Source organism: Meleagris gallopavo, chromosome 3 (assembly GCF_905368555.1).
Source record: "Meleagris gallopavo chromosome 3, MGAL_WU_HG_1.1, whole genome shotgun sequence".
Taxonomy (NCBI): Eukaryota; Metazoa; Chordata; class Aves; order Galliformes; family Phasianidae; genus Meleagris; species Meleagris gallopavo.
In genome coordinates, this window is record NC_139406.1 from 87,180,030 (window position 1) to 87,297,367 (window position 117,338).

The following is a 117,338-nucleotide window of genomic DNA, read 5'->3' on the forward strand; positions in this document are numbered from 1 at the left end:
TTGGAGAAACAGGACAACACTGGTACCCAGAAGTGTAAGATGAAGAGAAATAATGCCAGACAAAGGCCACAGGTGCCATAGTAGAATTTCAAGGTGTGACAAGGGAAAACAGTTAAAGGAATTTATAGTATAAAACGTAGAGAACAGATTTGGCAATAAACAATAAAAGAATATGCTAAAATAATGTCAGTAAGAGAGGAAATGTAAGTATGCTATTTGGAAGTGACCGGTGATGTTAAATTGTCAGGTCAATTAGTGGAATAATTTATATAGGGTGGTAATAATTGGAACAACTGAGGAGGTAGGCTGGTTTGTACTTGTCTATCATGAGTAATTGAGAGTTTCCATTGCTGTAGCTGTGTGAAAGGCAAAGGTGTTCCTAAGATGCATGAGAAGAGACTTTTCCAATGCATACAGTGAAATAGAAATGTTACATTGGTCATTATTCCCAGGGGCTTCATCTTCAGTACACTGAGACAGTGATGTTGCACAATTAAGAACACAAAGTGGGCATGGAACAAAAATAGCCAACAGTGTTGATGGGCAGCTGTGCAAGAGGAAGCTGGATGCAAAGGACTTGCTCAATCTGTCATAACATAAATGGAGAAAGATGTGATGGCCTTTTATTAAAAGTTACTTCCTCCTCTCAATTTCTTTAACGGAAACTAGATTAATAAAGGATAAGTAACCTAGACATGGATACATTTAAATAGTAAATTTTCTGAGCACTGAAACCCTGGGACCCTCAGCAAACACAGAAAAGGAATGTAGTTTAGAGACAGATTTCAATCAGTTGATCACAGGGATAAGAAAATGTGGGTACATATAACAAAAGGAGGCAGAGTCTGATGATCATTCTAGAGCAGCATTCTAGGTGAAGTTTAACAGCACAGCCTCATCTTCCATGGTACCAAAGAAGAACAAAGCATTACTCATGACTTCGTGCTTATTTTTGAGTGATCTGAAAAATACACAGCAATTAAATACTGGACTGCATTTAGCAAGCACTGCACACTACTGTAGTTAATTTACAGGAACTGCTTTTGATGATACAACACTGTGCTGCTAGCAGAAAAAAAAAATCATCATAAAGCAAACTGAAAATGCAGCATTAGATAAAGTGAATTTAAGATGAAAATAATAACATAAATGCTGCTGTCCCAATTTTATTTTTCATAACAGAAAGTTGGCCATGGTTTCTATTAACTAACAGAAAAACCATAAAATGTAAAACTTAAAAGTGAGTTCACTATATTATGCTCTGTATTTATTCTGGTTGTACGTTGCATTGATTTTGTTTTATCTACTGCTTTGAAGTCTGTACCATTTCCATGATGCTCTGCTTTTTGAAAACAGTCCCTTATTAACACAGAGGAGGGAAGCTTTGACCAGCACCTTAGGACTGAGTTTTTACAGTCTATGAATATATGCTTGCCACAGATTTTGGTGGTTCATCAGTGCCTATTATCAAAAACAGTTTAGCAAAAGAGTAACTCAAGAAAAAAGATATAAGTTTGGATGTAATTAACCAGGAAGGTCATTCTTTCTATTCTCTAAACACAGATTCCAGTAACCTAGCAAGTTATTAATGGAGCCAGTGCACTGATGATCAAAGGAGGAGCTTGAAAGAAGTAAAGATTTTCAATGCAATGCTGTTTTTCTGGCCGCAGGCCTCCTACCAACATAGTTATTTCTTCTGATTAAGTGCAAAGCCAGGTTAAAGCAATGAATTTTTCATGGAAGAATATGTTTTCAATTTTGGATATATAATGAAAGTAAGTTGCATATGGTATTACTTAACAGGTTGGAACAGAGACTTAGTTTGGTTGAATTATTGCAACTACATAGATACTCTTTTATAATGATCTCATTTAAGTCAGTTCTAACTGGCCTACATGCCAATAATATTCAATGCTTCATTTCCATGATTTACTTGAAATTTTTTTATTTATAACTGCCCCACAGCATTTTGCTGTCTACTGCTGTGCAGTCGGTGCACAGGACAGGAAACACACACTCTTCTAATGCTGCTGTTTTTCAATAGAGAAGCCCTAGAAGAGATTACACAGAGACAGAAGGAATTGCCAGAAAGTTCACATTTTGACTGAAAGAAATGAAGGCATGTATATCTATTCTCAAAGGAGCAGCTCTCCATGACATTGAACGCTATCTCAGATCCAGAAATCTCACTTACTCCATAAACCCCTTTGGCTTTCAGTCTTGAACAGTCTCAGAGCCAGAGCCAGTAACATTTCATAAGGGGGTAAATCTAAAGGAGAGAAAAGCTAAGGATGATTAGGTGCTGCTCAGAGAACACACACAGCAAAAGCATAAATAATCTCTATGGAAAAGGAATATATAAAGTGATCTCTCTATAGAAGAACAGGAATAGTGGTCTACATTAGCAGTAAAAGGAAGACCAAAGAAATTGTTGATCGGCTACTCAGTGGAAAGGGAAAACTGCTGATGGGCAGTGGTAAGAAAGTCAAAAGGTGGAGTTATTTTTCCTTCTAAATGAAGTGAATATTTAATGCCAACGAGAAAGAGCAGGAGGCAGGTACGTGAACCAGAATCATAGAATCATAGAATAGCTTGGGTTGGAAGTCCACCAACTCCAGATCCGGTACCAGACCAGGTTGCCCAGGCCTCCATCCAACCTGGCCTTGAACACCCCCAGGGAATGCATTGGCCCTTCGATGTCACTGATTAGCTATGGGTGCTGGTGCCATTTTAGAGGCCCATCTCACTTCCAGCTGTGGGTGCAGAAAGATGCAGTACTCCTCACACCCCATGCTCAGGCATCCCAAATGGTATTCTATGTTAAAAATACTCATTCGTGACATTGATATTCTCAAAGATTGGCCATATACGGTTAACCTCCCTAAAAGGATCCCTAAAAAACTATCTGAAAAAAACTCAGATCTGTTGGTAGTGAGCTGGGAAAATTTCTAAAGGACAGATTGACTGTCAGCAGACTGGGAAGGTGAAAAGCAGAAGGGAAATGAAGACCTGTAAGCTTGGCCTATATCCGCAGTGAAGTTCTGGATAAAATCAATAGAGCAGACATATGTAAGAATCTGGAAGATAACACAAAACTGAATAACAAATAGCATAGCAATGCGCCAAAAATCTAATCGTGACTGCACCTAGCTTATTTCCTTTCACTAGACACAAGTTCATATGACAACAAAGAATTTCTGGATTTCATGCAGTTAACTTGGCACAATTTTTGACACTAGTATCCATGATGCTATTTTGTAAATGAGATAAAACAGTCTGGATAAAATTATCTTTTGTAGGTGCAGAACTAATGGTACTCCCTGCTGTGTTTCATACTAGTATTGTTTCTACTGTTGATGACCAGGGCTGTTATCAATAGATCTTTGCCAGTTTGAGAATATGCATTGGGTGAGGTGCCATCTTTCTGCCTGCTCCTAGCTTGAACAGTGAGTCTTCAATGAATTTGCAAATCTGAGAAGGCCCCACTGAGTCTCCTTGAGAACAAGGTCAAAATCACAGACAATCTTGACATTGTCTGACGCACACAGGGTGAAATTCAATACAAAAGCATGCAAGGCAGGAAGAACCAACTGCACAAACACAAAATATGGACTAACTCCCCAGGCAGCAGCGATTCAGAAACAGGGAAGGGGCAAGCAGTGAGTCATGAGCTGGAGACGAGTCAAGAATGTCCTGACGTTTGAAAAAGCAAACAATCTTGATATGCTCGAGAAGCAGCATACAGCCTAGGGAAGATAAGAAGCTGCATACCTAGCTGGAGACATTAATTATTGTTTGCAACCATATAAAGGTTTTACTGATGTAGTAGACAGAGCAGGTCCCATAGAAGACGTGATCATAGATGAACTGTTTGCCCAGGGCAATGTTAAGCATGTCAGGAGGCCATCAGCAGCCCTGTGAAAACAAGGTAAGGGAGATGTAGGTTGAATATCAGGTACATAGTGTCCTTTGCCAGAACTGGAATGTGCACTTTTCTAGATAACATAGAATAACATGGGATTGTTTTGACCAGTTAGGCTATATGCCCAGAGACGTGAGGGCACTGAGGGAACCTCATTACCCCAGCCAGAGACACAAGTCCCTGTCAGGCTGTCTAGGAGAGCCTTGGTCCCATGAGCCGGGGCTGTGGCCCAGTTGTGAGTGTGTTTGTAGATGTGTGCTCGATCACAGAGTGGCTTAGGTTGCAGGGGACCTTAAGGATCATTGTGGGCAGGGTTGCCATCCACCCTGGCTGCCCAGGATCCCATTCAACCTGGTCTTCAACACCTCCAGAAATGGGGCATCCACAGCTTTTCTGGGCAGCCTGTGCTCTCCAAGTAAAGAATTTCTTCCTAACATCTCACCTAAATGTTCCCTCTTTTAGTTTAAAGGCATTCCCCCTTGTCCTACCATTGTTATACCATGTGAAAAGTCACTCCCCTTCCTGCTTGTAAGCTCTCTTCAATCATACCTTTGGCCACTGATAGACTGGACATTGGACAAAAACACTAGCTTCCTGCAAGGAGCTTTCACAGAAAATGAGATGATAGAAAAATAATCACGCAAAGAGCGCAGACTGAATCCTCCTGATAGGAAATATTCCTAATGCTGTCTGGTTTCAGACTTACTCTGCTTCATGAGGCAGGATGCTTCCTTTGCCAAAAGCATTTTGAGAGCCACGATAAATGACTACAGTAAATTAAAGAAGGAGTCTCTGAAGTTTAAAGGAAGCAATTTGCAGAACCATATTTTATGTATATCAAGCACTTTTCAAAATCAGTGACAACCATCTAAAGCAGGCAGTTTAGGCATTTTATAACTCACTACCAGCTGCAATGTATTTCTTAGCTCCAAAACAAACTGATATGGAAATAGCATTTGATGCATCTTTATATCCTATCAGTTTAATTTCTGAAGAAGCCTATTATTTAAGCTCCATTTTCTAAATATGAACGAACAACATAACACGATAACCGGTGGGCCCCAGCAAAAAATATATTGAAGGAAATCTATGTTTGTTTGTTTTGTTTTGTTTGTTTGTTTGTTTGTTTTGTATAGGACTGGAAAGGTATCTCAGAAGATGTAGTAAATGCTGGGGCAGCAGATCTCAATCCCAACGTACATCTATATAAATATCATCTCTGCAAGAAAACTGAATGCTCAAACCGCACAGCAGACCAAGAAAGTGTAACATGCACCCCTGTGTCAGCACTTGTATTTCTTTTGGTCACTTCCAGGCTGCTCCCACTCAATGAGTGGGACTCCCTGCAAGAAATGCCTGCCCTGTTTCATCTCCTAGTCAGGGAGCCTTCCCCTCCCCAGCTTGTATTTGGTGGGAGGCAGCAGAGACCAATTCCTACCCCATGGTCATACAGCTCTGAATGGATCTCTTATGAACCATCCTAAAAATGACTAAACGCCACAGATGGAGAAAAATCAGGTGGGCTGGTAGTGAGGCTGAGGATGGGTCAGAGCTGAAATGAAAAGAGAAGCATACAAAATCAGCAGTACATCATATCCTTTGGAAATACCTGCCTTCAAATCAGGGATATGACAGCCATGTGAACTTGGGCTGTTTTTACGTAAGTGGATTGCCCAATGCAACGTAGGAAATGTGTTGCAGAGCAAGGGTGAACATAGCAGAGCAGAGGCCCTCCAAAAATCTATTAAAAAAGGCCCTTCTTAATTTTGCTGATGGCTTATTTTCAATATTCTGCTGCAGATGAAGCCAGAAACAACACACAGGGTACCAAGCTGCAGGAAATTTATCTTTTTAGTGATGCCTGGCAGCAAGTTAGAATAAGTCAAAGCTCCTCCTCTATTTTCACCCTCCCAGCAGAGAAGAATGGTGGAAATACCAAACAAGACACAAACACACTAAAAATTGAGATTTTTAATACATCAGTACACTTTTAGTAAGCCCAGATGTTATTAATAGCATCAATTCAGGCATTTATTTTCCTCACACTAAAACTAGAGTTTTAATCCCCTATTGATTTAAGCTGAAGTGCGGGACACGCTGCAATTTATGTGATTGATTCATGTACCTTGAGGGAATCAAGTCATCTGTAAACCAATTTTTTTTCTTCCCTTAGAGGTCCCTGTTAGATAAATGGCTCTGTAAGGAAAATATGTTCTTTACATTAAGGTCAAGAGGTCAAATACTCTGCAAGCAAAAGCAGGCGGCACTTCAGTGAAGTCCAAATGGAATATTCAGCCTGAAAAACACATTTTCCTAATTTATGAGAAGGTAACTTGGATTCAAGAAAAACATTTTTTGGAAAATCTGAGAACTTACATAATTCCATAGAGAACATACATTTGGCATAACCAGAAAATTATATTTCTCTATTTATATGCACTTTACATGCATCGAAAGCATATTATTGCTCAACTCCAGTCCAATGCCCAATTCAAATAGTCAGGATGTGCTCTGATTTATAGACAGAGCCAAGTATTTCCCTTATTAGAACTGCTTGTCTTTACTTGGGCATAAAATTACAAACTGAAACATCCCAGTTACTTCATGAAAGGAAGCCTGGATACCTGTACAGAAGCCACAGATAAATCACCTTAGGAAGAAAGACTGAAGAAGACAGTCCTGGAAGTCTCTGCTGGATGTGCTGATGATTGATGTCTCCTTAAGCATTCTCTTTAAAAGATTTATGTCAAAGTTTCTCTGGCCTCTTCACAAAGTTTCTGCCCATTCAGCCTAGTGGGGGAATGTGTGATAACATAGGAGGGTGAAACTTGAAAGCATTTCTGGCTCATTTGAAATATCAGCAATCATGATTGGGTGATAGAAAACAAAGTTTTTTAGATATTGTTATTGATGTAAATCTATATGATGCTATCTCAGGCAGCAACAATATCATTTGATTTTTCTTCTACATTTGTCTTGCAGGGACTAAGTGCCTTGGGGGAGGGAAAGAAACAACAACTCACAGAATTCAAACATACATTTATTTATATGCTGAATGACAGCACTATGGAGTTGAGGATATATTACTACATATGAGCTTTCTGATCTACAGCATAGAATCATAGAATCATAGAATCGTTTGAGTTGGAAGGGACCTTTAAGGCTCCCTCTACAATGATCAGGGACACCTACAGCTAGAGCAGGTTGCTGAGAAAACCATCCAGCCTGACGTTGAGTGTCTCCAAGGATGGGGCTTCCACCATCTCTCTGGGTAACTCTTGGCATTCAAAGCCAAAAGATAAGTAATCTGTTCAAGTGTTTGATCTGTTCGTGTAAAAAGCAAATTAATATTTTCTTTTTTGTTTGTTTGTTTCATGGTGACATTCAGTCTTTACCCACACGGCTAAGTTGGGAGGAATCCACAGTGGCCAACATACATTCCTCTTCAGGCTGATCTGAACAAGGAGTGCCAGTGTTTCTTGTTCACACGTGGTTGAAGCGGTTCATGTTGAGCTGGCTGCTGTGTAAGTATTGCAGAAAACCTGGTAGGAGCATAACAGAGCTGTCTGCTTCCTTTTCAGCAGAGACATCACAGCACTGCTTGTCCCATGTCTACTTCCATCATCCTTAGCTTGTAAAAACTGTATATCAGCTCTCAAACCAATGTGCTATTCACACTCAGATGGGTGACTACCAATCCCAGAAGGCTGGCCTGGTACCATCTTGCTACCAATATGCCACCTCCAATGGACAATGCATGCTGTAATGTTGGAGACATCTCTCTGCATCCCGTATGTAAAGGCTACTGTAAGTAAAAGATTTTTATGATGACTTTTTTTCCCCTTTTCCTTTTTTAGGTATTATTGATGACCAAGGTAAAAAGATTCAAGACTCCCTGGTGCACACTATCTTGCCAAAAGAATAAATTGTAAGGAAATTATTACACCTCTGTAAAACAAGGTAAATGAATCATTTCTTCACCTTTCCCTCAAAGAATGGCTTTCACTCATTACACCGTTACAAAGCTCTCCTGTTACATTTAGCTCAGATAAAACTATGGAGAGCATGGACTCTCCTTTCACTGAAGTCCTGGTCATTGAGCCAATAAGTGGAGATGGGTGATGCAGCATTTGGAAAAGCGCTTCTGTTTTCAAAACTGTGATGAGTCACTGGAATGAACCTGAGTATTTAGTTCAGCTCCCTCCTTATTGTGCTAAATAAGTCTTCATTTTCATCCATTCCTGTGTAGCTGCATCTCAGCTGGATCTAATAGTACCAACAATCTAAAGTGAAAATTGCTTCTGGTGTCTCACAATATTTCATGCATAAAGCAGCCCTCACAGGCAGAAGATGCAACTGCTCATCCTGTGCAGAACAGTGAAGTTACTGAGGTGTCAGGAAACAGATGGACTTAAATTTAATGTGGTTTTCCAGTTTCCAAACAGTGCCAGTCCATGATCCTTTGTATAATGGCCCAAGAACACAAGACTGCACCAGCATGGGAGGGCACTAAGGAAAAACGCTACAGTATTTCCAGCCTAGTTCACCAGAGATGAGAGAGAGAACTCATTTAATATTAAAATTATTTGAAAACACAGAAACAAACACATCGTGTCTGAAAATTCTGTGCAGTGAGGATGGAGGTGTCAGGTTTTGCACAGTGGGCTGCAGTGTATGCACACTGCTTCTTTGCCAGTCAGAAATACAGGAAAAAAAAGGTTTATTGTCTACTGCCTGGAAGAGTTTACTGTATCTTTCAGAGAAACAAGAAGCTCTATTTAAGGGTAGCACTGCAGAAGCTGAAGATTTATTTCTATTTGCTCCTTGAGGGAGGTGAGGATTGTATTTTGCATTTTAAAACATATTTGTAGAAGGTGCCAGACACCACCATAAACACCAACCCTCTGTTCACCTGTCTATAAAGCATCCTGGGCTTGAATCCTGGGCATAAAGCATAAAGCATTCTGGACCCCATGCCTGAAGCACCACTCCTCCTTGACTCCCATCCCTGAGGACCGGCAGTGGGAGGGCTGCAGGACATCACCTCCTCCAGCACCAGGAGCCCTCAGTGTTGCTCAGCAATGTACATCTCACTGTGAGATACAACCACTGCCAGCTGCTCTTTGTTAACACATGTATTTGTATCACATTTAAACTCCTTCGGATTGGTCACAGCCCTGCCTTAAACTTATGCAAAGTTTATCCTAGCTGATCCTATGGGAAAATAATCAGAACTCTGTAAAACAACACCTCAGAGTGACAACTTAGGTATGAACTTAAAGGTAAAGCATCAATCCAGCGATGTTCACTGTGACTGTGAAGAAAGAAGAAAGACTTCAGCAAGGTCTGCAGTGATAAAGCAAGGGGAAATGGTTTCAAATTTAAATGGAAGATTTAGACTGAATATAAGAAAAAAGTTCTTAACAGTAGGGGTGGTGAGGCACTGGAACAGGCTGCCCAGAGAGGTGCTGGATGCCCCATCCCTGGAGACATCCAAGGTCAGGCTGGATGGGGCTTTAAGCAACCTCATCGAGCTATAAGTGTCCCTGTTCAGTGCAGGGGAGTTGTTCCAGATGTCCTTTAAAGGTCCCTTCCAACTCAAATGATTTTATGATTGTGCAATAGTTGTGCCTGAGTGGTTACAGTGATGGAGTAGAAATCCATTGAGGTCCTGTGCAGGTTTGAATACTGCTGACGGTGAAGTGATTGATTTTAAGGGGAATGACTTAGAACTAAACAAAGGGTGATTCAGGTTAGAAGTTAGGAAAAAATTCTTTACTCAGAGAGTATGATGAAATGGCACAGGCTGCCCAGAGAAGCTATGGATGGCCCATCTCTGGAGGTGTTCAAAGCCAGGTTGGGTGGCAATCCTGTCCATGGCAGGAAGACAGACTTTGTTGATCTTTAAAGTCCATTCCAACCTAAGCCATTCTATGATTCTATCATTTTATAATGCTGCTGATGTCCTTTTCTGTTTTGTTTTCTCATTTTGGGATGGGCACAGTTGTCTTTGTGCAGCTTTACATGGCAGGTTGTAGGAGATGATGTAGTCAGCAAGTTATTTTTAAGCTGAGTTCTTGATAGAGACAGAAGCAAACAAGTGCTTGACAGAAAACCAACATCAGGATGGATATTAGGAAATAATTCTTCTCAGAAAGAATGGTAAGATATTGGAACAGGCTGCCCAGGGAAGTGGTGTAGTTGTCATCCCTGGAGGTGCTCAAGAAAAGGATGGATGTTGCACTAAGGGACACGGCTTAGTGGGCATGGTGCTGGTGGGTTGATGGTTGGACTAGATGATCTTGGAGGTCTTTTCCAACCTTACTGAGTCTATGATTTTATGAACAGGCACATATTTGCTGTGTCCTACAAAACTTTATTTATGGAAATGATTCAGAACTTCCACTTTCCTGTATTTTGCTGGTAGCATGGCTACAAATCATCTCCAGCTCCAGAAGTGCACCCCTGTCACAAAGGAAGTGTAAGAACTAATTTTGAGCCATCAGAAATGTTTTCAGGCTGTCAAACAAGAGTTGTGTGTCACTGTGAGGGTGAAATAGAGGAAGGGACCTGAGAGCACTTGACAAAAAATTAAAGGCCAGCAGAAGCACATTGCTAATTCATAGAAATCCTGCAGCCAAGCTTCAGAACAGCACTGGTACAAAGTAATAGGTTACAAACCCTTGATTCCTTTAAAAACACAAACGCCAATCATCTCAAGTTTGTTATTTACTGCCTGCCTACTGAGCTGCCTTCCAGTTTGAACACTGAAAAAGAAATTTCCCTGGACAACAGATCAACAGTGATTAAAATTTAAAGTTCAATTCACTGCTTTAACCCTATGCTCTCCTGTCTTCTGTGAAAGGAAAAATAGGTGTTTCACCTAAAATTTGACAAAAGAGTGGACTCAATCTTTGCAAAATTAAACTAAAAAATTAAATAATAATAAAAAAGAAGAGAGAACTTGTGTGATTAAAGCCAGGTGGGACAGTGCCCTGAGCAGCCTGATCTGATGGGTGGCAGCCCTGCCCATGGCAGGAGTCAGAACTGGATGATCTTTGAGGTCCCTTCCAACTCAACCCACCTTAAGATCTTATGACTGGGAGGGGAGGGAGGAGAGAAGCTTTATCATTAGTATCCACGGCTTTACTTGGAGGGTTTCACATAGGGAAAAGCAAGAGCCAAAATATTTATGGGGAAAAATCCACGCGGAATCTTTTTGGAATCCATGCTGTGTCACTCCAGCGCTGTGCATTTATTACATGAAAATAGAAGCAGCCAACCCAGAACGCTCCATTTTCTGATTAAAAAGAGGAAAGAAGAGGGGAGGGAATTGTTATCACTGTATTTGCAGCATGGCATGCTGACAATTTATTTTTTTTTTTTAACTTACTTTTACAAGCGCACCATTAATAATTCATGCTGCTCCTAAATGGCAGGGCAGCCGCTATTGCTTTGTCGCATCTCACAATGGCTGAGTGACAACAGTGGCTCTGACTCCGGGCAGCTATCTCTGACTGTGCCTGAGAGACACATCGCCGTCCTTCCTTTGCCATTCAATCTGACACGGCTGTGACAAATGCCGCCGTGCCCTGTCATTCCCTTCACCCTCTGATAACAGAAATCTGCCACTTTTCGATCTGTGGTCTGCACTCTTGTCCCCCAGAGAAGAAGCTGTATGCTAATGATATGCAGGTTTGCTTCTGGTTGCTTTTCCCCTGTTACGTATTTGGATTGATTGTGCTTCAAAGAGCACAGTGTTTAAGTGCTGCTGGGGACCAGCACCCAGCTGCATCCTGTATGGTAATGATGTCCACAGGGGCTGAGGGATAAAATAAAGGCTGTCATTTTTAGCTAGGAGACAAAGAACAGACGGTGAAAGACCACAGCTGGAAAGTGTCTGTTGTCGGATGCTAAGGAGCTTTGGGGCCTGAGCTGGAAGTGTGCAGTGAACCCCCAAACTACTGAAGGTTTCCCAACACACAGAATCATAGAATTATTTGAGTTGGAAGGGACCTTTAAAGGACATCTGGAACAACTCCCCTGTGATGAACAGGGACACCTACAGCTCGAGCAGGTGCTAGCCAAGCTCAGAGCCTGACCTTGGATGTCTCCAGGGATGGGCATCCACCACCTTTCTGAGCAACCTGTTCCTGAGTCTCACTACCCTGATCATGAAACTTATTTTTCTTACATGCAGCCTAAATCTCCAGTTTTAGTTTGAAACTATTTCCCCTTGCCCTATCTCAACAAATTCTACTAAAGAGTCTGTCCCTTCTTTCTTACAGCCCCTCGATAGATACTGGAAGGCTGTCAGTTCTCCCTGGAGCTTTCTCCACTCCAGGCTGAACAACTGTGAATGACATTGCATGCAGTATGTGTTGCATATCCTGCATCTGTACTGGAGCATCCTGTGATTCTTTTCAGAAGTCCATAAAAGAAAATAATCTTGCTTCCTGCCTCTGGTGCTCTGGAAGCAGTCGGTTTGAAAGTTGTGGGGTTTGCTCTGACCTCGACAGCACCTTGCAGCTCCCCTCCTCCCTGCTGCCTGCAACCAAGGGCACACACCTGAGGCGTTCAAACAAAATGACTCCATTCAATGAATGTGCAATACCTATTACAGCACACTGAAGAACCTGTTCAGGTTTCTGGTTCCAGAAAGGGACTAGGAGTCTTAATGAGTTTCCTATTGTCCAGCACTTCGATCTTCCCAGATAAGTGGGTGTAGGTGAGTGCAAAAGAAAGATTAAGCCACTATAGCTGGCAATGCCGATACCAGTGTATTGAACCCACCGAGCCCTAGAAGCTGGCTTCAGTGCCTAACTGGGGCATATCAAGCATTCAGCTGCCATTCCTGCAGCAAATGTTCACTCCATGTTGCTATTACAAACACATGGGACAAAGATGTTACAAAAGCATTCTTTTTCTTATGGAGACACAGAATGCTGCTTCTTTTATCCTTCTCTTCAGCAGAGTTGTTACCAACTCCAAGCTCTAAAGGTGGGCAGTGGGCATTTGTTAGAACAGCAAGCTTGCTCCCAAGTCCACTGAAGCTGATGGAAAAAAGATCTCCTTTCTTTCATCAGATTTTGGATCCTGCTCAATGGGACCTTATGGTTTAGAAAACAGGTGTTTTTTGTTATTGTTGTTGTGTTGTTCTTTTTTTTTTTTTTTTGAGGTTTTTGATATGGATTTTTTTTTTCCTCATTCCTTTGTTACTTCTCCATCTCATGTTTGTGACTAGAAAATGCTTTAAATATGACATACTTCCAGTGACAAGAGGTTGAGGCAGCATTACTCCTACCATTTGTATAACATAAGAGAAGTTAATTAAAAAGCTGCACAGCAGGGCTGGAACTGTTAGAAACTAGAAAGAGAGAAAGAATGAGGCAGAACAGCAAAAAGGAGCAGACTTCTGATGTTCTTTGCACATGATGTTTTTCCCATTGAAGTACTTTCATGGCTGCTCCATGCGCTTCTCAAAGATCAACTCATCTTGCACACAGGCTTTGCTGAAAGATAATGAGCAACTCCTAGCAAGAGTCGATTAACATGTAATCTTTGACATTTTGAATCATGAGCAGTTGCCAAATGCTTTTCTCCCTTACAAAGAATGAAACCTACAGCGTAAGAATTAAGAATTTGATTTTGTGACATTTTTCCATATTAGTCTAGACTGCTCTGCTCTGCTTTCCAGTGTCATAGTGAGAAAGTGGCCTGAGTTTGTCCAACATTTTTCACAGACTCATTAAGGTTGGAAAAGACCACTAAGATCATCTAGTCCAACCATCAACTTCTGACTCTTTGGATGGACCTTGAATGAAAGGTTTGAGAAGGCTACAGAATAACTTCAGTTATTCTGATCCACTTGCTAGAAACAGTTTGAAGGTTTTTTAGTTTATCTGAAATCCTTGCAAATGTTTTTATATATATTTGATGTCTTTGCTGTTTTCTCTTACCACTTCTGAAAACCAAGCAATATAACAGCACTCATCAGAGTGTGATTATTGTTTTTGTGTACAAATGATGGTTGTGGAAGAAAGGTTCAATTAAGCTCTCAACTGGAAATGACTTCTGCAAAAGAATTAAGAAAAAAAATGAAGTATCTGGAACCAAAATCCATGAAGAAGTGACTTAATGCAAGCAGCACGGGCAACAAACAGGAGGAGCTGGAAGCCACTGTGCAGCAAGTAAAGTATGCCTTAGTTGCCATTACTGAAACATGAAGGATTGCGTCCATGTCTGGAGTGCTGCAGTGGATAGCTATGAGCTCTTCAGAGGGAAAGGCAAGGAAGAAGGGATAGTGGTGTGGCTCTATGTCAGAGAGCATTTTGATGTTGATGGGATGAGAATGATAAAATTGAATCTCTATGGGTAAGGATCAAGGAGAGTGCCAACAAAGCAGACATCCTGCTGGGGGTTTGTCATAGACCACCTAACCAGGATGGATAAGGTGTTCTTTGAGGAGCTGGCAGAAGTCAAGCGATCACCAGCTCTTGTTCTTATGGGGGACTTCAATTTCCCTGATATATGCTGGGAATACAATACAGTACAGAAGAAGCAGTCTAGGTGGTTTCCATGCACTTTCCATACTAGGAGTGTATGGAAGGTAGCTTCCTGACACAGCTGGTGAGAGAGCTTACCAGGGAAGGGAATCAAATTAATCATCCAGAGAAGGGCAAGGAGCCTGGTGAGGGGGCTGGAGCACAAGTCTCATGAGGAGCGGCTGAGGGAACTGGAATTGTTCAGTGTGGAGAAGAGGAGGCTCAGGGAGACCTTATTGCTCTCCCTGGAGGTGTTCAGGAAACATTTGTATGTTGTACTAAGGGACATGGCTTAGTGGGAAATATTGGCGGTAGGTGGATGGTTGGACTGGATGTTCTTGGAGGTCTTTTCCAACTCTGGTGATTCTATGATTTCAAAGTTCTATGGACTATATAATCTTCAAGTAGAATAGAATTTACACCTGTTAATGTGTGCTACATTGCAAGTGCAAAGTGGTTCTATCCACTGGTATATGCTGACCCTCTTCACATGAAATGGCTCACACTTCAGGTTCATTAGTCAATTAAATCAACCTGATAAAGCAAACAAATTCAGCCAAAGCACAAGTAAAGCATCACAGAAGGTACTGTTGCAAAGGTAGAAGATAATGCATGGAGTAGATGCAGAGAAGTGCTGTACATCCCAAGAGTAGCATGGTGGCCAAAGCAAGGAAATGCTAGCTGAAATAATTAATTTTCCAGGTGCCATTTTAATGCCAAACAACTTAATTTGGGCCTTAAAAATGAAGCTCCAGTTCTGCATGACAAATCTAGGGAAACGCTGTTCAAGTGATTTACAAATACATGCAACAAGGTTGGTATCAGTTTACTTGGCTTGGCTTGTATTTGTGCTCTGCAGCTACAAAAAGCCACAGAGAGCATTGGACATGTTTAAATGGTCAAGATAATTATTCCCAAACATTCATATTCCAGTAGCACTCACAAGTCCATCACGTAGTAGGGTCTAACTGCTTTATTCCATTCATTAACACTGGATTCTAACATTGAGGCCGTAGAGCTTCTCCTTCTGCCTCAAAGGAGGATCAACAGGACTTAAGTAAAGTTACCTGGCTTACATTTAAAATCCTGCACTGATGAAAGCCTTTCCCCACAAAAATCACCTCTGCCAAGGTTCATCTTTGTTCTATCTCTTTCTTCCTGATATTTAAGCTCATTTCTTCTTGTTCCTTTCACTGGAACAGGCTGCCCAGTGAGGCCGGGGAGTCTCCTTCTCTGGAGATATTCAAGACCCACGTGGACACCTACTTATGCAGCCTGCTGTAGGGAACCTGTTTAACTGGATATTTCAAAACCTCTGAGGCATGCCAAGTGCTCCCCATCTCCGAATACACCCAGGGAAAAACACTGCATTATTGTGCATTTCTACTAGGATGATGTACATGCTCCTGGTGAAAGTCAACTGCCTTTTCAATGGATTGATTTGTAGCATCTCACTCTGCCTACACCATGCAAACAGAAGTCATCGTGAGGGCAGTCAGCCCAAATTACACTGCAGCACGCAGGGATCTTTGTGGGCTGCTACCTATGCTGAAAGGTCTTGCAATACTCTGTTCTCTGCAATGAGTTTAGATCTCTGGATGCTCAGAAGCTGGCAGCGCAGCTCTTCAGCACGTCCTAAGACACTGCTCTCCATCTATTTTTAGAGCAGCTTCATCTCATGTTCCAGATATTGCAAGAGTCCTCCAGGCACCCTGTGTGTCAGCAGTGCAGCTCCCATCTTAATGCACAGAGCAGTTGAACACTCAATTAATGGCAATGAGCTCCCAAGCTCATTGGCACTGGAGAATTAGTTCTGTTGTTCATGTACTGATACTTTAGAATCTCTAGACATGCATAGCTAATTTTGTTTTTAACCACTCTAGCTGTTCCTCTCAATCTCCAAAAGCTCCTGAGAAGCACTATAATCCCACTGGTTCCCATTTGCATGATACATGTTCCCAACACATGCAATTACTGCATGCATAATTGTCAGCTCACATAGGCTCAATTATTAGTTTCTAAAGCAGGTATTTAACTAGTCCTTCTAAATCACTGGCAGGGTGATTTAAACATTATTTCATATACCCTTGTGGTGTCAGCCTCAGTGAAATGGTTTGAATGTGCAATAAATCACACTATCCAAGTCTTAGTGCTGTTTTATAAGCAGGACCTACCATCTCAGAAACAAGTAAAATCCTTTAATACACAGAAACCTTTTAAATTTCTGAATATCTGGATAAAGCAAACTTAAACCTTTGTCTTAAACAAAGGTTGAAAAACAGACCGGCATACTCAGCGTAACAAAAGAGCATCAAGAGATCTGAAAGCACAGCAAAAGTGGCAAGCACGTTCTGCTGAATATGGAGCACAAGGGACTAAGCATGAACATCCAATTCAGATGGATCTTGGCTCAACTGGGAAATATGCAATTAAATGACAATCTGGCTCTATGCCAAGCTGTAATATAGGACATTCTGACATCTAATGCAGAAACCTTATTGATGCCTCACAGCACTCAATGCCTTTAAGTCTTTGTGGAACAACTGAAGCATAAAATACAGACACTAACAGCTAGTGAACTGGGCTGTGAAAAGACATAATAAAGTAAAAAACAAAAGTTTGTATGTAGCTTAAGACAAAACACTTTCATTGCTTCAAGGAATGGGCAGGGGAACAGTAGTCCTGATGGCTTACCCAAATAATCATAGAATAGTTTGAGTCGGGAGGGATCCTTAAAGGTCACCTAGTCCAACTCCCCTGCACTGAACAGAGACACCTACAGCTAGAGCAGGTTGCTCAGAACCCCATCCAGCCTGATTTTGAGTGTCTTCAGGGACAGGGCATCCACCACCTCTCTGGGTAACCTGTTCTAATGCATAACCACCATCATCATGAAAACCATTTCCTGATACCCAGCTAAATCTCCTGTTTTAGTTTGAAACCATTTTCCCTTGTCCTATCACAACAGACCCTACTAATGAGTCTGTTCCCTTCTTTCCTATAGCCCCCATAGGGCCGTGTAAATACAGCATTTTGCTGCTACACACATTACTATTGTTAAATAGAGAAGGACATACTTCCTTCTTGTAATACTATAAGTCTGGGCTTTTCAAGAGTACTGTATCCTTTACATATCCCTTTGAAAGCTCTGTTCATGCTTACCTTGGTGCTGCACCCCAGCCTTGGTATCTACTCACTTACCACTACAGCAGGCCTGTCAAAATACACTCATTATACGCATCTACAGTGGTTCAAAGACAGTCCCACATAGCTTCCTATCCTGAGAATACCACCCAGAAAAACAGCGTAACAAGTGAAAGCATACAGCATAATTCAGCCAGCTTCTGTCCTTCCATGCTTCCACTGCTCCTGCCATGGAAATGCTGGTTTCCAAAAGTTAAGAATCTCCAGGCTCACGCTTGTTCAGAGCTTACAGACCCAAACAACCATGTGTTGCACTGTCTCCACTCTAAGACATGCTGCATGGTATATCAAAGAGAAGGCTGCAGGGTGACCTCATTGCAGCATTCAATACCTAAAGGGAGCCTACAAAGAGGAGGGGAATCAACTCTTGGAAAGGGTAGATAACTGCAGGACAAGGAGAAATGGTTTTAAGTTGAGGGAGGGGAGATTTAGGTTGGATGTCAAGGGGAAATTTTTTACAGAGAGAGTGGTGAGGTGCTGGAACAGGCTGCCCAGAGAGGTTGTGGATGCCCCGTCCCTGGAGGTGTTCAAGGCCAGATTGGATGGGGCCCTGGGCAGCCTGGTCTAGTATTAATTGTGGAGGTTGGTGGCCGTTCCTGGCAGGGGGTGGAGATTCATGATGAGGTCCCTTCCAACCCTGTGATTCTGTGATATCAGGTAAGATCCATTCCTGCTACAAGAAAAGCTTTCTTTCAGGAGAGGTTCCACAGATGCTTGCCCCCATCTACCTGCAGGCATTTCTGCACCTTGCCTGTTTCTTGTATATCAAGATAACCTAAGGATACTTGGCTCCTCTGGGCTGTGCCACAGATTTACAACTACAGTTACTTTAACTCTCCATTTAAAAGATATGGAAAAGTACTATTTTAAGAACTGTACCAATTCTGCCAGAGCAATATCTCTGGAACAAGTATTTTCAGTGTGATTTTACAACACTACCTCAGGATCCACTGGTAACTACATTCTGCTCTGCTACAAATCGTATAATAAGTAGCCCTAAATTAAACTCCAGAATACATGACATAGTAATATATTTACTTTTTATCTACTCTTGACACACCTTGTGTTGCAATTTGATTCATAAGTTTTTAACCTGATGTTAAAAAAAAAAAAAATCATTGCAAATAGTGCATCTTGCTTACTATGCAGTATCAGGAATAGATTTCACCTTGTCTCCATGTTTAAATAACGCTAATTAAATATTAAATTTTTCTCAGAAGTAACATCTTGCATCTTTACTGGGAAGTCTTACTGTATTGCCTGATTTCTTTGTTTTCCTTACTTCACTTTAGGATCTGTAATTGAATGCACTGCAGGGAAAGATGGGAGTTCTGCTACAGTCTCAGTAAAACAGAATACAGTGTTAGACTAAGCACCAAAAACATAACACAAACACAGTCCTGTTATTTACTCTCTGCTAAAGTACATACATATATAAATTTTCAGTCAGCTACTGATTTGGGAGGGAGGGGTTAGTTATTATTTTTTCTTCTGACTGGGGCAAATTAAAGTAGTGAGACTAGCTACCAACACCATTTAGAGCTTTGCTCATTTGCTGTAGTCATTTTTTTTAATCACACCCTAAGAGAGAGAGAGAGAGAGAGAGGGTCACATTTCCAATGTAGATGATGTTATGGCAGTAGAAGACCTATTGCCAGGAAACTCTGTTCAGGAACATGGAAAAGGAACTTATTCATAATAGAAAAATACACAAGCAATGCAGATCTCTAAAACATCTTGTCATGATATTCCCAGCCTTAGCTATAGCAATGTACAGAGTATTATCTTATCCCCATTGCATCTTTTTCAACAAGTAATCACTATGGTTGATAACAGCAACGTCTCGAAATGCTCTCAGTCACCCCTTGAGTCTGGCCCAGAAGCTCTGTGGACAGAGCAATCTAATAAAACCTTCTAGTATCATCCAAGGAACCACACAGTATTGTAGGGGTTGAACGAGACCTCAGCAGTTCATCTCATCCAATCCTCCCTTTTTAACCAAGTTCCCTACTTGGGACCAACTGCTGTGTTCCAAGTTTTGCCCATGCTCCCTTGTTCTGTCGCTGGGCACCATCGAAAAGAGCCTGGCCCCATCCACTTGACTTCTGCCCTTTAGATATTTACATGCATTGATAAGATCTGCCCTCAACTTTCTGTTCTCCACGCCAGGTCTCTCACAGCCTATCCTCATAAGGCTGATGCTCCAGGCCCCTAACCATCTTTTTGGTTTGCTGTACTTACAGAAGAAGTTCCCTGTCTCTCTTGAACTGTGCAGCCCAAGAACTGGACACGATACTTCAGATGTGGCCTCACCAGAGCAGAGTAGAGGGGGAAGGTCACCTCCCTCACCCTGCTGGCCACGCTCTTTTTAATGCACTCCAGGACACCGAACTGTAAATAGACATGACTTCACATGCAATTCATTATTTAAAGGTTTAAAATGCAACCTGAATCTGAATGGATAAATTCAAACTTAAAACAGAATGTCACTGTCCAGGTTACCTTTATGGCAATGGAACGATGGCTGTTTTCGCTGGATAAACTAACTTGACCTTTGATCAAGGGATTAGAGGAATGTAACAAGAAAAAAAAAAAAAAAAAAAAAAAATCCTGCCCAATTCAAGACTTAAAGAAAGTCGATAAATCATGTAGGCTTTTTTATATTGGAGAATTATAATTTACTAGTATTGCTAAGCATCAGTCATGTCTCTTACTTCTACTAAGCCATAAATAGGCAACTGCTGATGAAAAAACACATCACAAATTAAAATCAGCAATGACTTCTTTTTCCTTGAAATTCAGGTATGTATTAGAAATACTGAGCTTGTTATGTGAGGAAAATTGGCAAGATGATCACAAATAAAGTTTCTTAATTTGGACTTCCATTCTTTCTCCTGTCTCAAGTTCTTATAATTGCACTAGGGTTATTTAGTTCCGACTTGGACTCCACTCATACTAATGAACAGCACCCTGATGAGCAAAATGTTCTCTTATCTACTTATTTTTCCTCTAACTTCTCATTCTGGAGTTTGAATTGGTTGATACTAACATAAAATACCTCTGTACCAGATTTGAGATAAAAATAATAAATTAATAATTTATAGAGCCAGCTACCTTACACTTGCATCATCACCAAAACTGTAAATCATATATTCAAAGAAAAAGTGCATCACAGAATTTGTATCACAACAGCAACAGAAAGTTTCACACTTATCTGCTAATGTGTTTTTCAACTACTCTATAGATGATTTAAACTTAGGCTTCATGTCAGTGTTTGAAATATTATTGTTTCAGTAAGAACTGACAAGTGATTTCATTCCCAATGACATGGAGAATCTTGACTTGGGCCTTTTCTATTATACCATGTTCTCTTTAACTTATTCAATTACCATTAGTTGATGGAAATACTCAATTATTTCCATGTGAAGATGGATATGAATAAGCTGTATAGCATCAAAGAAAACACCTGCACATGCTGTTTTCAGTACCCAAAGTCCATCTACCTTTCAGGTTCTAGAAACTATTTTCACTCCTAATACTAGTAGCAAAATAAATGCTCTCAAGGCTAGTAAAAAAGGGAAACCATTTCCAAAACAAATTGTAAAAATATTGACACAATATTTTGTCCTTTAATTCCTTGCTTGCCCATAAAGAATATAATGGATGAGGTAGCTTGTACAGTGTCATATATCTTGTATGTTCCTGTAAAATACACTTACATGGTATTTCCTTTGGATGCAAGACATAAAATGACTCCTTATTTTCGTGAAGATAATATTCCTTGAACTGAAGAAATCATAACAAAGCTTCTACAAATTTCTCCTGTTTGATTTCATTCCAAAGCACTAAAGATCTTTTCAACCTTTTTAATTTGCCGAGGTTGATGAAGTTACTTCCAGCTTTTCAGAAAAAAATTCACAGCATTTGATAAATCAGCCTGACCTCTGTGCAATGTTTTGATTATAATTTCCCTCCTTCACCCAGATTCAGCAAAGATGACTCTAACAATATTTTTACAGAACAGGTCATTCACAGCATTGTCAGAGCTGCTTACTTTGTGTTTTCATATTTTACTGGCAAGCACTACTCATTTCAAGTCCTGCACTGGATTGAAATGAAGAATAAGTGGTTTAAGAATTAAAAAAAGAAGTTGCAATCTTGATCTTATTTAAGATTCTATCAACGCCCATCTCATCAATAACTACTCTCAAAAGCATCCTTGTGAGGTGCAGCTCTGAATATAAAACATACAGGTCTTACATCATTTTGTTCTCCTTTGCTGTTATTAAAGCTTAGAAATCTTGAGGTAGAAGAGCAACCTTTGAGGTCAGCTGCCTTACTCGCAGGTGCCCCATGAGAAAGACATTCTGCTTCGTGCAGGACTGAAAGGAATTATGTTTGCATATGAACAGAGCAATTTATCCACTACTGTTTAGCAATAGAGGAACACGTGTTGCTTCATGCCTCATCCATGTAACTGTGGAGAACACAACAAACTTGAACAGAGGGTTTTGTTGGAAACGTACAACAATGGCTCTGTAACTTCAACTGCCCTTTGAAATGTGTGGTACCACTTGTAATCACTAAAGCCCAGCACAGGTAAATTGAGAACAGGGACGCATGAAAGATCATACAACTAATTACCTGTACCTTACGGAATTAAAACAGAGATGAATGTGATGCTACGTATTAATGTCAGAAGTTTGATGCTTTCAGGATGTGCCAAAATATAATTATGACTAAGTGCACATGAAAGTCTTCCAAGATGAAAAGTTCTCATTACAAGGAGCAAAAAAAGGACAAATAGAGTAGCACTACTGATGGAAATGATGTCTGCTAACGATGTAAAAGCTGGGAATGTAAATTGAGAAGCTGTCAAGCCACATACAGTACAACTCAGTAACCTCACTGTGATCAGATTATAAAAGGGAAAGGAACATCTGCAGTTTGTCAAGTTATGAGCAAAGACTGTAGTATTAGCATTACCTAAAGAAAGCACATTTTTACCAGTGATAAGGTCTGCAAATGAACTCACATCCTTCCCCACTTAACATTTCAGATACAGCTCATACGTATCTCCAAAAAGCAGGAACTGCAATGTGGCATCAACAAAATAAACATAAAATAAAAACAATCACTGTGATTTTGTGTACAGCATCTGTTCTCCTCTGCTTCACTATGTGCACTCTGATAGCAATCATTACTTTCAGATGAAAAGAACTGCAAAACAAAAGTCAACATTCTTTTCAATTCAATACTAGTTGCATTGTCCTCAGTCGAACCTCATTGTTCTTACAGAAATAAGACTTGACATTTAAGTAGGGCTCTACAGCTTTTGAAGCATAAGACTTTGATAGACCACTTCCTGCCTCCATGAATGATGCAAATTTGAAAAAACTTCTCTTGAATTGTTCAATCTTGAGTTTTCAATGTGCTTTTATTCTAAGAAATTGATTTTCAGAAGGGCTGCGTACTTAAATTTCCTCACTCGGTCAGTTTTCATATCTTCATTAACCTCACTGAAGCTTCAACAAATGGTGCAACAAATTATAAACCTCTTCTGTAGGCAAGCAGGAGGAGCTCAATCCAAAAAACAAATCCTGATTCTGCAGTTAAGTACAGCACCAAAACGTTCCCTTCCATACCAAATTCTCTGTTCACTAAGAGTTCAAAACATTTCATATCTGCAATATAATTTCTGCTACTCTCTTTTTTTCCCTACTGTGCTAATGGTTCTTGCTTATTCTTGACATGCAAGTTGATGGGGTTTTTTTTTTTGGTTTGTTTGTTTTATACTTCTTGAGCACACATCCAATCTGTGATAGGACATATAGAAACATAAAAGGATGTTTAATTGCCTTTCAGTAAAACTAAACTCTACACTGAAGCGTCAAGATTCTGTATGTGAACTCAGAACTTTGTAACTTTAGATTATTCCAAAGAAATTTATTAAGACAATCCACACTGTAAAGAATCTCTGCTGCTTAGGTGATAGACAGAAACAGACCTTCCCAAGCAAAAGAGCTGATCCTTACCTTCTTGGTAGTTTCAAATCCAAATAGAAGTCAACTGAACAGCTGGGGCCTCTCAGAACAAGTGACTGGCATAAACAAAGTTCTGTTTTCCTTCTTTCAGTAACTTGCTTCTGAAAAACAGACAAATCTTTTGACATCCACTTTGTGAAGTGCAATGACCTACGTTAAAGAGGAAGCACTCACCCCCTCAGGAATATTACAGTTGTTGCATATTCTAAAAATATGAAAATATAATAATTACGGAGACAATAAATCAAGATACAGTACTCAACACTGCCCAAAGTATTTCCTGTCTTAGAATCATACAAAGATCTAGGTTGGAAAAGACCTTCAAGATCATCTATGCCCAACCATCACCTAATGCTGCTAAGTCTGCCACTAAATCCTGTCCCTTAGTGCCATATCTACACATCCCTAAAATACCTCCAGTTATGGTGACTTCATCACTTCTCCAGGCAGCCTGTTCCAATGCTGGTTTCCAATCAATGAACTTCTAAGCAGATTTGGGGAAAATAATAATAATAGCATCTAAGAAAACACTTGAAAATTATGTCTTAAATAAAAAGGTTATAGAAAATTAACACATTTTTATGCCTAATAATCGGAAATTCTACCACCTATATTCACATCTGAATTTATCTGTAATAGAACTCATAAAATTTAGTACAGTGTTCTGGTGGAAGAAACTTCACTACATCAGGAAGTATGGTCCTTCTACTGCTATTTAACAAAAGGCAAATCAAGCCTTAAATTTCAGTGGGTATGTGTGGCTATGACATACTAGAATTAAAATGAGAAAGGTAAGAAAAATAAACCCATTTCTCCAAATACTGACATATTTCACATAAGGAGAATTACTGAATCTATCTTGAAATAATTTACTTCCAAATTTTTGAATGATATGAACCAAAATACTTTTACATTCTCCCTCCCCCCAGTCAGTAATACATTGCTGAATTGATTCAGAAAGGTTTTACATCAAAAACATAGTTGTTATTGCATATGATCAAGATTCTCTTCCAAATGTGAATTAATTACAAATTGGCTAATTTCAATAAATTCTAAGAAAACCTTTTAAGATTGTTCTATTCTCTTTTAGATAATAGACTTATTTTTGCAATTCAACACTGCATTTTAACTTACAAAAACAAGCTTCTTTTGCAGATTAATCAAGTTGGCATATGTGGTGCATCATTTTCTACATTACAATTGTTACTGAACACTTTTCATCTAATCAAATTTGCTGAAGTCAACACTGACATGTAACCAGTCCCAGTCAGTTACAGTAATTGGCAAAAAAGGATATGTATATATATCTGTCCTACAAATCTAACATCCCTGGTACATCTTACACACTTTCAAGATTTAAGCAGAAGAAATGTAGCAACCACTGAAGTTGAATTATTTTTACCCTGCTAAATTTTGAAGTATTTGGTTAGTTGTTTTCCAGTAACAAATTTAAATTCCCTATCACCACATCACCAGAGTCAAGGGAGAATCTACCACAAAATGTTTGCAATCCAATTTTGTATGATGTGTAAAAAAGCAGATTGACAAGAAGTAGACAACCAACTCAATACATGAATGTATTTAAAAGCTTTTCTCTACTTCTTCACTCAGAATGCCCACAAATATTTTCAATTACATAGATAATTCCTACAAGACTTCTTTACATTACTTTCCTGATTAGAAACTACTAACTGGACAAATAATTTGCCAGACTAGTACAAAAAAAGCATTCTTTAATTAGGTGTGAAAAGGAAGGCAACACTTAAATAATTAGTGCATTAAATGAAAACATGACAATTTTATTATTAATTAGTAACTTTTATAACTCAAGTTTAAAAATATTAAACAATTCAAATTCACAAAGAAAAATCTGGAACTATATACATTTATAATTAAGAATCTCTAAATTTTTGTCAGTATTTACTTATTTTTTGTACAAGTTCTTTCACACAGCCATATTTACAAACATCTTTTTAAAACATATGAACAGACATATTTTATAGCATTTACAATTTTTTTTTTTTTAAACAGAATACATTGAGTTGACAAACATTTGGTTTCATCATATAGTACTGAACAGTACTTTATTCAGTGGGATGGAAAGAGTTACCATTATCCAAATATCTAAAAAACAATTGGTACCTGGAATTATCATATATGGCTTTAAATATCTCCCAAACAATCAACTCACAAATACAAATTAAAATCTATCTGTGGTATATTTCTAAATCTTGAGTCTTTGAATGAGTTAGGTCTACAAATCTGAACACACATTCTAAGCATATATTCAGAAATAAGAAGTCCTACTAATTTTTCCTAAAACAAAACAAAAACAAACAAACAAAAAAAAAAACACCAAAAAACCCTGTTTCCATTGAAGTCAAGCACAAACTTAGTATCTATAAGGAGGGATGGAGGGACTTTTCTGGACAATCTGCTGCTTTGATGGATGTTTTTTTTTTTTATTGTGGTATATAACAATTTTGAGAAAACAGTATTTTGAAGATTTACAGGAATGATATGAGGTCTTAGATGGGGAAGAAGAATTTTTTTTTTTTCACAACAGGAACTTTCTTCAGGAAAAAGAAAGTCCAAGGTAGTTTTGTACTGAAAGTTACTGATACAGTCCAACCAGCCATATCTGTAAAAAGGTTTTACCTCACAAATTAACCAAAAATCTGTCTGCTTGCTTGTTTTTGTTGTGTTAGGAGAAGAAATACAAGTTTTGGCTTTGGCAAATAAGTAGCCATCCCATTTAAATACCATTCTTTAGAGCTCCTGCACAGATTGTTCCACAGTCTGTTCTTCTACAGACTGCATCGCTTCCTGAACATAAACTATGAATTCTGAAGCTTCTCCACCCTGTGTGTAGACAGTCACTGTCTCAATTCCCTCCACTTCATCTGATGAGACTACCAAGTGATGCTGTTCAGACAGCTCCACTGAGGCCTGTTGCAAAGTCTCCTGAATCATCAAAGTGTGATTGGCTGATTGCTCCTCTTCTTTTACCTAGGAAGAAATTGAAGTGTTTACAGAACTTTCACTTTTCCAATAAACAACTGCTACTGTGATGATTAATGCAAATACAACACAGAAATCAGAAACTTTTGAAAGCTTTACACAAAATTTGTAGCAATTAATTTTAAGAAGTGTTTAGGCAGACAAAATACTGAAAACAGTAAACCATTATTTCAGTTACATGCATGGAGAACAAAGTTATAGGAACCTATGTCTCTTGAAACAGTTTTAATCTCTCGCTTGTAATTTACTCAAAACTGCTCTTATTTAAATATACCAAAAAACAGCTCCTCCAGTACCAATGATATGAGAATCCATCCAAAACCACATTAAAAGACATCTACAGTCATCAAAGAATGGCTTGGGTTAAAAGGGATCTTAAAAGATCATCTGGACCCAACACCCCTGCTATGGGCATCAACAGACCACAGAACAATTCTCACTTCTTTTTTTTTTTTAAACCCAATAGATTGTTGCTCATTGAGGTAAAAAATAAATGAATAAATAAATGAAAATCATTCTAAACTTTAAGAACAGTCATTGTAACCAAAACATAATGGAGTAATTTATTAGAAAACTGTGAAATTTAAGATTTACTGAAATGCACCCCTAGCACCTGTTTATGAGGCAGCAATTTTTACATTATTGAAAGAATACTGATAGTAGCAACTGTAAATGGCTTTTAATAAGCGTTTTATTTTTTGTCAAAAAAGAAAGATGTGCAGCAGATTCTGGTATTAAATCTCCTGGCATGATGGCTGCAAATGGAAGCAGCCTGTCTCCATGGGGAAAGTGGGTTCTAGCCGAGGAACTGGCAGGATTATTGACAGGTGTTTAAACTAGGTATGAAGGGGGAAGGGGACAAAATGAGGACCGCTGGGACTGAGGGGGCAGTTTGAGGCTCCAAACAGAACTTGATGGGTGGAGACAGTGGAGTTCAAAGGCTTGGAGAGGGGTGAGGGGATGCTGCTTCTCTTAAGTGCCTGTATACTAATGCACGTAGCATGGGAAATAAACAGGAAGAGCTGGAGTTCTGCGTGCGGTCACGAGGTCATGATCTCATTGCGATCACGGAGACGTGGTGGGACAGCTGGCATGACTGGAATGTTGTCATGGAGGGCTATGTGCTTTTTAGGAAAGATCGGCTGGCTAGGCGGGGTGGTGGAGTTGCTCTTTATGTGAGAGAGCAGCTAGAATGTATTGAAATTCACTTGGGGGAGAGTGATGTAGCAGTGGAGAGCTTATGGGTGAGAATCAAGGGGCAGGCTGGTAAGGGTGACACTGTTGTGGGTGTGTACCACAGGCCCCCTGATCACGATGAGGAGGCTGATGAGGCCTTCCATAAGCAACTGGATGTAGCGTCACGTTCCCAGGCACTGGTGCTTATGGGGGACTTCAATTATCCAGATATTTGCTGGGCGACCAACATGGCCAGGCACGCACGGTTCAAACGGTTCTTGCAGTGCGTTGAAGACAACTTTCTGATGCAGGTGGTGGAGGAACCGACGCGGGGAGGGGTGTTACTGGACCTTATTCTCACCAACAGGGATGGACTTGTTAAGGAAGTAAAGGTTGGGGGCAGTTTGGGTTGTAGTGATCATGAGATGGTGGAGTTCAAGATCCTGAGTGGAAGAAGCAAAGCAGTAAGTAGGATTGCTACCCTAGACTTCAGGAGAGCCAACTTCGATCTCTTCCAGGACCTACTTGGAGCTATCCCATGGGCTCAGGTGTTAGAAGGTAAGAGGGCCTCTGAGAGCTGGTCAGCATTTAAACAGCTCTTCTTCCAAGCTCAGGATCGGTGCATCCCTGTGAACAAGAAATCGGGAAAAGGTGGCAGGAGACCTGTGTGGATGAGCAAGGAGCTCATGCGCAAGCTCAAAGGAAAGAAGAAGGTCCATGAAATGTGGAAAAAGGGTCTGACCACTTGGGAAGAATATAGGAATGTAGTCTGGGCCTGCAGCGATGCAACAAGGAAGGCTAAAGCCTGCCTGGAATTGAATCTGGCTGAAGTGATAAAGGATAATAAAAAAGGCTTCTTCAAGTATGTTAACAGCAAAAGGAAAACTAGAGAGAATGTGGGCCCCTTACTAAGTGAGGGGGGGGTTCTGGTAATGAGGGATGCTGAGAAGGCAGAGATACTGAATGCCTTCTTTACTTCCATCTTCAGTGAAAAGGTTTTCCCGCAGGAATCCCACACCCTGGAGGTTAGGGAGAGGGTCTGGGGAATGGGAGATTTCCCTTTAGTCAGGAAAGAGGACGTGCGTGAGCGCCTAGGCAGCACTAAGGTCCACAAATCCATGGGACCTGATGGGGTGCATCCACGTGTGCTGAGGGAGCTGGCGGAGGTCATTGCCGAACCGCTCTCCATCATTTTTGAGAGGTCTTGGATAACAGGGGAGGTCCCTGAAGACTGGAGGATAGCCAATGTCACTCTGGTCTTCAAAAAGGGCATGAAGGAAGACCCAGGTAATTATAGGCCTGTCAGCCTCACCTCTGTCCCTGGAAAGGTGATGGAACAGCTTGTGCTGGACACCATCTCCAGACAACTGGGAGAAAAGGAGGTTATCAGGAGTAGTCAGCATGGGTTCACCAAGGGGAGGTCGTGCTCAACCAACTTGGTGGCCTTCTATGATGCTGTCACATGCTGGGTGGATGGGGGAAGAGCGGTAGATGTAGTCTACCTTGATTTTAGAAAGGCATTTGATACTGTCTCCCACGACATCCTTATAACAAAGCTGAGGAAGCGTGGGATAGACGAGTGGACAGTGAGGTGGGTTGAGAACTGGCTGACTGGCAGAGCGCACAGGGTCGTCACTGGTGGTGCAGAGTCTGGCTGGAGACCTGTAACCAGTGGTGTCCCCCAGGGGTCTGTGCTGGGTGCGGTCTTGTTCAACATCTTCATCAATGACCTTGATGAGGGGATAGTGGCCACCCTCAGCAAGTTTGCTGATGATACGAAGTTGGGAGGATTGGCTGACACGCCTGAAGGCTGTGCTGCCATTCAGCGAGACCTGGACAGGCTGGAGAGCTGGGCAGTAAGAAACCGGATGAGGTTCAACACAAGCAAGTGTAGGGTCTGACACCTAGGGAGGAATAATTGCATGCACCAATACAGGCTGGGGGATGAGCTGCTGGAGAGAGGGACCTGGGCGTCCTGGTGGACGACAGGTTGGCCATGAGCCAGCAGTGTGCCCTTGTGGCCAAAAAGGCCAATAGCATTCTGGGGTGCATTAAGAAGAGCGTGTCCAGCAGGTCGAGGGAGGTGATCCTCCCCCTCTACTCTGCCCTGGTAAGGCCTCATCTGGAGTACTGTGTCCAGTTCTGGGCTCCCCAGTACAAAAAAGACAGGGATCTCTTGGAAAGAGTCCAGCGGAGGGCCACAAAGATGGTGAAGGGCCTGGAGCATCTCCCCTATGAAGAAAGGCTAAGTGAACTGGGTCTGTTTAGCCTTGAGAAAAGACGACTGAGAGGGGATCTGATCCAGCTTAATAAATATCTGAGATGTGGCAGCCATAACGGTGAGGCCAGTCTCTTTTCAGTGGTACGTGGAGACAGGATGAGGGGAAACGGACATAAGCTGCAGCATAGGAAGTTTCGCACAAATATGCGAAATAGCACTGGAAGAACAGGCTGCCCAGGGAGGTTGTGGAGTCTCCTTCTCTGGAGATATTCAAGTCTCGCCTGGACGCCTACCTGTGCGACCTGGTGTAGGGAACCTGCTTTGGCAGGGGGGTTGGTCTCGATGATCTCTAGAGGTCCCTTCCAACCCCTACAATTCTGTGATTCTGTGAAATTTAAAAGAACTCAACTATTTGTAAGTTATACTGAGACTACAGTACTCAAAAGAATTCAAGATCAAAACTTAGCTCTTGACTAGATCCATACAACCCATCGATGCGTAATGTTCAAGGCCAGTAACAACACATTAGAAAATTAAGTTACGAGGAGGAAATTGATTCTAACACATACTAATTGTAACATTATTTTGGGGACAGAATGGCATAGCGGTTTTTACACGCACAAAATACATGCAAAGGCATCTGTTAGGTGTTTTCAGCATACACCACTCCCCTTGTTCATTGAAGAGGGCTGTTTTATTAGCTGGAGTATAAATGCCAACCCACTTGCATCTGCAACATGCAGTTAATTAGATCTTCTCTTCCTTTCCTATTTGGAAAATGGGTAGTTCTTGCTAAGGCCTATTTCTTTTTCATTTAGACTTACAAAATGCTTTATGAAATGAACTTCCAGAGATAAATGATGTTTATTTGTCACTGCAAGAAAGTAGCTGACTGAATCTCTAGGAGCAATCTCTACAGAAATACTTTTTTCACATCATCAAATGAATCTATAAATCACCAACTTATATATAAATCATAAACAACATATATATATATATCACCAACAACAGAGCATGAACACAGAACTGTGATTCTCCTACACACCTTGGCAGAAAGCAAAACTTGATGGCATTTCCAACAATCACACAAAGTGAAATATGAAGAGAACAAAGGATCAATACATGATCAATTTACTAGATTTCAGTGTAACCCTCGTACCTCAGAGCAGTGTACGTTGTGCTCCTGGCAGCAATGAAGTCATAAGAGATTTTAAAAAATACGTATGATAGATTCTATTCTTTGTGGAGTCCACTCAATTACATAACATGTTACCGATGTAAGCGTTTTGTTTTTTGTTTTTTTTTAATTAGAAACTGATTCAAAAGTTCTCCACTTCTCCTTTGTACTACACTAATTTCTAAGCAGTGTTATTAGAAGAATGGACTCCAAGGAATTCTATGGAAGTTCAGTATTGGTGCTTAGGAGGAGAGAGGGAACAGCAGGGAGAACAGCAGTGAAGTGCTCAAGCACGTGCCAGACTCCTTAGAGACTGGCGAGGAGAAATTCTGTATGTTCATTTCTCGGTTCTCTTTTCTACATTTTTTTTTTATTTTTTACACTCCCTCAAGCAACCATTCCCATTTTTGTATATTGACTTTTCTGCAGTTTTTCTTCTTCCATGTTTTAAGTATCTGACAGATCAGGGAGATTTCAGATACAAACAGACCCCAGAGGACTTATATCACTTTGAACTTTCACTCAATTCATCAAGCTTTACAAGGCTTTTTCTCGAACAATAACAAGTATGTTCAGGTGTTAAATTATTCAGAGGTCCAAGTACGTCTGTGGTACTGATGAAATATAAGTGGATCTAAACTGGTAAAAGATCAGACTTCTAAAGAGAATCTTACCAATGCCATTTACCTTACCTCAACAGCACAATTATAGCTACTGATGCTGACTCTGGCTTTACTGCACAGCATTCAGATTATAGGGATAAAGATACGTGATAAGGATAAAGTCCATTCCATGTTCTGCATCCTTTACCAAGCATACCCGAACCTTTTAATTGCAATTTATTTTAAACAGCTCCAGCTGTCGCTAAGGTTCCATGTCTAACAATTTGTGCGATGTAGAATGCTTTGTCTTGACATAAGAAAATTTGCAACCACCTCCAGGAAAACAAATTTATGGTGTTGCAAAAAATGGATATCCCAAAAATTACCCTTTTCATTTTGAGCTCCTGCTCAAAATGCAACAAACTAAACCATGAAAAGAAACATAACACTTTCCTTCTCCTGATACTCCTATACACCTTTTTCAACAACAATAACAAAACACTCTAGCTGCTGCTTAAACACTAAGAGTTTTGTGAATTCAGACAGCACTCCCTTTTTGTAACTGTTTCATTCTCTCTCTTGAGGCTACCTGCTCCTGTGCTGGCTCCTCTTGAAATAGAAGGCTCCACACAACATCGACAACATCTGATCTAAGAAGATCAGAACAGGTGGACCAAAGTCTAACTGCCAGTGGAATTGGATAGAAAGCTGCAGTTAAAAATGTCAGGCAATTAAAATCTCACATCTTGTTCTTAAGTCAGCTCACAGATAGAGTCCTTGACGGTACTGATCTTCAAAAACGTACAGATCGAGGTGTCTAAAAGTTGGCTTTTTAATTATGTAATGCACAGTAACTTCTCTGGTATTAGTGCATGATACATAATCCTCTGACAATACGCCTCAGGCCAGAAAAATTACTCTACTTTGCTAAGAGCTGCAAGAATGAACAACACAGTCTGAAAAAGATCTCGTCTGGTCTCAATTTAGTCACTCTAAATCAGAACTATAAATAATTTAAAAAATAGTTCTGTGAGTGTACACAAATAATGAACAAAGGAAGACAAAGCACAGTTGACATGAAAATGAAATGAAATTAGAATCTCATTCAATTAAATAACAACAATCCAATACTCATTCAGCTTTATATGCTTTTGAAATTAAAATGGCCAATAAAGAAAGTTCATTTAACCTCCCCATCTACCTTTATCAATGTGGATCTGTGCCCTTGTTAAGCAAGGTAAAGAAGACTAATGTCCTTATTTTTTGTGTTTCTAGATTCCAGTATCTTTTTTGGACAGTTATCTGTAATCCTTTTAGTTTGACAAATTACCACTTTATTTCGGATATTTACATTTTAAATCAGTTCAATGTTTACATGCTTCTGTTTGGTTCCTGTTAGGTTGTTCTACAGGAAATAATCTCAAAATATTAATTAACATCCCTCAAACTAATGAAACAGTGGGATAGCTGCCATAAGAATGAATGAAGTTACTACACTCAGTTCTTTTTATTGGCAACTGAAATCTTTGGAAGAGTAGCATCCGTGACCTCTTTTCTGTTCAAGAGCCAGATGATAAGCATCTGACTGCATATACTTCACTACAGAATGGCAGAAAGAATCTGAAGCCACACACAGCTGATATACTAAATCAATTCAGTACCTGCATAAATATTCTTCACTGGCTTAAAGTACTTCCTCACGGAAGTTGATGGATCCTCTGCCCCCATGTCTTTATAAAAAGACCAAGATTTCTAAATTATCTCAAGTTCTAAATGCAAATATCTGAGGACTATCTAAATGACAAAAAATGGATACATCTAAGGAACCTCTTCCTATAAAACAAAGCAAGTAATTTACATTTTGAGATATATTAACTCAAGCCATTAATATGCCAAAATATACTTCTTCCTTACTGTAAAAAAGGGGAAAAAAGGAAATACATAAACTGCTAAAGCTGCTTTCTTATTCTATAGCTCATAGAAATAACAAGTATTTACATCTTTCTTTGCAGTCAGTAGGAATTCCAGATTCACATGTTTAAAACAACCTTGCTGAGCTTGACTCAAAATCCTCTGCAAAATCTGTGCCTTGATTTCGGACTGAGTGCTGCCTTTCAGGTTATTACCATGAAGAAGAAAAGTTAAACAGACACTGCAGGAATTCAGAATCTTACACTAGGTTACAGATGACTCTATTTATATTGTAAGAAATCACAGTAAGTAAATGTACAAGTTATCAACTGAAAATCTGAAAACAAAAAGTGAATATAAGCATTCTAGATCATAGAGAGCACCTGGCTATGTGATGCCCCAGCTTACGCTGCTGCCTGCTGGACTGCCTCTACCATTTTGTTCGGTGCCATTTGAATAATCTGAACTCTCTCTGTTCTGGTTTACACACAGACATGTTGTGTACACACAGATGCACAGAAAAATGGTGTAATTTGATCATTTATATAGAATCTCTATAGAGAGCTACAAAACAAAGACAATCTGGTGAACGCTCATTTCAGAATAACAGGAAAATTCAGTATACAAGACTCAAGATGCACAAAATTAAAAATGCAAAGTGGTAAATAAATCTTCATACTGGTGAAGTAGATTTTTAAGAAGCTTCATCCATTGGCTGGTCAAATAAATTCTGACAAAGAGACTGTGATTGGCAACATGTCTTCTCTGGTAGAATGCATTTTCACCAGATTTTCCTCTGAAGAAATAAGGCAATACTGCCACAATTTCAAGAGTTCTATCAGAGAGCACTGATGTTGACAAGAGATTTTATCTATATGTTATGCAGATGACAAGAACTTCACAGAAACTAAGAAAATGGGGACATCTGCCCATAATAACATTTTTATTTGCTGGCATCCCCGAGATAAAGAATAAATTGCTCCATGTGCTAAAGGAACGTCAGTCTTGATAATCAACACATACATAACTCTATGTATTAACAAAAGTTCAGGATGAACAGTGTAACAAGGATAAAGTAGGTACAAATCAGAGATTAAAATATGAGTACTTCTGAAGTATAACATGCAGTACCTGTTGACATGACAGCCATAGTAATATTATTAGATGCTTATTTTTGAAGATCTGTTATGCTATAAAATTCTGTCCTGTGATCATCTGTAAGCTGATATGTAATCCTTGCTATGCATTACTTCTGCTGTCACTTTGTAAAAAGTGGTTGTTGCCATGGTAGGATTTTACCACAGCCTGAAGAGATCACAGAATGAAATGATGAAAGGAACTAAAACAAAGTATGAAATGCATGAAAAACCAGTGTTTTCCTAAGCTTGATAAAGATACGTATAGCTAGTGAAACAACTCATACACTTGCTCTTGAGATCAAGGTATTTAGAAGTCCAGACTGAAAACATGTTACTGTGCTTTTCAGGAACAGAGCTGAATTCCATGCTGCAGAGGTACTAAGATCACTCTTGTCTGTTATTTTGGAATGGGAAAAAAAGAGGAAGTGAGCCAATAGCTGCTCTTCATTATTAGTATTAGTATAGTGATTTGGACCAGGATCTGAACTCTATCAGGTATTCTAAGTGCAAAAAGTATTTCACATCCAAAGGTCTTATAATTTCAACATAAATCATGAAACAGTAAGCAGACAAAAGGAGATGGGTGAGCAGAATATAAACGTGACAGTGGTACCCTCAGATTAGTAGTTCTCTGAAAGAGCTGTCAGGCACTGGAACAGGCTGCCCAGGGAGGTGGTGGTCACCAACCCTGAAGGTGTTCAAGAAATGTGTTGATGTGTCCCTGAGGGGGGTGGTTTACTGGGAAATATTGGACAGTTGGACTGGATTATCTTGGAGATCTTTCCAACCTTGGTGATTCTATGATTCTACCTTCATGTAACAGGCAGCAGTGTCAACATACCAACAGCCTAACCATAGATAACTGGTGGTGGTGTACTTTTGAACACAATGAGGTACAAGTTGCTCTTCATTAAGAATCCACATAACTAAGGACAGCCACAGAATTGTAGAGGTTGGAAGGGACCTCTGCAAGCCATTCAACCCAACCACCCACTGAAGGAGGTTCCCTACAGTATGTTGCAATGGAAATCCAGATATGTTTAGAATCTCTCTAGAGAAGGAGACTCTACAACCTCTCTGTGCAGTCTGTTCCAGTGCTCTGTAACAACTCTTAAAGAAGTTCTTTGTCATGTTCAGCTGAAACTTCCTGAGTTCCAGTTCGTAGCCACTGCCCCTGTCCCATTGCTGGACACCACCAAAAAGATCCTGGCTCCATCCACCTGACTTCCCTTCTTTCAATACTTATATGCACTGGTAAGATCCCCCTCAGCCTTCTTTTCTCCACACTGAACAGTCTCGGGTCTCTCAGCCTATCCTCAGAATAGAGATGCTCCAGGCTCCTAACCATCTCTTTGGCCCTCTGCTGTACTCTCTGAAGAAATTCCCTATCTTTTGTTAATGGTGGAGCCCAGAACTGGACATAATACTCTAGATGTGGCTTCACCAGGGCAGGGTACAGAGGGAAGAGAATCTCCCTCGACCTGCTGGACATGCTCTTTTAATGCACCCCAGGGTACCACTGACTTTCCTGGCCATAATATGGAAGAAGGCATTAAGAAAGTTATTTAGGAAAAGTAATGAGTAATTAAATCTTCACAGACTGATCAAAGGTAGAAATCAAAATCTTAACAGCTAAAGAGAGATGGGCCAGTAAGTGAGAAAGTAGTAAAAATAATAATACAAATAATTACTAATGGTTAATATAATATTCATTATCTTCTTCAGAGGGAGCTTGAAATGATAGCTTTATAGCCCCAGGAAAACAGAGGATTGATGCAATGTCTAACTGGGATAAGAGAAGGTTGTTTAGAGTGGCCAAATAGTTTTGCCAAACATCAACAAAGAAAAAGATCATATGAGTCAAATGGCTGTGTATTACTTAGGAAGTGAAGCTCTGAATCTTCAGCTAAATCTTTTATATGCCATTGTGCTACAAGAAAGATTGTAGAAAAAAAATTCTGTTTGCAGTGCTCACTCAGGTATAATTGTTATGGAGAATTAGGAATTAAGGAAAAGTACACGGATTTGAAGAGGTGAAAATACTTTGGGAATAGGTTAGTTGGATTTTGGAGGGGGAAATGATTTGGTTTTGTTAAAGAGAACAAAGAGTGCTGCTCTACTCAAGCAGTTTTCTGTGTACAAGGCAGGCAGGATTTGCTCTGAATAAAAAGGGATTTCAGTAACTTGCTCATACAGGATAAATAATACTGAGGACAAGATTTAAAGCTTTACATAATCATCTGCTGATGAGTTTCTCATATCAGAACAATAACTTCTGTGCTAATAAAAATGCTCAAAACATATTTCAGGTCCAAAGACAAGCAAATTAACAACACAATTGTTTACTAATATCTACATAAAAACAGGAAATATTGGTAACACAGTAGACATAGATAACATGCAATCAAACTTAACTGAGTACTACAGTATAGTTATCTACAAGTTTGACTGAAACTAGAAATCCAAAAATCTACTGCTCTGCTCATTAAATTGAAGCAAAAATATAAAATTAGATTTGGATAAAGAATTCTACATGGTTTCTATCTTTGATTTCAGAGAGATTTTATAAAAATCCTTGCCTTTACACAAAATACAGGTATTGAAATAGAATATATCTAGCTGCCACTACTCATTCCTGCTAATGACCACTGGAAATGGGAGAGCAACAACTATAACAAAAATGAGAGATGCTGGATGCAGTCCAGAAAGGGACAACTCTGCTGATGCCATGATCAAGGCAGGATGATTCAGGAAACAAGCAAGAATGTTTGCTTTGTGAAGCCAACAAAAGATATCTTGGCATTTTGTCATCACAGAGAATCATTTACAGACAGAACATAATGACAGAGTCCTTTTCTGCTAAAAAATAATTTAACAGCTGTGTGCATTTGTGAGGGAAACGTTTCTTCTCAAGAAGCATGGTATTTATATCAAACAAATGCTTAACATGGAACAATCTTCTCCTCCAAAATTAGTTGGCATTCCTTGTTTGATGTAGCGCCTAACTGAAAGATGCAGTCATACTTCAAGGCAGTTTGTAATTGAAAGGTCTTGAAAACACATCTGCAGACACTGCTAATCAAGTGTGGCTGTGATACTGGCATGATTACTCATCCTCCAATCCTGCTCCTATATTCAACACGCGAACTAAAAATACAGTCTACCTATATAAGTTATGAACTGAAAGAACTCTGTTAGCAAAACAAACAAAAACACAAACATTTTGGTTTCCACCCTATAGCATGAGAGCAAAATGACATCTGCTATGTGTCACAGAGAATTAAATCCAGAGAAAGGAAAGTGACTTGCTTTACAGTGCCAGGCACTCCTTGCTATGTTCTGTGTTTCCGCAGAAATGTCCAATTTCTTGTCTACCTTTACCATACACTATGGGTACCTCTTATTTTGTTAAAGCATTCATTAGTCTCTTTCCTAGCAATTTTTCAAATGTACTACTCCATGCCTTCACCTTTTTCCCATTTTACTTTTTCTAGTAAGTACAGAATATCTCAAACGTTATGCCATAAATACCATCACTATCTGTAGTAATCCAGACTTGATCACTAGTAACTGAAATAGATTCAAACTGACAAACTGTTCTTTTTGTGTCATGCTCTGATCAAAGCCTCACTGTGGTTTTTTGCCAATTTCAGAATATAATGGCAGAACCTCACAACTGGATCCTGGTTTTCTCTCAGGCATTTGGTGTGCCTATCATCTGTATGCTCTTATAGTACAACAAAATGACAGAATTTCTCCCAAACTAGATACTAAAAAGGTTTAATCTTGATAATAATCTAATATACTGGCTCTCAGACAAGAATGAGCTGAAGACATTTCAGATTCTAGACAGAATCTTTGAAAGGACTCACATACATAGCACTATCAGAGCTAACAACTTCCATTTCCCAATCATAACCCAAGCTAGATAGGACTTATTTACATTTTTTTGAAGTCATATTATGAATAATGATTCAGTCTGGGATTCATTATTGTTATGCTGTGAAATTATTTTCTTTTATAAAATCATTCCAATGAACAACAAATATAAAATTTCCATAGTCAAAATTGAATTATTTTTTTCTTCTCAGCACTCAATACGTGAGGTGGGAGCTCTGAATACAAAATCTGATCTTGAGTACAGCTGCATAATAATTTGTACTCATGGTTTAATATATAAGCAATATGAACACATAAAACTCAGAGAAATAATGCAATAGAACACTGTAAACTCCATAACCTTTCTGCTTGCGAATTAATAAAAAATAATTTAAAAAGAAGATACCAGACAAAGCTAGCTATATACGTGACATGTAGCAGTCTACTGAGAAGGATTAACAAAGCTTGTTTCTCCAGGTAAAAGTCTTCCATTAACATGAAACACTACAAGTACTGCACAGAGAAGACATTTGAACACGCAGTTTGGGGAAATACTAAGGGATGAAGAAGGTTGCCTTATCAATGGGTACTATCTGGATTCACATAATTTCAGGGATAAAGTGTCAATGGCACATTTACAAGTGAAAGTAAAGAGTACAGATGTTGCAGAAAGTTCCAGGGAGGAAAAGAAAGAAAAAGATAGCAATAATGTAGTGTAACATTCACAGAAGAAAAAGAAAAAAAAAAAAAAAAGTTTAAAATGTCCTACTAATATAGCATTTAGAAGAAAGTTTTAGGTGCAAACATAGAAATATGAAAGCAATCTGCCAGGCCAGCCAAAAATGAGAGATGAAAAAAATAGGTTATGTATGCTCTTCATAAAAAAAGAAACTTAACAGCATAAAAATCAGGACAATAAATGTTGTTAAGGAAAAAAAAAAATGAAACCAAGCAGCTAAGCAAGGACTTGGAGAGGCCACTGAAGAACAAGAATGGAAATTCAGTGACAGATGATGCTGATATATTGCTGACACCCTGAATGAATTTTTTGTCTCACAATTCACAAGAGAAGCTGAAGGTCACAGAATAGAGTGTGGAATAAATTTTCCAGTGGGGAAGTGAAATACGAACGTGTCTTACAATCACCTCAAGGTTAACAATTAGGAACTCAGCATAATTAAAACCTGACAAAGAAGCAGGTACAAATGAGTGATATCCCATAGAAAGCAATGCAGTGTTAAAGAAATAAAGAAAAGCTGTCAGTTCCAAATAGGAGAGGATTACAATCATGTTAATAACATTTAAAGACTTTTCCCCGCATGCTAAAATAGGTGTGGCTGTAATTCTGAAGCTATTCTCTGCTGGGAAGAAGTGGAAATAATAAATAGAGCAGTGGCATAGGTCAAACAGATTTGATAAAGCATCAGAAGTATGAAATTAAAAGAGAAAAGAAAAAATCATTAAAAAAACAAACACCTCTACTGATCTCTTTTGTTCCTTGCTCTACTTCCACAGAGCCCACGCAAGGTAACGAGGAATCTAAGGTATTAGAAAAATTCAATGTAAGCAGAGGAAGCACAAGATCACTCAGCTTGAGAAGTACTACAGTTTTACACTAATTTTATTTCTCTGTGACTTCAAAATCAGAGGAAAAAAGCATTTTTAATCAACAGCACTCTTAACAATAGGAACAGAAAAGAAAAACAGTGAAGATTCTGTGCTCTGAGAATTCAATATTTGATGTAGGAGTAGAGCTTATACCACTCTGACATTAGACCACTGGAATTTGTTGATATATATAAAGCAAGGGAAAAGCAGTGATCAGTTCTTAACAGCTTGTAAACTCAAAGGCTAAAACTATGGATTAAAAAGTGACATATAGAATTAATTTGCAATATGAACACTTACAAAATGCTAACAGCAAATTCAGATGCTCTAACAAGAAAGAGGATAGGCATTGAGATGAATGAGAAATTGATCAGATTCAGTAGTCAGAAGTCACTGAATGTTTTAAATTATTAATTTTCATAGAATCATAGAATCTTTCAGTTGTAAGGGACCCTTAAAGGTCATCTAGTTCAACTCCTCTGCAATGAACAGGGACACCTACAGCTCGATCAGGTTGTTCAGAGCCCCACTCAGCCTGACCTTGGATGTCTCCAGGGACGGGCCATTAACCATATCTCTGGGCAACCTATTCCAGTTCCTCACCAACCTTATTGTAAAAAATTTCTTTCCTATATACAGTCTAAATCTTCCCTCTTTTACTTTGAAACCATTCCTCCTTGTCCCATCACAACAGACCCTGCTAAAGAGTCTGTCCTCTTCTTTCTCATAGCCCCATTTAGATACTGACAGGCCACTCTCAGGTCTCCTTGGAGCCTTCTCTTCTTCAGGCTGAACAGCCCAGCTCTCTCAGCCTGTCCTCTTAGGATGATTTTTTGTCCTCAGATGATTTTTGTGACCCTTCTCTGGGCACGCTCCAACACGTTTCATGTCTCTCCTGTGCTGATGACTCCACATCTGGATGCAGTGCTCAAGGCGAGGCACCACCAGCACACAGCAGAGAGGCAGGATCACCTCCCTCACCCTGCTGACTTGTCTTCTTTTAATGCAGCCCAGGATACAGTTGCCTTTCTGACTGGCTCATGTCCAGAGTCCCATCCACCAGTACTCTCAAGTCCTTTTCAGCACAATCCTTACATCTCCCAGCTTGTATTGCGAATGGGGGTTGCCATGACCCAGCTGCAAGACCTCCACTTGGCTTTGATGAACCTCATGAGGGAGGTTCTCCTGGACCCACTGCTCAGCCTGACTAGATCTCTCTGGATGGCATCCCGTCCCTTGGGTGTGTTGATCACACCACACAGCTTGGTGTCACCATTTTTTTCTAGTTTCACATACACAGTTTCTTCCTCACAGCTGCCACTTATCTAGGCATTGTTTTCTCCTAGGTTTCTGGTAGAAGGGCTTCAAAATACACACTTTTAAGGAGAGAACAGTATTTGGTTGTGGATAATAATGCATTTAACCTTTTAAATAGGTCACAAATACAGCATAGTATACATGTTGGCACTGAGTACAGTTAAAGTTGCTTTTAAATTTGCATGTAGAGATGATTAAATGTCTCTCCTTTTTAATGATAGAATTTAATTTACAAATCAGGATCTGTTTTAACTAATTAAAAAAAAAAAAAAATACCCCAAAATTCTTACATGGTTCCTAATGAAAACATCTGCTAAGTAAAAAATAAAAATAAAAAAAAATAAATTTGGAAATGCTTTTTCTTGAAATTCTGCCTTGTTTCCCTTACATCTGGGTGGCTATTATCTTAATAGTGTTTTCACAGACTATACTCTTCCACAGAAATCTTATGAATTTAATAATCACAATACTAAAACCTCAAGTTAGTTCAGGCAACCACAATAACAACACTTTGGGTTCATTTAAATAAAAGGAGCTCCTCAAACGCTTCAGGAATTTAAGCCTTCTCATGTACTCCCTTTCCCTGGCCTACCAGCTACCTTGGGTGCAGACACCCTGAGGAATAAAACTGGACAGAACAGGAAAAGGTATGAAGTAAAGAAGTATGATGAAACAGAAAGAACAAGCATAGCATGGAGAACATAACAGGGAGGAAAAAAGTCTCAGCATCGAAATTACAAGACATCTGTGAGAAAGACAAACTGAGGAAGCAAAAGGCTCATAATCAATAGCCAGCTCAAGTTTATGTGACAATCTTGTGTATCCTGTCATTCTTAATTTCTAAAATGCAATACTATACATATGCAAATATTCTTAGCAAAACCTGTGCAGGACTAAACTTCAAGAAATATACATTCATACTAACATTTCTTCTACCAGTACCTTATAAGGTTTGTCCCATTTTAAAAGGAACTACATTATCTACTACAAATTCTGTCACTTAATTCTTTACCAGTTGAATCCAGCACTTTTCCCACATACAGAATCCTTGCCTGAAATTAACAAGTCATGTTATTCACGCTCTTCAGAATATTGACATATATCTTCTGGTCTTGTCCTGTTACCAACAAAATCAACTACCTGTCTTCTCAACCAACTACAATTCACTTTTCTCTTCATTTTTCCCTAATGTGAGTGGTCATACTGACTTCAGTCTCACAGAAGCAACTGCTGTTAAGGAGCATCAGTAATATTCTTCTCTGAGCTGTTACATGCCTGCAAATGAGTTTTGTTGCATCCTCATTAAGAAAGGCAGTATGAACTCAGACTGAGCACAAGTCTTCTTTGTTCTCATGGCATGTGACTTTAAGACCTTGCATATATCTCTACCTTTAGCTACAGGACAGCAGTGGAAAGGACAAATGATGGTCACTCATTCATGGTTATGGTCAAACAATATAATGGTTGCAGAGCATGCACAGTTGTATACAAACCTTTCATGTTCTTCTGTTTCCAAAATAATGCAGCACCAAGGAACTCCTGACTCTTTTAGACAACAGTGGGACTACATCCCCACTCATGATGAAGGTATACTATTTTAAGAAGTCTGAAAACACTGTATTTTCTCGCTCTCACATGTTCCTATACGAATTTATCCACTTATATTTTATCTGTTTGTACTGATGGCAATGTATTTTATATAAATATAGAGTGTATTTATGTATAAACGTGTGTGTGTGTGCATATAAACTGGGGCTGGGATGGAACTAGGCTGTTTAGTCTAGGGAAAAGGAGGCTAGGGGGAGACTTTATTGTTCTCTTCCAGTATCTGAAAGGTGCTTACAGCAAGAGAGGGGCTGGCCTCTTCTCACTGGTGACAGGATGAGGGGAAATGGCCTTAAGTTGTGTCAGGGGAAGTTTAGGTTGGGTATCAGGAAAAACTTTTTTACTGAAAGGGGAGTTAAGCACTGGAATAGGCTTCCCAAGAAGGTTGTTGAGTCACCACCCCTGGATGTGTTTAAAATCCATTTGGATGTCATGCTCAGGGACATGATTTAGCGGAGGGTTGTCAGTTAGGGTAGCATGGTTAGATTGTGGTTGGACTTGATGATCTTTAAAGCCTTTTCCAACCAGGGCAATTCCATGATTCTATACATATACACACACAACACAGGGACAAAATTACTTTAGGACAAATGCTGTATGTGTCTTACAAAGTCATTCACAATTTAGGCCTTATAGAACAACACTGATTTCACAAGAAATATACTAAAACAAAACAAAGCTGTTCTGGAGAAGAGCTCTTACCTGCTTTACTACTGTCACAGTTCCAGGTGCCATGGTAACAACAGAAGCAACTGCAGTGGCATCATGGGTTTCCGATCCCAACTCAATGATTTGCTGCAGAATGTTTACAGCTGCCGGATCAAGTCTTTCACCTTATCAGAAAGACAGTATATATAAGATTATTACAGTAAAGCAGGCCTTAAGGGTATGCAAATCTAACTGCCACTCTTTTCCCTCATGCTTTAACCTTGATACATTGTGCTGTCTGTAAATTCAAACAGCTCACTAGCATGACACTTTAATAACAGATCTATAGGATGAAAGTATTCACAAAACAAATTTGCCTGAGGAATGCGTGCATCAACAAGTGAAACTACATTGCTCATTTTTATGACTATTTTAAAGAGATCAAAAAGAATACATTGACTAAGCAAACAATAGATACAACTAACAGCAGTAACTGTAAATTATGCAGCTGCGAGACTATACAAATCCAAATGAATATTTGCCAGACATTCATATTAAGCAGAACCTGAAGTCTATACCTGTAACAAAGACAGCTGGTTGATATATTAGATACCTGTGTTTATCATCTGTCCGAATGTCTGCAACACCTCTCAACCTTAAATTATCACTAATGTGCTAAAGTGAAAAAGTTAATGTCTTGATAAAAACAATGCCTATTACATTATAAGTATGGGATCAGAACATGTTTGTCACATTTTAAATTATCTTTCTGTGTGCAATTCTACCAAAGGAAAGGCAAGTTTACAAAAAAAATTATATACTTTCACTTCTCCCGAAATGTAAAAAGAAAAAACTCAGCTGCTGAAGAATGTTTTGTGACATGCAGGAATAGAAATCCCCCTCCTGTGGTCTGCATGTCCATACGATTAGCAGTAGCATGACAGATGTCAGAAAGGGAGGAAAACTCTCAAGGTCATGATAAAGCTGCTTTAATTTGCTGAAATCAGTGCCAGAGCTAGGAAAGAGGCCTGAAGGAACCAGTCAATGGAATAAAGCTCATGTCTTAACTCCCAACCTTTACAAACTGATACTGTGGTGGGAATCTAGCTCAGATCACTTAATTTCAAACTAAGTTGTTATATTTTGTTATCCAAATGAAATACAATTTTATCTGAGAACTGAAAAATGTTTTCTTTCTTTCATTTTTTCCTATATAACTGCCTTCAGTTACATAACTGGTATAAACTACTAGGTTTTATATCTAGAGGGAATATGTCAGAAAAGTTGGATGGTTAAACCAAATTGTTCTATTTTGAAAATTACTGCCTCATGCTTAAAATCAAAACTGTTATATGCAGCATATTCGTGATCATGCTTACTTTAATTTAAATATTATATCTTAAGAATTTTTCTCAAGATATTTTTACTCATTCTGAATTCCCACTTATTACCAATATACAGAAAGTGCCAGTTACATAATGGAACTGCGACATGCTTGGAGATGCCAAAAGAAACGGGAGCTTGTGAAATTTATCTGTATGGTGAACCATACAGTTCACAGCAATGGTAAAATGCTCTCTTCTGGCAGCCACTGCCTTTATTTACACACATAAATTCAAAAAATATAAGCACTGATTCTAGTCTCTATTTTAACACTCTCTTAGACCTAAGAGTTTTTTCTTGCAGTTGTTATTGTTCCTGACTTATCAATCTCATCTAATTCCTCTTTTTCTTGTCTAATGTGATACCGAATAGTTCATTCTGCTTTCTGTACCATTAGAATTAAGTTTGGTTGTACTGTTTTAGGAATATGGTAAATTAAGCATACCACTGTGTCAGTTCTGCAGGATGGCTGATTTACAAAGGAAGAAAAATGATAGCTAGAGAACTGCCATTAGATACACACCATCTGCTCTGCCAAGGCAGCTGAGTTCACAATACATTGAATAATGCAGGCAGGAAATTCCACACATCTAATAATAAAAGGCAAAGTACAGTGTGGTAATTATTAATGATTCAAGGACACAGAAATTAATTATGAATGGTCACTTACTATTTACTCTTCAAGAAAAAATATAAACTCCCAAAAAGTTCAGGATGACAAATTTCAGCATTTTTAATTGTTTCACAGTGATTGTATATTGTCCACTATACTGAAAAGAATTAGATATTTATGAAAAAATACATATTTGGTGTTCCAACCCCCAGAAAAGTAACTTACCGTTTTCAGAAGTGTATCTAAGGTTCTGTAATGCAGCTACAGCAGCCTGAGTACCTTGATCATCTTCTCCAGCCTCTGTGATATGGAGATACTGAGTAGACGCTTCTTCAGAAACTTCAGCAGTTAACTTGAAAACAAAACCCAGCCAATGCATGGATAATCTCCCTCTCATTTTAGCAAATTAGAGAACAATCAAAGTTATGAGCCTAAAAATAATGAGTTTTGGGCAATAAACAAGAGTTATGGAAATTATCTTTCCCACAACTACTATTTTCAAAAGAGGCTGTTAACATGTACTTTTGCTCTGATGGGACTTTTCTCTTTATTATTGTTCCAATGACAGAGATTTGCTTGAATCCTGGGTGTCCTCTTACTTTTTCATGTTTGGCCATCAAGGAGGGCGTATATAGTATGGTTTGTAAAATTCATATGGAAATAACACTTCAAAGGACTACATTTTAAAATACTTGCCCCTTCTCCTTTGATTAACTGTCTAACACTGAACCTACTGTGACAGTTTTTGAGAATTTTGCACTCTATCCATGCGTACTGCTGAACACAAACTGCAGGACAGACTTCTAAACCAGCCATCAGACTGATGCTTAGGGCTGGACTGCCTGAAATTCAGCAGGATCTGAAACTGACTTGTCCACTGCAATTGAATTCTGTTTTTCTCCTGTCACTAGAGACCAACAATGAACTAATCAGGCAGTGGAAACTCAGCTTGCTAACTGTGATTTCTTAATGGAAGTGACTGGATGGTTCTGTGGTTTTGCCATAGCTTCTACATCTACATTCAATTTTGTTTCATTAAAGTACCAGTCTTCATTTCAAAACAAATTGCTACCCATGTTACAGCAGAGAAAAGATGTAAAAGTTACACCTGCTTAAGGCAGCTGCACTACCCCACCCACTGAGAAAATTCAGGTGATGTTTTGGCTTTGTCTTGTTTTTTTCCTGACTTGGCTTCTTAGATCTGGTTAAGTTTTTTTTTAAGCTTTGATCCTAATAATTGATGCTCTGACTCCTATATACTTTGGATACAAGACTAAATAGTGGAAGACATACTCTTTATAATAGTATATCCTATTTAGCCGACTAACATATACATTCTGTATTTTAACATCAGACCAAATCATAAGCTTCTTTCATTAATTCAATACAACCTCACAGCTTTGGGCACCTTCAAGTTAACATCAGTGAATATTCTGTATGTATTTTTGTTGTATATACATTTTTTTAGTTTCGCATATTTTTGCTAAAACTTTCATTCTTTCTACAGCAGAGGACTAGAGCCTTCTTTATACAAAAAAAAACACAGTACATTATTAGTCCAATCACTAGTCATGAAAGCAGTCAATATTAACAGTGACAGGAGTGTGTGCATTGAAAATGGTGATGAGAGAACACAGGACCTCTTGTTCTTATATAAAGTTGAGAACACACTTGAATACTTGTTATCCTTAACTTTCCCTCCATAACTTCCTAAAATCCTAGGGCCAAATCCATGAAAACTTTGCTTTACCTCCCACTTTGTTTCCCCATCGTGTTCCACAAGCTTCATTCCATGCTTGTTCTTAAGATGTCTGTTGAATTCCCATTTTGTACCATATACAAAGCTGCAAACAGGACACTTAATACCACCTACAAGGAGACAAAAATAAATTCCTTTAGTTATTTTTCTATTAGGTATTTTTCAAGGAAGTAAATACTCATTTCATTTAACCTCATCTCTGCTAAGATTTACAATTTAATTTAAAAATCTTTGCTTTCATAATGTAAATAGTATGAAAAACTGGAAAAAAAAAAAAACTCACAAAGAACTCTTAAATGCTTTAAAGGCAATTTTGGATAATGGTAATAAAAGGAGTCTGGAACAACTCATGTACCTGGAAAGGTATAGCAATCTTGCTTCCCTGCCTTCATGTTTCCCTGTTATGGATCGAAAGTTGGAGGAATGGTGTTTCCATCTTTCTTTGCTTCTACATCTCTCTCTCTTGGGAATCCCTCCCCCAGTTACAAACATACAACTATCTGCATTAGCTTGAGATAATACTTCATTTCTGTAATTAAGTCCAAGTGAAAACCAGTTTCAAGCCTATTGAGCTAAATGTTAAGAGAGATAACCAAAATGTAACAGAGGAATTTAAACTGCAAAGTAAGTAACAACTTACTTACTGGGCAAGAACATGAGCTCACAGTCATGATTCTGGTTGAAACTCAATCTAAGCAGCACTAAGAGACCACTTGTAGTTTCCAAGTGACATTTCTTTGAAGTCCAAGGGTAACTGTGACTCATATTGTGCCATAGGCCAAGCATAAACTAAGACTAGTACGTGCATTAAATTCTAAATAAATACTTTTTCACAATAAATATTCTTTTATTTCAAATTGTAGAGTTCTTCAGAAACTTTAATGCTTGCTCCATTGCACGCTGTTGTAGTTTCCAATGTAAATTGTATGTATATTCAAAAAATCTACAGGAATGGGCTCTGTCAAGTTTTAGGTTTAAATACTGGCTTCCTGCTGTCCACTTGTTGTCTTTGAAGATACTTGTTCTGGCTTTCTCAAGTTCAAAACAACATATTTGTGAATTTAGCACAGTGTTTATCTAGTAAACAATTTTTTACAGGTGAAAAAATACTGAATATGATGACATCATAAGCGGCAAATTTAGACTAAACAGTTTTCACTTCTTTTTCTTACTGAAGTCACTTGGTCAAATGTCAGATTCCAGCTGTTTGTAATTATGCAAGTAAGTGTTGTTTTTTTGTTTTTTTGTTTTGTTGTTTGTTTTTTCCCTACTGACTAAATCAGAGCAGAAATAATGTACATATGATAATTTGTTGCATTAGGTGACCAGGACTCACTCTAACAAATCTAACTGCTTTAGGAGCTATTCCACCAGATGGCAAATGATGACTCTTATTCATCATGTTCAATGCTTCAAACAGACTCTCATAAACTGGCAATAGGCCAAGCTCTCGTTGTCCACAGTCTTTTAAGCATAAGGTGATTAGAAAAAGCTTTCGATTTTACAGTCATGGAAATCCACCAAATGGTATTCTACCAGGTGAAAATAAACTTTCTGTTCTGGTTAAATAGAATGTAACTACACACAGTCACTACAGTCGCTCATTGACACTTAATATTCACCTATCATTTCCCCCTCTTTGCTCTCAGTCTAGTGTAAATCCTCACCAAACTTCACTATTATAGCAGATGCTTAATATTCTATCTCAGTACAAAACTGAACTGGTTTCTCTATTAGTGGGCTTAAAGCTCTGCAGTTCACAAAAGCAAAATAATGTGGCTCTGATGAGGACAAAGAAATTATCGGTTTGAGAAAAGGAAATTAAATATTAATTCCACACTAATCTGTACTACTAGAAAGAAATACCACTGTGTAAGAGAAGCCTTTCCTACATTAGTTATGGAAACCATTATAACAATATATCAGATTAATTAAAGTGCAACTTTTGTTACTGAGACTTTAAATAAAGAACAACTATGAAAGCACAGAGCTGATAATATTTAAGTCTAGGTCAGTGATTTGATATTAAATCTTTGGAAAATTAACTTTTGCACAATTCTTTAAAAATTGGCAGCAGAGAGTCAGTAAATGATGTATTTTCTACTTTTAATATCAAAACTGATCTCTGCAACAAAAAAATACACAAAGACAACCGTTATTGTCTGCTAAAGTGATGACAGTGGTATAATAGACCATAAGGCCACAAATGGATCATCCAGAATGTACTGCACAAGTTGCTGCATGAACACAAATAGAAAACCCATACTCCAGAGAGTGTAGAAATACATAAGCAAAACAACGGATGGCAGGGAACAATCAGTAAAGAAAAAGTAAGCAGTTTACAGAGGAAAATAAAGGTGACATGCTCAACACTGGAGAACAAATTAAACTAAAAAAAGAAACTATCAAATGATTTGGCAGAGTCTTCTAATACAAGCTCCAAAGAGAAACCCTCCTGGCTGTTCCAAGCAATACATAATCCTCTTGCCTCTTCTATTCTGTGAGCACTTCTAGGAATCTAGAGTGCAATCCAGCAGCTTATATGCGTGTAAGTATTTACAATTAAGATACTTGGAACACCTGCACTGTAGTCACAAACCAAATGACAAGAATGGAGAAAGAATGGAGAAGAAAAGATGAGTGCATGTGAGATGATTCATTCTCAGCTCATTGGGTAACTTGGGACAAGCAGAATACAAAAAGAGGAATATTTTTACATGGCTTCTATTAGGTGCTAATTTTCGTTTGTTTCCCTTTTTTTTTTTTTTTTTTTTTTTTCAAACCCACTCATTTACTGGTTCTCTTGCCTTTTCATATTTGTCTGCAGTCCTTTAATTTCAAAGGACTTGTTTAATATCAAGTCTGAACAGTCATTTTTCTAATATGAATACATGAATAATTTTCTAAAATAGCTTTCAGATCCATGAATATGCTAAATTGAAGCTTGATAGAGACTAGTGAGGCAGCAAGTTGCAACTTCTGACCAAGGTTGCATACCTTGTCACACTGCATCATATGTCCACACTGATCCATTTGTGCTGTGACCCAAAGATCTTCTGATTCCAAAATCAGGAAAAAAAATTATTAACTTAAATAGCACTTATGTGCAACTCCAAATGCAAATCTTAATTAATTCAGTCTCCCAAAGAAAACATTTCTTTCCTAGTGAGATACCAAGACACTGAGAGGGGAAAAAAACTAAAAAAAAAAAAAAAAAAAAAGATCTTCATATAGTCTGACAAGAAATCTACAATTATCCCCTTTTTGAGTCCACATGTAATACTCTTCATAATGGGCTACACAGGAGGAAGAGGAGTTGGCAAAGGAGGTTGCATGAGGGAAAACTGCATCTACTAGCGTGGCTTTCCTCATGATAGTTCTGAGATGAGGCATAGTCTTGGTTGCTGTTACACAAATTTGAAGTCCCTTCACTGTTCCTATACCCTACAGAACAGGTGAACAACTGGGAAGCAAGCACAGTGTTAGTGGTAGCATGGGTAATGTGTAAGGAAAGGAAAAGAAAGAAGGTTGCAAAGTCAGGGAAAACAGCATGTCTAGCAGAGAAAAACATAAAGGCTAATCCTATTCAATCTCATTCCAAGGTCTTAATTCTCTGACAACAACTGCATTCTCTATTTTATAATTTGTTTGTTTGTTTGTTTCAGTGGAAAAGAATAAAAAAATCAGCTCTACCAAACCCTAAAATATTTCCAGAACAATTTTTTTTTATTTAATTAGGCCTTTCCATCTTCAAGTCTAGGCACTAGAACTGAATAAGGTTTGTGTTTTGTGAACCTCTGAGTACCTTTTACACTCACAAAAGTATCTGATAGCAGAGTCAATTGTTTGCTTTGATTCGCTGCCCAGTGCAAAAAAGGACTGATGGGAATCAGACAACCAGTACATGTGAGTGCTTTGCTGTTACCCAGGCACTGCAAGGAATGAGTTACATGGTGATTGATGCCTGTATGAAGTAGAAATGGCAGAAATAAAGCAAATAGTGCTGCCCATCTTTTCAGAAGGAAATACAGGACTTCAGCTGAAAATTATCAACAAAAAATAATGACAGTGAGTAATAGAACTTCTAATGCTAACTACATAAGCATGATAAAATAAAATAATTCAAGCTGATTTTCCTTTCCTTCTGACATTCAATTAGCTCTTGAATTTTGGATATCCCCCAATATTCTCGTTATGTCTTCTTAACCTGTCTATGACGACAATTTCTCCAACTGACAGGTGTCTACATCTAATCACTTTTTATTTTTGTTTGTGCAGTACAACTATACAATAACAAGGAATGGAACACTTAGGACCCTAGCACAGTGATACAAAGTGGAGAAATGCAGGCCAGGTACAACAACCTTCTGATGTGGACACACAGGATGCAGCATAGAAGACAAGGAGTGATAAGAAATGGGACACAAGCTTGGTAATGAAGATCTCAGCTATAAACTACCAAAAAAAAAGAAGGTCTGCAGATAGATAATACTGATGCCCTTCATAAGTACTTTGTTGCTCTTTAAACTATAAACAGTAAATTTGGATGTAATTTGGAGCTACAGAACAATTAAAAAGAAAGCGTAAAACATGCAAAATTGACCTCAAGCAGAAGGGGAGAAGACGACAAAGCCATCAAGATTAACATCATTAGATCTAGATTAATGATTATTCTTAAATTAGGTTGTTAAGATTTACATTATATTAATACTTACATACATAAGTTGTGCTTCCTTTGGCCACAAACAAGCTTTTGAGCAGTACTCTGTGCAATTGGTTTTATCTGCACTCTCTTTTGTGGGGGAACAATTTAGTGTCATTTACTCTCAATGTTTAGTTCAACCTTGTAAAATTGTCATCGAAATTTATCAGTGTATCATTCATTTCAAAGATACCGAATCTTTACTTACAGAAGGAGACAAGTGAAAAAGATAAATGTACACAGCAGTGAACAGAACGGGCAAGGTCAGAAGTCTGATTCACTCACCTTCAGAAATCAAGAACAAAGGACAGTGAAAGAACAGTTAAAGACAGGTTGTTCAGAATTACCAGAAAGTAGTACTAATTTGTAACATAACACCCAATAACATGAGGAATAAATATCCTGCAGAAGTTTATTGTACATCACGTTTGCTTCAGCAAGATAACATCAAATCTTATAAAGTGGAGGTTTACCTTGTTGGATAAGAGCTTCTGCGGCAGGCTCCCCAGAACCTACATTTACATACTCTTCATTAGGATGCTTCCTGTTGTAATGCCTCTTCAGGGAACCAGATATGTTGCAGGAATAATGGCAATGTGCACAACGGAAAGGCTAGGAGCAAAAAGGAAACAGCTCTAAGCTGCAAGATTTAGATTCAGAGAAACCAGGCTGAATTCTAGTTTGAGCATTTCCCAAGGAGACCTTCCAAAATTCAACACAAAGTCATAACTAAATTTTACCTACAATTTTTAACTTGTAATTATATACAAAAACAAACAAACAAAAAAAAAACCAACAAGGAATTCTCATCATTATAAGATCAGTACTTACTTTTACAATTCAATAAATTGGGTATTTTCATAATGAGATCAGATCTGACCACACAGAGATTCTCTGCAAGTGATTCACTCACTTGCCCTGAACAAAGTAATTTTTGTCTGAAAAGAGGGAGTAGGAGAGCTAAAATAACTGCAGCTTTTGAGTGAGACATGCAACTGTTAAAGAAAGCTAGGCAGAACCAGGTCTGAAACAGAATGCAGACACTGACTGAACTCCTTTGGGAAAAAGTCCAGTTCTTCAGAACGAGCAAAATGCTTAATGCACAGCCACAATGACCAGACTCATCTAAAGCTAGTCAGCAGAAAACAGCTGGTACAGAAATTCTGATTAAGAAACTGAATTTAAAGCAGGGAAATGTCTGCTGTCAGGGTCTGCTGACCAGAACATTGCCCTAACGTTGCTGCTCATGACCTTCCTTGAGGCTTCAAGCAATAACAGTAAGGAAGAAAACTGGTGTTCAGATTCCTTTAACCTTTCAATTCAGAAGGTGCTGTAACATTCAGCTTTCATTTTTTTCATAGTAATGCCCTCCTTTTCCACAGCAGATACCACATTTCTTTCAAGAAAATATTTCATGCAGATTGCTTAGTTCTTGTATCAGTTTAAATACACTTGCATGTACTGTGTGTTATGTGCTGTATGACAGCAGAATTGATAGCAGGGTGAGGAGAGGCAATAACTTTTTCTTTAATCTGGCCATATAGAGTTGATGGCACAACCTCTATAGCTCTGTACAAACAGAACGCATTTGTGCTAAGATAACACACATAACAAATATGAAATAGTATATGCTGAATTATACTAAATCTAGCAGTGATTGTGGTATGATCCTGAAGATGAAAACCTAAATGCTGAAAAATTTCAAAAATGGTCTGTCCAAGTCACCAGTACGAGATCACAAAATATTCTGCTTGGTTTGTCCAATTTGCCAATATGAGGTCACACAAAATTTTCATGTGTATCTACTTATCTTAGATAATTATTTCTAATTAGTACTTTGGAAGTTTCAGAATAATCAACCTTTTACATTTGATTCAGTTATTTCAAACATGTCTAATGGTAAAGAAAGGTCTGAACAATATGCAGTATTATGCTATCTGGTATGCAATTACAATACTTCACACAGTTCATCTAAGTACAGGGCAGAAAACAGGACAAGAAATCAAGCAAACAAATGAACAAAACAAAAAACATAGGCAAATCTAATCACTGGTAGAGAAATTTTCCCAAGGCTTCTGTTGTTCATTACTACTCAAAGTTCACCATCTTCAGCAAATTACATTAGCATCTCCAAGCTGTAATGGAAAAGGGCTTTTCTAAACATCCTGTTGATTCCTTTAAGCAAACTGTATTGTAATGGTATAACAGCAGCAACTTTACTGCACTACTACTGTCTACAGTGCAAATTCATGGAGCTGATATACAGAAAAAAAATGTTCAAATGTCAAGTTACAAGATTTTTGTTGTCAAAAACAATCTGAACGCATCTTAGAATCATACAACTGACCAGTATCAATATCTCAATATATCTATCTAAAAGAACAAGTGCTAGAACTTGAGAATGGTGAAAAAGGACATCACCTTACCACTAATCATCATGTTCTTCTTCAGGTATAATGCTTATACAAACAGGGAAATGAATGAACAATACATCTGAATGGAACTGTTTTATCAGAAGAACTGTCAGCATGTTTAGTGTTCATGAGAATACACTAAATGACATAGTGCATGTTCACTAAAAATGCTATTTTCAGAACAGGTTTTAAAAATACACTTGACTGAAGATATACTAAATGTTAAGAAATATACAAAACAAATTACAGATTTTTAAATGACCACAAAGTGTACCAAAGTTATGTAACAGGATTGCTTTAATGATGTGACAAGTGTTAGTAAACGGCACAAACAAAAGTACTCTAGTAAGTTTTCCAATTGTTTTATACCAGTATAAAACCAGCAATTTTTGTTTTGATCTATTCCTCCCTTGTAGCATTTGGCTGATTCTAAGTATCTTCTAACAAACTTAGTTTCCACTGCCTTTCAACTTCATTTACCATGACCAAAATGTCTTTCTAACCCTTAATTTGTTTTCTCTCTGGTTATTCACATCTCTTCCAGGTTTTCCACATCTATTCTACTCACTCTACATCTGTCCAGCTTTCCTACTATGTCAGGAAAATGTAGTCCATTCAATTCAGATGTTTCTTCAAATTCTACGTTGTACTGTTTTGGTTTTGTTTTGTGTTTTTTTTTGTTTGTTTGTTTGTTTTTTACCAGAATAATGTCTGAGCATTGGTGGATGTCCCATCACTGGGGACATTCAAGGTCAGGCTGGACAGAGCTCTGAGCAACCTGATCTAGCTATGTGTTCCTGCTTGTTGCAGAGGAGTTGGACCAAATGACCTTTAAAGGTCTCTTCTAACTCAAACAATTCTATTATTCTATGTGCATTTCTTCTCATGTGCAGTTGAAGGAAATTTCCTGTGACCAGCGGCAGCTTAACCAAAATGAAATAAAAAAGTAAAAAAGTTCTAAACAGCACAGTGGTCTGTAGACTAGAAAAGCAGCACAGCAGTAACTAGTCACTAAGAACTCACCTATAGCTAAACATATAAAGAAAAAACAAAACATAATCTATTTCAGTTTCTCAGACATCTAAAATTTAAATCGAACTACGAAATGTTGATAATTATTTTTAATTTTTTTTTTTTTTCTTCCAGTACACCCTGAAATGAAGTAACAATAAACATGAGCTCTTGTACTTCTGAGGTCCAGGTATTACCAGCAACTCACTGTCCAGACAGGAAACAATTCTCAGCACACTAAGAGGATTAACTTTGATTTCTGCAGCTCTCGAATTCATTTTTGAGAATGTCCTGAAGTCCAAATTCAAGCACCTGCCAGCCATCAGGGTTTTGTGACTCAAACACTGGGTAGCTTGGAAACAGGATTGTTAAACTATTATTAGATTGTGTTGCTACTGATGAGTTTGATATGCATGCAAGCAACTATCCCAGAGAGAAGTAGGTGTTACTAAGAGACTTAATGAACCCCTCTTAACAAATATTCCTGATTTACTTACTTCAGTGTTTTGCAGTTCTCTTAATAATGCATTGAGTAGCCACAATTCAGTGTAGGCTTATAGCGGACTGCCAAGAGGCACTGTATATCTATAATGCTAAAATATGGTCAGAACTATCCATTTGTTAACTAATAAAGTACTTACTATGAGTACTTTCATCTCATAAGCTATTTAAAAAGGAAAAGAGTGTTTTTCCACAAAAAGAAAATAGAAAAAAAATAGATATATATTGTTGGTCTTTAAGAAAAAAAAAAAAAAAAAATCTTTCTTTAAAATATACAGTCCCTCTAGATGATTTGCTTCATTTTCCTATATGGTTTTGCGTTCCAAAACTTAAGTCATGAGTCAAAAAACTGTCATCCTTTCTGCTGAATGAAGAAGCAACTAAAGTGTACTCTTCATAGAAGCCAACTAATTTGTTAGATAATGAAAACTGTTGCATATCAAAATAGTATGACATTTTCCAAGATTAATATGTTCATTGCTAAGATAAGTGTTACATTAAAATGAACATTTCATACATAAAAAATATCCGATTTTTCTGGAAAAAAAACAAGTATCATTTCTGTTTTCTGAAAGCAATATTTCATTGCATCAAGATCATGCCGAGAACCAACATGGAATTTGAAAATAAAGCCATACTAAAGTCTACACATTTCTCACCTAAACATTTCATAGAAACATTAACCATCTTCAAAATTCTCTCCAAGCCACATTTCAGATAAATGTGTAGTTTTGGGGTTTTTTTTTAAGTTAATCCTCATAAATTTTCTTCAAGTATACGAACTCATATACAAACTTTCACAGCAGATTAAGATGGGCAATTAACAGTGATGGATAGGATGCATATTCCTACTTTAATAAGGAATTTTAAGATACATATGAGATTAGTAATGTCAAGTCAGACATAATGGTTACAGTTGGTTTATATTTTAAAACACGTATCTTTTTCAAGTACAGATACTGAAAATAGTCCATGAACAAAATAAATCCACCTCAGAAGTCTGAATATAAAGTGAAAATTCCCAAAATAGTAAATTATTAAGATGCTGTAATTGTGACTACAAAACAAAATGTGCTAGTTTTGAAACTATTGCCTGAAGTTCCATGTATTTCTGAATATTATCAATAACGACAACTTTTGTTTTCTTACCTTGAAAGAGACATGTTGTTCCATATGACGTAGGAGTTGTGGCTTTTGAGCAGCTGTATAATCACATACTGTACATTTAAACTGCTTTCCTGAAATAGGTAGAAAATGGAATCATTATTTTCTATTTAAGTTCTGAAAACTACTGGTAATATTTCTTCATAATGATGATTTCCAAAATTATAATAATGAACAATACTCAGTTTACCACCTGCTCTCCAAAATTTGGTTAAACAGAGTGAAGAGCAGTAAGGAAGAAAAAAGGCTTGAGTGTGACCTCTAAACTACAAGTGTTAACTATTTGAGGTTCTCTTGGGATAGTTTTTTGGTGAAAAAGAGAAAAAAATCAGTACAGCAGAGCCTAAATGGAAGAAGGGAATCGAGAATTTACCACTACAGTCATCTTTACTTTGCTATTCATAAAGTAGATTTATACATCTTTAAAATACTGATGTTTGGTCATGGTTACACAGGTTTACTCTACTTTTGTACCCAGTAGAGAGTTGTTAAAATTCAAACACATTTAAATTTTCTTGGTTTTCCCTGCATGCTTTCTTGATATATTTCTGGTACAGCATGACAGAACCTATTATTTTTACCACAAGATTTCTTCAGCGTATTTTGCTCTACTCTTCCAATCATGACTCAAAGTACCTTAAAAAGATTTCTATGAAGGCTTAACCCAAGACACAGGGAGAAATAAAATTGGGCACTGAATGAAATAGGATTAATATGGCAAACAGCAGAGCCTCGTGTTCCCACCTTTCACTTTTGCTTACACAGTTTTAAAAAATGGGCACATACTGCAGCACAGAGCATGATGGCTCCTTGTTCAGTATGAGCTTTTGTTTTTTCTCATCTAAATCTCTGCAGTAACCCTCAGACTCACATACAGTCCTACAAGGCAAGAGAGAGCACATACTGGGATTAGCTCACACCTCCTGTGTGGTGTCTGGCGGCTGCCAAACAGGAGAATGGGAAAGTTCTATCATCTGTCCTCGTAGTGCTGACTTGTATTTATTTTAAAAGGGGACACGTTTTCTCAAAATGTATGGGGTTAAAATAACTTTGGAACTTCTGCTTGGCAATAGGATATGAAGACAATTGGAGCGTATTTGCAAAACTTTGTTCTCACAGGTACAAGGCTAAAAAGTCACTGAAAGATTCAAGATACACTGTGTTTCTCAAGTACTTCACAGACTGAAAGTCTGATTGTCAGTACAGTCATACAATTTGTAGAGATTGCTTTGTGAAAAAAAAAAAAAAAAAAAAACACAAAAAACCCAACAGCATTAATTCAGTACAGAAGTGTTATCCAAAGAAAGGTGCTTCTTTAAGTTCCGTATAGAAGGATTATGCTGTATTCATAGTTTATTTGAAATTTTTTTACATGCCTACAAGTTTCTAAGTCAGGCCTTAATACAGCAGATACTAAACCTGAAATAGCAGTAACAAAACAGAAGAATAAGAAATGGAATTGCAACTACCGAAGCTGATAGGTAGAACATTCAGTGTAAAAGTCAACATTTTTAACAGAGGGCATGACTAATGTCTAAGACAATTTACTCAGAAATCAGATAGATGCCCTGTCACGTGAAGTCTTTAAATCAAGTCTGCTTAGGTACAATACATCTAAAAAGATGTACCACACAATCCATCTGAAATATGATGTAGAATTATTAAATTACAGTCTGTATTCTGCAAGATATCATACTCTGTGGTCATAATAGCCTGCCTTGAAACCATTACTCTAACAGGAATGAATTCTCTATGACATTTTCAAGAAACATCTGTTGCTGTTTGTGGCTCTGTAAAGAGGGAAGCACTCAAACATATAACCATGCAGTACTTCCCTTTGTGCACCCTTTAGTTTAAAGTATTCTCTCTCCCAATTCTTTTTTCCTCTATGATTTAAAAATAAAATAGCTTGTCTCCATTTTTTGTCTTGCTTTCATACTCCCTTTCTCTATACATTTAGACTGTATCAGTCCCGCTATGTATTAAATGTAGAAAGACTGCTTTTCTTAATTAAATGCCCATGGTTGGCCAACTATATCTGATTAAAGCAGTGTGCGTTAAAGCTAGTCAGAAAGCAAAAGAAGCAATAGGAAGGATAAAAAAGTATTGTCTTGAAGAAAACAGGTTTCTTTAAATTCTGAATCTCACTCAAACAATTGCAAGCATTTTATAACAAGTGTGAAAGCTTCCATTAAAAAAAAAAAACTAAGAAAAATTGTGTTGCAATTTCTGATATCTAATTAAATAATGAAAAACAGCTTTTCTGATGTATTTCTAATCACAATCAGTAATAAGACTGGGCTGCAGAGTTGTTTTCTATCATGTCACCCTCGAATGGAATAAAACAGACAGAAAACTACTTTATATTCCACTGGGTAAATTGACCTTGCAAGGCTGATATTTGAACAAAAATTGCCCAGATCCCTAACTCAGGAAGACAAGACTCAAAGAGCAGAAGCATCTTTCAAATTCATTTGTTTGTGAAATAATTGAAAAACACTGAAGTTTTGAAGTGCTGTCAGTGTAGGAGGAGATATTCAGCAAAGAGAAACCAGCAGCATTCTAGAGGTTTTGAGTCCCTTGACAAATCATACAGTACATTCTTGATGACAAATGTTATCTTTATTTTAACAATTGTTGGAAATATATGAAGAGTTTACTGAAGTGAACTTTGTGAGGAATAAGACTCTACAGAATCACTCACTATCTACAGATAGTGAAATCTGTCACTCCAATGGCAGCATGCATTTTTCCAAAGGTAATGGGAATTTCCCAGAACACTGTGTTTGTATCAGACCCCATGCAGGAGATATTAATGGCACCATAGGAAGATGTTTTTCTAAGCTTCATATTCTAATTATATTCCAAATTTTCTTTTAATTCAAATACAACCTGCTCTCTCCCACTGCCAGCTATCAGCAAATGATTTGATAAGTGAAATTGCTGATTTCTGCACATGTAATTTATACATACGTGCAGCACCTGTATGTTATTGATCAAGTTATTTGAAAACATTGGAAAGTACTTTTGGAATAAGGAATGATTTTCTGAGTTGGCAATATTACACATTTCCTATAATATATATACTACTGTGAAAGGGAACATCCCTTCTGTTAGTATCACACACTGAAAAGGACAGACACAAAAGTAAGAGAGTATCAATGGATAATAAGGAGCTTGTGTGTTTATGTGCAAGGGAAATGCTAGTGAACAGATTCAAGAAAAAATAATTTAAATGAAATAGTCAATAAAGAGAGGTATTATGCTCCACAAGGCTGCATGAATAACAAAGACCACGCCACTAAGGTCAGCACAACTTATAATGCTTTGAAAAAAAACAGAGAAATAAAGTATTGTTGCATCCCAAATTTTGAAAGAAATTAGAATATTTTTATCTTGGTTTACATCTATTTTTTTCTGTCATTATCACAGAAATATTAAAATTACTGAGCAAATGTTTCTGCACATGTGTCTATTGGGAATACATCCCCATATGTACCACTTAGGATACTTGGAAACATAGGTGTGCAGTAATTTGCCTCTACTGGGCTACTGGATTTGGCAACTCCTAACAATATTCTCACAGAAGAAAGCAGATAATAAAGGAATTATCTGTATTTTCAAACTTCTGTTGAGATCAGAAGTACTCTGAAAGTATGTAGAAGGAAGTGATCACAATACAGAAAAAACAAGTATTTCACGGACAACTGTCTTTCACAGAGGTTAATTTTCAAAAGTTTTTGAATTATTACATAAATAGAAATATCTCCTGGGAAAAAATAAACTTTGTAAGTGCTCAAATGAAAAATAGGTTGTTAATACAGTGCTATATTACAGGCAGCAGTTATTGCCCTAAAACAAACTTGGATTTAATAAATGTGCTCTTACCATCAGCAGTATGAAGGAGTTTATGGCTCTTCAAAGTGCTTTTTGATTTGAACTTTTTCCCACACATATCACAAAGGTGTGTCTTCTCAGTGCTGTGACGATTCATATGAGCTTTCAAGTTACTCTTGCTGCGAGTGGCATACTCACAGAGAGAACATTTGAAGGGTTTGACACCTAAAAAGAAAAAATGCACTAGGAAACAAGCTGTATGTTTTGATGAGAGAGTGGACATTTCCTTGAGGGAAATACAGAAATTTCAAATTTTGAGAGCAACACAGGCAACATTTTAAAATTAGGGTGTTTACATTTAAGAAATTTAATCTGTAGAGTCTAAGTAAACTACACCGAGTTCTTGACAGTATGATATGATTTAACTCATTACAGAAAGGAATGTTGGGGGGCTCATTTTAGAATTAAATACTTCTATATTAAATGCAGGTTCTAAGTTCAATAGAGAAAATATGATTATTTTTGTACTGGTATGTTGACCCTGCATTTAAAAGCAGAATCCAATCCACCTAGATTTGAATCTAACTGACAACCAAATGTATTTCTAACAGTCTTCTGATAACTAACATACTCTATTTATGTAATAAAGAACGAAGAAACTTATTTTAGGAAGATTGGTTCATTAGATATGTAATACATAAGCACAAGTCAAATGTGTAAAGTTGCATTTGACTGTTAATTAGCTTCAGACCTGCTAATGGCTTGTACAGTCGTACTTTTTTCTGGCTAAGCCACAAGGACTTACAACTTCACTTCTTTCAAATTGTCCAAAGCATCAGTATCTCACCTAGTAGAAAGTGCACTAGAACAAAGTACATCTTTCAAAGAAAAGTTGGATATAACTGAACTAGCAGTTTTTCAACAATTCAACAGTTTCATGAGGCTCTGACAGTTTTAGGTTGATATTCATGATCTTAAAACTGGATTTACAAGCATGAGGAATTACAACCTACTTTCAAGCAGACTTGATTGCACACTTTGATTTTGGAATAAATTCCTGTCCATTTCTCCCTAGTTACATGAATTGGGTATCAAATTTTCCTGGCAGTATAAACTCTGTCTACAGAATACATGACCAATTGTTCCAAGCCTTTGATTTTGAATTACCAAAGCTCCTACAGGATCCTAGAGAAAACAACTACCATAGTAAAAAGACAGAAACTCAGAGTTCAGGCTTTCAAACACACAGTACAAGAATAAATGTCTGCATGGGCACTAACACTTTGGTAACAAAAAACCGGTTCAGAGGCACTAAACTCCATTATTCTCTTTATGCGAGTTTATAGATAAAGAATCCAGAATAATGCTGAGAGGTCAAAGGCAATCTGCTTCATAGTTTATTTACTATTTGAGTTGTCATATGAGCTGTCTTCCATCTGTTATAAGCAAGTAGGCAAAAACTTCTACTGGACAAAGGTTTTAAGTCAAAGGAATTTTCAAACTCTGTGCTAGCACTGGAATGGAATTTCTTCCTGAGACATATAAATAAATACACATATGCATGTAACATACATTTGTATGCAATTTTATAAATATATACACACATATAGAATGCTGATGCACACACACACACACATATATATACAGGATCAGCAATGTCATATGGTTTTTTTCATCACTGTTTAGGTCCGTGTCAGCTAGCTGCCATGCTCAGCACGATGCAATTAAAATACACATAGGAGTTCTAAGTGCACATCAAAGCAACAGGATTTCAGCTGTTTTACTAATAGATTCCTCTAACAAGTATGTTTGGACAAATCTGAAAGAGCAGTAGCTTTTCATATGGAATTACTGAAAATTACTGGTTTTAAGAGACTTTGAATTTGAATTTAAATCACTTCTCTTTTTTTATAGAATAATTTTTGGATGTATATGAATGAGGTCTATGAAAAAATGAAATAGGAAGCTTATTAATTTTCTTTAACCTTTAGGCTGTCTATTCACGTTGAGAACATGTACTTTTTGGATGCATATGAATGAGATATTGAAAAAATGGAATCAGAAGCTTATTAATTTTCTTTAACCTTTAGGCTTTCCATTTGTGTTGTGAAAATGTAATTTCATATGTGATTTAGAATCTATTAAACTAATTATATAAACATTGAAAGCTATTCTACTGTAGTTTAACTTTTTTTTGATTCAGGTATAGCAGTAAATTTGAATTCCTTTTTAAGTCAGTGCAGCTTGTGTGGAATAAGAAACTTATCATATCCTCAAAACCAGACTTTTACCTTCATGAGCCCAAATGTGACGCTGAAGGTCTGACCCATTCTTCATAAAATAAAAATCGCAATAGGGACATTTCACAGCTCGTTTTCCAATAAGTCCTTTCAACTGAACTCTTCTGCCAAGAATCTCAGAAATGGTACTCATCGAAACCTCTGAGAGAAAAGTAATAGATAATAAAAAGAAGGACATCAGGGAATTTGTTCTCTGTTACATATCTAATACTGAAGAGCTAGATCCTGATCCACTTCAGATTTTTGTAAGTTTTACCTTCCCTCGTGCCGCTCAGATAATGACTAAGCAGTGAATACAGCACTTCTACTTTGGGGCCTTTTCCTTAAAAGCCTTTATATGTTCTTACCTTTCTCTCTCAATCTGCATACTCAATAATCCCCGCTATCTGGTTACAATAAATAAATAAATAAATCTTGCATGTGCCACTGGCTGAAAAACCATTTTCCAACTATGAACATTTACAATAAACTAATCTAGTGCTTTTTTCTTCAATATTTTTAGAAGAGTTTCTTCAAAATTTCACCCCAGCTTTCCAGAGATGTCAAGAATCACAATACTTCACTTCAGTCAGCTACGATCCTCAGAATGCCTGATAATCAGAAATTTTAAAGTGAAAAAACAGCAGTGTGTTCTTGCAGCTCGAAAAGCAGACGGCATCCTGGGCTCCATCATGAGAGGGGTGGCCAGCAGGGACAAGGAGGTGATTTTCCCCCTCTACTCTGCTCTTGTGAGGCCCCATCTGGAGTACTGTGTCCAGGTCTGGAGCCCCCAGTACAAGAAAGACAGAGAGCTGTTGGAGAGGGTCCAGAGGAGAGCCATAAAGATGACCGGGGGCTGGAACATCTCCCCTATGAAGACAGGCTGAGGGAGCTGGGCTTGTTCAGCCTGGAGAAAAGAAGGCTGAGGGGTGACCTCATTGCAGCCTTTCAGTACCTAAAGGGAGCCTACAAACAGGAGGGAAATCAACTCTTTGAAAGGGTAGATAACTGCAGGACAAGAAGAAATGGTTTTAAGTTGAGGGAGATTTAGGTTGGATGTCAGGGGAAAGTTCTTTACTATGAGAATGGTGAGGTGCTGGAACAGGCTGCCCAGAGAGGTTGTGGATGCCCTGTTCCTGGAGGTGTTCAAGGCCAGATTGGATGGGGCCCTGGGCAGCTTGGTCTAATATAAAATATGGAGGTTGGTGGCCCTGCATGTGGCAGGGGGGCTGGAGATTCGTGACCTTTGAGGTCCCTTCCAACCCTGGCCATTCTGTGATTCTGTGAAAACAGACTTCTGGAATAAATGCATCTGGAAGACTTCTAAGGTCACTTGTTCCAAGCAGGGCCAATTTAGCAGGTTCAATTAAGTTGTCTGGATTCCCATCCAATTTTGTTTAAAGTACTCAAACAAGAAAAAACACACACAGGTCTGGACCCTCACCTACTTTCTATGGTAGATTCTTCATCCATGACTTCAGGCTTTTATGTCTGCTCAGTAGGGATCTATGAAAGTTGAGGCCTCTCAGGACTATTAATATTTAATATTAATATTTATTATTATTTATTAATATTAATATTTAACATTTAATATTACAATCAGATAAAAGCCGGATAAAACCTGGTCAAAAGCTAGGTAATTCTGTGAGATGGGATGAGAATCCAAGAGCCCTCCTTTACTGCAAAGTTCCCTAATCATTGGGCAAAAAGGGCTAAGTTCTCTGTCTCTGGTTCAAAATATGGCTCTACAAAAATCTGAAGAGATTTTTGTCCTACTGACTTCATGGGACTATAGCTCAGCTCTATCCTCTATCCTCTGCAAAACTAGTAAAAGAAAGAGTATTATTTAATAACACATCTTATACTTGATGAAAATTGAAGCAATGAGAGCAAGGCATGCTGAATGATATTAAGAAAGGAAGGAGAAAAGAGCTACAGAAATAACATTTTAATGATAAATATGAAAATGGTTTCAGTTTAAATTAATTTTTGATGTGTCGTCTTAAAATTCAATTCTTTTTAACAGTATCCATCTTTTTCTTTCATTTTTGTTCTTTTCCATTTGCATTCTTAAAAACAATTGCAGTCATTCCATTCAGTAATTGACAATTTACAACAACACATTCCTTACATTTATTTAGCTTGTAATTAAGTACGTTGGAAGAATAAAGGATTCCTCCTGCTTACAAGGACAGCAGGCACAGTACAAAGAATTGTGCATTCAAGCTGCTCAATATATTTATATAGTGTTGTTGTATAACTACTGCATAGGCATATCTTAGATGCATTTCGTTAGTACCAAGGTGGTATAGGAGCAAAATACCAGATTTATCAGATAAGTTCTATTCACATATATGAATTAGAAATGAACATACAAATAATAGGCTGTACATACATATATTTTTTAACCTTACTTCTATTATAATCAAGAGTTTAAAAGAGTGCAGTTTCCCAAATCAAAAAATCATTCTATACTTTTAGAAGGAATCAAAACAAATTGCTCACTCTATTTAAATTCCTGAGTTCAGTACAGCTTCAGAGGTAACTGGTATTTCTGGACTACAGGCACACCATACACTAATAACTCAGTAGTCAATGGACCAGTGCAGACCAATGGCAAGCTTTAAGGGCACAATATGTAGTGCATGGCTTATTCACAGACTAGATTATTTAGAGAGGCCACGTATATTCCCTGGCTAAGGCAACAAAAAAGCTTTACAGCCACAGATCTTGAACATTAATTTCTGTGCTTACTGAGTGACTTATCTACTGTCTACAGTACAGCACATAAGCCTTTCCTCATCTCTGCTTGGTGCACGAGATACATCCCATAACATTTGACAAGTCCTCCACCAGCACACTGTTGTATTGTGGTCTGCAAATAAAGAGGTTTGGGAAAAAGAGAGCTGAAGTGGAAGCTAGTCTGAACTTAGAGCAAAGCAAATTGTTAAAAACACGAGTCTAGCACTATCTAGTGGCAGTAGGAAGATAAGAAATTAATCCTTTATCTATCATGCTGTATTTCAAATGGACTTTTTCTTTCCCAAACTCAACTGGTACTTTCCTACTAAGTAACAAATTACATCAAGTGGTAAGCAACACTGTAAAATGAGCTGATAAAAGTATGTTAGCCTATACAATCAACTCCTATTATACACAGTGGCAGAGAGTCACTGTATCCACTATCATACAAAACTGATGAAGGAAATATTGCCATTGTGCTTGAACTTGTAAGTCATGGCACTAGAAAGCAAATCTAAAAAGATTTTGACTGGATCACAGTAGTTAGCGTGGATCCAGCTTAATTCTGGCCATAGAATATTATACCGCGTTCTTCTAACAGCCCTATTGCAGGCTTCAGATGGCCCTGGAGATAAAGCCTGGCCACATTCTAAGTGAGCAGGCCTAGAGTCAGCCCAAGGACTTCTGCATTCATGTGAATTTATCTACGAATACAACAAACTACTGACAGACAAAATAATGTGCAGTAAACTCACTTCTGTCAGTTAATGTATGGGCAATGGAATTTTATGTCTAATATGCTGTTACATGATATCTATGGGACTAATTCCAGACGTGCTGATACTTAATTTGAATTCACTTAAGTCATCTTTTGGATGGAAATGAGTTCTTTGCCAGTGAAGTCAGATTGCTTAGCACAATTACCTTTTCATTCTAAATTCTAACGTCTGCAAACCCAATAAAATCCTTAATCAAAACAAATTAGGTTAGATATAGACTTTTTCTTTGGAACGTAACCACATTATATTGCTCACTCTAAAATTTATAGTTGAATTGTAATAGACTGAGAAAATTTCCCTGATTTTTTCTTACCAGGATGATTTATCTTGATGTGTGATTTTATAAGTCGATCTTCAGAAAATGACTTCTCACACACAGGACACGAATAACTCTTTTTATCCTTAAGTGAGAAATAAGAAGAAAGAAAGAGATTGTATTTTAAGTCCACTGGTGAAATCACTATGTCATTATTCAATAACACGCAGTTCTCAACAAAGTTATAACTGAAAGTTCAGGGTTGTTTTTTGGTGGTTTTTTTTTTTTTTAATTTAATAAATTCACGTATTTATGGTGAAATAAGTGAAAGATAAATATGACAGAATTCTAAGCACATCATTAATCCTTGTGAATGTAGAGCTCCAAGTACCTGAGAAAACGCACAATAAATCTAAGCATTATTTTCTGGATGACACTTTAGACAAAAGTCACATAACAGATTAGACTTCTTTGACAGATGCAAGACTATTCAGTTTTTTCAGTGATTTCACACATTCTCCAATCTGAAACCTCAGATTTCATTATTCTGAAGACATCCACCAGTATGTGTATTTATAATACTGCTTAATGGCCTGAAATTGAGCAGAAAAGCTAACAATGACAGATGCCATTACTTATTCAAAGTCTACATTTTGAACACTATAAATATGCAGCATTTTTACGTTACCAATAAAGCATTATTCTACTATATTGACTTAAAGACTTCCAGATTTCTCTGGATTTTATCAGTGTCGCTGATGTTATAAAAGCTTTAGCACCACCAAACAAGTGGAACTAAAGAGCTTTAATGAAATTTCTTTCTATATGCATTATTAGTGGGCTTTATGTTATTCCAGAAGCAGCTAATTCTGGAAAATGCACGACTTTTCTCCATTAACTGAAGAACTACTCAATTTTTAAAAATCTCTGCTGTTTATATAAGTTGAAGAGATCGATCTTTCCAGAAGTACCCGCTGACACAGACCAGGTGCTCAACCAAACACATCGGTCATCTACACACCGCTGCTCTGACCAGATTAATGTATGACAGGAGTATCAAAACTACAGAGTGAAGAAAGTCTAGTTAGTCCTGACACTAGGTAGATAACACATCTCCCACCAGGTAGTATATCTACCAAACCACTGGGAGATTGTTGGAAAAGGTTAGTTGAAGTTACAGAACAGGTATTTTACTGGTTATTTCAGAAGGACAGAAAACTGTTTCAAAAAGAAAATGTTATGAAAGAGAAATGTGCAAGTAAAAGGAGAGCAAGAATCCTGGACTCTACCAATTTCTCACCTGACACTAACCAGGAAAATAGGACAAAGAGATAAGTATTGCCTGTAGGCTGTAGTTATAAATGAACATTCCTCTTAAAAGCAAAGCAAAAATGAAGGATTTTATTCGTAAATTGTTTTGGATTATCTCATAAGTATTCGCATTCAATATCATTTACATCTGAGAAAAAAAACGAACAAACTGGCTGAAATAGCAATAACTAATTTCATGACAGTGGAATATGGGATAGAAACTCTTGCAGTTAATATGGCAATAGCACAACAATAATTCTGACTGCACTATCAGAAAGTTGTCTGTGAGAAAAACTACACCAAGGATGGGGGATAGTAGGTCCTAGAGGATTAACACTTTGAGTAAAATAAAGTATCTTACTAAGATGGAGTTGGGTCAGCCACCACTCGGAGCTCTGAGAACCTCACGTGAAGTGGGAACAGTAGAGAACACCAGCTAGTTTATGGACAAAGAGATTCAAGAAGCCTGTACAACGTTCATCAAGTGCCCTTAAGAAAAGAGCTGTTAATTCAGGGAATTAGTATCTCTCAAACTATGTACCTATAATCTCTAAACCTGCTACCTGCTGTGATTTTGGTTTTCTACCTGAATATGTTACCCAAATGAAAATTCATAAATTCATTCTCATCAAAATAAATTTTTAGGCATATTTGTATCATTTCTCATTACTTTTATGATGTAATTAAGGTAATTTTCTTGCAGTTTCTCTTGAGGAGCAGCATGAAAGTACAGGCATCAGAAAGTATTTTTCCATGTGCTTATGCAAAACAAAAATAAAACAAAATCAATAACAATCCAAACAGGTTTCTTCAAGTAGTACGAAAGTTTTCTACACCAAGTTCTATGGTAAGTCATCTTCAAAAATGTGTCTTTTGTAGAGTAACAGATTTCAATTCTGAGCATAGTCCCAAAAAAGATCCCCCCCACCACAGCTCTAGCTCTGCTGATTGCCCTTGTCATAGGCAGTGACAGAGGCACTTGGAAGGACTTACACTGAGGCTGTAGTAATACTTTCATCACATTCTCAGCATGCAAGTTCTCCTCTGCTATGAATAGAAGTTATTTATCCTGCACCTTATCAGACTGCCTGCCTTTTAGATGCCTTTGGGGGTTTTTGAATGATGCAAACAGAAGCAAGGTATCAAGAAAGACAGATCTACCTTTGTTGGAAACCAGCTGCATAATCCAAACAACTACTTCAATTTCAAAGTCACATCCATATTTCCTGAGGCTTCCTGAATCCTTCTATTAGTCAGTTTGAAAATATATAAGAAAGTTCAAATAATTCCAAAGTAAAGTAATTTTTTTTTGATTGAAAGTACTGTTCACATCCCACAAATCAGGAATTAGTCAGGTTCATAAATAATCTTAAACCCAGAAAAACGCAGTCTACTATTATCACAGAACTATCTTTGTTTATGTTATCGTTCGCTATAAACTTACAGAGGAATCACAGTGCCTTTCACTCTATATAAAATAATTAAAATTGTGCTTAAAAAGAATTTCAATATCTATTTATACTGTAACATACAGTCCTTAAAGAGAAATTTATTTCTCTGAGGTATGTGTTTCAAGATAATTCAATGGGTAGATGTACTAGTATATAGCCTTAAAAACAAAAATGAAACTCTCTGAATATGTAGCATTTGAAAAAAATGGACTGCTAAAAAGTTCAATTAATTAATCAAGCAGTGCCAAACACAACCAACAATGCAAAACATCAGGAATGTAACAGCCTACTGTAACACGCTCATAAATAGAGGCATCTTATCCTATGACACGAGGACCTTATCCTATGAAAATACAGAGTAACATCTGATGATGCTATATATCAATATAAATTCATGGACCATAACAGCACTTCTGATGCTAATTCCAAAAGAGACTGTGTGAACTCCTGACTGCTTTGTAATTTGTTTTATTAGCAGTGTAAAGTTAAGACTACAGCCATTATAAAAATCATTCAATTCATACCGCATGAGACTAATGTGATATAGAAATCAACAATACCCTCAGCTTCTTTATTAGCAGTGACATTATTTTATGAGCAGGAAATTAAACAAAGCACCACTAAATATTGGTATCCATTGGCAAAACTGAACATTTCTTATCTGCCCAATGCCTCCCAGCTTGGCAGCTAGGCAACTCAGGCCAAATGGACTACACTGGCTTAAAGAATATTTTTCTGCCACTACCACTCCTCTTTCTTATAAAGCTTTTCTGAAGCTAATGGTCAGCAGAATATTCTGATGATGCTGGATGCACTGAACTGCTGAGAAGAAATGTTTAGCATCATTTCCTCCCCATACTGCAGTATCTGACTGTCTCAACTCTTCCTGCTTTATTATATTAAACACTGAAAAGAATACAAGATTTTACAGATGTGAAAAGTAATTTGTTAAGACAAAGATGCTTCTACACCAAAAATAATATGTACGTCAGAGCAGCAAAATAAAGAATAAAACTAAAAACAAAGGAGTGAAAATCAAAGCTCTGCACAGAAGTTGATGACTGAAGAAAGAGACAAATTACAGAAGGTATCTATGCTAGCATCACAGTAAGTTTTACTGCCTTAAAACCAAAACACTGTGAAGAGCAAAGCAGCACGTACAGTCCTAAAATGACTTTATTTAACTCTCCTCCCACGCTGTTTTCTCTTTCCAGTATTTAAATCTTTATGCATTTTGATAGCTTGGTACTTGAACATTTTTGTTCTTTTTGTTTTCTCCATAGATGATACACTTCTTTCATGTGGAAGAAAAATTATGATGAAGCTACTCATAATCTTGCAAAGTCAAGCATCTTCCAGTGTTACTACATCCTCAGATAGAATTCCTGGAGCTATAGCTGGAGTGGAAATGCAATCACAAGCCTTCTTGTAGTAAGGAATGAGCTACTCTGAACTCCTGTGCATCTGCACTAATCTAAGAGCAGAAGCCAGCAGAAGTTCTCAATTTGTTAATTACAAAAAAATTATTGTTCAATAATGTAGAGATAATGCCTACTCCTCCACCTACTCAAATCAACAAAAATATTTAAATACTAACATAAAAAATAAAATAGGGCTCCTGAGTTAAACTTGTGATGAGTGAAGAAGTGTAGAAATCCTCACCAAAACTTGTCATGATGCTCAAACTGAAATTTTTCAAGATTCCTGAATTAAGCTAATGTCACTGTTAAACTGCAACTAACTTTCTGATGCACCCAGAAAGTGGTCACATACACATATGAAGGAAATTACTTAAAAAATTGTAAAAGGCTAGACAGACTTTATTACAGCTCACAAGATGATAGCAGTATTTTTTATGCATTTTTTCATGAAATAACTGCTTAGAAAAATAAATGGCCAGCTGAAACTTCTTATGGAAGCCAGCATCAAGAACAAAAGCCATTTTCCAACTGAGTGGCCAGACACAAGTTTGGTTAATTCTTTCTCTGTTCATTACCTTGCATTCTTGACTACACAGTGGCAAATATCCCAGATCTAGAAGTACCACAGCCAGATCAGTAGTGTGAAAATGACACTCCTCAGGAGAGGGAAATGAACAATAAGAGCACAAGTATTAACTTACGACCCAAAGCTCAAACTATGCTATTATTAAAGTTAGCAGCATAATGAAATTTCTGAGCAACCTTCCAAACAACAATTTTTTGCATCCAGAAATGTACATGAAGTACTTGTAGTCACCAAAGTATAGGTAGGTGTTCTGGATCTAAACTCCAATTCTGGATCAGAACTCCAGCCGTGTTTATCTTGGAGCATCACTCACAGATTTGTAATAACTTCAGACACAAACTTCTCTGTGATGTTTATCAGTACAGAGGAAATGATGGGTGCTATAACTGAGTGACAGGGATGAGCACAAAGTTGCTTTTTAATAATCATCATTTATCCTGTTCATCAAACAAAACAGGAATCCAGCTGAAAAGCAGCCAGGAAAAATCTAATGAAATACGCGCATCTGTATAAGAAACTGAGATTTTCATACTGGCTATCACTGGGGAACTTTTAACATTAATATTTATTAAGTACTAATTTTGCAAATGAAAACTAACATTAAAGTAGCTTTCTGTATTTGTCTGTGCCTACTTTTTTGAAGTACTGTATTTTGGATGAGCAGCCCCATTTACTGAAGGCATGCACTAAGTATATATATCAAGCAGTGGGCCAAAGGACCAATAAGAGCATTGCCAAGGCTAGTTACTGAGTAAATGCTAATAAATGATTTTTTCAATTCATTTAAATACTCAAATAGATTTTGCAGTAAGCATCACTAAGCATAATTTTGAAAGAGCTCACTTTCATAATGTTTTTAATTATGAAATGCATTTTCTCAGTTCCATTTAGTGTCATGTAAATGATCCTCCTGGTGGGAGCTGTCGGATATTTATCACACTTGAAAAAAAAAGGATAAGGACACGGAAGTCTAATTTTAGGCTCTTTTTTTTACAGTAGTCTCAGACATCATTTACACAGATTTTTCCCATCAGGTGCACATTATAAATTTAATAAATCCAAAAGAAGCCTAAAAAATATATGTTTCATGGCTTTCTCATATAATTTATAATGAATTCGGATTGATCAAAATATCAGCAATATTCTGGGATAAAGAGGAAAATAAACCTTTCTTTTATGTCATCTATGGCTAGTTTGGTTGTTTGCTTGTGGTTTATTTTTGTTTGTTTTTCCGGTTGTTGGTTTTTAAAGCTCTCCTGCAGTTCCAAAAGACTATTACTTAATCAGAGTAAAAATACCTTTAAAATAACTTCAGTTGTTGGAAACATTTGCCAAGAGCCTACCCGCAAAATGCAGATGACCTGAAAACATTAGGCTGATATGTAAACATCTTTTCGAAGCAGCCATGCTCATTTAGTAGCTAGAAATTGTCCACATCTGGGGAAAAATTACCACGAATCCTTAATTCAAACATTACACTTGTAAAGATAGAATGCACCACCAACGCTTATCACAGTAGTTTAAGCGTTGTGATGTTATTTTCTCATGTGATTAGGAGAAACATGCCAGTAAGTGGTGCATTCTGCATTATTCATGTGATAATGTTAGATCAGAGAAGTATCACCAAGTTGTGTTTTAGAGAAAGAGGGTTCCCAATCCAGCACGCAGTCCATACCATAGTCTCAAAGAAAACACACAACAAGGCACTTGAAAGCATCCCTCTTCTACCTCTTCTAATGCAAAAAAGCAACTGCAATGGGCATTCACTGACTAAGACGAAACTTTAATATCAGAATTCTTCACCTTCATAGCCACTAAAGAAAATGGTGGTTGGTCAAATAGATGGGCTGCAACTAGTTAGAACTATTGCTAAACAATATTTATAAAAAAGCTTTTCAGCAATATAAACTTTGCTATAATAATTAAGAGAGAAATAAATATTCATTTTACCACAATAATCTCTGTGAGAAGGAAAGGATCTGCCTCCAAGGAATGAAGTAAAGAAAAGCAAAGAATTTGAGAATATTGGGAAAACTGAAGGGACAAAGTGGATACCAACATACTATATGGGAAGCTGCAATAAGAGTGATCAAACTTAGGGAAATGGTGGAGTCTCTGATCCTGGTGGTTTTCAAGAGAAGGGTAGTCGTGGCACTGAGGGACATGGTTTAGTGGGTATGGCAGTGATGGTTTGATGGTTGCACAAAATGATCTTAGTGGTCTTCTCCAACCAGAATGATTCTATGATTCTGAATATATACTTGGTCTAGCTCATATAACCAAGTCATCTAACACTACTCAGGCAGACAGAAGTACTCATGTGCTCAGGTTACAGCTCTTGTATCTTCAGGCATTGCCACATGATTCCAAACACCAAGGAGATGACACTGAATTGAGATAAACATACTAGTTGGCTTGTTAGTTTTGGTTACTTACCAGCTCAGAATGAACTTTAAGATGTGCCTGTAGCTTGTATTTATCTGGAGTAGAGTAGTCACAATGTTCTGTAGGACATTTCAGCAAAATATTGCTGTGTTTTTGAATGACGTGACGCTTAAGGCAGTTTTTGGTGATGGAAGAGTAACTGCACTGGGAGCAATAATATAAATGTTCTCGAGTGTGCGTACGAACATGCATGTCATAATGTACTTGGTACCAAAATAACTTGCCTGAAAATAAAACCAGACATGGAGAGAATTATTTCTAAGCAATCGTTAATGGAAATTCCAATGCATACCTAATTTTGTTTTACAACAAATCATGCTGCTTGAATTGCATCCCGTCTGACTGGGAGAAAAAAAAAAAAAAGGAAAAAAAAAAATCATGTTAAAGGGTCTACTAACAAAAATGTTTACAAAAATGTTTTTGTCTAAAAAGGTTTGTCATACATCCTGAAACAGCAAGTGCAACTCCATTACCTATAAATGATCTTTTTTCTAATGAGGAAGTCCTTTGTATCTCTTCTAAATGAAGATTCTGAGTTCAGCTGCTCAGTAGAAGAGATTGTGGGAAATCTTTTTTGTACTTCCCTTCATTCTACTCCTTCCTCAAAGTTCTTTTGACACAATGGCACCAAAAAAAGAAAAACGCATATAAATAAAACATATCTTATGGTGTTTACAACCAACAATTTAAAATCAAAAACTTTGACTCCTTTCCCTTCTGAAAAAGGGAGACTATGAGAAAAATCCCAATTATTTCACTCCAGCTGTGTCAGCTAAAAAAATTGCAGTTGGGATAAATGGGGATGTATAGTCTTCTCACTTCAATAAATACAAAAATCAATTAAAATCAGAATAGTGCTGATCTTAAACCACATAATGAAAATTTTCATTGTCAGAGAAAATGGTTAAAAAAATATCAGCTAATGTATCCATTGTACATAATTTGTATGATTGTACATCACTCCATGCTTTACAACAAAAACTGAATTTTACACTAAGACAATAACGAAGCTTCGGTGCTAAAACCCAGACTGGCTGATGCTCATCACAGACAATTAGGTCTGTTCTGCTCAGCCCCAGTGAAAGTTCTGAGGTAGGGTAAGGCACACAGGCAAAAAGAATCTATCCAGTTCTATTAAACTTCAAATCAACAGAAAATCAATTAAGGCAAAGCTCTGCTTTACTATATTCTATGACTGTTTTATGAGGGGATTTGAATCATTTCATTTTGTTTATACAGCCCAGGTTAAACTACCCTGAACTCCACAGTCCATACCAAACTAAAAAATACTGATGCAAAGATACACAAATTTACCAAAAACTATAAACCAGAGAAGTAGGAGAAAGACAGTCCATCATATAACATTAAAAAAAAAAAGGAAACAAAACCCCCCACATCTTTGTACTGCTTCTTACCACAGTATTCACATTCCAAATCTCCATAAACCTTCCTTATCCTCTCACACAACTCTGTGTTCATTTGTCTCTTCTGTAAGCTATTCAAGATCTGCATAAAGGCAACAGCTCCGCTCCGATTATCTGATTTATCTGCATCAGAAGAGGCTGCCTGTGGACTGACGGCTGCATTAGCATCTGGTGCTAGCAAAGGGTCAGTTGTTCCTGTTGAGTTCTGAACTGATGGATTGCTTGTTTCTGATTCACTAGAAGAAACAGACTGATTTTTCTCTTCAGAAACTGAAAGATCCTCAGTCACTGCACTGTTTTGACTCACATTTAAACTTGCATCCTCAGAGAACAAAAGCTGAATTTCTTCACCCTGTTCATTTACAGAACTGCAGTGATCAGATTCTTCTCCATGTGCAGCAGAATCTTTTAACTCATCAGGAGCAGAGGTGCCATTTTTCAGCAGAAAGCAATCTGACATTACACAGGATTGAATGTTTGTGACTGCTGTCTCTGTTGATGCCTCACAGACAGTCTCTCCTATGTTCTCTACCAGAGGATTTTCACATTCTAAGGAAGAAACGGAATTAGTTTTTAAGTCACCATTATGCTGATCATTATGGTTCACATCTGCAGCTATCGATTCATCTGTGCAAGTAGATGGTGTGGTAACAGCATTAGTACTCATCATAGTCAATTCATCTGCAGTTTGTGATAGCTGTTCACCAAGTGCTTCTGGCTGTATATCACCTCCTGGCTCAAGCAGGCAGAAACTTTGATTGATAGAACTATTAAAAACAGAAGTTTCCTGCAAATCTGCATGTACTTCTTTGATGTGAGCACGGAGTCTTACAGAACTGACAAATTTCATCAGGCACACAGAACACACATAGACAAATGGGTGTTTGCGAACATGAAGCTCAAGAGCTTGGTATTTAGTTGCTCCATGACCACAGAGCTCACAAGCAAAGGGCCTTTCATCACCATGGACAAGCATGTGACGGTCTCGATCGAGTTCATTTTTAAATTTGCGTTCACAAATATGGCAGTCATAAAGAAGTTGTCTTTTGCCCTCTCTTGTCATCAAGCGAAGCTCGTCAAAAACATCTTTCACCTTCTTATCTTGAAGGTCATGTGTTTCCTTGATATGCTTGATCAAATTTTTAACATCTGAGTATTTCTTTTTGCAGAAGCGACAATGCTGCTTTATTTTCTTGTGAACTCTTTCAATATGGACTTTGAGATGGCCTTTGCTGAGACATGTGAACGTACAATAGTCACAGCTAAATTTCTCCCCTGTATGTTTCCGCATGTGAACATTAAGATTGGCTTTGATTGCACTGGCATAATTGCAGTATGAACACTTGTATGGTTTTTCATTTGTATGAATCCTCAAATGCGCTTGGAGGGAGTGTTTGAATTTGAACACCTTATTGCAGTATTCACATGTAAAGATCTTCAGTTGAGTTGGACCTAACCTAAAAAGAAACAAAAATAGCTGTATTTAAAATATTGAAACTTGGTATCAAATATTTCATAGATATTCATAGTAGACACAAATAATTACCTGTATTTATTATAAAGAGATACTCTTTGTCAGCTTTTTAAATTCTACAACCTACGCATAGAGTATTTTTAGCTGTTCCTTTATTGAAAAGACTCAGAAAATATGAATGCAAAGCTTCCCTATTCATTTTAATGAAAATGAAATATCTTGTATGAATTAACAATAAATACTTCAAAATTACCTGCTTGATTTCATTGTCTGCTCATAGGGCGTCTGTTGAATTGCATATTCTTGATATCCTCTTCGGTGTGATGGGTCTTGAACCACTGTTTCTGGAGTATTGGGTTCACTTTCTTGGGGAGCAGCCTCAACTGGAACAATTTTTGTGGCTCCTAAAAGAAAGAATAAAATATGTTTGTTCACAATACTTGACTAAATTCTGAATTATCTATAATACATGAGTGTAAATCATTAAATGCTTTAGGTTGGAAGGGGCATTTAACAATTGTCTACTTCCAACCCCACTTCCATTAAATCAAGTTGCCCAAAGCCCCATCCAACTTGGCTGTGAGAACTTCCAGGAATGAGCCATACACAGTTTCTTTGTGCAACCTGTTTCAGTTCCTCACCACTCTCATAGGAAAGAATTTCTTCCTCGTGACTAGTCTAAATATACCTTTTTTAAAATCTGTCCTACTGTCACACTGCCCGATAAAACATTAAACTCAGTAATTACTGGTTCAACTATTCAAGTTTCTATTTTTAAATTCATATGCATACAATGACAGGTACATGTGCATAGGATGATGGGTACAATTCCAGAAGATATCAGTATTCACATCAAAGATCTACTTAAATTACACGACAGAATTATTGGTTTTGCAGAATTACAGAAGTGCCTGATGCCTATTACTATGAGATCCCATATCCAATTATTTCCATCTTTAAAAAAATAAGTTTGCAAAACTCAATTTTAATTATCAGTTTCTGTCTCATAATACTATTGAAAACATCAACTGCTGAATCGGTTCCACAAATGAGGCTGGGGAAGAAGACACTGTTTTGTCTATATTTGAAAGTCCAGACAAAATTTCCTTGAACAAATTTTTATTGCTTATGTTTTGGGACTAACTGCCATCCACTCAGAACAAAAGAATACATGCTATGTGCACTTATAAATCCCCATTAAAAACAGAAGTAAAAGGGCTTCGTTTAATGCAAAAAAGATCAGATACTATCCCATAGAGCTTTCACTAAAAGAGGCAGAATTAGGACATTTTGAGACGTGATTGAGATTATTTAACTTTTTTTTTTCCTTTTCTTTTCCCTTCCCTAAACAATTGGATGGAAAATATTCAATGTCAAGTATCCACTTTAGCATCCACTAGCATTTAGCACTGAAGATAATCACATAAATATTAATTTACAGTGCAAAGAGAAATCTCAAGTATATCAAACCAAGCATTCATTATTGATTGATCCCCTCCCTTTTAATTTCACAGTCAAACTGTAATTTATCTACTCGTGTTTTAAATGAGAATATTACTAAGTTTCTAAGTGGTAATATGTATACTTATTTATTTATTAACATATATATTACAAGTATATATATATAGTTGTGAAATTCTCGTATTCAACTAACAAGTACTTCAGAAAAATATCTGAAGATAATAAAAATTAATTCCAGGGCTGATACAGAAAAACAAACAGTAAGCAAGGACCATATACTGAGTAATGAAGAGAAAACAATGCATTAAATATGTAGTAATAGATAGCCCCTAGGAAAAAAAGTATTGCTGGACCTATAAATAAAGACTGTTCTAAGATATACAGACAATAGAGAAGCAAGTAAGGCTGCACATGAAAATATCTTTGAATTAAAAAATGAACTTAATAACTTCATGTAAAACTGAAATTCAGTATATTTCACTTTATTTCCTTTTTCCTGGATAGTACATTTGTATTTAATCTCATTTTAATGCACCTAAATAGAAGCCAAGTACGAACCAAATAATTTTACAAAGACATAGGAGCCTACAAAGACATAATCAACACATTATATATATGCTAACAGCAAGAATATAAGTATTCACAAAATTAAACACATGAATAAAAAGCAAAAACATTCAAAGAGTGTTTGCTCCGTTAATAATAGAATGAAATTAAAATCCTTCTTGTTCCATCTAGAAAGAAATAATCTATCCAGGTAAAAAGTTAATTTCCCTCTTGTTTATAAATTCTCCTTAAATATTGGAATGCTGCAATGAGGTCTCCCTGCAGCCTTCTCTTTTCCAGGTTGAACAAGCCTAACTCCTTCAGCCTGTCTTATAGGAGAGTGCTCCAGCCCTCTGATCATCTTCATAGCCCTCCTCTGGACCCTCTCTAAAAGTTCCATACCCTTCCTGTGCCGGGAGCCCCAGACTTGGATGCAGTACTCCAGATGGGACAGAGTAAGAGGGACAATCACCTCCCTCTCCCTGCTGGCCAACCCTTCTTCTGATGGCACCCAGGATACCATTGGCCTTCGAGGCTGCAAGCACACACTGCCAACTCATGTTAAGTTTTCCATCAATCAGGACCCTATGTCTTTCTCAGTAGGACTACTCTCAAGGAGTTCTTCTCCTAGTTTATATACATATCTGGGATTACCCTGACCCATGTGCAAAATCTTGCACTTTGCTCTGGTGAACATCATTAGGTTCACAAAAGCACATCTTTTGAGTTTCTCAAGGTCCCTCTGAATGGCATCCCTTCCTTCTGCTGTATCAACCACACCACTCAGCTTGGTGTCATCAGCAAACTTGCTGAGGGTGCACTCAATCCCATCATCTATGTCACTGATAAGAATGTTATAGAGTACTGGTCCCAAGATGGATCCCCTAGGGGACATTGCTCATTATGAGCCTCCACCTGGACACAGAATCATTGACCATAACCACAACCAGAATTTAAAAATGCTAAAAATATCTTCTAAGCTTTCAGCATTTGCAAATTCTGGATGATAATTCATAACTGCTATAATAGCAATTACCTTTTTATTTTATATATTCTACCTGGGACCTTCCAAATTACTAGATTACTAACTGTCAATCAAGTAAATGAAAAGATAGTCAAAAACAGCTTCAAATCCACATTTAACTGTCATTCTCTTCAATCCATTACAGACTTTTGAATGAAACCTCCTGTGCACCAACTGCTCCCAAATTGAACTTATTTAACATTCTGCATAATTTAAAAAGCATAGAAAGAAGAAAACAAAAACTTCACGTTAAAGAAAAAATTACCAGGTAGTAATTAAGGTAACAGACATCCCTAAATATTCATTTCCTTTCTGTCTTCACATGCTTTGTATATTATTTTTATTCTCGGTATTTACCTCGTTAGGCTAGTTTCCTATGAAAATGGGGCTTTGATAGCATTACCTATCATGTCTTTTCTTTCCCTCTTGAAAAAATTGTTTACTTACTAACAGAAAGGTGGAGTTCTCAAAGACAAAAATTGTTACAATGTTCATAAAATTTAGCACCTGGACAGAGAAGAGCCAAATTACAGCTCTTCCCCAGAAGTTCTGTTTGGCGACTGTTCACGTATAAATCCAGTAACCAACAACTACATGAGTCCCTTTACCAACAGTTTCTGTTTGGACAAAGCACCAGAAGGCATAAAAGGGAGCCTTCAATGTGGCAGTGAGGGGATTGGGCCAGGATGGAAGAAGAAGCTGAATGTGGTGGGAAGAAGCTAAATAGATGGCAGAGACAGTGGGGAAAATGAGTGCTCAGCTACAGGTAAGAACAAGTTCAAGGTCACGTCCAACAAAAGGATCAGGACTGTGGTTAGTGAAAAATCCAGGTATTTTCCAACCCACAACATTAAAATAAATAAATACACTCTAATTGTTCTGAGATGTGTAAGCAAAACAACTGTTCAAAACTATTAGCAACAGCAAAGGGAACAATAAAGGCTACAAAACTGAAAATAATGCACAAAACTGCTAAAAAGGTATTTTGTCATTCAGGTAAGTACCAAGTTTATATCAACAGGCAAATACAAGTCTAAGTTTGAAATTATTTCAAAATCCTACAATGCAAAGGCTCTACGCAAAATTACAGATGAAGAACCTTTTAACTACTGAATAGAAACTTCATGTGATTTTGAAATATAAATTTCCTATCAATCTATTTGTAAACATAAGTATCAAGTTCTATATACACTAAGCTGTTTGTGTTTTCATAATCAAATTTATATTTATCATAAATATATAAAGAGTCAAGAGCTGAAATAAAGATACAATCAGAGAAAAATACTTTTTTTTTTTTCTTGTTCGATGATATTTCCTTTTCTTCTTTAAAACCCCTCACAGACTCAACATAGCTCACGTTAATGCGGATAAATACATTCAGGTCCACAAAGTCTTTTCCCAGCATATATGTAACCTATAAAGTAGCTCTACAATGATCCTGATGCCAGACACAGAGATTCTACATCAAAATGACCAAATAACTAAATACTTGATTTTTCAGATAGCATGTACCCTAAGCATTTCAGTATAGACCAATTTCTCTTTTATATGGTGTCAAGATAAACAAAAAAAAAATTTGATTAACTAATCGGTGATTCTGAATACCTGGAATAGCTTCATGGGCTGTCAAAACCACACTTATTATAGGATTTTTAGCCCCTGGAACCTGCTCAGTCTCCTTAGTCGATGGAGTTTTCTCTGTTTTCTGTACTCTGGGCCTCTTTGGAGTTTTTTCTCGCTCATCTTCCTTCCTGTCAAGGTCAACGTCAGAATCATTACCTAAAGAGCAAACATCAAAGAAAATATATATATAACTACATGCAAAAGAAATGCAGGTAATAGTTATGAACACTACAGAAGAAAATGAATGCTACTATAGAAAATACTGCATATTATTTAAACCAGGTGTGCTGCATGAATCCCTAAAGGGAATTATTTTTTTGCTTTCATTAATAAAAAATGTGATAACGATACAAATAAAGGAAGTAGAAATAAACTAATAACAAAAGTTAGACTCACAGAAACATTTCTGTTCCTAAATTATCTTAATATTATTGTGGATTTTTGTGAAAATTCTACAAACCTGGAACAACTTCTTATGATTTAATCATTAAAGAACAAATCATTTTTCTCCTTGAAGTCACATCCCAGTGACTTCAGGATTATTCATCCTTGTACTTGATTCACTACCCATCATATTTAATGGAAAATGTTTGTACAACCTCTTCGGGTTAGGCTTTTTCCCCCAACCATTACAATGAATCAATAGACAGAAACATACTTCTCTTTTTCAGCATTGAACACCAAGGTTCAAAATAGTTTATTTGGTTCAGTCTAACTCTTGAGCTTTAACTTTGCCTTTTGAAGGTCTGCACTTTTAAATGACCCTCTGTCTTCTGCTGTTCAGAATGCATTCCTATTCTTAAACTGGGTAACTTTTGGACCTGCTACCTAGAAAGTAACAATGTCTACAAAACACTCATCTGAAATAACACATATGTGATCAGCTCAGTTCTTTCTTGAGGTTCTTTCTCCTTAGAGCAAATTAGGAATTCCTTACTGAGATTTGTTTCTAGAAGTGCTTATAAATAAAGGATTCGAATTTTAAAAAGAGTGGTTCAAGTTTATACTCAAAACATTCCTTGTATTAGATGAAATGATTGGAAATACAGGCTAGAGAAACTCTCATGACAAATTAGGATATTATACAAATATTCCAGAGGTAATGAGTAAAGAAAGCTCAAAACTGAAGAAAGAAAATTATAAATGAACCCACTGAATTTCAGACTTTTTTTTTTTTTTTTTCTGAATCTAAAGCAGCTGACACAATCTCCAGAGTATGCAGTGTATATGCACAGAAGGCTGTAGCTGCTGTGCTGGGATAAGAACACAATGTATAAAAATAAATCAGTAACAGCACAAGCTGTAGTTTGTTCAGTCCTTTATAACATGTAAATAGCAAAAGCAGTAGCATGAGATGCTACATGGAAATCGCTGTGCTCTAATTTCAGTAATATTTTGTAATCTGTTAATACTCAGCTCAGCTTCTGGTTCCAAAATCATGGGGAAAAAAAAGGAGATAGAGACAAAAGGCAATTCTTAAAAAAAAAGAAAAAAAAATGGAACAAGCACAAACTAAAGCAGCACAGGTAGCAAGGTAAGTAGCATTTGGCTAATTTGCAATTCCTCTAACTAAATGCAAAACTAGAAGGAAAGAAAGTATGTGGGAGTTAGTTTAGACTGCATTAGAAAAATTCATTTATGTATTGCTCTCCTCAACAACAATTTTTCACTGTAGATTTCAACGGTTCTGGAAATTATTACTACTTTATAAGCACAAAGAATCTCATTATATCCCCATTTACTTCCTTAGAACAGTTGTAATTTATTGACCGATATTGAAACTGAGTAATTCTAACAGCAACATTTCACTGCAATACTCCAAAGGGATATTTAAATATGAAGATACAACCCCATTCTGGCAGACACTTCTTGTGCAGTGGGATGAAGGGTGCGTGGCAGCTTACTGACAGTGTATTTTTCCCATGTTTCCTTCATGAAACCGCCTCCATTACTTTACTACCAAGAATACATCTTTACAAATATCACAGCAGGAGTGGATCACAAAAATCTTACCTGCTTCACAGAGGAAAAGAATACATCAGCATGCAAGCTGCCTGTTGAACTGTATTTCACTGAGGTTGATTTATGTATTATTAAACAACAAATACAGAAGTTGACTGAGTTGATTACACTGTCACATTCAGTGGGCATTAATTTAGTGAAAATTATTTGCTATGCCTGTGAACAAAAGGCATTTTGCATGTTTATAGCTAAGAAAAATCCAGAACTACTGACTGAAGCAAAAGATGTGATAATAACAACAGAAGTTTCCCCATTTTGCTTAGGGTAGCATAGTGAAACGATGATAGGAACATGATTCCAAGCACCCTACTCCCTAGTCTTCTTTCCTAACCATTAAAAAGCAAGAGTCCGTTTAATGAGAGAGTAATGAGAGAGACCAGGAGACTTTTTGGACTGATCTTTTCACGTTTAAGTTGTAACTCTATAAACTTTAGAATACTAGGATTCTACTTTGTTTTTGTTATTGTTGTTTTTTAAAATAAAAATTAGTAAGAGAAGGACAGAGTCAAGTCAGTTGAGCGACAGAGTTGTGTCAGTTGAGTTTGTTGGTTCATCAACACTAATGAAAACTACAACCTTAACAAGCTAACAAATATTACTTGCTGCTTTTCTTTCCTAATTACGCTTCTATTAGGCAGAGCAGTTTGCTAATTGATTCAGTTTGATCAAGGGTCAATGAGGAAAAGTACTAGAACAGATCTATTACAATAAACATAGCTGACTGTAATTCCCTGCCTATAAAACAAACTCCAGAAATTTTATTAAGAAGCGATTTTTACATAATACATAATAAATACAAAGCTGGTAAATACTTCAAGCAAAGACTTGCATCTCAGCTTCCACCTTCAAGCTGAGAAAAATCTATTATCAGGACTAGAATCAGCTCATGCATAGGTGCTAGGAAGGCACTGAGTGCAGACCCCTGTAATACAGAAAACCCGGCACACAGATTTGGCCAAAAGCAAGTAAGAGAGAAAATACACCTGATTTATCTATGATACATCTTGAACTAGTGCTGAATATTTGTATGAACATGATCAACATTCAAATGATACATGCAAAACACAAAGCCTTCCTTCCTCTCTACGTAAAGTCAAGTTCTGGTACTTAACTTCAAAATCCACTCACTAATCCACACTGAAGCCTATTCTCCCTCCTTCTGAGAGGAACAAGCATCTTCCAGAAGCTGTTTGTTGGTAAGGACCAGAGGCCGCATGTATGACCAATACATTTTTGTACAAGCACAACTATGCTGCATTCTGCATGTAACCTGAAAGAGACATAAAAATATCAAACCACTCTCCATCACATCACCAAGCAAAAACATCTTACTTCCTAATGACAGCTGCTTTCTTCCTGAACTCTCTCCACATAAAAAAACAACCAAACAAAACCAACCTGAACTAGGTGGTCTTTTAGAAAAAGAACAGAGGGAGACAAAAGTATGTTTTTATGAAATAGATGAGCTTCAGCTGTGACTACAGGGCATTGCCTTTCCATAATACAGGATAGCTTTCTATCACAGTCATTTAGACATCTTCCTTGCAGAAATTATAGTTCTCACTAGAGATTAGAGAGTCAAAATCAGTCTTGATCTTTCACAACAGTCTTTGATCTTTTCACACATTCACCTGCTACTATTCTTATTGCATTGAAAAAGCATCCAGCAGTGATTTTGAGATGATTTAGGAACAAATGAAGTCTACGCAACTCAAAGTAGCTAAGCAAGGTTTCTCCAAATCGTACGAATCTTTGCTTGCTCATAAACAGATTTATTTAGATAAACTGCCTCACTTTGCATCTCCCTTGCTAAGCAGTCAGCTCAGCACTTTGACAGCACTCTGACTCAACAGACAAATAGACTGACCTTCCTTACCTAGCAAGAGGCATGTTAAATTCTCTCTGTGTTTGTGCAAGGAACACAACGCAGTGCCCCAATTTTTTAACGCATTTAAGGAGCGGTCATGGCTGTGCTGATGAGGAAAACTGACAACACCAAATGAACCAATAGTTTCAAAGTCCTGTTGAACCAGGCTGTTCACCTGTCCTTTGCTTCTGTTTAAGTCTTTAATTGAAAAGTACTGCTGTCTGCTTTCATAATTGGACTGTGTTTCACAGGCACAGCAACACATCCCTAATTGGCATGTTTTTAAACTAATCTTCATTAAAATTATTGTTTTTTTCCCTAGAACATACTGATATTTCATAGCAGTAAGAGTATAGTAGGCAGTCAAAATGAATACATGTAATTGTTTTTCTTGCAGAGACTGGCACACTACTTGCAAAGAGAATTCATGTAAATGAGAATCCAGTTGATGGTAAAGAAGTTTAAAACTAAGGCTGAAGTGTCATTTTTAAGAATTCTGAAGGCTCCAAATTCTCTATGACTCTCTTGAAAAGGTCTAAAAGAATAACTAGACTGTTGCAATAAAATCTGATGAATCACCAGAAGTTAATTTTAACAGATCAGAAGCACTTACAAAGTCTATTATACTGTTCCAGCAGAAATATAACTTCTTAAGGATAATTTCTTAAGTTGCCTGAGTATGCTTACTTTTTAACTTAAAAAGTTGTACTTTTTGACTTAATTTTTTTTAAATTGTGTACTGGAACTGTTGCAAGTTTCTCTGTATTGACAAAGGCACTTCTTTAACCAAAATTAAAAATCCTTTTAGTTAGTGTGAAGTAATTTACTCCAGAGAAGAGAGGTGGGCTGTCCACTGCTGCAATCTATCTTCCATCCAAATCCCATTTCCAGACATCAAACATCCACTCCTATAACTCCCAGAGATTCACATAAGCTGCAGAGTGGAAAGGGGAGGCTGGTTAAATTAATCTCGTTCTCTTGTTTTCTCTAAACAATTGAGTGCAGAGGCAGGAGCTGGGGAACTGATCCAATCCAGGAAAAGTCAAAATCCCCAAACCATTGCATTGCAGTGCAGGAACTCTAGCATCTCCTTTTTATTTACCTATTCAGAAACATTTCTCAACTCATCCAACTTTGTCTTAGGACAAAAAGAACGGATGGTATCTCCCACCAACCCATTAGTAAGAAACTCCAATTTAGCTTAACCAAACAAAAACAAAAGTAAGTGTTTACATAACTGCTTAAATCAAAGCAACCTACTTAGGCAGATAAACCCTGTATTAAATAAAGTTTACTGAGTAGATGTTTGGAGCATTTGTAAGCAAGAGCTGGATGGGTCTCTGAGGAACCTGATCTAGCAGGATCCTCAGAGAAGTTCATTGCAGGGAGTTGAAGTAGATGACCTTAAAAATCCCTTCCAACAGTAACAATTCTATGATTGTGAGGTGAAGGTAATCATTACGTATTAAAGAAGCATATTAACTGCACAGAGGAATTCAGCAACCAGTAAGGCTTGATGACTCCTGAAAAAGGGAAAGGACCATTTCAGTGAGAAATTATTTCAATTACTTCTCAGACCAACAGATATTGTTGCTTCAATACAGTTTTATAGTTGTTTATCCATTGCAGTTTTAAACCTCCAATATGCTAAGTGTTTCATTACTTCCCTTAGGGATCTATAAAAAAGAGCAACATGTTTTATTATTTGGAAAACTTTCCTGATAGTTTAACTTCAGCTCAATACACTTACGTTCCTCTCAGTAAAGAATATCACACAAAATATCAATATATAGCATCTCAATATTTAAGTTTAGTATATTTTAGCACTAGCTAAAACACTAGTGTGTCAACAGCATTATTTTGGTCATATATCAAAAGCATAGCACATTATGAGTCACTTGAAGAAAACTAATTCCATCCCAGCCAAATTCAGTACAAAGTGAAAACATATTTTTATTATTAGTAATATATCCAGATAACAGATATCCATACACTGATAAACTTTGCAAGAAATGAAAAAGATGATAGATGAAAACAATAGAAAAAAAATCCCAGAAGCAGTGGAGAAACAAAAGCAATTAGAAGTTGGAATGACAAAAGTTTAACAGTGGGAAAAAAAGGGTGGGGAAAAACCCATATGCATTCAGCAAGAGGATAAAAAATAAAGAACTTGCTGTCAAAAGTCTTTACTATTTTTGGCCACCTATTCTAACCTCTGTGTCCGAAATAAGAAAGGATATTTTAACTGGAAGGTTCCAAGAGCCTCAACAAAATTCTCCACCCAACTCTATGAACACCAACAATAGAGAAATGTCATTAAGCCAGAAGTTTCAGTACTGCTTTTCTCACATGCACTAAAATGTATAACTTCGAGAAGTTTTGTCTCACTGATAGCTTACTCTAGAAATTGTTGACATCAAACGTGTCTACTCAAGTGACTATAATATTTCTTGAACATTATAAACATAAAAGCCACACACAAAAAAAATATTTTTGTGCCACTGCCTAAATCAAAGATGCCTGTATTTCCACTCCTTTATCTCAAAACAGGGACAGCAGAGTTGCTGGGAAGAATTATATAAGTGATCAGATGCATAAGCAATTTCCATCATCTAGTTAGTCTGTTATTTAAGGCTCCTAGTAGAAAAGAAAAATCTGAAAGCAAACATGAAGATTTCTAAATTGTGACTATGAACTTCAGGCAAGAAGTTAATACAGGACTATTAACCATTTACCAGAATTAGACAATAAAATGGCACCCAACGAAAAGTGCAGGATCAGGTTTAGAGAACAATGCAGAAATAGCACCATTTCACTGATGGTGCAATAGTGCACTCAAACTCATTAACACAGAACATACCAACAGGTAGAAAACTAGACAGCTTTGTAGCTCACTTAGGTGAACTAATGAGATTAACAGCTTTCATTGATATGGGTGAAACCTCTAGTGCACAAGCTCTTGTAAACAACTTCAGCCACTTTGAATCTTGGCATATTTGTACATGTATGAACAGGTCTCCATGAAATTATGTGAACAGATAAAAAGACATTTACTATTACATTATTTCTTTGCCTTTTAGATTTTTTTGTTCACTTTTCATCCTCAAAACTTTATTTGTAATGAAAATTGAGTCTGATAATAATATTCCAAAAGCTACAAGTTTAGAGAACATATTTTCTGAGCTGGTAAGACAATAAAGCTATGATAAATAATATTGTTTTGGTCCACTCATCAAAAAGCTTTGAGCTACTCAATCTAATCACATTCTCAAAGGATAATAACAACATGCATGCTACTTTTATCTAAACATTCTAAAACTGAAAAGGTATTCCAAAGCAGTTCATAGATCAAAGTGAGAGGTGAAAAGTTCTCCCACGATGGGATAACTAACAGTAGATGACTGAAGACAGAATTGCCCAGGTGTAATGTAAACAATTATTCCTTCAAGTTAAAAAATGGTGCTTAATATCTTCACAGTTTGCCATCTAAGTATGAAACTTAGGGCTGGAGGCACTCTATCTGCATTAGACATCAACAACTAAAAGCCCTCACTGTTTGTTGTTCAAGAATGACATTTTTTTTCCTTGACTGATTTGCTTTTGCCAGAACATGAATAAAAATTGTTCCATTCACATAAAATTGAGGCTGTTTTCTTATTTAAAGGAAAAGACTAAGCAATTTACTTTGAGAAACCTGCCAATGCGTTTTGTAGCAAAACAGATCCAGATAAGACTTAGCAGCTTTAATGAGCTAACAGATCTAGTGCAGTTAATTTGAGCTGACACTTTTTTATTTTAAAAGGGCATGCAAAATAGGCAACATTGACAAAATGATGCAAATGCTAACATTGTACCTAGCACACATACAAACAGCAAAGCACACAGACACTTGCATTCTCAGAAATGAGACTGCTGGAGTGAATGTCTCTACATGTATCAGAAAAAAACCCAAAACAATCAGGTAAGAGTTTCTGTGCTGTCAACATATTCCAAACCCATTTTAAATAAATTAGTCATAGCCACAGGGGTTAAACTACACAATTCACTGGAAGCAAAATGCAGTCACGCTCACTGTGTATCATAACGATAGAGTGGACACAAAACAGTAATAGAAAAATAGAAAAAAAAGCAATGCCAAATACTGTCTCTAAGTAGGATCAACACAGCAATACGCAATGCATGTTAAACAATGCAGCTAAAGAAAAAAATTCAAGGCTAAACTATTCAGTGGATAAAGAATTGGTTGGAAGGTCACAGTCAGAGGATTGTAGTCAACAGCTCTATGTCCAGGTGAAGGTCAGTCACAAGCAGTGTCTCCCAGAAGTCCACCTTGGACCTACTACTCTTAAATCGTTATTGACAATATACACACTGGGATCAAGTGTACTCTGAGCAAGTTTCCTGAAGATACCAAGCTGAGAGGTGCAGCTGACATAATAGAGGGAAGAGATGCCATCTAGAAGAATATTGAAAAGCTCAAAAAGTGGGCTCATGAGATCCTAATGAGGTTTAACACGGTCAAGTGTAAGGTGTTGCACTTAGGTGGAAGCAACCCCAGAAATGAGTACAAACTGGGAGAGGAACTCACTCAGAACAGCCATGCAGAAAAGAACCCATGGATCCTGATGGACAAAAAACTGGACCTGAGCCAGCAGTGTGCCCTTGCAGCCTGGAAGGCCAACTGTACCTGGGCAGCATCAAAAGAGGAGTGGTCAGCAAGGAGAGGGAGGTGACTGTCCCCCTCTACTCTGCCCTTGTAAGTCCCCATCTGGAGTGATGCACCCAGGTGCAGGGTCCTCAGTACAGAAAGGATATGGAGGTGTTGGAGTAGGTCCAGAAGTGAGCCACAAAGATGACAAGAGGGCTGGAGCACCTCTCCTATGAAGAAAGGTTGAAGAAGTTCGGCTTGTTTAGCTTGGAGAAGAGAAGGCTCTGAGGACACCTCACTGTGGCCTTCCAGTACTTGAAGGGATCTTAAAAGCAAGAGACAACATGGTCTGACAGTGAAAGGATAAGGAAGAATGGCTTTAAACTACATGAGAGAAGATTTTGTTTAGGCATTAGGAAGAAATTCTTAACTCAGAAGGTGGTGAGGTGCTGAAACACATTGCCCAGAAGTTGTGGATGCCTCATCCCTGTAAGCATTCAAGGCCAGGTTGGATGGGGCGCTGGGCAGCCTGATATAGTGGATGGCAACCCTGTCCATAGCAGGAGAGTTGGAACCAGATGACTGTTAAGGTCCCCTCCAACCTAAGCCATTCTATGATACAAAAACTTTTGTAAAATAGAAGAGGTGAGCTTTGCATTACTTTTCATACAATATAGCAAGCCATCCTGAAAGGCATTCCTTTTGTCTATCACAAGAATAGAACAAAATTCAGGTTTCCCAAGTGAAATGACAGAAACATTTCTATGGAATCATACCTCTTCATTATGCATGATATCCACCTATGTTGCTATATCAGTTCCCATTAGAAAACTGCAATCCTTTGCTCATAACAGTTTCTTGTGAAAAATAAGCATTTTAGTGAGTCTAAGACTAATAATGTAATGAGCCTTCGGAATTTTTGGAAGAAAAAAAAGAAATGTCTAACTTTATTCTCAGTTTTGTTTCAACATGCTTTTAACATTACAAGAAACAGTCCATTCTCTTCTATTGAAAATCAACATTAATGTCTAGGAGTAATCAGGTTATAAGATGGAAAAACACTGGTTCACAATATGCTTTGTATCTTTTTAATGGGTATTCTTTTACCTCCATCTCCTTCCTCTTCTCCTTCATTCAAAACAATAATGCAGATATGTTTCCTCAGCTGACGCATATTAGAGAACTTCCGATTGCATTTCCTACATTCCAAGCTGCCTGGTGAGACTTCAGCCACTTCTGGTCCTTCTTCTGTCCCAGGCAGAGCTTCTTCATTCAGAACAGAGTTATTTTCTGCAACATCTTCATCCACACATAACTTCTTAGTAGAACCTTTTGGCCTGCCCCTTTTCTTCTTCACTGCAAGAAGCTCTAGGGGAAAAAAAAAAAAAAAAAAAAAGGAAAAAGAAAAAAGAAAAAGGAAATTAAGAGTTAAAAACAAGCTACAATGCAATCTCATAGGGTTACTCCAGTAACTAATATCCACCAGCTCTTTGAAAAGGAGCAATATTAAATGAAGGTTCAGAGTCTCTACCCCTAAAGCTTAAAAAAAAAAAAAAAAAAAAAAAGATTACTTTCACACAGATTTACTTTTAAGCAATGACATTTGTTAGCATTTCTGCTAGTCACAAAGCAATAATATGTTACTGAGATTGACAGATATCAGAGTACTACAACTTTACAGAAATCACACTGCAAGCATTCTTTTACATTATTGAATAATTGTATCAGCAGGCATATTCTACAGAATTGCTCCACCATGCTGACACTCCATAAATAATATCTCATTTTAATTTAAATCACTCTCAAATAAATTGTTTAAGCAGTTGAGATGCATTCAGAGAAAAGCACTTTATCTTTTAAAACCATAACTTCATTTTTCTTTTAATAATGTGAGCCAATGACATCTTCATTCAAGGCCAGGTTAGATGGGGCTTTGAGCACCCTGACCTAGTGGAAGGTGTCCTGACCCATGACATGGAGATGGAACCAGATGGTCCTTAAGATCCATTGCAACTCCAATCACTCTGTGATTCTATGATTCTGAAATTCCCATGATTCTTTATTATTAACACTTTCTAGCTTCATGCTCCTATCTCTCGCTTTGGACTGCTCTGATCACTCAAAAAGCAACTCTGCTATCAGACTCTCACAGACAGATATAGTCAGATGTACTCAGAGTGACAGAACCAGTTAGATCAGCATAAAACTTCTAATTAATGAAAGCCAATACTAAGAGAAGAGGAATTTTCCAGACAGTGTCCAAGTACTTTTCAGAAATTTCATCCTAGCTATCAGTTACTCTGGTGTAATTGTTTATACAATTAAAAGAGTTGCTCTTTATCTTTCTTGTTACCCTCCAGCACTTTTTATTCTTTACACTGTACTATTTGAGGAATTACCTGATTGTTACTGTATGTATTTTAATTACTTTGTATCTGCTCTTCTGCAAGAAGCTCAGTTCCTCAAGAGCAAAGCGTGCTAGCTTTTCCAGCATGTATTTACTTCTGAGCAGGCATCTGGTAAAATATCAGATCTATTTCTGCATAGTTCTGAGAAAGAAAAACTAGTGTGTATGTAAAAGAGTTTGTCTGATGGTATGTAGAGGAACAGGAGGGAGTCAAGCTTCTTCCAGACCTTTAACATTCATTTTATCAAATATTAGACACCTATGGTCTTTTATATTGAATGAACATAGAAAGCACTCTCCAGAATGCACTTCAGATCATACAAGGCCTGAATACTCTCTGGATCCCAGTGTGACTGGGGCTGCCTTTTAAGAGCCTTCAGAAATATGCAGTGATGTTCAGCTTTGAAAATTAAAAGGCAAAGACTTTGATATAGTCACTGTAATTGCAAAACACAACGACCAACAAGCTAAAAACAAAAACTACAGTATAATGTGCATAAAAATGCTAAGTGTGCTAAAGTGCTAAGTGAAATAGAAGGTGTATGAAGTCCCTGTCAGCCATCATCTTTGTAATATCATACAGAAAAACAAGGGACTAGCAAGTTTTGCCAGTAACCTTGTATTTCATGGTCTAGAAAGAAAAGGGAAAAAAAGGAAATCTGATGTACATGTCAGCTTATGGTGACAACAGCAAAGAGGTCCCTGAAAGCATTCTTACCATTTGTTTCCAAAATATGAGACTCGTGCAAAAAATAAAAATAAAATTATTTCTCTCAAAAACTTATGGCTGTTCTCTCTCTCTGCTTGGCTCAGATGGGAAAAGTATGAATTATGTCTTCCGGCTTCAGAGAGAGAGAAATGCCCAGTAATTAAGTAACCACTGCAATTCCGAACGTGTGAAAAGGTCTTGAGATTATTCAAGCTAAAACAGACTGGCAGTGTAACTCAAATCTTCCTCTTCGTGAAAAGCTCACAGTGCTTTTATTCCAGGAACTTTCACCAAAACCGAAGATTAAGAATCGTCCAAATCTTTTTATCAAATATTTATAAGTCAGTAGCCTATTTTCTATCTGGTAAACTGAGACTGACAATATAAAAATCCCCCAAATCATGTAAAACATATGATTTTCAAGCAGATATGCCAAAAGCCCCTGCTAAATTGGTTGACTTAAAACATACGGAAAAATAAATGACCTCAAAGAATCTAAAGGGAAGATGCAAGAGAACAGGAGGTGGTAGGAGCATCATTTCTAAATCCATTCATCACTTCCCTTAAGTATTTCAGACAAACAAAAACCCACACACAGAGACCACAGTTTTGAGATAATCATGTAATTGATATCAAGTGAACAAGAAAGCATACTGTCTTATTATAGTGGTGTTTGAGTATCCATCTACTTAAATATGTCATAAGAAAACTAAAAGCTCCATTACAAATGAAAAAAAACAACCACTTTTCTCACATCACCTTTTGCAACTATTCATGAGCAGCAGCACTCTGAATTTCTGTGCTACTGCACTCCAGGAAGTGCCAATTACCACCAAATAGAGAAAGGTGATTTCAGTACTCTCAAAACTGCTCTTTGTTACCACTGTAAAAAAAAACAGTATTTGATGCCTTGAGCTAAAGAAATTAACTTGCAATTAAAAAAACCAACAACATTTCAATGTCAACCTGCAAAAAGGTCAACCCACGTGTCAGGCATAGTATGAGGAATGCAGATACTGCTTAAGTTACTATAAGTAATTAAATCCCAGTATAATATTCTTTTCTTTTTTCTTTTTTTTTTTCTTTTTTTTGGGTATAATATTCTTTTCTTTCTTTTTCTTTTTTTTTTTTTTTTTTTTGGAAAGCAAATCACTCAAAAAAAAGCACATTACTCAAAAAAAAAAAAAAAAAAAGAAAATTGGTTCACCCCTTGCTGACTGTTTTAAAATAAATGAAAAAGAGAACAGTGTTTTCATGTTACAACAGGAATGAAAACAAAATCCTGTTTACAAACAGAACTGAGAACTGCTCCTTTAAAAGGTTGGTGGTAGATCCCTTTCTGTGGACTATGAAATTGTAGTTTCTAATGGTGTGGCAACCAACGTAAAGAATATGTAAATTTACACCTGTTTATAAATGAGCTTACATCACATGCACACGTTACATTGGCTAGAAGAATAGCCAACAGTTATCAGACACATTAAAAGGCCTCATGTAAGTGCTAGATAGCAGCATACACTGGAACAGGATGATTATCAGTACAAAACTGATAGAATCACCAAAACTTGCTCCTGTTCTTTCCTCCTTCCAGAATCTCAAGCCACTTTAAATGAACAGTGCCCGAATTCAATTTTTAATGATGCACATGACCATAAATTCCAGCTGTTCCCCCATCCAGTTTGCCACCAGCTATCCATTCACACTGCATTGTACTAACCACAGTTCAAAGCACCACCTAAGATGAACTAGGCACAATAGTTGAGCACTACGTTGTCACTGACTTGTTAGCAAATAAGCAAGCCAATGAGAATGGTCACATCTTGCTAAAAGGATGCATTAAAGCACTCATTTCAAGAATGCTTGGTGGGAAGCTTAAGTTTTAAATCAATCATTAGAATGATTTTATTAGTGGGATCTTATTCATGATTGCCTTCTTAGCTGTTTCCAGGTATTTTTACACCCACCACAGATTCTCTGAAATCAATCTTTATGATAACTGGTATTGGATGTGTGCAATGGCAATATTCTGAGAAAACATTCTGTGCTATGCTATATAATTATGTACTCAATGGCACTAAAAAAGGCATTTCAGAAACAGGACATGGAAATAAACTATATAAATCTACTTCTATACTGTTCCTTCACAGTAACTATTGACATAAGCTTCTCAAAATCAGTCTGTGATTTAATAATCACCTATCTCAGAAATATTCAGAATATTCAGAATATTTTCATTTATGAGGCCTTCTGTTTTGATACAGCAGAATTCTATTTAATCATTTCCTTGAAGTTAAAATAAGCAACTACAAATACATACACACTATTCTTAACTCTTCATACACTGAAGTAGATCACAGCACTCCAGCAGTGTGGATTTTGTCGGGCTTAATGATGTGGTTGTACAGTGGTTGCACTGATTGCCTCAAAATCAAACTTAACCAAAACTGGTTCACTAAGGGACAACACCCTTAGAGACCAGAATTTTCCAAAGTTACTTTATTACACACAGAGAAATGCAACAAGTGGATGAAACTATACACTCTAATCATATTTTTTCATTGGTTTTCTACGCCCTCCGTCTTAAGTGCATGATTAATTACAGTCACAGATGTACAAAACAACATTTAGAAAACCACATTAATGCCACTATAGGGCAAATATCTCTGACTCTGAAAAAGTGGAAGATACAATAAATCCCTATCAAACAGTTATTTTTCTCCCAACCCATATACGTAGCTTAGCACAGTCACTGAGCTGATAGCTACAGCATGACTCAAGCAAAAATTTGTCAGAAGTTGCAAAATGATTGTAAAAGTGTCTGCATGAACAACCTGGCCAAATGGCAATGGCTGGGTGCATTATGCAACAGTAAACCATTTTCATCTGTCAGCTACATAAAAAACAGGCTCATTTTCTTTTATGTAAATGATTAGAACAGTACATGCTGTATTCACAACCTGCTGCACAAGGGGTCACACAAAAACAAGCAAATATGGATGAAAATCCACAATTTCATGCAAATGTAACAGTGATCACACATCCTGGTACTCAGAAACAGCTCTTAGTCCTGCAGCCTCAACAGATGCTCTGGCTGTACCTGGTCCTCTAGCCAGGATAAGGCTGCTCTTTTTTATGTGACCTTAAGGAGTTACACCTCTTGTGGAAAATTTTCATACTCAGATAATAACTTCTTCCAGTTCTCATAATCAATAGATAAGGCCTGAAAACAGTGCTGCAGAAAACCCGTATCCCATAATGCACACACAGCCCATAACAACAATCCGTCAGGGAATAATATTACAAGTAGATGAACTTAGGATCATTCATTCTGCTCCTCAAACCATTACCAATCTGATTAAGTAAAAGTAAAAAAGCAAAGAGCTTTGACAGGCACTTTGAAAGAAAACTGAGATCATTATGGAAAGTTTTGAACAAAAATCCCACAGAAAAATAGAGTATGAGTGATTACTGTAAAGCAGTAAATATCTGTCATTTCCCAAACAAAGTTGCTATAATCCAGAGCAGAACAAATTGTGATCTATCCATAATCTTCACCACAGCAACATTTGCCTGGTCTCCTGATTCCACAGCTCTAGCATCACCTGATCAAAGCAGTTAGGGCCAATCAAGTGTAAATATATCATGATCTAATTATGGGAAAGTGGTGTGACTAACTAAAATTCAGCAGAGTGTATTACCAATAAAATAACTTCAGAGTAATAAACATGTATTATCAGCATTTTACTTCTTCACAGTACTTACAAAATCATTGATTTAGTATTCAGGCAGAACACAGCTCCATTAACAATTCAACATTCACTCATCTATGCCAATTTCAAAGTAAATATGTTTTTTACCTATACTTGGAAGAAAAACTGTTTTCAAAGGACAAAAACATGTTAATCTATCAGGCAACTGAAAGGAAACTGTTCCATACTGTCATTCATAAGTCACTTCTCCCTTAAGTGACAATACTGGATCACTAAAAATTACAGAAGGGATCGCAGAGAAAAAAAAAAAGTATACAAAAACCTTTATGTGCTACAGATTTCATAACAGAAGGGGAAATTTTCAAACTCCTACATTCTGCTATGAAACTTCCTAATTATTTAAACAGAACACTGAAGAACAGGACTTCAGAATACACTACTCTCTTCTCCAATCAATTTGTGTAATGAGAAAGGTTTGTTATTTGTTTATATTATAGAAATATTTTAATATCTTTTCTATGTGAGTATTTCACTTTGACATTCTTACTAAAAGCAGATGCCAAAGAATTAGACCAAATAATCCGAAAAAGGCAGCGGCACACAATCACATCAGATGATACAAAGTATTGATCAAGAACAATGAAAATGGTAACTTTAAACACGAATGTTTTATTTTACATAAGTAGATCTACAAAGCTATGCTCCTAAAAGCTGCTTAGGTCTGATTTCTGCTCATTCAGATCTTTATGGTAATTACATACTATTCCAATGAAGGTGTGATGCTTGCCTTACAACATAGAACAAAAGGGCTGATAGTTCCTGCCACAAATACAACAGGAAGTTTACAGAAGAGCCTTTTTACTCACAGGAATAAGAATGTGTTGCAAAGTACCACAATCACTGTGCTCAGAGATACAGCTTAGTGAAGGGGTAACGGGACACTAAAAAATGCAGGAAGGAAGATGGATTCTGCATAGCTGAGATACTCATTCTGTATAATTAAAATTAGAAGAGGATTTTGATATTTGATGCAGATCTGATATTTATTCACCTTCTTATGAAGCACTGTTTATTTTAAGCATAGTGTGATATGATAATCTGATGCAAACTCTTCCTCAGCAGCCACCTGAGGAGATAACAGCTGAACACTATGTGACCAGTTATTAGAAATAACTTCTTACATTCATGAAGTCAAAGTACCTACTGAATTACTGCTGGTAAGCAAAGGAAGAAATGCCACACACAAATGTTAATGATAAAAATATTCGTTCAAGTGTGATATTAGAGTGGGTTAATTTTTTCCTTATAATCAGCAACCATAATTATTAAGGACTTTAGAAATCTTGGTAGTTGTATTAAAACAAGAGCTTTGCCAACAGCACGAATCCATTGTTCAATAAGAGTGTAAAGCATATGAAGTCTGAATCATCTTGAATGCATTGCTAATACTACAAGGGATTGAAATTATAATCAATTAAAAATAGTCATGAATGTAACTTCTTTAATTGTAGAGTAGCATCAAACTTTGCCTAGAAGATTTTTTTTAATTTACTAGAACTAATATCAAAGCACAATAACAAATTATGAATCATGCTGCTGCCTTCTCAGAACAAACTATTAATATAATCTGAAATTCCAAAAGCAGTTAAGTTTTGTAACTCAAAGCATTTCATCCCCTTCTCTTTCCCAGCCCATGGTGCTCTGGCTGCTTGCCTAAGAAAACTGAACTGTCTGGCACTTACACTTCTGCTGCTGCTTTTAAAACCTCAAATCAAAGCTCTAGGAAGCAGACTTTGCTGTACTTGACATTTAAAATTAATGGAGCACTGTAATCATCCCCTGCCACATGCTGCGTTATCCATGTCCATCCTCTGATCTAATCCGCACTAAACGAAATTCATGTTGGCAGCACATGGTGAAAACTGTAGAAACAAGCTATGTAAATGGTACACACAATGAAGAACCACGAGACCACAGGTTTCATTAAAAAAGCCTAAATAACTGTTTGAAAATTACATTTTACTCAATTTATCAAAGTACCTTCTCCATTTCTGTTTATGTCTGTTGGTGCTGTTAGAGGCTGGAGTGGAATAATGATGTCGTCCACGTTAGTCCCTTCTTCTGAGTGCTTTGCAGAGACGTGAGACAATAGTTCTGACTGACTTGGTGAAAATAAGTTACAAAGCTTACACATGAAGATGGAACTGATTCCTGAAAGATAAATTTTTTAAAAATAAGTTAATATTTCCAAATTTGGTCATTTATTCCTATTACCAGTAGTTAAGGAGGTTTTGACACTTTTAACACAGATAACAAACTTGTTACACCATCAAATAAAGTCATTCATAATGAATCACAAAACAAATTTAAGAAATGGTACAACTTCTACCCAGACTCTCACAGGCCAAAAAACTTCTCCTGACTAAAATCTAAGAAACGTGCTTCATCCCTGGAGGTGTTCAAAGCCAGGCTGAATGGGTCCCAGAGCAACCTAATCTGATGGATGGCAACCCTGCTTGCGGCAAAGTGGATGGAGCTAGGTCATCTTTGAGGTCTCTTCCAACCCAAGCCATTCTGCTACTCTGAATGGAAACAGGACAGATGAAGTCATTTTTTTTTCCCCACTTCCCACCTTACACAATGCCACAATTTTTACAAACATGTGATAAACAGAAAATTGTTTAAGACATGAAGTCACTGCCCAGATTTGACACATATTCCATTGGTACAAACCCAAAACATTTTAACCTTCATAAAGTAGCTCTGCAATACAGAGAAGCTCAGCTCCATGTCTAATCAAAGGTCATGGATCTCACTACTCTTTTCCTTTACTTTTCAAGTGTATTCAACCTTAGAACTTAACTCACCTAGGCACAAATCTCATTCTCTAATCACCTATTTAAGTACTGGAAACATAAATAGCTAGAAATGTTTGTTAGAAAATAAAGGCATTTGATACCAAATGTATGTTTTGTTACACCATTTTTTCCTTTACTCATTGAGCTCATTACCAATTATCCTCAGTTGTGGCTCTGCCTCTAATAAAAGAGTGGGGAGGAAGGTCAGAACACCTGCAATGCTTTACACCACAAAGTGTTGCATCCTATCACAGCTATGCAAGTGTAGTGTCTTCCTTCCTTCCTCCTTCTTCCCATTCACTTTAAAGCTACACAAACATGTTTTCTTTCAAATTTGGAAAAATAATCAGGCCTCATCTTGAGTCATCAACCTACATGAAGAAAAACAGGGAGGAAAAGATGGAAAATTTAAGGAAGAAAAAGGGAAAAAGAAGTTTTACACTCAAAGCAAAACATCACGTTGCAACCTAGGTCAGCATTAATTACATGTGACACCAAGAGAAATATCAACATTTCATATACTTTGACATACAAGTTCAAAGAAAAATTCCTTTTAGTTCTCCAAAATAACACCAGACAAAACAGTGAAAACTTATGAAGTAGCAGTAAATGAAGAATGTCATTGAAATGTGTATTGGTCAATGTTTTAAAATAAAATCCGCTGTGATGCTTTGACTTTTGAAGTCACTGCTTCCTTCTGTTTCTAAAGAAACCCCCAACAGCCAATCTCAGGCACGCTGGCTCCTCAGCTATGTACAATAAGCCCCGACCCATACATCACTTTCAATTTCTCCTCTCCCTCTGTCCCCCTAAGGAAAACAAGGACATACTTTCATTGAAAGCAAGCTGGAGCAGCCAATGCTAGTTGAGGTACAAACTAAAACTCAGGTTAGCCAATAAATACAAAAATACAGTGATTTTCTGTGAACTTTGGGATGAATCAGGGAGGGAAGAGAACAGGAAAGCTGTATTTTAGAACTAATAACAATCTCAAGCAAAGATCACTAGTCCTATTCAACCTTATTACTATCCCTTTGTGACACACTGTGCGGTTCACACCACTCTAGAAAAAGCTTTTGAATGTTAAGAATAGCAAAGCTGGCACCCATTTACACCGCTGTAACAACAACAACATAATCTTTAGAAATAGTACAAATACCTCAAAACTAAAAGGCGTCATACGCCTCCGTTTCTTAACACAGCTCTGAAAAACAGCCCACAAACTATTCCTGTTGTACAAATATACCATATCCTACACACACGAGCAGCAATGTAAAATGTATATTATACCCACTATGGTCTTACGAGCACGGCAGGGCTCCTTCTCAGCCATTCTGCTGTCTTGAGCACACACGCTTTCTCATTTTGATTGTACTAAGTTTATAATGGAAATGTTCCCTTAATAATTCATTATTTCTGCTCTGTTATTTAGTGTTATTCTTCTATTAAAAACCTTGTTATTAACTCAGTGGATGACGATTCTCCTGCATGTTTAATATTTCCAGTACAAAACCTACGATTATCTACTGAACAGCTTAACCACACCTAAACACTGAAATTCCACAATGCAGTGGACGCTTCTGTTTTGAGGCTTTATTTGCCACTGTTTCTGCTTCCTGACAGCCAGCTGTGTTCCCTGGAAGTTCAGACCCACTGTTTTTTGTCTCTCCCCTCAACAGCTGTTATCGGTGCTCTTCTTAGAAGTGAGATTGAAACAAAACAGAGGAAGAAATGCTTTTATGCAGAATGACTGGAAAAGGAGGTCAGAAAGCAGAGGATAAGCTGTGCTGATCACGGGCCTAAACAATTAGATTAAAATAAGCAAATGATAACCAATTAACTGGTTGCTAATTAGGTGGTATAGCAATAGAGTAATGAATTACAGTCAATTAAGTGTAAAAATCAAATAGGCAAAAAGTCAATTAACTATGCAGGGAATCAACGATTAAGTAGTGGATAATTAATTATGTGGGAAGTCAACAGAGCAATTAATTAGACATCAATTAAATATGCAGATAATGAAAAAAATATTAATCAAGTTTACAGGAAAACAAACAAGAGTACTTTCAGCCAAAACCAATCTGAAACATTCCACCTAATAAGCTTGCTTTGTGTTAATTCATTTTCATCATTTGCTCATATAAACTCTGTGTATATTGAAATAAATGCTACCAGTTTCTTTTTTCTTAAATTGAGAAGTAGCAAATTAAGCTATAACGGAAGTGAAACCATTTCAATATTTTTTTCCATTATTCCAAAGATCTCAGGGTATTTCTTAATTAGACAAAAATAGTTCTTTATACTGAGCATGTGCATAGCAAAGGGAGATTAACCAATGGATCGTTGAAGACAAATGGGGTGCAGACTGGGAAACAAGTCCCTCATTCCCAACTCCCTTCTTAAAGTTTAAAAGCATCTGTTCTGTTTCTCTTTAAACCTGCAGGAGGGACCATTCGTATCAGAAACATTACTGAAAGCAGAATTATTTATGGAATATATATACTTTTGATCACCATGAGTCAAAAACTAAGGAAGAGTTTGTTGTAGTAAATCACAAATGTCCCCATAGCACTAAGGACAAGCTGGGGGCTGGGTTCTGTTTTGCTTTAAATAACTGTTTTCATGAGAAACACAAAATAAGTAAACAAAAGAGAGATTATCCATCTGTGTTTATGTGTCATAAATCATTCTAATGTACCCAAAACTTTTCAGCAGCTATTTAATACAGACAGCACTTAAAATCTTCTATAATCACCTTTAAAGCCCTCCAACAGTTAAAAGGAACAAGGACAAGAGGGAATGCCCTCAAGATGAGCTGGAGGAGGTTCAGGTTGAATATCAGGCACTGGAATGGCCTGCACAGGGAGATGGTTGAGCCACTGTCCCAGGAGGTGTTCAAGAAACATGCAGATGTTGTACTGAGTGACATGGTTTAATGAGCAATATTGGTGGTAAGCGGATGGTTGGACTGCATGATCTCACAGTTCCTTTCCAACCTTAATGATTCTATGAACTCCATGGTTAAATACAAAGATAAAAGTTCACCTGACACCCCTTGGCCTGTGGAATAACCAAGTTGCTTGTACAAATACTTGTGCTCCTGCTCAACCTTCCTAAAATATACAGCAGTGTGGTTTAGAATTCACGTAACTACTTGCTTAAATCTGAACTTAAAGATAGAACAAACTGCTTCAAATCCCTGATAATGTTCAGCAAGTAAACTTGTATTACATCCTGAGACTAGGAAGTTATTTGGCCTCAGGCTTTTTGCTGGTTTCTTTTGTGGCAATTGGGTATTTATTGTATTACAGACTATTAGTAATCCAAATAAATAGGTAAAGTATAATGTATATAACAGATTTCTTCCCACCTTCAGCATATGTAATACAAACTTTATTCTCAGTTTAATAACACTCTGGTCTCTCAAGTTGTATTAATACCTTTTTTTTTTTTTTTAAACCCTCACCTCCTGCTAGTATGAAATGTGAAGGTTGGCAACCCTGCCTGTGGCAGGGGAGTTGGAGCTTGATGATACCTGAGGTCCCTTCTAACCCAAGCCATTCTATGATTCAATGATTTTAATAAATCCCTTTCTCTCTCCAGCACCTTCCAGCCTATCAGACTCTCCTCTCTCCCTGCTCCTCACTATGCATCTCCAAGCTTCAGCTATTCACCTTAACTTACACTTTAATACCCTGACTTTTTTTCTTTGCAGATAAAAGAACTTTGCTTCTCCCCCGATTTGAATCCATCAGCACTCATTCTCAGCTAACAATCGCAAAGGCAAACTGAACACCCAGTTTTCATGACATTTGCACAGGTCAGAACTAAAGCTATCAAGCACAGGCTTCACTGGGATATTACACTGTACAGCTACCAATCACTGTCATGGAATCCTGACAGAAAACTCAAGTACTCTTTACTTCATGTTAAGTACAAAAAGCACATCTTTACTTCATAGGATCAAAGAATCATAGAATTGTTCAAGTTAGAATGGACCTTTAAAGGTTATCTAGTCCAACTCCACATTATTTCCAGCATTAAAAACCCAGTGACATCACAAGACACCTTTTGTTTTCTCAAGAAATCCTTCTTTAGACCGAATATAAGGAAGAAGTTTTTTACAATAAGGGTAGTAAGGCACAGGAACAGGTTGCCCAGAGATGTGGTGGATGCCCCATCCCTAGAGACACTCAAGGTCAGGCTGCACGGGGCTCTGAGCAACTCAATCTAGCTGTAGGTGTCCCTGTTCAGTGCAGGGGAGTTGGATCAGATGACCTTTAAAGTCCATTCCAACACAAAAGGTTCTACGATTCTATGCACAGCACAGATTATGACAAATTACTGATGGGCTACCAAGAAACAGCAGGCACAGCTTTGGAGAAAGCTACCTGGGCTTTGTAAGAAAGGAAAAGGAGAAACAAGATTTGAGAGGGGCTGTGGGACAATGTAAAACAGATGAAGGAATTTGTAGAGGAAGGAGTTTGAGAAGGAATGGAAAATGGTATATAAGGGACTGACCACACCCATGCCTGACCACTGCAGTCTGTCCTATTTCTCATTAAGTCCCTTCACAATAATCTTTCTGTGTAATCCCACTGTCTGCTCCTCATATTCAAGTGCCAGCTACTGGAGGGACCAGCAAAAATGGATCTGGTGCAGTGCCTGCAATCAGACTGGGGCTGGATGTACCAGGCCATGGTGCCTGCCAATATAGAGTGGTGAGGCTTGTTGGCTCCAGATGCTGGGATTGGACTGGCGTGTGTTCCAGGAGCAGCATAGAGGGGAGAACAGACTTCACTACTTAAATCTCTATCAGCTGAACAAGAGGAAGACTCAGCTCTTTACTTACATTACATGCAAACCCTCTATGCAAGCACTGTTGGAAGCAGTGCCTTGACTGTGGAGCCTCCCATGTTGGTGTGTGTTATACATTCTCAGTTTTGTTCCTGGCTGAACCTAGAAATGGGAAAGCATTAGCTGCATCCACCATCCTGGGACCAGCAGGTAGGGCTCCAGCAGACAGGCAAGAGGAAAATTCCAGTCTGCAGATTTACTTAGAATATCCCTTATCAACAACAGTGTTATTTCTAATCCTTCTCCAGCAAGTTTTACTTCCTAAAGGTGTGCTAATCTCCAATCTCCAAGCCCATGTCTATAAAAGCAGCTGCACTTGTGGATCAAGGAAAATGAAATCCCATGGTCCCACACACAAACATACCTCAGTACAATCACAGAATCATAGAATGGCCTGGGTTGAAAAGGACCACAATGATCATGTAGTTTCAACCCCCTGCTACATGCAGAGTTGCCAACCACCAGACCAGGCTGCCCAGAGCCACATCCAGCCTGGCCTTGAATGCCTCCAGGGATGGGGCATCCACAACCTCCTTGGGCAACCTGTTCCAGTGCGTCACCACCCTCTGTGTGAAAAACTTCCTCCTAATATCTAACCTAAACCTCCCCTGTCTCAGTTTAAGACCATTCCCCCTTGTTCTATCACTATCCACCCTCGTAAACAGCCATTTCCCCTCCTGTTTATATGCTCCCTTCAAGTATTGGAAGACAAGATTATATCCAGGGATAACAGCCTGCTTAAAACTCAGCAATAATTTCCAAATGTTCCTAAAATAATTTCTCACTACTGTAAAAACAAAAAATGTACCTAACAGCATAGAAATGCCTGCAATTAGCTAACGCAAATAGTACAATAAAAGCAGAAGCCAAGTGCAGTTTCATCTACCTGCAAAGCACTGCAGTAATGACAGCCCAACAAGCTTATCAAAAACAGATGGTTTTGCTACTTCAGTACCTGACCTGCTCACTGTCTTGTCCTTCCTTCTTGTACTATACTGCGTTGTCTTCAAACCTGCAGGCACTCAATCGCAGCAGTATGAATAAAAATTTGAATAATAACAGCAGTACGAATAAAAATTTGAATAAAAACAAGCTGCCTTTATTCAAATCAGTTAAATATTCATTATAACATGAAACAATATAATTATACACTAACATGGGAAGTACTGAGAAAATACAAGGGTTTTTGTTCAAGTTTCAAATGCAATAAAAATAATAGTACCTATGATATTAGAAGGCGGGCACAGTTCTGCCAATAATTGTACTGTGTGCATTAAAGAACTCTTCCTACACAAGAGCTGAGCACGTGGGATATTACAGTGTTCAAGAAAAAATAATCAAGACTTTTCCTTTAGGTAGAAGCATTCAAATCTTATAAACTGAGACAGGGAAGGTTTAGGTTAGATATTAGGAGGAAGTTTTTCACACAGAAGGTGGTGACAGGCTGGAACAGGTTGCACAAGGAGGTTGTGGATGCCCCATCCCTGGAGGCATTCAAGGCCAGGCTGGATGTGGCTCTGGGCAGCCTGGTCTGGTGGTTGGCGACCCTGCACATAGCAGGGGCTTGAAACTACATGATCACTGTGGTCCTTTTCAACCCAGGCCGTTCTATGATTCTGTGATTCTATGAAATAATAGTTCACAGAAGAGCGACGTACAAAAAGGCAATAATTTGTATTTAACAGGCAGAATTATTTCTCAGTAAGAAAATCAGTTTGAACGACACATAGAAGAATCTACATCTATGTTACAAGCAGTTATGATATTCCACCCTAAAGTTAAATACACTAACAGTATTTCTCCCAGCCATCAGATCTCATTCGTCTGTTCATGTTAGGGATTTTTTTTCCCCATTTTTCAGAACTATTTCAGAAATGAAAAATTCTTCAAAACACATTAGGATGTATCTCTGATTATTATTACTTCACTGAAATGACGCTTTTTAAAACCAAAATCTACTTTATTCTGTTTCAAAAAGAAAAGAAGAAGAACAGTCTGAAATGCACGAGTGCAAATAACTGTCACCTGCATTTTTCTATCCTGAAAAAGAATCTCTAACTGAACCTAAGTTTTGATTACATACATTTTAGCCTCAAAAAAGCTGTACTTTGCCACAGCTTTATTCTCTAGACCTCTTCCATCACCTTACAGCATTTTAGTTATCACTTTAATAAGGGCATTGGTATACAATAATTTTATTTCTCTTCATTTGATAGAGTTGGGAAAAAAAAAAAAAAAAATCAATGAATGAATCCGTTTCCTGCTGTTTTCTGTGTTTTGATTCATCAAAAACCAGGGGGTGAAATACAGCATACCTAAAGCCAAAAGCATTATACTCATTAGAAATACAAATAGAAACAACAGGAGACAACAAAGAGCACAGAGTTGAGACAAACCGCTCTTTTGGTTTCTCATTTCTTTGTAGCTGCCTCAAAAAATAACTTGCATGCTACTACAATAACTCAACAGGCCTAATAAGGTGTCAGAACCAGAATGCTGAGCCATAAACAAGGCTGTTGACTGACAAGCATCCAAACAAGATTCTGAAAAATACTGTTCTAACCCCAGTGGGATAATGCAAAATATAAAGCAGAGGGGAAACAAAGCAGGATGCACTGTTTGTGAGGCAGTGCTGCCTGTTAGGGGAAGCTTAGGGCCAAATCCGATTAAGAGACTTTGCCAAAAAGCAGCAGAATCCCTGAGGACCAAAATGCTCACCCTGTACACAGAGGAGCACTAGGATGTGTTAGCAACAGCCTGAGCATAAGAGTAAGAACGACTGACACACTGAAGGAGATGTTAGAGAGACACAAACAACACAATTTAGGTTTCAATTACCCTTATGCAAACTGGTTAAATGTCAGGTCAGAACACAATGACAATATTAAATGCTTGGACACCATCAACGGCTACTTCACCCAGCATATAATCAGAGAAATAATCAGAGAGCACTTCTTGACATTATCAGAAGTAAAACAGGACCATGTTCAATGGGACCCTACTTGAGACTTGTTCTGCAATAACGACTCAAGCACTACTCAAAAATCCTTTACAGAAGTGACAGAAAGCCAAATGTTTAACAATGTGAACTACATAAAGATTAAAAGCATCTCTAACAAAAGAAAAACAAGCAACAAAAAGCATTCTAAAAAGTTAAATCCTCGAAAGCAGCATGAAGAATATTTAAAAGCATCATACTCGAAGGCGGATAGTGATAGGACACCACACAAATGCAGCTCTTAACACAATTCTGTTGCTACAGCATTGAAATCTTTTATTCTTTCTCCAACAGAAGACAGTACGTTTGAAAATTCACAAATACTAAGTATTCCACACTGCATGGACTTGCTTTGGAGTTGTCTAACTCATCACCAGAAAGCAGAACCTGCATCATGCCATGTGATGAAGCCAGCCCAGGAAGGAAAAGGCACCAGGCCTTCATCTCCCTCCTCTATCTGAAGCACATCCTTCCACTCTCACAGTACCAAAGGCACGGGATTTGCAGTCCATTGGCAAAAGAAAGCTGACCTCTAGTGCTTAATTAATTGGTGCTTAAGAACATTGGTGCTTAGCTAAGGAAGACAGATAAGTCTTTTTTCCTCTTACTCACACTAGATTTATGTAACTTTACAGAAGCATTTGCAGAAGTTCTTCAAAAGATACTGCCTGCATACTTTAATGAATACATGAACTTCAAAACAGGATTAAAAGGAGTGTGCTAATAACAAAAAAGCCTTCTCTACAAATGGTTTTAAATGAAAAGCCTGACAAAATAAGGAAATTAGCTTTACAGCAGAACTTGACAATAATCACTTATCAAAAGGAAAGAAAAAGAGAAGAAAAAGAAAAGCTTCTCCATCATTAAAAAAACAGAGATACCTACGCTGACATGAAGACTTCGCCTTTTCAATGTTGTAACATCGCCCTCATGTGGATAAATGCAACGCTACAGCAGTTCCACAAAAATCCTTAAGCTGTATCACCAGATGTAACAAAATCATACGGGTGGCTCTGGCTGCAAGGCTCTGAACCTGATTTCTGGAGGACACCTGATAGAATTATTAAGGTTGGAAAAGACCTTAAGATCATCAGTCCAACCATCAGCCCATCACCACCATGCCCACTAAACCATGTCTCCCAGTGACACATCCCCACGTTTCTTGAACACCTCCAGGGACGGTGACCCCACCACCTCCCTAGGAAGCCTGTCCCAATGAATAGCCACTCTTTCAGAGGAGAAATCTGTCCAAATACCCAACCTGAACCTCCCCTGGCACAACTTGAGGCCATCACCTCTTGCTCTATCGCTCTTACCTGGGAAAAGAGGCCAACTCCCATCTCACCACAACTTCCTTTCAGAGAGTTGTAGAGAGTGATAACGTTTCCCTTGAGTGTCCTCTTCTCCAGATTAAACAACCCCAGTTCCCTCAGACACTCCTCATAAGACTTGTGCTTCAGACCCTTCACTGCCCTTCTCTGGACAGACTACAAGGCCTCAATGTCTTTATTGCAGCAAGGGGCCCAAAAATGAACGCAGCTCTCGAGGTGAGACCACACCGGTGCTGAGTACAGAGGGACGATCACCTCCCTGCTCCTGCTGGTTGCACTATTTCTGCTTCAAATCAGGATGCTATTGGCCTTTTTGGCCACCATGGCACACTGCAGGCTTTGTTCAGCCAGCTGACAACTAACACCCTCAGATACTTCATCTCTGTGCAGATTTTCAGCCACTCTGCCCCAAGTCTGTGTGACCAAGTTGCAGGACCTGACACTTGGTCTTGTTAAAGCTCACACGACTGGTCTCACATCATCAATCCAACTTATCCAGGTCCTTCCTTCCCTCAAGCAGATTGATACTTCCTCCCAACTTGATTTCACCTGCAAATTTAATGTGGGTGCACTCAATCCCTTTGTCCGGATTCTCAATAAAGACATTAAACAGGATGGGCCCGATACTGATCTCTGAGGAGTAGCATTCATGACTGGTCACCAGCTGGATTTAACTCCATTCACCACCACTTTCTGGGCCTGGCCATCCAGGTAGTTCTTTGCTTAGCTAAGAGTGTATCTATCTAAGCCATGGGCTGCCAACTTCTCCAGGAGAATACAATGGGAAACAGAGTCAAAGGCTTTACTAAAGTGTAGGTAGACTACACCCACAACCTTTCCCTCATTCTAGGCTGGCCACCTGGTCATAAAAGGAGATCAGGTCGGTCATGCAGAACCTGCCTTTCATGAACTTGTCTGGCTGGGCCTGATCCCCTGGTTGTCCCACACCAGCTGCACTGTCACAGTCAAGATGATCTATCCCATAACCTCTCCGGTACTGAGGTCAGGCTGACAGGTCTGAAGTTCCCTAGATCATCCTTATGACTCTTCTTGTAGACAGCTGTCACATTAGCAAGTCTCCAGTCCTCTAAGCCCTCTCTGGCTGACGAGGAGCACTGACAAACAGTGCAAAGCAGCTCAGCAATCAGCACTCCTGAGTGGATCCCATCCGGTCCCGCGGATTTGTGACAGTACTTCTTTCCTCCTGAATGGGAGGGGAGGTCTGGGAATCATCTCAGTGAATGATAACCAATACATTTCAGTGTAGAGGAACACAATGTTAAATCATTGCAACGTCACCAGCTCGTACTACAAGAAACAAGGCACTGTGAAACAGCACATACATATTATCAGGGCAGTCCCGTCTGCGTCATTTTATTTTCATGTTAATCGCCACGAAAGCCAGGCGAGAATACGGCACACGAGGGGCTGAGCTGACAGCGCAGCAGAAGCTCCCCGTTTTAACCATTCATGCAACAAGGCGGCCGCTTCCCGCCGCCCGAGCCCGGCACCGGGGCCGCTCTCACTCCCGGTGCAGGCACCGCAGCTCGGGCCGCACACCGCGCAGCCCAGCGGGGAGCGGCGCCCTTCCGCGCTCCTCCCGCCGCCCCCCGCCGTGCTGAGCGCTGAGCAGCGGCCGCTCCTGCTGAGGGAACTACTTCGCGCGCGGATGGCGGTGACGCAGCACGCTGGCCGGAACTACTTCTCCCCCGCCTCAGCGCTAACAGCTCCGCGCGCGCTCCGCCGCCCTCCCCGGCTCGGCGCCGCTCACCTGCAGCCGCAGCCTCCATAACCGCGGCGGGGTTGGGGCTGAGGGGCAGCGGGAGAGCTGGCTGGAAGCGAAGCGCGCGGCCTTGTCAAAAACAAAAGCAAACGAAACAAAAAACAAAAACAAAAAGAGCACTGTCGCACCAGCAGGCTGGGCTTCACATGTGCTGTGCCGTGCCGCTCCTTCTTACAAAAATATATCTATGTTTTGATCGATGGAGACGGTGGGGGGTGAGATTGGCCAAGCGGCGGATTATGGCGAATCTGCCGCCTCCGACACGGCGGCTTCTTCTTCAGCGACGTCACACGGTGCGCGCGAGGGCGGGAGGTCGCTTGCCACCCAACAGCTGAATGGCGGCTGTAGAGCGGCGCATGCGCAGCTCGCTCTCTTTCCCTCCTCCCCCCCCTCCGCACTCGCGCGGGTTTCCGGCTCTGCTGCGCGGCGGCCGGCTTTGCTTGGCGGGCTGGCGGTTCGTGCCCTCCGCCCGGGTTGCTATTAGTCTCACTGTGCCCGTCAACCTAAAAGGAGTTCATACTGACCTCGGTTCCTAAGACCCGTTGTAAGAAAAAGAATGCATACCTACTTAAAGAGATAAGTCTTTTAAAAATAATTGTTAAGCATCGCACTTAATATGCCGCCATAAAAAGTAAAATTAAGCCACAGTCAGGAGACCACAGAACCTATACATTCCTTAGACCTTTTTAACTTTGAAATCGGCTATATAATGATCCACAGTTCCAAACACTGCCTGCGGAGCCTCTAACACAGTTCACCACAGTTGAGGGGCTGAGCCACCTCTGCCCTCACTGGGGCAATAGGAGTGCACTGTGCCGTGCTGTTAACAGCAGTCAATCTTACTGCTCTTGTTATCTTTGGTTGCAGCCTGTCTTCTACTGCCATGTCTCAAAAAATGATGGGGCCAACAAATGCAATTTTATTTCATTTTTTGGATACTGAATACTGAAAAAATTAAGGCTTTTATCCTAACAACCAGCTTCACAATTTAATCCCATACTTTAGGCTACATCGATGGAGTGAGGTCAGTTGTATGAGCTTTAACAGGATCAAGTGCTGGGTCCTGCAATTTGGTCACTACAACCCCATGCATCACTACAGACTTGGGGCAGAGTGGCTGAAAAGCTGCACAGAGGTGAAGTGTCTGAGGGTGTTAGTTGTCTACTGGCTGAACAAAGCCTGCAATGTGCCATGGTGGCCAAGAAGGCCAATGGCATCCTGATTTGAAGCAGAAATAGTGCAACCAGCAGGAGCAGGAGGTGATCGTCCCTCTGTACTCAGCACCGGTGTGGTCTCACCTCGAGAGCTGCGTTCATTTTTGGGCCCCTCGCTGCAATAAAGACATTGAGGCCTTGTAGTCTGTCCAGAGAAGGGCAGTGAAGGGTCTGAAGCACAAGTCTTATGAGGAGTGTCTGAGGGAACTGGGGTTGTTTAATCTGGAGAAGAGGACACTCAAGGGAAACATTATCACTCTCTACAACTCTCTGAAAGGAAGTTGTGGTGAGATGGGAGTTGGCCTCTTTTCCCAGGTAAGAGCGATAGAGCAAGAGGTGATGGCCTCAAGTTGTGCCAGGGGAGGTTCAGGTTGGGTATTTGGACAGATTTCTCCTCTGAAAGAGTGGCTATTCATTGGGACAGGCTTCCTAGGGAGGTGGTGGGGTCACCGTCCCTGGAGGTGTTCAAGAAACGTGGGGATGTGTCACTGGGAGACATGGTTTAGTGGGCATGGTGGTGATGGGCTGATGGTTGGACTTGATGATCTTAAGGTCTTTTCCGATCTTAATGATTCTATGATTCTGTGATTCTTGTAGGAGTCTTCTGGCCTCAAAATAAAAATCTATTAACTATCATCAACACAAAATGCCCTTAGATTGCATACCAAAACAGAGAACGAACAGCTCTCTAACCAAAAAGAAATGGAGCCCCTGCTACTTAAATAACTGGCACATCACAGAATCACAGAATCACAGAATCACAGAATTGTAGGGGTTGGAAGGGACCTCTAGAGATCATCGAGACCAACCCCCCTGCCAAAGCAGGTTCCCTACACCAGGTCGCACAGGTAGGCGTCCAGGCGAGACTTGAATATCTCCAGAGAAGGAGACTCCACAACCTCCCTGGGCAGCCTGTTCCAGTGCTCCGTCACCCTCACCGTGAAGAAGTTCTTACGCACATTTGTGCGAAACTTCCTATGCTGCAGCTTATGTCCGTTTCCCCTCGTCCTGTCTCCACGTACCACTGAAAAGAGACTGGCCTCACCACTATGGCCGCCACACCTCAGGTATTTATAAACCTGGATCAGGTCCCCTCTCAGTCTTCTTTTCTCAAGGCTAAACAGACCCAGTTTACTTAGCCTTTCTTCATAGGGGAGATGCTCCAGGCCCTTCACCATCTTTGTGGCCCTCCGCTGGACTCTTTCCAAGAGATCCCTGTCTTTTTTGTACTGGGGAGCCCAGAACTGGACACAGTATTCCAGATGAGGCCTTACCAGGGCAGAGTAGAGGGGGAGGATCACCTCCCTCGACCTGCTGGACACGCTCTTCTTAATGCACCCCAGAATGCCATTGGCTTTTTTGGCCACGAGGGCACACTGCTGGCTCATGGCCAACCTGTCGTCCACCAGGACGCCCAGGTCCCTCTCTGCAGAGCTCCTCTCCAGCAGCTCATCCCCCAGCCTGTATTGGTGCATGCAATTATTCCTCCCTAGGTGTAAGACCCTACACTTGCTTGTGTTGAACCTCATCCGGTTTCTTACTGCCCAGCTCTCCAGCCTGTCCAGGTCTCGCTGAATGGCAGCACAGCCTTCAGGCGTGTCAGCCAATCCTCCCAACTTCGTATCATCAGCAAACTTGCTGAGGGTGGCCACTATCCCCTCATCAAGGTCATTGATGAAGATGTTGAACAAGACCGGACCCAGCACAGACCCCTGGGGGACACCACTGGTTACAGGTCTCCAGCCAGACTCATATGGGAAATGTGGTAGGCTAGCAGCAGTCAAGAGTTTATGAGAGGTGGGAGTGCAAATATTTGTAACAGAAACACTAATATCAGTGCAGATAGAAGTTTGTGTTGGCAGAGGAAGCTGAAGAATGGTGTGTGCTGCCACTATCACTCAGCAGTCACTGATACCACAGCACATCTACATGCAGCTCCTCGAGGCACCCAGAGAAGGAGAAGGGCAGACAGCCTCCAGAGAAGATGTGAGAGTACATCAGCACTGTTGCCTTATGGCTTAGCGGCACATAAGATGTAAATTAGTGCCAAATTCTTAACATGAAAGACACATCAAATCACCAAGTACACCCATCAGGCAAACACAGCACACTCAGAACACAAGGACATGTCCTCCAGGTCATCACAAATAGCTCTGGCCAAACTACCTGAATTTCCTGGTGCTTGTGAATGTGAGAGGATAAGTATGAGGAAATGAAATTGTTTCTGTGTCAGGCAATCATTTTTGTGTCTCATTGTGTTTAACAATAACCACACTGCACTACATTAGTTGGAACAGATGCAAATGTGAAAGGACAAAGAAGGGCTTAGCCAGAATCAGATTGAGTCCTAGGCCCTAGCAGAAGGGGTGTGAGTGAGAAGCTGTATGCCACCAGTACTGGCTTCACTAATCTTTCTGTTGAAAGACTTGCATTAAAGGGCTGTTACAAAACATGTGTTTCTGTATTTACATGCTAGTCTCAAATATAAGGTAGCAGAGAAGGACAAGACCTTCCCCAGGCTATGGTCACAGACCTTTGCTAATTCATCTCTGATCTGAATGACAGAGCAACACTACAGCAGAATTATAAATTATTGATGTGATTACAAGAAACATTTAGGATTACACCCTTGTCTTTAGCTATCTTGATTCCCACTTTTCCCCTCCCAGGCTCTTGCTTTGAGTGCCCTTTTTGTCCCTGTTGACATCTCTCCTTCTCACTGTATCTGTCAGCTTCTGGAGAATGTTTTCTGCTTGGAGCAATAAAGATCAAAGCACATGCATGCTCAGATGCTCACCTCCCCTGAAAGGAAGGAGTTGTGCTCTTTTTAGGACATGAGTAATATCTGTCCTTACCTTGGCATTGAAAGAACATTCCCTGGTCCTTGAGTCACTGACCCTCACTACAGCAAGAAGGCTGGATTCTCCTGCCAAGAAAAGTGCTTGCCCGAGATCTTTCACAGAATCACAGAATTGTAGGGGTTGGAAGGGACCTCTAGAGATCATCGAGACCAACCCCCCTGCCAAAGCAGGTTCCCTACACCAGGTCGCACAGGTAGGCGCCCAGGCGAGACTTGAATATCTCCGAGAAGGAGACTCCACAACCTCCCTGGGCAGCCTGTTCCAGTGCTCCGTCACCCTCACCGTGAAGAAGTTCTTACACACATTTGTGCGAAACTTCCTATGCTGCAGCTTATGTCCGTTTCCCCTCGTCCTGTCTCCACGTACCACCATTATGGCCGCCACACCTCAGATATTCATAAACCTGGATCAAGTCCCCTCTCAGTCGTCTTTTCTCAAGGCTAAACAGACCCAGTTCACTCAGCCTTTCTTCATAGGGGAGATGCTCCAGGCCCTTCACCATCTTTGTGGCCCTCCGCTGGACTCTTTCCAAGAGATCCCTGTCTTTTTCGTACTGGGGAGCCCAGAACTGGACACAGTACTCCAGATGAGGCCTTACCAGGGCAGAGTAGAGGGGGAGGATCACCTCCCTCGACCTGCTGGACACACTCTTCTTAATGCACCCCAGAATGCCATTGGCCTTTTTGGGCAACCTGTCGTCCACCAGGATGCCCAGGTCCCTCTCTGCAGAGCTCCTCTCCTCTCCCCTGGCCTGTACCAGTGCATGCAATTATTCCTCCCCACACGCAAGACTCTACACTTGCTTTTGTTGAACCTCATCCAGTTTCTTACTGCCCAGCTCTGCAGCCTGTCCACGTCTCACTGAATGGCAGCACAGCCTTCAGGCGTGTCAGCCAATCCTCCCAACTTCATAACATCAGCAAACTTGCTGAGGGTGGCCACTATCCCCTCATCAAGGTCATTGATGAAGGTGTTGAACAAGACCAGACCCAGAACCGACCCCTGAGGAGTACCGCTAGTTACAGGTCTCCTACTGGACTCTGCACCGCCAACGACGACCCTCTGCGCTCTGCCAGTCAGCCAGTTCTCAACCCACCTCACTGTCCACTCGTCTATCCCATACTTCCTCAGCTTTGTTATAAGGATGTTGTAGGAGACAGTATCAAATGCCTTGATGAAATCAAGGTAGACTATATCCACTGCTCTCCCCCCATCCACCCAGCCAGTAACAACATCGTAGAAGGCTACCAGGTTGGCCAAGGATGACCTCCCCCTGGTGAACCCATGCTGACTGCTCCTGATAACCACCTTTTCTTCTTGTCTGGAGATGCCATCCAGCACAAGCTGTTCCATCATCTTTCCAGGGACAGAGGTGAGGCTGACTGGCCTGTAATTACCTGGGTCTTCCTTCTTGCCCTTTTTGAAGACTGGAGTGACATTGGCTAACCTCCAGTCTTCAGGCACCTCCCCCATTCTCTAAGACCTCTCAAAAATGATGGAGAGCTGTTCAGCATTCACCTCCACCAGTTCCCTCAGCTAAGTAGGTCCTGGAAGAGATTGAAGTTGGCTCTCCTAAAGTTGAGGGTAGAACTTTCACATAGTTAGAGCCACTAGTTGAGCATCAATCCACACATGGTTTGTTCCTTCTTACATAGTTACTTTATCCAGTTCTGCTTTGCTCAATCACAAGTCTATGTAAAAGGCCATGTTAATAAGGCTTTTTTACTTCCCAAAAAAAAGAGAAGAAAACAACAACAGAAAATACTGGAATCTCTGAGCTTTTGTGTCTGGCCTAGTCAAAATATTCTGGGAGCTCTGTCAGAGCTCAGCAGAGAACAAAAGGGCCCTG

At 38.3% G+C, this 117,338-nt stretch overlaps 1 protein-coding gene and 1 long non-coding RNA gene across 2 annotated transcripts; both read right to left on the bottom strand.

The window, feature by feature from the left end:
* Nucleotides 1-23,356: 23,356 nt before the first annotated feature.
* On the bottom strand, nucleotides 23,357-24,179 carry LOC146544801 (uncharacterized). The gene is made up of 3 exons (XR_014882201.1): nucleotides 24,129-24,179; nucleotides 23,706-23,815; nucleotides 23,357-23,486 (listed from the first exon to the last, which is right to left on the bottom strand). It is a non-coding gene; the product is annotated as an uncharacterized LOC146544801 (long non-coding RNA).
* Nucleotides 24,180-24,563: 384 nt separating this feature from the next.
* On the bottom strand, nucleotides 24,564-111,760 carry ZFAT (zinc finger and AT-hook domain containing). The gene is made up of 16 exons (XM_085221727.1): nucleotides 111,403-111,760; nucleotides 99,628-99,798; nucleotides 91,869-92,129; nucleotides 82,207-82,380; nucleotides 77,824-77,974; nucleotides 76,088-77,553; nucleotides 74,664-74,896; nucleotides 67,516-67,603; nucleotides 63,694-63,843; nucleotides 61,454-61,627; nucleotides 57,551-57,639; nucleotides 52,949-53,087; nucleotides 47,765-47,883; nucleotides 46,240-46,366; nucleotides 44,073-44,203; nucleotides 24,564-26,723 (listed from the first exon to the last, which is right to left on the bottom strand). Exons 1-16 carry the CDS (start codon nucleotides 111,419-111,421, stop codon nucleotides 26,484-26,486), a joined length of 3,732 nt encoding a protein of 1,243 aa, XP_085077853.1. The 5' UTR covers nucleotides 111,422-111,760; the 3' UTR covers nucleotides 24,564-26,483.
* Nucleotides 111,761-117,338: the final 5,578 nt, after the last annotated feature.

Coding starts and splice junctions, on each gene's coding strand:
- ZFAT (XM_085221727.1), bottom strand. Junction 82,381..91,868: donor AGAAGAGGAAGGAGATGGAG/GTAAAAGAATAC, acceptor TTTGCTCTTTAG/GTAATGATTCTGACGTTGAC. Junction 44,204..46,239: donor TAGATACACTTCTGAAAACG/GTAAGTTACTTT, acceptor CTTTCTGATAAG/GTGAAAGACTTGATCCGGCA.